This window comes from Acinonyx jubatus, chromosome A2 (assembly GCF_027475565.1).
Source record: "Acinonyx jubatus isolate Ajub_Pintada_27869175 chromosome A2, VMU_Ajub_asm_v1.0, whole genome shotgun sequence".
Taxonomy (NCBI): domain Eukaryota; kingdom Metazoa; phylum Chordata; class Mammalia; order Carnivora; family Felidae; genus Acinonyx; species Acinonyx jubatus.
This window is the reverse complement of record NC_069383.1, coordinates 155,020,148-155,144,321: the sequence shown is the minus strand read 5'-3', so window position 1 is coordinate 155,144,321 and position 124,174 is coordinate 155,020,148. Positions and strand designations below refer to the sequence as shown.

Sequence of the window (124,174 nt, the reverse complement as noted above, 5' to 3'; positions counted from 1 at the left end):
TCAGAGAGAGAGGGAGACACAGAATCGGAAACAAGCTCCAGGCTCTGAGCTGTCAGCACAGAGCCCGACGTGGGGCTCGAACCCACGAACCGTGAGATCGTGACCTGAGCCGAAGTCGGAAGCTCAACCGACTGAGCCACCCAGGCGCCCCTGATTTGCCATTTTAACCACTTAGTTATTCACTCTCTATATTTTTCTTATTTCATTTTGAATTCCAGTATAGTTAATGTACAGTGTTATAATAGATTCAGGTGTACAATACAGTGATTCAACAATTCCATACATCACCCAGTGCTCATCATGACAAGTACCCTCCTCAATCCCTGTCACCTATTTCACCCCCATCTTAACCATTTCTAAGTGCACAGCTCAGCAGCATTAAATACACTCATTGTTGGGCAGCCATCACCACAGTCCATCTCCAGAATTCCTTTCCTCTTATGAAACTGAAGCTCTATACTTTACTTTTAGTTACCAAAATATATTATAAATTAAATTGACTCAATGACAGTTCTTATTTGATGTCAAAGCATTGAACACTTAACTGTTTTGGCAAAAGTGTTGCGAGAGCCAAGGACTGTAGTACTCGTGGTTTTATGTCAAAGGAACACAGTTCTTCACATTGTTGAAGGCGGGAATAGTAATCCTCTGGGGGTATCAGTGCTGTGTCCCATCACGAATCAATATTTGGGAGACCCAAGGAACCTAGTAGGAAAACTCTTCATTCTTGGATTTGCAGAAAACTTGAACTCAGGGTTGGGCTAAGGTGCCAGGAGGTGCTAGGGAGACAGGTGAGTTCAGGGAAGAGTAATAACCAGATTCACCTGACTTGTAACCTGGTCTCTTGGGAACAGGGAAGCTACAGGAAAACATTTTATCTGTGCAGAGCAATGTCCCATAGGGGATGGTGTGCTCAGGGGTGGGAGCGACAAGGGGGAAATATGCCTAAGGAACAGATAAGGAGCTGTAAATATCTCTTCCATTGTTGTCCCTCAGCGTGTGCAACCTTGGGCTGAATGGGACACGTTTATTTCTTTTGGAGTCCTAGGTCTGGCTAGCAGACTCCCACTGTATTGTTTGAGAACAGAGCTTCAGTCTCCATCATTAATTATAGAGGGAGGGATTCGGACTTCCACACAGAGATGTTGATCCCAGAGACCCCCTGCAGGTGAGTCCGAAAACACAGTAGGTTCTGCAGGGCAGGGCCAGAGAGAATAGAACGGTGAGAACATTTACATGAAGCCACATAAAAGTCAAGACAACCTAGCTCAGCACTGGAACAGCACTGTGGTTGTTGGCTTGCTTGATTAACTAATTAATATATTTATTTAAAATCTTAGGAAAGTAAACATTGAAATCAGCAATGCAGGGGAGACTGTTGAGAATTAATTGGTGGTAATGAGAGAATGTAATGGGTGGCACAACATGGTCCCAGTAAAAGTAGAAAACAAGTCCAAGAATATTAGCAATTAAGAGGAATAGAGAAGTAGGGTATTAGCTCTGAGGGATATGCAGTCAAGTGAGGGTGTTCCTTTTAATATTTTTAAGCAAGGGAAAATCTGAGTATGTTTCCATATAGTGAGAAAGATTTGGACCTATGGATCATGAGACAAACATTTCAGTGTCCTTTTTCTTGCTGGGTATTCCAACCAATTAAAAACAATTAATAGGTGAAAAGGGATATACCAAAAAGCTTTGCATTGCAGTTATGTCTTTACTGGTCGGATGAGTATATTTCTGTGTTTCTTAGACATTGACTTTCTCTGTTGCAAATTGTCTGTGCCAGTTCTGTGTTTTGTTCAGTAGGTTTGGAATGTTTCTATTCCTGTTTCTGATTGCATTTTTTCAAACATAAGGACTAGAGTTTTCCACCAACTTTGCTGTTTGCTATTCAGTTCTTTTATTTACGTACAGATGTATTAGAGGGTAGTAGGAAAGTTAATACATTTTGTGTGCTCAAACCTATCATTTGGTCATATTTTCTCCCCCTTCTTGTTTTTTTAAGTGTAAAAGTTTTTCTACATTGTTTGAATTAATAAGTCACCTTTTATACATATTTTTAAACTGTCTTCATTTTCTGTTATTCCTTGTTGTACCTTTTGGCCTTTTGTGATTAGATCTATTTCTCAAAGTCACATCACCTTCAGCCATGGGTTGGAAGGGAATTCTTCTTCGTCATTTGACTAATGTTCACCTTTTCTTCCTAAAAAATATGGATTAGTGTATATATATATATATATATGCACATATATATGTATATATATACATACACACACTCACACACACACACACACACCATGTTCTTTATCTACTCATTGGTTGAAGGATATTTGGGCTCTTTCCATAATTTGGCTATTATTGGTAATTCTGCTATAAATATTGGGATGCATGTGCCCCTTCGAATCTGTAATTTTTTTTGGTATCCTTTGGGTAAATACCTAGTAGTACAATTGCTGGATCATAAGGTCGTTTTATCTTTAACACTGTTTCCCTGAGTGGCTGCACCAGTTTGCATTCCCACCATCAGTGTGAGAAGGTTCCCCTTTCTCTGCATCCTCACCATCATTGTTGTTATCTGAGTTGTTAATTTTAGCCATTCTGATAGTTGTGAGCTCATTATTCATTATGGCTTTGATTTCATTATGGCTTTTCATTTCCCTGATGATGAGTGATACTGAATGTTTTTCCATGTGTCTGTTAGCCATCTGGATGTGTTCTTTGGAGAAGTGTCTGTTCATGTCTTCTGCTCATTTCTTAACTGGATTATTTATTTTTTGGTTGTTGAGTTTGATAAATTCTTTTTTTTTTGTTTTGTTTTTGTTTTTTTTTTATTTTTGTTTTTCTCAATATATGAAATTTATTGTCAAATTGGTTTCCATACAACACCCAGTGCTCATCCCAACAGGTGCCCTCCTCAACACCCATCACCCACCCTCCCCTCCCTCCCACCCCCCATGAACCCTCAGTTTTTTCTTGGTTTTTAAGATTCTCTTATGCTTTGGCTCTCTCCCACTCTAACCTCTTTTTTTTTTTCCTTCCCCTCCCCTATAGTCTTCTGTTAAGTTTCTCAGGATCCACATAAGAGTGAAAACGTATGGTATCTGTCTTTCTCTGTATGGCTTATTTCACTTAGCATCACACTCTCCGGTTCCTTCCACGTTGCTACAAAGGGCCAGATTTCATTCTTTCTCATTGCCACGTAGTACTCCATTGTGTATATAAACCACAATTTCTTTATCCATTCATCAGTTGATGGACATTTAGGCTCTTTCCATCATTTGGCTATTGCTGAGAGTGTTGCTATAAACATTGGGGTACAAGTGCCCCTATGCATCAGCACTCCTGTATCCCTTGGGTAAATTCCTAGCAGTGCTATTGCTGGGTCATAGGGCAGATCTATTTTTAATTTTTCAAGGAACCTCCACACTGTTTTCCAGAGTGGCTGCACCAGTTTGCATTCCCACCAACAGTGCAAGAGGGTTCCCGTTTCTCCACATCCTCTCCAGCATCTATGGTCTCCTGATTTGTTCATTTTGGCCACTCTGACTGGCGTGAGGTGATATCTGAGTGTGGTTTTGATTTGTATTTCCCTGATGAGGAGTGACGTTGAGCATCTTTTCATGTGCCTGTTGGCCATCTGGATGTCTTCTTTAGAGAAGTGTCTATTCATGTTTTCTGCCCATTTCTTCACTGGGTTATTTGTTTTTCGGGTGTGGAATTTGGTGAGCTCTTTATAGATTTTGGATACTAGCCCTTTGTCCGATATGTCATTTGCAAATATCTTTTCCCATTCCGTTGGTTGCCTTTTAGTTTTGTTGGTTGTTTCCTTTGCTGTGCAGAAGCTTTTAATCTTCACAAGGTCCCAGTAGTTCATTTTTGCTTTTAATTCCCTTGCCTTTGGAGATGTGTCAAGTAAGAAATTGCTACGGCTGAGGTCAGAGAGGTCTTTTCCTGCTTTCTCCTCTAGGGTTTTGATGGTTCCTGTCTCACATTCAGGTCCTTCATCCGTTTTGAGTTTATTTTTGTGAATGGTGTGAGAAAGTGGTCTACTTTCATTCTTCTGCATGTTGCTGTCCAGTCCTCCCAGCACCATTTGTTAAAGAGACTGCCTTTTGTCCATTGGATATTCTTTCCTGCTTTGTCAAAGATTAGTTGGCCATACGTTTGTGGGTCCACTTCTGGAGTCTCTATTCTATTCCATTGGTCTATGTGTCTGTTTTTGTGCCAATACCATGCTGTCTTGATGATTACAGCTTTGTAGTAGAGGCTAAAGTCTGAGATTGTGATGCCTCCCGCTTTGGTCTTCTTCTTCAAAATTACTTTGGCTAATTTGGCTAATGAATCCCACTTGATCATGGTGAATAATTCTTTTCATATGCTGTTGAATTCGGTTTGCTAGTATCTTATTGAGAATTTTTGCATCCATATTCATCAGGGATATTGGCCTGTAGTTCTCTTTTTTTACTGGGTCTCTGTCTGGTTTAGGAATCAAAGTAATACTGGCTTCATAGAATGAGTCTGGAAGTTTTCCTTCCCTTTCTATTTTTTGTAATAGCTTGAGAAGGATAGGTATTATCTCTGCTTTAAACGTCTGGTAGAACTCCCCTGGGAAGCCATCTGGTCCTGGACCCAACTTTGTTGGGATATTTTTGATGACTGATTCAATTTCTTCGCTGGTTATGGGTCTGTTGATAAATTCTTTATATATTTTGGATACTAGTCCTTTATCCAATATGTCATTTGCAAATATCTTCTCCCATTCTGTCAGTTGCCTTTTAGTGTTGTTGGTTGTTTCCTTCACTATGCAGAAGATTTTATCTTGATTAAGTCCCAATAGTTCATTTTTGCTTTTGTTTCCCTCAGAAACCCCTAGTTCCAGTCTTTAGCACTTTATTCTTGAATTAGTGATCCACAAATACAGGCCAATATCCATGATGAATATAGATGCAAAAATTCTCAATAAGATACTAGCAAATCGAATTCAACAGCGTATGAAAAGAATTATTCACCATGATCAAGTGGGATTCATTCCTGGGATGCAGGGCTGGTTCAACATTCGCAAATCAATCAGTGTGATACATCACATTAATAAAAGAAAAGATAAGAACCATATGATCCTATCAATTGATGCAGAAAAAGCATTTGACAAAATTCAGCACTCTTTCTTAATAACAACCCTCAAGAAAGTCGGGATAGAAGGAACATACTTAAACATCATAAAAGCCATTTATGAAAAGCCCACAGCTAATATCATCCTCAATGGGGAAAAACTGACAGCCTTCCCCCTGAGATCAGGAACACGACAGGGATGTCCACTCTCACTGCTGTTGTTTAACATAGTGTTGGAAGTTCTAGCATCAGCAATCAGACAACAAAAGGAAATCAAAGGCATCAAAATTGGCAAAGATGAAGTCAAGCTTTCATTTTTATAGATGACATGCTATTATACATGGAAAACCCGATAGACTGCACCAAAAGTCTGCTAGAACTGATACATGAATTCAGCAAAGTTGCAGGATACAAAATCAATGTACAGAAATCAGTTGCATTTTTATAAACTAATAATGAAGCAACAGAAAGACAAATAAAGAAACTGATCCCATTCACAATTGCACCAAGAAGCATAAAATACCTAAGGATAAATCTAACCAAAGATGTAAAAGATCTGTACGCTGAAAACTACAGAAAGCTTATGAAGGAAATTGAAGAAGATATAAAGAAATGGAAAAACATTCCATGCTCATGGATTGGAAGAATAAATATTGTCAAAATGTCAATACTACCCAAAGCTATCTACACATTCAATGCAATCCCAATCAAAATTGCAGCAGCATTCTTCTTGAAGCTAGAACAAGCAATCCTAAAATTCATATGGAACCACAAAAGGCCCCAAATAGCCAAAGTAATTTTGAAGAAGAAGACCAAAGCGGGAGGCATCACAATCTCAGACTTTAGCCTCTACTACAAAGCTGTAATCATCAAGACAGCATGGTATTGGCACAAAAACAGACACATAGACCAATGGAATAGAATAGAGACTCCAGAAGTGGACCCACAAACGTATGGCCAACTAATCTTTGACAAAGCAGGAAAGAATATCCAATGGACAAAAGGCAGTCTCTTTAACAAATGGTGCTGGGAGGACTGGACAGCAACATGCAGAAGAATGAAAGTAGACCACTTTCTCACACCATTCACAAAAATAAACTCAAAACGGATGAAGGACCTGAATGTGAGACAGGAACCATCAAAACCCTAGAGGAGAAAGCAGGAAAAGACCTCTCTGACCTCAGCCGTAGCAATTTCTTACTTGACACATCTCCAAAGGCAAGGGAATTAAAAGCAAAAATGAACTACTGGGACCTTGTGAAGATTAAAAGCTTCTGCACAGCAAAGGAAACAACCAACAAAACTAAAAGGCAACCAACGGAATGGGAAAAGATATTTGCAAATGACATATCGGACAAAGGGCTAGTATCCAAAATCTATAAAGAGCTCACCAAATTCCACACCCGAAAAACAAATAACCCAGTGAAGAAATGGGCAGAAAACATGAATAGACACTTCTCTAAAGAAGACATCCAGATGGCCAACAGGCACATGAAAAGATGCTCAACGTCACTCCTCATCAGGGAAATACAAATCAAAACCACATTCAGATATCACCTCACGCCAGTCAGAGTGGCCAAAATGAACAAATCAGGAGACCATAGATGCTGGAGAGGATGTGGAGAAACGGGAACCCTCTTGCACTGTTGGTGGGAATGCAAACTGGTGCAGCCACTCTGGAAAACAGTGTGGAGGTTCCTTGAAAAATTAAAAATAGATCTGCCCTATGACCCAGCAATAGCACTGCTAGGAATTTACCCAAGGGATACAGGAGTGCTGATGCATAGGGGCACTTGTACCCCAATGTTTATAGCAACACTCTCAGCAATAGCCAAATGATGGAAAGAGCCTAAATGTCCATCAACTGATGAATGGATAAAGAAATTGTGGTTTATATACACAATGGAGTACTACGTGGCAATGAGAAAGAATGAAATCTGACCCTTTGTAGCAACGTGGAAGGAACCGGAGAGTGTGATGCTAAGTGAAATAAGTCATACAGAGAAAGACAGATACCATACGTTTTCACTCTTATGTGGATGCTGAGAAACTTAACAGAAGACTATGGGGGAGGGGAAGGGAAAAAAAAGTTACAGAGAGGGAGGGAGACAAACCATCAGAGACTCTTAAAAACTGAGAATAAACTGAGTGTTGATGGGGGATGGGAGGGAGGGGAGGGTGGGTGATGGGTGTTGAGGAGGGCACCTGTTGGGATGAGCACGGGGTGTTGTTGTCACATAAATGGAATTATTTTATTTTGTTTTCAGATTGTTTACTCTTCGTATATAAAAATGCAGTTGAGTTCCTGAGTGTTGGCTTTGTATCCAGTTACTTGGCTGAATTGATTTATTAGTGGTATTAGTCCTTTTGTGGCATCTTTAGGATTTTCTACATATAAGATCACATCATCCACATACATAAATTTCTTTCTTTCTTTCCAGTTTGGATACCTTTTCTTTCTTTTTCTTTCTTTAACTGCTCTGGCCAGAACTTGCAATGTTATGTTGAGTAGAAGATGTGAAAGTGGGCACCCTTTCCTTATTCCTGATCATACAGAAAAATGCACACTGTATCACCCTTGAGTATCATGCTTGGTGTGGGTTTTTCACTAATGGCTTGATGTTGAGATAAGTTCCTTCTATTCCCACATTTTAGTGTTTTTATCATGTTCCATACAGAAATATAAAAAATTAATTTCTTGAGTGCAGAATATAAACAATAATGTACCAGCCAGGTTAGTAATGCATGATTGTGTCATGTTCTTCTTATTTTGATAGTCACATCAACCATACGGAACTAGGCAACGATACACGAAGTTCAGAATTTCTTCTTCTGGGACTTTCAGAGGAACCAGAATTGCAACCCTTCCTCTTCGGGCTGTTCCTGTCCATGTACTTGGTCACCATACTTGGGAATCTGCTCATCATCCTGGCTGTAAACTCTGACTCCCACCTCCACACGCCCATGTACTTCTTCCTCGCCAACCTGTCCTTTGTAGACATCTGTGTCACTTCCACCACAGTCCCCAAGATGCTGGCGAATATACAAACACAGAGAAAGGTCATAACTTATGAAAGCTGTATCACGCAGATATACTTTTTCATACTCTTTGTAGTTTTGGACAATTTCCTCCTGACTGTGATGGCATATGACCGCTTTGTAGCCATCTGTCACCCACTGTGCTACACAGTTATCATGAACCCTAAGTTCTGTGGGCTGCTGGTTCTGGTGTCCTGGATCGTGAGTGTCCTGAATTCCTTGTTACAAACCTTAATGGTGTTGCAGCTGTCCTTCTGTACAGGCATGGAAATCCCCCACTTTTTCTGTGAACTCAGTCAGATGATCCAACTTGCTTGTTCTGACACCTTTCTTAATTACATGGTAACGTGTTTTACAACTGTGCTGTTGGGCGGTGCTCCCCTGGCTGGGGTCCTTTACTCTTATTCTAAGATAGTTTCCTCCATATGTGGGATCTCATCAGCTCAGGGCAAGTATAAAGCATTTTCCACCTGTGCATCTCACCTCTCGGTTGTCTCCTTATTTTATTGTACCAGCCTAGGTGTGTACTTTAGCTCTGCTGCTACCCAGAGCTCCCACTCAAGTGCCACAGCCTCGGTGATGTACACGGTGGTCACGCCCATGCTGAACCCCTTCATCTACAGCCTGAGGAACAGAGACATAAAGGAGGCTCTAAATGTATTTTTCAGAGGGAAGCCATAAAAAGGCCATTTCTTAAGAAGTACCAGTCATTGCAGGCTTAATGCTTAATAGCCTGAATTTGTGATTTTTTAACCAGATCATGAAAGAAGAACTTAATGCCTCTATTTATAGCCTAGAGTTTCAGTTTTTCTAAAGTTCAACTGCTTTATTGAATTTAAATAAGTCCCTGTGGTTAACTCACTGCTCCTGATACCCAATAGTTTTTCCTTTTTTTCTCCCTAGTTTCCATAGTTAGTCCCAACCTTGAATCAGAACAATTGGGAAATTCCCATTTGCCTCATATAGTGATGAACGGTCCTAGTTTTATGGAATAAACTACATTTGGCAACTGAGGCCATGTATATAATTTTATTGTAGAGGAAATTGTGAGATCACAGGGTTTTTTTTTTCACTCTGTGTCTGCCATTCCTTTATAGATTCTACCTTAAATGCTCTTCCTGATAATGTGGACATTAACATACTAGTTTGTTTTGTCACTAGTCGTGGGGTTTTAGGATCCTCGTTAGGATCCTGTTCTCTTATCAGCTCAGCATCCACAGTATCCCTGGCACAGAATAGTAAGGCAAAAATTCCTTATGAAAAACATGCTCTGCTCCAAGTGTAAAGTACAGAAAGACAAATTTGCATAAACCAAGTGACTAATACGGGGTTACTATCCGAGAAGACCTGGAAAAATGATGACATAAAATTTTCAATCACGCCATATATTATTGCAGAAAATATGTTTTTGATGATGTATATCTACTTATTGAGGTGTGAGATATTTGGTGTCCATGTTTAAAGGGTTTTATTAATTGGAGTGAAGAATTTAGTGGCAGATTTTATACTATTTCATTGGATGATACTGCTGTTTCTATTTGAAAATTTCTAGTGCTGCCTACAAATACTATGATTTCCATTGCCCTAAACTTAATATCTCCCCCTTTAAAAATGATGTCCTAAAAATGATAGAGTGAGTGAACAATATGTGTATGCACTCTCTCATTACGTTCTTTCACTTTTTTATGCTCTGAAATCTCTTCAATCCTCATGATCAAAGGATGACTCAAACAAGAGCTTGAATTCATGCCCAGTGATGTTCTGGGAATGGAGACTTGTGCCTGAGAGTCCTACAAGTTATCCGTGCAAAAACATACAGGTCTTTCCAATCTCTACCTGGAAGAGAAACTCAGTGATAGTACCTTTTTAATACAGTTACCTAAAATTAATGTGACTAACCAGGTCATTATGAATGCTCCCTTCAAATATCAGAACAAATGCCAAAAAAGAAGCAGCAGTAGGTTATTCTTAATATTCTCAGTACTATTTACATTGATTATTGTGTCAGTAAGCTATATGCTTACTGCATGACAAGCCATGCCAAAAGTAAATGTTTTAAGCTAATGCTTTAAACATTTTTTTAAATATGAAATTTATTGTCAAATTGGTTTCCATACAACACCCAGGGCTCATCCCAACAGGTGCCCTCCTCAATGCCCATCACCCACACTCCCCTCCCTCCCACCCCCCATCAACCCTCAGTTTGTTCTCAGTTTTCAAGAGTCTCTCATGTTTTGGCTCCCTCCCTCTCTAACCTTTTGTTTGTTTTTCCTTCCCCCTCCCCCACGGTCTTCTGTTAAGTTTCTCAGGATCCACATAAGAGTGAAAACATATGGTACCTGTCTTTCTCTGAATGACTTATTTCACTTAGCATCACACTCTCTAGTTCCATCCACGTTGCTGCAAAAGGCCATATTTCATTCTTTCTCACTGCCAAGTAGGATTCCATTGTGTATATAAACCACAATTTCTTTATCCATTCATCAGTTGATGGACATTTAGGCTCTTTCCATCATTTGGCTATTGTTGAAAATGCTGCTGTAAACATTGGAGTACAAGTGCCCCTATGCATCAGCACTCCTGTATCCCTTGGGTAAATTCCTAGCAGTGCTACTGCTGGGTCATAGGGTAGGTCTATTTTTAATTTTTTGAGGAACCTCCACACTGTTTTCCAGAGCAGCTGCACCAATTTGCATTCCCACCGGCAGTGCAAGAGGGTTCCCGTTTCTCCACATCCTCACCAGCATCTATAGTCTCCTGGTTTGTTCATTTTAGGCACTCTGACTGGCATGAGATGGTATCTCAGTGTGGTTTTAGTTTGTATTTCCCTGAGGAGGAGTGGCGTTGAGCATCTTTTCATGTGCCTGTTGGCCATCCGGATGTCTTCTTTAGAGAAGTGTCTATTCATGTTTTGTGACCATTTATCCACTGGGTTATTTGTTTTTTGGGTGTCGAGTTTGGTGAGCTCTTTTGGATACTAGCCCTTTGTCCGATATGTCATTTGCAAATATCTTTTCCCATTCCGTTGGTTACCTTTTAGTTTTGTTGACTGTTTCCTTTGCAGTGCGGAAGGTTTTTATCTTTTTATCTTTTATCTTTTTTAGCTTTTTAAATATATGTTTTAGTTAGTTAATATGTAGTGAAGTAGAATTCAGTGATTCATCACTTACATACAACACCCAGTGCTCACCACAACAAGTTCCCTCTTTAGTACCCATTACCCATCTAGCCCATCTCTCACCCACCTCCCTCTGTCAACCCATAGTTTGTTCTCTATCATTAAGAGCCTCTTCTGGTTTGTTTGCCTCTCTTCCCTCTCCCTTATGTTCATGTGTTTTGTTTCTTAAATTCCACACAGGAGTGAAATCATATGATCTTACTCTTGTCCTTACTGACTTATTTCAGTCAGCATAATACATTCTAGCTCCATCCATCACATGGGGATGTGTATTGGGGAAGTCTTTTGGTCTCTGTTGGTCTCCTCATGAGGTGGTGGTCAGCTGTGGGTCAGCTGGAGGAGCTCTGTTAATCTTGGCTGTGTTCTCACATATGGGGGCTTGCTGGTGATAGGCTGGTCTAGGCTGGCTTTCATTAGAGCAACAGGGCTCTGCTCCACGTGATTTCTCTTCTTACAGCAGGCTAGCTTGGACTTGTTTCCATGGCAGAGACAGGGTTCCAAGAGCACAGCAGAAACACACCAAGGACCCTTCAGACACACTGTCATTTTCACCATACACTCTTAGCCAAGGCAAATAAAATACTAAATTCAGTCCAGATTCGAAAGTGGAGAAATCGACCCCACCTCTCAATGGGAGGAGCTTCGCAGTCACATTGCAAAGTACACGGATACAGAGATAAGTGGTGAATTGGGTCCACCTCTGCAAAAGGTCTACCATAAGTGTACTTTTCAATTCAATAAAGTTTATTGGTGTGGGGCAGAAAATCAACACACAAAACAATATAGTGCAGTACAATATAGTGATTCAACCATTCAACACATTACTCATTGCTCATCACTGTGAGTGTGCTCTTAAGGATTGAGTCTATAGGATTTTCTTTACTTTTTTTCAATGTTTATTGATTTTTGAGAGACAGAGAGAGACAGATCATGAATGGGGGCGGGGCAGAGAAAGAGGAAGACACAGAGTCCAAAGCAGTCTCCAGGGTCTGAGCTGTCAGCATAGAGCCCGATGCAGTACTCAAACTCATGAACCCTGAGATCATGACTTGAGCCAAAGTCGGACTCTTAACCAACTGAACCACCCAGGTGCCCTGACTTTACAGGGTTTTCTATATTCAGTTCGTATCATCTGTGAATAAAGACAATTTTACTTCTTTCTTTCTGATTTGTAATCCAGTGAAGAAATGGGTGGAAGACATGAATAGACACTTTTCCAAAGAAGACATCTGGGTGCTTTTTACTTTCTCAATCTTTCCTGATTGTTCTAGCTAGGACATGAAGGATTATGTTGAATAGGAGCAGTGAGAGTGGAACCCCTTGTGTTGCTGCTGATCTCAGAAGAGACATTTTCTAATCTTTCACCACTGAGTACAAAGTTATTGTGGGTTTGTCATATACAGCCTTTTGCTTTTCTTGTTGAGGTATGTTCTCTTATACCCAGTTTGTCAAAGATTTTTAAAAAAATCATTAAAGGATGCTATATTTTGTCAGATGCCTTTTCTGCATGTATTGAGATGATCATATGATTGTTATATTTCACCCTATGAATGGGGTGTATCATATTTAGTGATTTGTTTGTGCTCAACAATCCCTGTATCCCAGGGATAAATCCCACTTGATCATGGTGTAAAATCCTTTCAATGTGTTGTTTGATTCATTTTGCTAGTATTTTTCAAAAATTTTGTGTCTGTGTTCATCAGGGACATTGGTCTATAGTTTTATTTTTTTGTACTGGCCTTTTCTGACTTTGGTATTAAGGCAAATCTGGCCTTGGAAAATGAGGTTGAAACGTGTCTTCCTCTCTAGTTTCTGGAAGGGTTTGAGAAGAATTTGTCATTAATTCTTCTTTACATGAGTGGTAGAATTCACCTATGAAGGTCTCTGCTCATGGGCTTTTGTTGCTGGGAGATTTTTGATTACTAATTTAATACCCTTACTCATTATTGGTCTGTTCATATTTCCTATATCTTCCTGATTTTGTCTTGGTAAATTGTATGTTTCTAGGGATTTATCCATTTTTTTTCTAGGTTGTCCAAATTGTTGGAATGAGATCATTCATAGTAGTCTCCTATTATTCTTTGCATTTCTATGATATTGGTTGTAAGGTATAATATTTTGCTGCTGATTATATTTATTTAAGCCTTCTCCTCCTTTTTTTTTGTCTACCTAAGGGCTTGTCAATTTTGCTTCACTTTAAAAAATTGGCTCTTCACTTTGTTAATCTTTTCTATTGGTTTTCTGGTCTATATATCATTTATGTATTCTCTGATATTTATTTCTTTTCCTCTGTTGATTTGGACTTAGTTGGTGCTTCTTTTTCCAGGCCTTTGAATCAAAGTTTAGGTTATTTACTTAAGGTCTTTTTATTTGTCTTAATGTAGGCATTTATTGCTATAAACTTCTCTATTGGAGCTGCTTTTGTAACATACCATAAATTGTGATATGCGGTGATTCCATTTTCATTTGATTCATGATTTTTAAATTTCAGTTTTCATTTCTTCTTTCACCCATCAGCCACTCACAAGTGCATGGTTTAAATCCCACAAACTTGTGACCATCTCAGGTATCTGTACTTTTACATTAACTACAGCATTATTCAGGATAGCCACGATTTGGAAACAGCCCAGCATCCATCAACAGATGAATTAATAATGATGGCATATCTATCAGTGGAGTTCAGCAATAATAAATGAAGACATTTTTTCCTTGCTCAACCATGAATGGACCCCAAGGGCATTATGCTAAGTGACATAGTCAGACAGAGAAAGACAAATACTGTATGATCTCACTTACATGTGATATATAAAAATCTGAACCATAGAAACAGAGAGTAGGTTGATGTTTGATAGTGGCTTGGGTTTGGGGAAATGAGAAGATGTTAGTGAAAGTCTATAAACCTTCAGTTATAAGATGAATAAGTTCTGGGGACTTAATGTACAACATGGCTATTATGATTAACTCTATTGTGTTGTATACTTGAATGTTGCTAATAGAGTATATAGTAAATGTTCTTACAACAAAAAGAAGTGGTAACTATGTGAAGTGATGGATGTATTCACTGACCTATTATGGTGATCATTTCACAACATATATGTACATGACATCACCAAGTTGTATGCTTAAATTTCCGCAATTTTATATGTCAATTAAATTTCAATAAGGCTGGAAAAATGAAGAAAAACATTCCTATGTCTCTGTCTTCCACTGCATTTCAAATGTCACCTCATCCTAGCGGAATTATACCCATAAAAAAGATACCAGAGTGGAAACTATTATGAGTATTTCAATGGTGAGGTCTATCAATAGGAAAACAGTATCTACAGAAGGATTCTGTGAAGATAGTATCAGTGATAGAACACTTGTTAGCTCCATTACTCAATGAAATAGATACAAGGTCCCTGGTATCTCTGAGCCATCTGGAAAGTAAACCTTTTATTTATTTGATCTTTCCTTATATTGGGAAAGGTGATGTATAGGCAAGAGGCATGCAGGAAATATTTACAACCTGACCCTCTGAAGTAGAATTTCCATAACTGCTCATTAGACGCCTAATTCATTCTCACTGTCTTCTCTTAGATCATTCCACTGCTGAATGTGGATTGGAAATAAACCTTTTGAATTGAAATTAACAGCAGTGGTAGACTGTTTGCAGAGATGGCCCCAAGTCCTGGTCTTTCTCTGTAATCATATCTTTGGCAATGTGCGCAGTACCTTCCATCAGGAGGTGGAGACTATTCTTCCATCTTTGATTCTGGATGGAGTAGAACTTTTTATTTACTGTGGCCAACAGAATATGATAGAAGTGGCAGTGGACCTTAGAGGCCCTGTGAATTTCTGCTGCTCTCTCTTGAAATACTGCTCTGAAAAGAGAATAAAACCAGATGGGCTGCCAGAAGAAGTGAAGACATGTGGAGCACAGCCCAGTTGTCCAAGCCAAGGCCACTCTGATCAGCCACAGCCAGCTAGCCAAGACCCAAACCCTGGCAAGATCAGCAGAACCTTCCCAGGTGACACAGAATCTGATTCAAGATTCTTGAGGACATCAACAGAGATTAGAACAACTCATCACCATACAATTCTACTTGATACTAAAGATATTCTACCAAGCCATTTGTTTTCAGGATGGTTTGCCATTCAGCAACATTCATGATCATTTTGTTATTCAAATTTATTTTGGATGACTATTAAAAAAATCCTCTCCATTGAAGATTCTATTCAGGTAAACAGTAGAGGTTGGAAGGACATGCATTTTTGTGGAGAAAAAATGGTGACCTGGAATCACATAAGTGGGCAGGAATTCAAGCTCTCTTCTGTCTTGCAGAGACATCTTAATTTTAGCCCAAATGCGATTCATTTTTGGCATTGACCTCCAGACCTGGAAGAGTAGAAATTTTTTTCTTTTAAACCCTTAGTGTGGTAACTGGATATAGCAGCAATAGTAAATAACAAAGACACTTATCCAATAAATGTTTTAAATGATTTTTGGGAGAGTAAGAGAGAGAGAGAGAGAGAGAGAGAGAGAGAGAATATGCAAGTGGGGGAGGGGCATAGAGAGAGGGAGAAACAGAATCCAAAGCAGGCTCCAGACTCTGAACTATCAACAGAGAGCCCAACGCAGGGCTCAAGCTCACATACTACAAGATCATTACCTAAGTTGAAGTTGGACACTTGGACTGACTGAGCCACCCAGGTGCCCCAATTTTTTTAATAAAAGGAATTTAAGCCTCTCAACTCATTCACTTAGCTTTCTTGGATAAAGGCGTTTTGTGTTGAAACCCTACTTAAGTAGAAGAAACAAAATAAGGTCAGTTTGGGGGATATTCACCCTACTTCCTGGTTCAGAGAATGTCTCCTTGCATAAATGTAAATATGGTTCTGTCTTTGAGGCCTCTGGGCATTAAGATAGGAAAAGCCATATATCATTAACTTATGGCTACCTGTTCTATTATAATTTATTTTGCCTAAATTTCTACATTCCTTGAATTCCATGTTAATGAAAACCTCCATTCTCTTCCTTTCTTTACCCTCCAAGTTTCTTTCAAGCTTGCTTTCAACACAGCAGATAGGTTACAATGATTTCTAATGACTCTCTTATACTCTTATATCAATAAGAGTCATGGCCAAGAGTAGACTTTCATAGGAGTAGTATAACTCATGACTGGGTTTTTTTTTTTTTTGGTCAAACCAAAGAAAAAATACTCACTATGATACAGTTGATTTGAGAAGAAATTATTCATAACAGATCCATGTAGTCCTTTGAAATGAGTGAGAATTCCAAATATTTCACATCAAAGGTGAGGAATCATATTGGGAGAGTAGGAAAATGACAAAGGGAAAATCTTTTAGATATAAGAGATATCAAAAAACTTAACATAGGGAGTTACATAAATTGTACACAGATGTTGAAATAAAAAAAAAAAAAGAAATTCCAGGGAAAAAAATAGAAGAGGCATGTTCCACTCCCACAATCTGATCAAAGAATCTCAACATTTGGGTCAGACTTTGGACCCTGCAATCATGGGTACTTTTCAGCACAAGACAATTGGCCCTTTTATAGCTGCCATACCAGAGAATCTCATCAGAGGAACTAATGTCTTTGTTCCTCAGGCTATAGATGAAGGGGTTCAGCATGGGTGTGACCACCGTGTACATCACTGAGGCTGTTGCACTTGAGTGGGAGCTCCGGATAGCAGCAGAGCTAAGGTACACTCCTAGGCTTGTACAGTAAAATAAAGAGACCACTGAAAGGTGAGACACACAGGTGGAAAATGCTTTATACTTGCCCTGAGCTGATGAAATCCCACGTATGAAGGAAATTATCTTATAGTAAGAGTAAAGGATCCCAAAAAAGGGACCACCAGCCAGTAGCATATCTCCAAAATACACCACCATGTTATTGAGAAAGGTGTCAGGACAGGCAAATTGGATCATCGGATTGAGCTCACAGAAAAAGTGGGGGATTTCCCAGACTGTACAGAAGGACAGCTGCAACACCATTAAGCTTTCTAACAAGGAATGCAGAGCACTCAGGATCCAGGACACCAGGACCAGGAGTCCACAGAGCCAGGAGTTCGTAATGACCATGTACTGTAGCGGGTGGCAGATGGCCACAAACCTGTCGTAGGCCATCACATTCAGGAGAAGGTCATCCATCCCTGCAAAGGTTATGAAAAAGTTCATTTGTGTGATACAGTCCTCATAGGTTATGACTTTGGTCTGGGTCTGGATGTTCCAGAGCATCTTCGGGACGGTGGTGGAGGTGAAGCAAATGTCTACAAAGGACAGGTTGGCCAGGAAGAAGTACATGGGGGTGTGGAGGTGGGCGTCAGAGCTAATGGCCAGGAGGATGAGCAGGTTGCCAAACACAGTGATCAGATACATGGAGAGGAAAAGCTCAAATACGAGGGGCTGCAGTTCTGTTTCTTCTGAAAATCCCATAAGAAGAAATTCTGAAATTCCTATATCATTTCCTGGGTCCATGTGGTGGAGGTGACTACCAATAAAGGGGAAAATAACATGACTAATTTTCACATCAACATACATGGCTCACATTGTTGAAATGCTACAATTTACATTTTCCAGTCAAGAAAGTTATTTCAATATTTTGTGAATGGATGGGTGCTCTAGATGGGATCCCCATTTCCTCTCTTATCAGGAATTTTCATCCTAACATCAGATGTTCCCCAAAAGGCTGGGTATTGTGCAGTTTTAATAAGAAATTGTCTCATGCATTTGAGGAATATATAGACCATCAACCATGTTTTCAGCATTTCCAAGTCATAAAGTAGACGGTGCTGAAAAGCAAAGGTACCTACTAATCATTGCTGGTGATAGGATATACACGTATATAAAAATTAAATAATCCTGAGATGTGGACTGAGGCTATGAAGAAAATGAAGGCAAGTCAAAAGAAAGAGTGGATGGGCTGTTATGTTGGGTGTTCAGTCAAGATTGACTAATAAGGTGACATTTGAACAGAGACCTCAAGGAAGAGAGAGTGCAAGACAGAAGGTCTTCCTGGCAGGAGGAAGGATAGTGCAAAGGTCCTGCGGAAACACTTTTTTTCAGAAAATCAAGGCTCAGAAGGAAGCCAGTGTAACGGGGGTGGGGGGGGAGTTGAAAAGAGGGAGAGTGATGAGAGGTACTGGCAGTGAATTTTGTGGATCCATGTGGCCTCGCAGCTGCTTAAAATTCAAGACACAGGGAGCTCCTTGTCCACACTATGTACCTCTTGCACGTTGTTAATCTGGTTGTAATAGCATCCTGTCAACTGAACATCCCTTGTCAGTATCATCTGTTGATTGAGTCTGACCTGTGTATTATAGGGTCAACCTGGAATAGAGGTGCCTATAAACCCCTGCTCTGAGACCTGCTGTCACTGCATGCGCGCGCGCGCACACACACACACACACACACACACACACACACACACACTGCACCGTATCCTCCTGGTATGTATTACTTGTATGTCTTCACCCCCCCCCCCCACCTGCCCCAACACACTTTTTAGGATATGAATGCATACACATCATATTACCTTTCCCAGAAGGAAAGTAGAAATAGTACCAGAAAGTCCTATTCATTGCTTCCTAAGGACAAATAATCCTGGGGCTCCATTTTGGAATGGTCTTCTGGCCTGTATGCAAAGAAAAATTTAAAAATTGTGTTCAACGAACAGAGACAGAGACAGAGACAGAAAGAGAGGGAGAGAATGATGTTGGTGGCCTCCAATCCTAATTATATTGTATTTACACCCAGCAAAAATAATTAAAGGGCAAAAATAAATTTCTCTAAAGGAAAAAAGTAGCGACATCTTTATGACGTGAACATCACAGATCGAACATCGCAAGAGAATAAACCAACACGTCTCATAATCTGGGCATTTTTATTGGCAGAGAGCAGACTTGATTTTCCTGTGTTTATTCCATATTCATTTGATTAATCAGTTTTTATATGGCCAAATAGAGGATGAGGTAAGCCTCTTTGCCACTTGTCTTATGTGGCATTTTTTTGGTGTGTATTTGATGTTCTTATGCTTTGAATTTTAGTCACTTTCTTGACAAGTCTGACGAGCACAACTAGTCATGGTTCTGTTCCTTGTCCAACAGGTAACGTGCTCTCCAGACCCTATGAAATCCTAAACACCCCCTGACAATCTATCCCCTAACTCTGAATAAGCTTCATGTAACTTATCCAAGTACATTATTTTGTACTCACATTTATTTTTACTGCACTCCTGTGTGTCATTGTGACATGATTACCAAAGGAGCAGGAACGTCTGCTCATCTTCCCTTTACAAAAGTATGTGGATGTATATGCACTTATATAGAAAAGGATTCATGAAAAGGAGACATTATGAAATACAAACAACGACAGACAGAATAAAACCAGGTTAAAGAGCAGTTTCAGTACAACCATGTTACACAAAACTGAATGAAGTTTTGAGCAGTAACTGAAACATGATCTACAGAACCAGTAAGTCAACAAATCAACAGAGAAAAATAATAAAATTCCCCAAGACCTGGATAAAAAAAGAGGATAGCATATAAAGCTCTTAAAAATTTCTGGCACCATAACAGATGCTCTTTCAGTATTAATTGAATGAGTCAGGAATTAGGTCTCATTATATATGGACATTTAATACTTGACAAAGCTGCATTTAAGTGTCGTCAGAAAAGACTGGATTGTTGAGTGAAAGCTGGCACAAAGGCTTTCTACGTGTGTAGAAAGTGTAAGAGTAACCATTCCATTTTAGATGCACATCTAGAAAATTACATATAAAATCTACTGGTGGGAAAATCATCATTTGTAAGGCAAGAAAAAAAAACTCAGAAGGTAGAAGATACATACATTTCACTAAATGAATTTTAAAACTATTTTATGGGCCAAAAGACCTAACTAAAAGTCAATAGAGAAGCTGTGATTTACAACAATTATTTCAAATGCTCATAATTATAGATAAATAGGCATATAATATGTGGACATATAATAATAATAGGCAAATTAAATCAAATATGTGAATCTTTAATTGAGCTCACTAATAGTTTTAAGAATCAACAAGTAATCTCTTTCACACTGATCATCTTGTGAAAATACTCAAAGGGCTGTCCCACTGATTGTGATCAGAATTTTTAAACAAGTAACAAAAAGGCACTTTTTTTTAAATTTTATTTTTTAAATTTACACCCAAGTTAGTTAGCATGTAGTGCAACAATGATTTCAGGAGTAGATTCCTTGATGCCCTTTACCCACTGAGCCCATCCGCCCTCCCACAACCCCTCCAGTAACCCTCTGTTTGTTGTCCATATTTAATAGTCTCTTATGTTTTGTTCCCCCTCCTTGTTTTTATATTATTTTTGCTTCCTTTCCCTCGTGTTCATCGGTTCTGTGTCTTAAAGCCCTCATATCAGTGAAGTCATATGATATTTGTCTTTGTCTGACTAATTTCGCTTAGCATAATACCCTCTAGTTCCATCCACCTAGTTGCAAATGGCAAGATTGCGTTCTTTTTGATTGCCAAGAAATACTCCATTGTATATATACACCACATTTTCTTTATCCATTCATCCATCAATGGACATTTGGGCTCTTTCCATACTTTGGCTATTGTTGATAGTGCTGCTATAAACATAAACATGGGGGTGCATGTATACCTTCAAAAGAGCACACCTGTATCCCGTGGATAAATGCCTAGTTGTGAAATTTCTGGGTCTAGTGTAGTTCTATTTTTAGTTTTTTGAGGAACCTCCATACTGTTTTCCAGAGTGGCTGCACCAGCTTGCATTCCCACCAACAATGCAAAAGAGATCCTCTTTCTCTGCATCCTCGCCAACATCTGGTGTTGCCTGAGTTGTTAATGTTAGCCATTCTGAAAGGTGTGAGGTGGTATCTCATTGTGGTTTTGATTTGTATTTCCTTTATGATGAGTGATGTCGAGCATCTTTTCATATGCTGGTAGCCATCTGGATGTCTTCCTTGGAGAAGTGTCTATTCATGTCTTTTGCCCATTTCTTCACTGGATTATTTGTTTTTTGGGTGTTGAGTTTGATAAATTCTTTATAGATTTTTGGATACTAACCGTTTATCTGATATGTCATTTGCAAATATCTTCTCCCATTCTGTTGGTTGTCTTTTAGTTTTGCTGATTTTTTCCTTTGCTGTGCAGAAACTTTTTATTTTATTTTATTTTTTATTTTTTAAAATGTACATCCAAATTAGTTAGCATATATTGAAACAATGATTTCAGGAGTAGATTCCTTAATGCCCCTTACCCATTTAGCCCATCCCCCCTCCCAAAACCCCTCCAGTGACCCTCAGTTTGTTCTCCATATTTATGAGTCTCTTCTGTTTTGTCCCCTCCCTGTTTTTATATTATTTTTGTTCCCAGAAGATTTTTATATTGATGAGGTCCCAATAGTTCATTTTTGCTTTTGTTTCCCTTGCCTCCAGAGACGTGTTGAGTAAGAAGTTCCTGCGGCCAAGGTCAAGGAGGTTTTTGCCTGCTTTCTCCTTGAGGATTTTGATGGCTTCCTGTCTTACATTGAGGTCTTTCATCCATTTTGAGTTTATTTTTGTGTCTGGTGTAAGAAAGTGGTCCATTTTTCTGCAAGTTGCTGTCCAGTTTTCCCAGCACCACTTGCTGAAGAGACTGTCTTTATTCCATTGGATATTCTTTCCTGCTTTGTCAAGGCCATAGGTTGCTGGGTCCACTTCTGGGTTCTCTACTCTGTTCCATTGACTTGAGTGTCTGTTCTTGTGCCAGTACCATACTGTCTTGATGATTACAGCTTTGTAGTATAGCTTGAAGTCTGGGATTGTGATGCCTCCTGCTCTGGTTTTCTTTTTCAAGATTGCTTTGGCTACTTGGGGTCTTTTCTGGTTCCATACAAATTTTAGGATTGTTTGTTGTATCTCTGTGAAGAATGCTGGTGTTACTTTGATAGGGAATGCATTGGATGTGTAGAAGCCTTTGTGTAATATTGACATTTTAACAATATTTGTTCTTCCTATCCAGGAGCGTGGAATCTTTTTCCATTTTTTTGTGTCATCTTCAATTTCTTTCATGCGCTTTCTATAGTTTTCAGTGTATAGATTTTTCACCTCTTTGGTTAGAATTATTCTTAGGTATTTTATAGGTTTTGGTGCAATTGTAAATGGGATCGATTCCTTGATTTCCCTTTCTATTGCTTCATTGTTAGTGTATAGGAATGCAATTGATTTCTGTGCATTGGTTTTATATCCTGCAGCTTTGCCAAATTCATGAATCAGTTCTCACAGTTTTTGGTGGAATCTTTTGTGTTTTCCATATAAAGTATCATGTCATCTGTGAAGAGTGAAAGTTTGATCCCCTCTTGGCTGATTTGGATGCCTTTTATTTCTTTGTGTTGTCTGATGGCTGAGGCTAGGACTTCCAACACTATTTTGAATAACAATGATGAGAGTGGACATCCCTGTCTTGTCCCTGACCTTAGGGGGAAAGCTCTCAGTTTTTCCCCATTGATGATGATATTAGCATTGGGTCTTTCATATATGGCTTTTATGATCTTGAGATATGATCCTTCTGTTCCTACTTTCCTGAGGGTTTTTATCAAGAAATGATGCTGTATTTTATCAAATGCTTTCTCTGCATCTATTGAGATGATCATATGGTTCTTGTCCTGCCTTTTTTTTGATGTGATGAATCACATTGGTTGTTTTGTGGCTATTGAATCAGCCCTGCATCCCAGGTATAAATCCCACTTGTTCATGGTGAATAATTTTTTTATGTATTGTTGGATCCAGTTGGCCAATAACTTGTTGAGGATTTTTGCATTGATATTCATCAAAAAAGGAGCCAGCATTACATTAGTGGATTAGAGACAAGTCCATGAGGAATTGTTAGGAAAGAAGGAAAAGGGACACAAGGTAGAAGAAAAGCCTGCACTGAAATATAAAGAGCATTCATGATGTGCATAGGATCTTACTGAAACATTTGTATGAAAGTGTATGAATAGGAATTCATGAATAAAATGGAAGAGAAATTTTATAAGACTTCTGGAACAAAGAAAATCAGTGAGAATAACATTTGGTTAAGTCTACTGTTTCTAAACAACTATATTGAATGAAAACAACAAAATTGAATGAATATGTGCTACTAACTTACATAAAGACCTACAAGAACAATAACCTAAAGAAACCAACATTGGTCACTAATTCAAGGGCAGATTGCCAAAGACTTGGAAATGAAAAGGTATATCAGAAGGGCATTTACAACGTGGGGAAGAAGCAGTAAGTAAGTTGTGATTTCATCTTACACACAGATACACAGATTCATATAGACTTCTAGAATGGAAAGGTGATCTTTAGTCAAATGATGAAGAAAAATATCTTCCAGATGATGGCCAAAGGTGATGCAACTTTCAGAAATAGATCTACTCCCCAAATGCCAAGAAGACCAATAAGGAATAACAAAGATATGAAAACAAGTCAGAAACATGCCTAAAGGGTAATTTATTATGGCTAAGAATGAAGCACTTTATTTCTTGTGTATAGCAAGGACTGACACAAGAAGAATATTGAAGTGCCTGCTCAACCCTGTCAGTAAGAAAATGAAAAATAGGAGTGCCTAGGTGGCTTGGTAGCTAAGCATTTGACTCTTGATTTCGGCTCGGGTCATGATCTCACGGTTCATGAGTTTAAGACCTGCATCAGGCTCCATGCTGAATGTTGAGCCTGTTTGAGATTCTCTCTCTCTCTCTCTCTCTCTCTCTTTCTTTCTCTTTCTCTCTCTCTTCCTTTGCAGCTCTTCCCCACTCATGTGCTATCTCTAAAATAAAATAAAATAAAATAAAGTAAGATAAGATAAAATAAAAGTTTCTTTAAAAAAAAAAAGAAACACAATGTAGAGACTGATAAGTAGCACAGAATTGAATAGATCAGAACAACTCCCACCAGACAATCCCATTCGATTACAAAGACATTATATTAAAACAGGTGTTTTCAGAAGGGTTTGTTACACAGTCCTAGGGAACAGATATAATTATAACAGCAACCAGAACCCAGAGGAATTATAATAATATGCTTCTTCCCATTTTAGGTATTTGTGCTGATATTTGGGGACAGAAGTCACGGTTACTCTGTTATTAAAATTTATTTTAGATAGGCTGTGTTATAAAGAGACTTTGTTAGGGTTCCAACCAGGTAATCAAGAGAAGTTGGAAGGACAAGGCTCTTGGCACCAAAGTTGTGACCTGAATCATATGACTGGACAGGAATTCAATGTCTAAAGAGTCATCCTTTGATCATGAGGATATATATGTATGATATATAAAAGATGATATTGATATTGTTCAATCATTGCCCATAGCATGGTTATGATCTTTCATTTAGAGCAGTGGAATGAGTCCTATCTGTATGCAGCAGAAAGAGTTAAGATGATTCAGTAAAATCACCATAAACATGTTTTTGGAAAACATGGAAAAAATACAACTCTAGTACATGGACACCAAACTAACTCCATACTTCAGTGAGTAGATGGACAGCACAAAATGAAATATTTTGCTCAGTAATACCCAGTATAATTTCAATTTTTCTTCATCATAGTTAAGATCTTCCTCGACTCAAAGGCCATATGAAGTTAATCTATTTATTCAAATATGTGTTTCTGTTGTAAACGCCATTTGGAGACATGTATTTGGTGATCATTTTGCCAATCACTGTTGTAAGCACTGTGGATACAGCTGCATAGGAGAACATGATCATCATAAGGAGAATGGAATGCAATGGCTTACCTATAAGATGAACTATATTAGTCTACATTGTCAGAACGAGAAGTCAAGGCAGTGAAGTACAAAGTATTGATATACACAAGTGAAAAACTGTGGTTTCATACTTTCCTGTATTATGAAATTATATGAATGGTCTTGCTTATCAAAAGTAGTTTTTTTCTTTTTTTTAAATGTAATTTATTGACAGATCGGTTTCCAAACAACACCCAGTGCTCATTGCAACAAGTGCCTTCCTCAATGCCCATCACGCACTTTCCCCTCTCCCCCACCCCACTTCAACCCTCACTTTGTTCTCATTATCCAAGAGTCTCTTATGGTTTGCCTCCCTCCCTCTCTGTAATTTTTTTTTCCCTCCACCTCCTCCATGGTCTTCTGTTAAGTTTATCAAGATCCACCTATGAGTGAAACATATGGTATCTGTCTTTGTCTACCCGATTTATTTCACTTAGCATAATACCTTCCAGTTCCATCCATGTTGCTGCAAATGGCCAGATTTCATTCTTTCTCATTGCCAAGTAGTATTCCATTGTATATATAAGTCACATCTTCTTTATCCATTTGTCAGTTGATGGACATTTAGGCTCTTTCCATCATTTGGCTATTGTTGAAAGTGCTGCTATAAACATTGGGGTACAAGTGCCCCTATGCATCAGCACTCCTATATCCTTGGGTAAATTCCTAGCAGTGCTATTGCTAGGTCATAGGGTAGTTCTATTTTTAATTTTTTGAGGAACCTCCACACTGTTTTCCTTTTTCTATATGAATAATATAACTCATGGCTATCCTTTTAGTAAAACAGGAGAAAAATTACTTGGAATGATATATGTTGTTTAAGTAGAAATTATTTTTAAGAAATTCATGTTACCCCAGGGGACAAGTGGGAATTTCCAAATATTTTTTTATCAAAACTGAAACAAATCTTTGAAAAAGTAGGAAATGGACAAAGGGGAAACTGTCTATATATCAGACAGAGCAGAGGCTTAATAAGTGAGTTACTTAAAAAAATATGGAGAAGTTGAAGTCAAGCAGATGAAATTCTGGGAAATAAATAGAAAAAGCAGATTCTTTTTCCAGAGTCTGATCAAAGAACGGCAGATTCTAGCTCTGAGGCTTTGAGCCCTGCAATCATGGGCATGTCTTCAGTCCCCAGACAATTGGTCCTTATGTCACTGGAACCCCAACGATTCTTTTCAGAGCCCTCTTTATGTCTCTGTTCCTCAGGCTGTAGATGAAGGGGTTCAGCATGGGCGAGACCACTGTGTACATCACCGAGGCTGTGGCACTTGAGTGGGAGCTCTGGGTAGCAGCAGAGCTGAGGTACACTCCTAGGCCTGTACAGTAAAATAAGGAGACAACTGACAGGTGAGATGCACAGGTGGAAAATGCTCTGTACTTGCCTTGAGCTGATGAGATCCCACATATGGAGGAGACTATCTTAGAATAAGAGTAAAGGACCCCAGCCAGGGGAGCACCACCCAGCAGCACAGTTGCAAAATACATCATCATGTCATTAAGAAAGGTGTCAGAACAGGCAAGTTGGATCATCTGATTGAGTTCACAGAAAAAGTGGGGGATTTCCATGTCTGTACAGAAGGACAGCTGCAACACCATTAAGGTTTGTAACAAGGAATTTGTAACACTGATGATCCAGGACACCAGAACAAGCAATCCACAGAGCTGGGGGTTCATGATGACAGTGTAGTGCAGGGGGTGACAGATGGCCACAAACCGGTCATAGGCCATTGCAGATAGGAGAAAGTCATCCAGCTCTGCACAGAGTAAGAAAAAATACATCTGGCTAATGCAGCCTGCATAGTTAATGACCTTGCTCTGAGTCTGGGCGTTCAGAAGCATCTTCGGGACAGTGGTGGAGGTGAAGCAGATGTCTACAAAGGACAGGTTGGCCAGGAAGAAGTACATGGGGGTGTGGAGGTGGGAGTCAGAGCTGATGGCCAGGAGGATGAGCAGGTTCCCAAACACAGTAATCAGGTACATGGAGAGGAAAAGCCCAAATATGAGGGGCCGTAATGCTGGTTCCTCTGAAAATCCCAGAAGAAGAAACTTTGAAATGTGTGTATCATTGCCTAGTTCCATCTGGTGGAGTTGACTACTTAGGAAAGAAAAAAAATAACATGATTAATTTTCAAGCAAATGGCTTTATTTATACATTTTCTTTTTTTCTTTTATTTATGTTCCAGGTAGTTGATATACAGTGTAAAACTAGTTTCAGGTGTAGAATACAGTGATTCAACAGTTGCACACTTGACCAGTGCTCTTTAGGACCAGTGCACTACTAAATCCCCATCAGCTATTTCCCCCAAATCCCATCTCCCTCCCCATTGGCAAGTTTGTTCTCTACAGTTAAGAGTATATTTTTTGGTTTACCTCTCTCTTTTTTCCCTTTGTCCATTTGTTTTCTTTTTTAAATCCACAGGTGAGTGAAATAATATGGTATTTGTCTTACTCTGACTTATTTTGCTTAGCATAATAAACTCTAGCTCCATCCACATTGTTGTAAATGGCAAGATTTCATTCTTTTTGATGGCTGAGTAAGATTCCATTGTATATATTAATATATGTGTGTATATATATATGCACACAGCACACATGTGGACACATACATGTCCATGTATGTATAGATAGTTGGGCCATTTCCATAGTTTGGCTGGTGTAGATATTGCTGCTATAAACATCTGGGTGCATGTATCCCTTTAGGTTAGTATTTTTGTGTTCTTTAGGTAAATACCTAGTAGTGCAACTGCTGGATCATAGGATAGTTTTGTTTTTAATGTTTTGAGCAATCTTCATACTGTTTTCTAGAGCGGATGCACGATTTGCCTTCCCACCAACAGAGAGAGAGGGTTCCCCTTTCTCCACGTCCTCTCCAACATCTTTTGTTTCCTGTGTTCTTGATTGTAGCCATTCTGACAGGGCTAAGGTAATATCTCATTGTAATTTTGATTTGTATTTCCCAGACAATGGGTGATGTTGAACATCTTTTCATGTGTCTGTTAGCCATTTGGATGTCTTCTTTGGAAAAAAATATTTATTCATATTTAATGCCCATTTTTTAACTAGATTATTTGTGTTTTGGGTGTTGAATTTGATAAGTTCTTTATAGATTTTGGATGTTAACCCTTTATTAGATAAGCCTTTTGCAAATATCTCCTCCCATTCCATAATTGCAGTACATAGTATTTTCCCAAAGCATATAAAAATACTAATTCAAAGAGATACCCACACCCTGATGCTTATAGCAGCATTATCAACAATAGCCAAGTTATGGAAAGAGCCCAAATGTCCGTAGACTGATGAATGGACAAGGAAGGTGTGGTATATGTTATGTGTGTATACACACACACACACACACACACACACTGAAATATTACACAGACACAAAAAGAATGAAATCTTGCCATTTGCAACAATGTAGATGGATCTAGAGAGTATTATGGTAAGCAAAATAAGTCAGTCAGAGAAAGACAAATGCTGTATGATTTTACTCATATGTGGAATTTAAGAAACAAACCAAATGAACATGGGGGGGGGGAGAGGCAAACCAAGAAACAGACTTGTAAATCTAGAGAACAAAATGAGGGTTGCTACAGGGGGATGGTGGAGGGGGTGGGTTAAATATGGGTTGAGGATTAAGGAGGACACTTTGGATGAGCACTGAGTATTGTATATAAGTGTTGAATCACTAAATTCTATTCTTGAAACTAATATTACACCATATGTTAACTAGCTGGAATTTAAATAAAAACTTGCAGGAAAAAAGTCCCTACAATGCAATTATGGAGAAAGAATATATATATAAAAAATAAAAAATCATATACCATGTCAGATGGTGACAGGTGCTATGCAAAAAAAAAAAGTAGGTATAGAAAGGAATGGATGGGGAGGGCTCTATTTTTTAATAGGTGTTCAGGAAGGCCTGCAAAGAAGGTGACACTTTAACAGAGGCTTCCAGAAAGATTTAGCAGGAGGCAGGAGGAATTGGGGGAAGCACATGCCCTGCAGGAAAAACAGAGCCAAGGCCCTGGAGAAGGCGTTTAGTCCAGATATTCAAATCTCACAATGAAGTCAGCATGGGGAGGGAATGCATAGGAATGAGAGGTGTTGGCAGAGAATACTGAGGGGCAAGGTGGCTCTCCTGCCACTGTTGAAACTTGAAAAGACAGGCAGTCCTTCCTTCCCAAGATGTTCTTGGCATTTTTAAAATTTTGTTCCAAAGTATTCTGTGAATTGAGATAGATCCCTTCCTTATTTCCATCCGTTGGTTAACATCCTAGCATTTAAAGGTCACATATTGGAGTATATGAACTCAGGTACCATTGCCCTGAGGACTGCTTGTGCCCCACAACACACACGTGCACACACACGCACATGCACACTCACACGTGCACACATACACGCACACACAGAGTGCACTGTGGCCTCCTGGCGCTGCGTTACTATCATGCTTTTCTCACATGCAACCACCATAATTTTGAAAGAAACGATACAAGGCAAGCTGCCAACATCAGATTACCTTTACCCTAAAGAATGTGTAAATAGTACTTAAATTCTAGTTAGAAAGCCATGGACATGTAAATATGGGGCTCCATTTTAATTAGATCATCTTGTGTCCTGTATTTAAATAAACAAAAGAAATCAGTTCCAAGAACACAGAGAGGAAAGAAATGGACACAGGGGAAAGAAGATCTAAGAAACTCAGGTTGTCCCTGAGAGACTCTGATGAGAAAGCTTCCCTGGTTCTGGCAGCATTCCAGCCCCAGTTACATACCTTCATGCCCAGAATAATTAACAAAACCAGAACAAAACAGTATATCTAACCCAGAGAGGAGTGGCGTTATTTATGATGTTAAGACATTTTAATGATTGAATATCCCTCTAGAAAAATGTGCAAAGGGAAGAAACCTACGTAAGACAACAGAAATTACACAGTGTACAACAACAGAAGGGATTTTTCAAGATGCAGAACAAGAGTTTTCTGAACGATTTTAAATGCAAAACTTTTGGAATCAGAAAACCAGCTTTTGAATGTCAGATCTACCCCATATAAGCTGTTTGAACTTGAGAAAGACAATGAATCTATTCCAAATGTGAATATCCTTACTCAGATAGAGGGGATAAGCAGTGTCCATCCTCCTAGGGTGGTAGACGGCGTTAGTGTATGTAAAAGGCTTACAATGGTTCCTTCTCGTTAGCAAGTGGATGGTTATCACTGGTGAAGAGATTGGCTGAGTTTTTTCTTCTATGTTGAACAAATATCTTCCTAGTTTCTATACAACTTGGTAATGAAGTATTACGCAGTAAAGCTAGTTGGCATACCCTCTTTTGCATATGGAATACAAATTTTATGTGAATACTCCATGTGAAAGGTGATGCTGAGAAATGTGTCTCAAGAAGTGCTGTTGCAAGGAAACAGCTACCTCCATGGCTCTGGGTCTTTCTACAAATACAGAACATGCTCAAAAACACCACATCTTGAAAAGCTCACGGCACATGCCTCCAAGCTTGATTCTCTGTTTTCCTACTCCCCTTAGCTGCAAAACTCCTAGGTAAGTTCTAATTTCACTGTGACCAATTTGTGTCCTCCCCCCCCACCATTCCTTCGTCATTCTCATCCAACTGGACTTCCATTCCCACTGCTCATTGTCAACAATGATCCCTGTATTGCTGAGTCCAGTGGAGCTTCTCTTTTGAACATATTACGTAAATTAATTATAAATGAGTCTACCTCGTCTCAGGTGACCTCAGGTAAAATCTCTCAGATTCCATTCTCTCAGAATCTTTCCCAAAATAACCACTGAGCTCTGAGACTCACATGGATGGGGTCTATAAGAAGAACGTCTCTGTGTGGAGGTCCGACTTCGTCCCTGGATGGTTGATCATGGAGACCAAAGCTCTGTTCCCAGACAGGACAGCAGGATGGAGTGAAGCATTGGTCTCCCTGCACAGACCTGGATCCCAAGAGCAACAACCATGCCTTGCCATATACAAGGTTTCGGATGATGACATTCTGCAGTGGAGGAGATATTTATAGCTCCCTATGTCTGCTCATTAGACACTGTTTCCATTGTTACTCCCACATTGGAGCACATCATTTCCCCGTGAGCCACTGGAGCAGTGGGAAAGGAAAAGTTTCCTGCTGATACTCTGTCGCTGGGATATCAGATTGGAAGTCAGGTGAATCCAGTTTTGTATTACTCACGCTCATGAACTTGCCTGCTTATCAGAGGTCTAACCAGCTTGCACTTTACCTTCACCTTGAGCTGATTTTGAATTCATTGAGTTGAGGGTTTACCATTTATAACTCTGGGTGATTTTCATAAATGAGCCATGAGATCCTCTTTATGTGTGGTTTTGAAATAAAAGTCTAAGGACTTACCCTAGAGTCTGAAAACAAGTCTGTATTTGATTCTTTAATCTGAGGACCCCTGAGTTGGCCTCAAATACACCCATGAAAAAGACTTTTAGTAGGCAGAATAATGCCCCCCAAATATTTCCACATCTTAATCTCCAGACTTTTCAAATATATCTCGTGTCATGGCAAGTGAGAATTAGGGTGACAAATGGTGTTAACATTGCTGGTCAGCTGACCTGAAGATAAATTTGTTCTGATGATCCAGGTGGGCTCAATAGATCACAAGGTGCCTCCAGATATGGAAGACAGAGGCAGAAGAGTAGGAATCACAGAGAAATTTGAGATGCTATGTTGCTGGCTTTGAAGATAAAGGGAGGGACCATGAGTCAGGGAATACAGCCGGCTTTAGCTCCCCAGGACCTCCCCCAGACAGAGAGATTTTAGCCCAGGGAGACCCACTTCAGACTTCTGACTTCCAGAACTATCAGAACATAAATGTATTTGTTCTAAGCCAGCGGCATGGAATTTGTCACAACCACAATAAATATCTATTCCGGATAGTTATCCAGTAACACTCTGTTTAGAGAAATGAAATTCAGCCTTGGATCATGTTTATATTCTTTCAAATAAGTCTATTTGGTGTTGAAATACCACTTTATGTAAAACACAAAATCTGAAGTCACTTTGGAGTCTCTCAACCCCAACAGCTGGTACAAAAAAACCCCCTAAGCCATGAGCTGTACTGTCTTGCAGGCACTGAAGTAGACAAACTAAAACATTAAGGCCACTTGTTCTACCTTAAATCTTTATGTTCAAATTTTTACCTACTTTTATTTTCATGTTAATCCAAATGTTCTTTTCATTTTTGTCCTCTCCCACTTTCTCTCAAGTTTATTTTGACATGAAAGCTTTCCTAATAATGAATCTGTGTATGCACACATGAATGTCCATGTTTACTTGAAAGAAAAATGTATAAATGCACACACACACACACACACACACACACACCATATCTACCCCTCACCATTGAACATTTTCTTTGGAATCCACATAATGTTACCACACAGTTGTTTCTTTCCCACAATATCCCTCTGAAATTAGTTTTATTATCCCACATTATCTGCAGAAATAAGAAAACTGAACCTCAAGGGGATTAAATTTTAATAAGTTACAGAACGAAGCAATTAAAGCTTATTGTGCACTTTCTGGAATTACATACAAATGAATGTTCAGAAGGTGCTCCTAAATATTTATGATTCCCTTAATAGAACAAACCGTTTAATTTACTAAAATATTTTATTGAAGTATCATTGACACACAAAATCATCAATTTCAGGTATACAACATACTGATTCGACAGACTCTTTATGTTATGCTGTGCTCACAAGTGTCAAACTATAAACTTTAAATGTACACAGATGATTATATATAATTAAGCTACAATGATAGAGTTAAAAGGAAAAAAGTCTAGTGGAGCGTGGCTGAGGGGAAGACCGAGAACATTGGTAGCTGATTCACATCGAAGAAGGATGAAGGATCTCTCTTCTAAATAGAAAGAGGCTAACTGTCTATATGGATATAGGACCAATGAAATGAAGTTAAGGGCGCTCACGTTTGATATGCCTCTAAGTCACTATCCCATACTGATTTTATATTCAAAGTACTCTTTCCTGAAGAATAAACAAAGCCAATGAGAGTAGAAGAAAGGAAATAACACAGAGCTGAAATAAATGACACAGAGATTTAAAAAATGAATGGAACGAAATCAATGAAAGCAACAGCTGGTTCTTTGAAAAGATAAACAAAATTAACAAACCCTTAGCCACATTCATCAAGAAAAAAAAGGGCAAGGACCCAAAGAAGTAAAATCATAAATGAGAGAGAAATAACAACTGACACCATATAAATACAAAGAATTGTAAGAGAATGTTATTAAAATATATATGCCAACAAAGAGGATGACCCAGATGAAAGGATAAAGTCCTAGAAAAATACAAACTTCCAAAACAGAACTGGGAAGAAATACAGGATCTGAACAGATTAATTGTCAGTAACAAAGTTGAATTGGTAAACAAAAAGTTACTTAAAACTAAAAGTTCAGGACCAGATGGAATCACAGGTGAATTCTACAAGACATTTATTTTTTTTATGTTTATTTATTTTTGAGAGAGAGAGAGGGAGAGAGAGAGAGAGAGAGAGAATGGGGGAGGACAGAGAGCAAGAGAGAGACACAGAATCTTTTTTTAATATGAAATTTATTGTCAAATTGGTTTCCGTACAATACCCAGTGCTCATCCCAACAGGTGCCCTCTTCAATGCCCACCCCACCCCCCATCAACCCTCAGTTTATTCTCAGTTTTTAAGAGTCTCTTATGGTTTACCTCCCTCTTTCTCTTTTTTCCCCCTTCCCCTCCCCCATGGTCTTCTGTTAAGTTTCTTAGTGTCCACATAAGAGTGAAAACGTATGGTATCTGTGTTTCTCTGTAGGACTTATTTCACTTAGCATAACACTCTCTGGTTCCATCCACGTTGCTACAAAAGGCCATATTTCATTCTTTCTCATTGCCAAGTAGGATTCCATTGTGTGTATAAACCACAATTTCTTTATCCATTCATCAGTTGATGGACATTTAGGTTCTTCCATAATTTGGCTGTTGCTGAAAGTGCTGCTATAAACATTGGGGTACAAGTGCCCCTATGCATCAGCACTCCTGGATCCCTTGGGTAAATTCCTAGCAGTGCTATTGCGGGGTCATAGGGTAGGTCTATTTTTAATTTTTTGAGGAACCTCCACACTGTTTTCCAGAGTGGCTGCACCAGTTTGCATTCCCACCAACAGTGCAAGAGGGTTCCCATTTCTCCACATCCTCGCCAGCATCTATAGTCTCCTGGTTTGTTCATTTTAGCCACTCTGGCGTGAGGTGATATCTGAGTGTGGTTTTGATTTGTATTTCCCTGATGAGGAGTGACATTGAGCATCTTTTCATGTGCCTGTTGGCCATCTGGATGCCTTCTTTAGAGAAGTGTCTATTCATGTTTTCTTTCCATTTCTTCACTGGCTTATTTGTTTTTTGGCTGTGAAGTTTGGTGAGTTCTTTATAGATTTTGGATACTAGCCCTTTGTCTGATATGTTATTTGCAAATATCTTTTCCCATTCTTTTGGTTGCCTTTTAGTTTTGTTATTTGTTTCCTTTGTAGTGCAGAAGCTTTTTATCTTCATGAGGTCCCAATAGTTCATTTTTGCTTTTAATTCCCTTGCCTTTGGAGATGGAGACACAGAATATGAAGCAGGCTCAATGCTCCAAGATGTCAACACAGAGCCCAATGCACACATCCCAATGTGGGGCTCAAACTCATGAACCATGAGATCATGACCTGAGCTGAATTTGGATACTCAACCAACTGAGCCACCCAAGCACCCCATCTACAAGACATTTAATGAAGAATTAGTGTATATTCTCCTCAAACTACTCCAAAATATTGAATAAGAGGGAAAGCTTCCAAATACATTCAATCAGGCCAGCATTACCCTGATGCTGGAACCAGACAATGACACCCCCAAAAAAGAAAACTATAGACCAGTATCCTTGATGAAGATAGATGCAAAAATCCTCAAGAAAATACTAGCAAACCACACACAACAGTATATTAAAAAGATCATTCACCATGGTCAGGTAAGATTTATTTCCGGGATACAAAGGTGTTTCAATATTTTGAAAATCAATGTTATACACATCAACAGAATGAAGGGTAAAAATCATATGATCATCTCAATAGATGAAGAAAAATCATTTGACAAAATTCAACATTCATTCATGATAAAAATTCAATAAAGTGGGGTTAGAGGCAACATACCTCAACATATAAAGGCCACCTATGAAAATCGCATAGGTAGCATCATACTCAATGGTGAAAAATGGAGAGCTTTCCCCCCAATGCCAGGAAGAAGAAAATATGTCCACTCACACTTATTCAACATAGTACTGGAGGTCCTAGCCACAGCAATCAGACAAGAAAAAGAAATAAGGGATATCCATATTGGTAAAGAAGTTAAACTGTCACTATTTGCAGATGACATGATACTATAAATGGTAAGTCCAAAATAATCTACCAAAACATTCCTAGAAGTATGGATAAAGAAGATGTGGTATATATACATACAATGGAATAATATTCAGTGATCAAAAAGAGTGAAATCTTGCCATTTGAAAGAATGTGGATGGAACTAGAGTGTATTATGCTAAGCGAAATAAGTCAGTCAGAGAAAGACAAACATCATATCATTGCACCCATATGTGGAATTTAAGAAACAAAACAGATGAACATAGGGGAAGTGAGGGAAAATAAGTTAATAACAGAGGGAGTAAAACCATAAGAGACTCTTGAATGCAGAGAATAGGCTGGGGGTTCCTGGAGGGGAGGTGGATTGGGGGTTAGCTAAATGGGTGATGGGCATTTATTTAAGGAGGGCACTTATTGGAATGAGCACTGAGTGTTCTATAGAAGTGGTGAATCACTGGGTTCTACTCATGAAACTAATACTACAGTGCATGTTAACTAACTTGATTTTACATACATACATACATATAAAATTACTAGATGCATTACATTAATTCAGTAAAGTACAAGATACAAAATAAATACCCAGTAATCAGCAATGTTTCTGTACCTTAACAATGAAGCAGCTGAAAGAAAAACATTTAAAAACACCATTTACAATTGCACCAAAAAAGAATAAAATATTTAGGAATCAACTTAGCCAAAAAGTGAAAGACCTATGCTCCAAAAACTCTAATACACTGGTGAAAGAAATTGAAGGTAACATAAATAAATGGAAAGATATTCCATGCTCATGGATTGGAAGAATTATTCTTGTGAAAATGTCCATATTACCCAAAGCAAAGCAATTGACAGATTCAATGCAATCTCTATCAAAATACCAACAGCAGTTTTCACAAAACTAGAACAAATAATACTAACATTTGTATGGAACTATAGAGGACCCTGCATAGCCAAAGCAATCCTGAGAAAAAAGAACAGACCTACCAGATTTCAAGATATACTCCAAAGCTGTAGTAATCAAGACAGTATGCTTTTGGCACAGAAATAGACACATAGGTCAGTGGGACAGAATAAAGACCCCAGAAATAAAACATGACTAAATGGGTTTAATCTGTTACTTGGATGTAAATTAAAAAAAAATTTTTTTTAAGGTGAGACTATGGGGAAAAGACAGTCTTTACTTTTTTTTTTTCAATATATGAAGTTTATTGTCAAATTGGTTTCCATTCAACAACCAGTGCTCATCCTAAAAAGGTGCCCTCCTCAATACCCATCACCCACCCTCCCCTTGCTCCCACCCCCCATCAACCCTCAGTTTGTTCTCAGTTTTTAAGAGTCTCTTATGCTTTGGCTGTCTTCCACTCTAAGCTCTTTTTTTTTTCCTTCCCCTCCCCCGTGGGTTTCTGTTAAGTTTCTCAGGATCTACATAAGAGTGAAACCATATGGTATCTGTGAAAAGACAGTCTTTTCAATAAATGGTGCTGGGAAAACTGGGCAGATACATGTAAAACAATGAAACAGGACCACTTTCTTACACTATACACAAAAACAAACTAAAAATGGATTAAAAACCTTAATGTGAGATTTGAAACCACATGAAAAGAACACAGGCAGTAATTTCTCTGACATCAGCTATAGCAACATTTTTCTAGACAAGTCTCCTAAGGCTAGGGAAACAAAAGTAAAAATAAACTATTGGGATTCCATCAAAAGTAAAAGATTTTACACAGCAAAGGAGACAAGAAAACAAAACAAAACAAAACAAACCTGATCTCTTGAATGGGAGAAGGTATTTGCAAATGATATATCTGATAAAAGGTTAATATCTAAAATACACAAAGAATTCATACAACTAAACAACAACAAAAAAACCCAAACAATCCACTTAAAAATTGGGCAGAGGTTCTGAATTGACATGTCTCTAAACAAGACATCCAGATGGCCAACAGACAAATGAAAAGATGTTCACCTCACTCATCATCAGGGAAATGTAAATCAAAACCACAAGGAGATACCACCTCACACAGGTCAGAAGGGCTAAAATCAGAAACACAACAAACAAGTGCTGGTGATGAAGTGGAAAAAAAGGCACCCTCACACACTGCTGGTGGGAATGCAGCCACTGTGGAAAACAGTATGGAGGGTCCTCAAAACTTGGAAATAGAACGACAACATGATCCATTAAGTCCATTACTGTTTCCAAAGAAAAACGCCAATTTGAAAACATATATGCACCCCTACGTTTATTGCAGTATTCTTTACAACAGACAAGATATGGAAGCAACCTAAGTGTCTATCCATAGAGGAATGGATAAGGAAAATGTGGCGCACACACACACACACACACACGAATATTGATCTGATGTGTCATTTACAAACATCTTCTCCCATTCTGTAGGAAGCCTTTTAATTCTTTTGTTTTCTTCACTGTGCAGAAGCTTTTTACATTGGTGAGGTCCCAATAGTTCATGTTCGCTTTTGTTTCTCTTGCCTACGGCAACATGGGTAACAAGAAGTTGCTATATTTGAGGTCAAAGAGATAGCTGCCTGTGTTCTCCTCTAGGATTTGGGTGATTTCCTATCTCACATTTAGGTCTTTCATCCATTTTGAATTCATTTCTGTGAATGGTGTATGGTGTAAGAGAGTGGTCCAGTTCCACTGGCAAGTTGCTCTCCATTTTGCCAATACCATTGTTTAAGAAACTGCCTTTTTTCCTTTGGACACTTTTTCCTTCTTTGTGGAAGATTGACCATATTGTTTTGGGTCCATTTCTGGGTTTTCTATTCTATTCCATTCTTCTATGGGTCCGTTTTTGTGTCAGTACCATACTGTCTTGATGACTACAGCTTCGTAATACACCTAGAATTACCAAATGTTTTATAAACGTCAACTTTTAACCTGTCTTAAACATACAAAACTCCTAGATGATTTGTCAAAAGAATATCAAATCCAAGGATTATTAAACCCATGGTTGTATAGCAAAGGAACACACTTTTTCTTGTTGAAGAAAGAATAGGTATTTTCTTTTTTTTTTTAAATTTTTTTTCAACGTTTATTTATTTTTGGGACAGAGAGAGACAGAGCATGAACGGGGGAGGGGCAGAGAGAGAGGGAGACACAGAATCGGAAACAGGCTCCAGGCTCTGAGCCATCAGCCCAGAGCCCGACGCGGGGCTCGAACTCACGGACCGCGAGATCGTGATGTGGCTGAAGTCGGACGCTTAACCGACTGCGCCACCCAGGCGCCCCAAGAATAGGTATTTTCTAGACTATCAGGAGTTGTGTTCCCACCACAACTCAATGTTTTGGAGAGCCAAGCAGCATAGTCAAGACAGGTTCCTGAGTCCTAGATTTGGAAAAAAAAACTTTCACTCAGGTCTGTGAAAAGTTTCAATGTTAGACAAGCCAGGGAAGTTCAAGGAGTAATAAAAATTGGATATGCCTGAATTCTAATCTGATCTCTTGGGAACAGGGAATCTACAGGAAAAAATTCCATTCTGTCCAGATAAGTTCCCATGGGGAGATGGGCTCAGGGGTTGGAGTAACAATGGGAAATGTGTCTAACGTTTCAGACACATTTTGCTGTGTGAGATGCAGCAAACATAAGGAGCTGTAAATACCTCCTCTGCTGCAGATCCAGAACATGTTTAATCTGAAGCCGGAGGAGACATGGTCTTTGCACTTGGATTCTTAAGTCTGGTTTGGGGACCAATGCTACACTCCTTCCTGTTCTGGGAATAGAGCTTGCTTTCCATCATCAACAAACAGGGAGGAAGTCTGACTTCCACCTGGAGACCTTCCTCTCAGAGACCCCATCTAGGTGAGTCTCAGAACTCAGCAGGTATTCCAGGGAAGTTTCCAAGGGAATGGAATCTGAAAGCTTTCCTCTGAGGTCACCTGACAGCCTAATCATCCTGGTCTCAGAGCCGAAAGATCATTGTGTTTGTTGGCACGGTGAACTCTTTCAATTTTTTAAGGTTTACTTATATTTGAGAGAGAGAGACGGAGACAGGGTAAGAGTGTGGGAGGGGCACAGAGAGAGGGGGACACAGAATCTGGAGCAGATTCCAGGCTCTGAGCTGTCAGCACAGAGCCTGACGTGGGGCTTGAACTCACGAACTGCGACATCATGACCTGAGCCAACGTACTGAGCCACCCAGTCTCCCCCATTTACTTTTTTTATGTTTATTTACTTTTGAGAGAAAGAGAGAGAGAGGCAGAGTGTGAGTGGGGGAGGACCAGAGAGAGAGGGAGACATAGATCTGAGGCAGGTTCCAGGCTCTGAGCCATCAGCACAGAGCCTTCTGTGGGGTTGGAACTAACCAACTGCGAGATCATGACCTGAGCTGAAGTCGGACGCTTAACCGACTGAGCCACCCAGGTGCCCAACCCACTCATTTATAATCAATTTATTTAAGATGTGAAAAAAAGGAAATGTCTGTTGAAATTAGCAATATAAGGATTATTGTTGACAATTAAGTGGTGGGAATAAAAGATCAGTTGGATGCGACTAACGAGGGAACGCCGGGTACTGTCTTCCAGGATAATCTGAACATTTCCAAAGAGTTTTGCAGTTAAAGGAAATATGAAAATACACTATTAGGTATGGAAGGAGGTGCAGTGAGGGAATTTAAACAATATTTTTAAGATGGGGTATTTTGGAGCATATTCTGTATCTTTTAGAAAGGTCCAGACCAATGGAGGGAGCCACGACCTGGCAACTGCAGTTCTGGAGACATACATTTCACAGAATCTTCTCTCCATTAGGTCACTTAAAAAGTTTATTTAAAACGCAAACAGGCAGGGGCGCCTGGGTGGCTCAGTTGGTTGAGCATCCGACTTCAGCTGAGGTCACGATCTCACGGTTTGTGAGTTCGAGCCCCGCGTCGGGCTCTGGGCTGATGGCTCAGAGCCTGGAGCCTGCTTCAGATTCTGTGTCTCCCTCTCTCTCTGCCCCTCCCCCGTTCATGCTCTGCCTCCCTCTGTCTCAAAATAAATAAACATTAAAAAAAAATTTAAAACGCAAACAGGCATATGCTAGAGGGTTTTATTTTGCACTTATTTCATTACCTGGAGGACGAATTTATGTTGGGGTTTATTGGCCATTTACTTTCCCTGTCTTAAATTATCAGTGTAATTTCTTTGCCTTTTACATTGAGTCTGAGTGTTCCTATTATTTTCTTTATTTGTTGCTCCTGCTGAATCATTTTCTTCCTTCCTCTTAATTGCATTTTTGTCACACAAATAATTCTACTCCTGAAACCAATATTACACTATATTTTAACCAACTAGAATTAAATAAAAACTTAAAAAAACAAAAAAAAATTTGCAAATTTTAAGCCACGTTTACTATTTGCTGTTTGATTCTTGTATGTATGTACAGATATATTTTCTGGGTGTTGTGAGAGTTTATAAACTTTGAGTGGTCAAATCTACCAGTCGGCCATACTTTCTCCCCTACCCATTGCTTTCTATGTGCCTTGTAGTCATAAACTGCCTTTTGTATGTATTGCCACCTACCTCACATCTGTGCTTCCTCACTGCCACCTTTTGTTTTGTGATTGGATCTAGTTTCTAAACTAGCTATCGTCCTTCTGCCGTCCTGTGGAAACGTGAATTTCTCTTGCATTCAACTTATATCTTTCTCACAAGTGTGTGTGACCCCACTTACGTTTGTATAGAATGAAATTATAATTTTATAGTCTGCTCCCTGCATTATTTTTTTTAAATTTTTTTAACGTTTATTTATTTTTGAGACAGAGAGAGACAGAGCATGAACAGGGGAGGGGCAGAGAGAGAGGGAGACACAGAATCGGAAACAGGCTCCAGGCTCTGAGCTGTCAGCACAGAGCCTGACGCGGGGCTCGAACTCACGGACCATGAGATCATGACCTGAGCTGAAGTCAGATGCTTAACCGACCAAGCCACCCAGGCGCCCCCCTGCATTATTTTTAAAGTCAGTTATAATCATAATTCTTGTTTTCCTCTTCTTTTTTGGGGTTTTTGCCTATTCCATTTTGATTTTGAGACGTGTGTTAATGTGATGAAATTATATTTTATATCTTCTCTTACAGAAGAGTCTTTTTAACTCAATTTTAATTAATAAGTTTATTTTGAATTCACTATTTATCCCGGTTTTCTACTCCCTGCTATTACTTTTATTTTATAAATTCCATTTTGTAAAAATGTGTTACTATATAAATGCACACATTTATTAAACAGCAAAAAAAAAAAAAAAATGAATGAAAGAAGTGAGGTCCTGCTCATTTGGATCTTACATTCAATGAAGAAAGCAGAGTGGGGGAAATAAATGTGTATCTGACTCACGTGCACACACATGTAACTCAACAAGGAGAACCACAAGTGATTGGTCTGCACCCTGACCACGTACGACGTGCTCTGATATTTTCTATTGTGCCTTAGTTTTTCTATTCTAGTTTATTCTTGCAAAACACACCCTGACCCCACAAATGGTCCCAGTCTCAGAATATGGAAAACATTCCTCTCCCTGGTTCTCTGTTCCTGTGCTGGTAGCTCCCTGTTTGTGTTCTCTCTCCTTTCATTGACAACTCCTGTGAGCACAATCTCTCATTCGTTCATGCAATACGTATGTATTACTACTGTCCCCAACCAAACTATGTCTGGGGTAAAGGGTGGGAGTAAGTATAACATTCCCAGGGCACCCACAGTCTAGCAGGGAAACATATATGGAATTAAATAAAAATTACAGTGATAACACCACATCTAAATTATCACAAAAGAAACTCTTTTTTTTTTCTTGTGGGAATGTCAAAACATACACACACACACACACACACACACACACATTCATGAAGGAGACGACTCCTTGCTGTCTGAAAGAGGAGATGGGAGTTTCAAGACAGAAGAGGTGAGCACTTCCAAATAGACCAGTGGATGATTCCAACCAGAGGGGAAGCAGGTGTGTAGGGGCTCGGAGTCTTGAGACTGGGACTTGAGATGAAGCTACAACTCAAGTTCAGTGTTGGTAGAGTTGATGTGGGTGAGGCAGCATAAGTGCAAAGCTGTTGGGTCAGTCAGGGGAGGCAAGCCAAGTGTTGGAAATATGGAATTGGGATTCATTCTCCAGGGGGGAGTCAGATGAAAGCATTAAATCAGGAAGGTGGACAGTAACGTAATTGTAATATAGAGAGATCTCTCTTGGGGGTAAATGTGAATATTGGCTAGAGGGGTGCTAGCCTGTGATGGGTGGAGAGAGGAAGAAAACTGAAATAAGGCTGTGGAATTGGGGCCCCAGAAGTGGGGAGTGATGGGGACTTTGAGAGAAGAAAAAGTCGGTCAAATCTCCTCACCAGTAAGAAGCACTCATTAGCCATTGAGGGCACTATGCTAAGTTCTTTATGGCGTGTTCACTAAATCTGCCAACCACCTGAGCAGGATAGATACCTCTAGCCCTACTATTTGGGGAGGGATATTAGCATTTACAATAGTTTGGTTGGGAAGGTGGGGGAAGAGAAGAGAGGGAAATAAACCACAGGAGATTCATAGGGGTAGAGAGCAAACTCAAGGTTGATGGAGGCAGGTGGGTGGGGATGGGCTAGATGGGTCATGGGGATTAAGGAGGGTAATTGCTGGGATGAGCACTGGGTGTTGTCAGTGATGAATCACTGAATTCTACTCCTGAAAACAATATGTTGCACTGTATGCAACTTTTGTTGTACTCTGTGTATTATCCTTAGAGAATTGTGGGGGTTTTCCCTTGCTTGTCATTTAGCGGGATGTCTTGATAACTTAGACATCCTAACTTTTCCTTTTAGATACATTGCTTTTTGCTGCTTCATTATTCTGGGCTTGAGGAGACGTACCTGGGGTTGGGGTGTTGCCAGAAGAAAAGACACATTCTCATCCGTTGCTAGGGGCCGCCTCAACTCATAGATCTTTCTCCCCACTTTTCTTGCTCTCAGTTTTTGAAAATGATATTTTAATTTCTTTAAACACTGGCTATGAAAAGTTCATATTAATGCGGAGACCCATGTTTACCTGCTCATAGAAGACTTAACTACTGGAACTTGGATGTATTTTCACATCTTTAGAGGAAAGAAAATCTCTTGTCAACAGCTTGCCTTGTATCAGTGTTTAGCTAATTAATGTGCCTTGAGGTGAGAATAGTCTAGTTGTGACATGGTCCTAGGAGACTAGTGGGCACACACGTGTGTGTGTGTGTGTGTGCATGTGTGTGTGTGTGTGGGCCATGAGCGGTTCTCAAAGCAGAGGTTCTGGAACCCATAGCTCCATAATGTGACTCTTAATATACAGATGCCAGATTATTACCCAACACATGAAGATAAGAAGGGGGCCCATTTCTATCCAAAGATTCTTTGGAAACAAAATCAATAAAGTGCAAGGGATGCTATGTGAAGGAGGGATTCCTTGTGCCGTGAAGTTTCATCAGTACCGGGGAGGCCACCTTGTTCCTCAACATTCCCTGCCACCATCTGTCACCACTCTTCCTCTTGCTCATTCCCCTCAACGCAATGGCTTTGGTTGACCATTGAATGACCAATGAATATTGGTTTTTAAAACAACAAGCAAACCAACAAAAGGAAAGATGGTGACAGGGAGTGGGAGATACTGGCTTCCAGTTAAGGAATGAAGGACACACAGGACTAAAAGGCACAGCAAAGGGAATATAGTCAGTGATACTATGGCGGCTCCACGTGTGGTGAGCATGGTGTGATGTGTAAAACTGTTGGATTGTACACCCCACACTGCTGTAACATGGTGCATCAACCACCCTCAGGTTTTAAAAATTGATTTAAAAAAAATGACTTTTCTCAGAGCCTCTGCACTGGTCGTTCCCTCTGATTGGTGTACTTTTCCCCAGAGGACTTTGTGTCTCCTTCTGTCTCCTTGAGGCCTCTGTTTAGATGTGTTTTGGTATGCCCGAATAACCAGTAAAAAGTAACATCTCCACCCGTTCTTTACTTTACACAGGCTTTGTTTTTCTTCATAGCACCTGTCACCTTCTCATATTTTATCCACTCTTTCATTTGCTTATCCTCTGTCTCTATCACTGAACCTTATAGACTTTTATTTTTTTGACACCTGTACTCTTTGTCTGGAGATTAGTCAGTGCTCAAGGTTATTCCTCAAATGGGTGACAGAATTTCTCATTAAAACTATAGAATCCATGAGTATTGGGGGAAAAAGCTAAGTGTGGGATGTGAATTCCTATTCAGAGCTGGCATGAAGGAGTCCCCAGAGGGGGAGTTCTATCCAAAAAACTATGGATATTGAATTTTTGAAAGAAAAATAAAAATTATAGAATTCCAATGATATTTGCCTTGTTCATTGTTGAGAAACTCGGTCATGCTATTTTTTGTTCCCTGATAGTCCCCTCTAGCCCATGGAGCCAGGAAATGATTCACAAGTTTCAGAATTTTTTCTTCTGGGACTATCAAAGGAACCAGAGCTGCAGCTCCTCACTTTTGTGCTTTTCCTCTCCATGTACCTGATCACTGTGTTTGGGAACCTACTCATCCTCCTGGCCGTCAGCTCTGACTCCCACCTCCACACCCCCATGTACTTCTTCCTGGCCAACCTGTCCTTTGTAGACATCTGCTTCACCTCCACCACCGTCCCGAAGATGCTCTGGAACATCCAGACACAGAGCAAAGTCATAACTTATGCAGGCTGCATCACACAGATGTATTTTTTCCTACTCTTTGCTGGATTGGATAACTTTCTACTGTCTGTGATGGCTTATGACCGGTTCATGGCCATCTGTCAACCCTTGCACTACATGCTGATCATGAAACCCACCTACTGTGGGCTGCTTGTTCTGGTGTCCTGGATGATGAGCACCCTGAACTCCTTATTACAAACCTTAATGATGTTGTGGCTGTCCTTCTGTACAGAGGTGGAAATCTCCCACTTTTTCTGTGAAATCAATCAGGTGGTCCTGCTTGCCTGTTCTGATACCTTTCTTAATGACATGCTGATGTATTTTGCAGCTGGATTGTTGGGTGGTGCTTCCCTAGCTGGGATCCTTTGCTCTTATTCTAAGATAGTTTCCTCCATACGTGGGATCTCATCAGCTCAGGGCAAATATAAGGCATTTTCCACCTGTGCGTCTCACCTCTCGGTTGTCTCCCTATTTTACTGTACCAGCCTAGGAGTGTACCTCAGCTCTGCTGCTACCCAGAGCTTCCACTCAAGTGCCACAGCCTCGGTGATGTACACCGTGGTCACACCCATGCTGAACCCCTTCATCTACAGCCTGAGGAACAAAGACATAAAGAGGGCTCTGAAAAGAATCGTTGGGGTTCCAGTGATGTAAAGGCCAATTGTCCTGGGGCTGAAGACATGCCATGATTGCAGGGCTCAAAGCATCAGAGCCAGGAACTGCTATTCTTTGATCAGACTGTGGAAGTAGAATCTGCCCCCTCTATTTATTTCTTGGAATTCCCATTTGTTTGATTTCAACTTCTCCATACATTTCAATAACTCACTTTATTAAGCTTCTGATCTGTCTGATATACGGTTTCTCCCTCGTCCACTCTCATACATTCCCAATGTTTTCCCAAATGTTGGATCACAGATGCCTGTACATTTCTGTATCTTACAATGGGCAAGTTGGATTTTATTTTATTTCTTTCCAAGATTTTATTTAAGTTTACATAGTTAGCATATAGTGAATTGGTTTCAGTAGTATAGTTTAGTGATTCTTCACTTACCCAGTTCCCATCACAAGCACCCTTCTTAATGCCTCTCACCCATTTAGTCCATCCCCTCACCCACCTCCCTTCCAGCAACCCTCAGTTTGTTCTCTATTGTTAAGAGTCTCTTTATGATAAAAATACTCAAGGATGTAGGGATAGAAGGAACATGCCTTAGCATCATAAAAGCCGTATATGAAAGTCCCAGAGATAATATCATCCTCAATGAGGAAAAATGGAGTGCTTTCTTTTTTTTTTTTTAATTTTTTTTTTCAACGTTTATTTATTTTTGGGACAGAGAGAGACAGAGCATGAACGGGGGAGGGGCAGAGAGAGAGGGAGACACAGAATCAGAAACAGGCTCCAGGCTCTGAGCCATCAGCCCAGAGCCTGATGCGGGGCTCGAACTCACGGACCGCGAGATCGTGACCTGGCTGAAGTCGGACGCTTAACCGACTGCGCCACCCAGGCGCCCCTGGAGTGCTTTCTTAAGATCATGAACATGACAGGCATGCCACTCTCACCACTATGGTTCAATAGTACTTGAAGTCCTAGCCTCAGGATTCAGACAACAAAAAGAAATAAAAGGCATCCAATTTGGCAAGGAAGAAGTCAAACTTTCACTCTTTGCAGATCACATGATACTCTACATGGAAAACCTGACTCCACCAAAAAAATGGCTAGAGCTGATACATGAATTCGGTCAAGTCACAGGTTATAAAATCCATGTACAGAAATAGGTTGCATTTCTATACACCAATAATGAAGCAGCAGAAAGAGATATCAAAGAATTGATCCCATTTACAGTTGCACCAAAACACCCCAAGATACCTAGGAATAAACCTAACCAAAGAGGTGAAAAATCTATACACTGAAAACTATAGAAAGCTTATGAAAGAAATTGAAGAAGAACAAAAGAAATGGAAAAACATTCCACGTTCATGGATTGGAAGAACAAATATTGTTAAAATATTGATACTACCCAAAGCAATCTACATATTTAATGCAATCTCCATCAAAATACCCCAGGATTCTTCACAGATCTAGAACAGACAATCCTAGAATCTGTATGGACCCAGAAAAGCCAAAACAATTCTGAAAAGAAAACCAAAGCTGGATGCATCACAATTCTGGACTTCAAGATGTATTTCAAAGCTGTAATCATCAAGACGGTATGGTATTGGCACAAGAACAGACAAATCGACCAATGGAACAGAATAAAATACACAGAAATGGACCCACAAACGTATGGCCAACTAATCTTTGACAAAACAGGGAATAATACCCAATGGAAAAAAGACAGTCTCTTCAGCAAATGGTGTTGGGAAAAGTGGACCTCAACATACAGAAGAATGAACCTGGACCACTTTTTTACACCATACACAAGAATAAACTCAAATGGATGAAAGACCTAAATTCCATCAAAATCCTAGAGGAGAAAACAAGCAACAAGCTCTTTGACCTCAGCCACAGCAACCTCTTACTTGACATGTCTCCAGAGGCAAGGGAAATAAAAGCAAAAATGAACTTTTGGGATCTCATCAAGGTAAAAAGCTTCTGCACAGCGAAGGAAATAATCAGTAAAACTACAAGGCAATTGAAGGAATGGGAGAAGATATTTGCAAATAACATATCAGATAAAAGGTTAATATCAAAAATCTACAAATAATTTATCAAATTCAACACTCAAAAAAACAAACCATCCAGTGAAGCATTGGCAAAAGAAATGAGTAGACACTTTTCCAAGAAAAACATTCAGATGGCTAATAGACACATGAAAAGATGCTCAACATCTCTCATAAGGAAAATATAAATCAAAACCACAATGAGTTACCACCTCACACCTGTGACAATGGCTAAAATTTAACAACTCAGGAAACAACAGATGTTGGCAAGGATGCAGAAAAGTGGAACCCTTTTGCACTCCATTTGGGAATGCAAACCGGTGTAGCCATTCTGAAAACAGTATGGAGGTTCCACCAAAAAATAAAAATAGAACTACCCTACGGGGCAGCAATTGCACTACTAGCTATTTATCCAAGGGACACAGGAGTGGTGATTCGAAGGGTCACGTGTACTCCAATATTTATAGCAGCACTATCATCAATCCACAAAGAATGGAAAGAGCCCAAATGTCCATTGACTGATGAACTGATAAGGAAGAAGTGGTACACACACACACACACACACACACACACACTGGAATATTACTCAGTGATCCATAAGAATCAAATCTTGCCATTTGCAACATGGATGGAACTAGAGTGTATTATGCTAAGCAAATCTGGTCAATCAGAAAAAGGCAAATATCATATAATTTCACTCCTACGTGGCGTTTAAGAAACAAAACAGATGATCATAGGAAAATGTAAGCAAAAATAAGATACAGAGATGGAGACAAACCATAGAAGACTCTTAAAGACAGAAAACAACCGATGGTTACTGGAGGGGAGGTGGATGCAGGAATAGGCTAGATGGGTGATGGGTATTAAGGAGGCCACTGGTGATAAGCACTGGGTGTTATATGTAAGTGATGAATCATTAAATTCTATTCCTGAAATCATTATCACCCTATATGTTAACTAACTTGGTTGAATAAAAAATAAAAAAATAAAAGTAAAAAAATATGTAAATAACTCCTACAACTAAACAGCAACAAAAAACAATGGGCAGAGAATCTGAATAGACATTTCTCTAAAGGAGACATCCAGATGGCCAACAGACAAATGAAAATATGCTCAGCATTTCTCATCATCGAGGAAATGTAAATCAAAACCACAATTGAGATACCAACTCACACATGTCAGAATGGCTAAAATCAAAAGCACAACAAACAACAAATGCCGGTGACAATGTGGAGAAAAAGGTACCTTGCACACTTTGGGTCGGAACGCAAACTGGTGCAGCCGCTGTGGAAAACAGTGTGGAGGGGCCTCAAAATTTAAAAATAGGACTACCTTACGATCCAAGAATTCCACTACTGTTTCCAAAGAAAACAAAAATGCTAAATTGAAAAGATATACGCACCCCTAGGTTTATTGCAACATTCTTTACAACAGACAAGATATAGAAGCAACCTAAGTGTCTATCAATAAATGAATGGATAAGGAAAATGTGGAACACAAACACACACACACACACACACACACACACACACGAATATTTATCTGATGTGTCATTGACAAACATCTTCTCCCATTCTTTGGGCAGCCTTTTAATTCTCTTGCTTGTTTTCTTCACTCTGCAGAAGATTTTTACTTTGGTGAAGGTCCAATAGTTCATGTTTGCTTTTGCTTCCCTTGCCTCCTGCAACATGTCTAATAAGAAGTTGCTAAATCCGAGGCCAAAGAAATAGCTACCTGTGTTCTCCTCCAGGATTTTGATGGTTTCCTGCCTCACGTTTAGGTCTTTTGTCCATTTTGAATTTATTTTTGTGTATGGTGTAAGCAAGTGATCCAGCTGACTTTGCCTGTTGCTACCCAATTTTCCAGCATCATTTTTGAAGAGACCGCTTTTTGTCCATTGGATATTCTTTCCTGCTTTGGTGAGATTGCCCGTATCATTGTGAGTCCATTTCTGGGTTCTCTATTGTGTTTCATTGATCTGTGTGTCTGTTTTTGTGTCAGTACCATACTGTCTTGATGACTACAGCTTTGTAATACACCTAGAATTACCAAATGTTTTTATAAATGTCAACTTTTAACCTGTATTAAAAATACAAAACTCCTAGTTGATTTGTCAAAAGAATTATGAATCCAAGGATTATTGTACCCATGGTTTTACAGCAAATGAGCACATCTTTGCTTGGTGGAGAGGGAATAGGTATTTTCTAGACTATCAGGATTTGTGTTCCCACCACAACCCATGTTTTAAAGAACCAAGGGTCATAGTCAACACAGGTTCCTGAGCCATAGGTTTGGAAAAAAACTTTCATTCAGGTCTGTGAAAAGTTTCAATGTTAGAGCTCTGGAAGCCAGGAAAGTTCAAGGAGGAGTAATAAAAATCGGATATGCCTGAATTCTAACCTGTATCTTGGGAACAGAGAATCTACAGGAAAAAATTCCATGCTGTCCAGACATGTTCCCATGGGGAGATGGGCTCAGGGGTTGGGGTAATAATGGGAAACGTGTCTAAGGAGTTGGTGCACAGAACAGATACAGCAAACATAAGGAGCTATAAATATTTCCTCTGCTGCAGATCCAGACATGGTTAACCCGCAGCTGGAGGAGACGTGGGTTTTGCATTTGGATTCTCAAGCCTGGCTTGAATGCTTCACTCCTTCCTGCTCTGGGAATACAGCTTCACTCTCGATCATCAACCAACAGGAAGGAATTCAGACTTCCACCTGGAGACGTTCCTCTCACAGACCCCATCCAGGTGAGGCTCAGAGCTCAGCAGGTATTTCAGGAAAGGTTCAGAGAGATTGGTAGCTGGAAGCTATTTAATAGACTATTTAATAGTCTGTGAGAATATTAAAGGGAACTACACCCACGAAGACTCATGAGGGAGAGGACTCCTTGCTTCAGAAAGAGGAGATGGGATTTTCAGGATAGAGAAGAGGTGAAAAACTCCAAACGGACCAGGGGGTGACTCCAGGCAGAGGGAAGCAGGGGTGTAGAGGCTCCGAGACCTGAGCCGGGCCTTCCGGAGAAGCTACAACTCAGGCTCGGTGTGTGTGAGATCGAAGGGGTGAGGCGGTGTGAGTGTAAAGCTGGTGGGTTGGTCAAGGGAGGGAAGCCAAGTGTTGGAAGGTATGGAATTGGGGGTTCATTCTCCAGGGGGGAGTCACTGGGAAGGGGTTAAGGTGGACAGTCGTGTAATTGCAATATTAGAAAGACCTCTTGGGTAATTGTGACTATTGGCTAGAGAGGTGTCAGTCCATGATAGGTGGAGACAGGACAAGGAACTGAAATAAGGCGGTGGATATGGGACCCCAGAGGTGGGGAAGTGATGGGGACTTTGAGAGAAGAAAAAAAATCAGCCAAATCTCCTCACCGGTGAGAAGCACTCATTGTCAACACAGGGAGCTGTGCTAAGCTCTATATGGCGTATTCACTAAATCTGCCAACTACCTGAGCAGGATAGATACCTCTAGCCCTACCATTTGGGGAAGGATATTAGCATTCACAATAGTTTGGTTGGGAAGGTGGGGGAAAAGAAGGGAGGGAAACAAACCAGAAGAGACTCATAACGATAGAGAACAAATTGAGGGTTGATGGAGGCAGGTGGGTGGGGATGGGCTAGATGGGTGGTGGGGATTAAGGAGGGCAATTGCTGCCATGAGCACTGGGTGTGGTAAGTGATGAATCACTGAATTCTGCTCCTGAGACCAATATTACACTGTATGTTACCTGACGAGGGTTTACAGGAGGAAGAAAAAGAATAGTTTGGCTGGTTCTCCAAGTCCAAAGCGAACGTGTGGAGATCCCCAATTCAAAACTGGTTTCTGATTGTAAAAGCTTAGCATTTTATATCATTTAGAAAAGTTGTTCTTTAGCAAATAATTTTGTAAAACCCCCCACTTTTCTTGTACCCTGTGTATTTCCTTTTGTGAATTGTGGGTGTCTTCCCTTGTTATTCTGGTGGGATGTCTTGATAACATGAAGACATTCCTACTTTTTCTTTTGGATAAATTGCTTTTTGCCGCTTTATTATTCTGGGCCTCAAGGAGATGTACCTGGGGTTGGGGTGTCCCCAGAACCAAGGACACTTTCTCGTCATCACCACCAGGGGCCACCTGAGCTCATTAGATCTTTCTCCCCACTTTTCTTGCTCTCAGTTTTTGAATTTGATTTTTGTTTCTCTAAATACTGGACACAAAATGATCACCTTAAAATTGAGACCATATCTACATGCTCACGGGAGACTTATCTACTAGAATTTGGATGTTTTTGCAACTTATAGGAAAGACAATCTGATATTGAACAGCTTGCCTTATATCATTGTTTGCCTAATTATTGGGACTGGAGGTGAGAATAGTCTGGTTGTGACATGGTCCAAGGAGGCTATAGAGCGTGTGTGTGTGTGTGTGTGTGTGTGTGTGTGTGATAAGCAGGTCTCAAGACAGAGGTCCTGGAACCCATACCTCCAATACATGACCCTTAAAATAGAGGTGCCAGATTACTACCAACATATGAAGCTAAGAAGGCCCATTTCTATTCAAAAATTCCTTGGAGAGGAAATTAATAAAGTGCAAGGAACACCATGTGAAGGAGGGGTTCCTTGTGCCGGGAAGTTTCATCCGTGTCCGGGAGGCCACCGCATTCCTCCACATTCCCTGCCACCACCTCTCATCAGTCTTCCTCTCGCTCCTTCCCCTGGACACACTGGCTTTCTTTTGAGCCTGGGTCTTTAACACAATATGCAAACAACAAAAGGCAGGATGGTGAAGGGGAGTGGGAGACACTGGCTTCCGGTTAAGGAATTCCTTCCATGTTCAGGAAAGGGAGACTCAGAGGAGGTAAAGGCCCAGTGGAGGGAATACTGTCAGTGATGCTGTCACAGGCTGTGTGGTGACAGATGGCAACTCCATGCCTGGTGAGCAGGGCATGATGTTGACACTTGTTGAATCACTGTGTGGCGCCCCCCAAACTAACGTGACCTGGTGTGTCGGCCACCCTCATGCTTTAAAAAATTTAGAAAAACCCACGTCTTTCCTCAGAGCCGTCGCACTCATAGTTCCCTCCGATGGGCACGCTCTTCCCCAGAGGACCTTGTGTCTCCTGTCTCCTCGAGGGCTCTGTTTACATGTGTGCCGGTGTGCCCGAACAACCGGGAAGAGCCATCCCTCCATCCACGCTTCCCTTTACACAGGCTTTGTTTTTCTTCACGGCACCTGTCACCTCCTGATATTTTATCTGGTCTCACTTGCTTATCCCCTTTCTCCATCACTGAACCCTCCAGGCTTTTGTTTCTAGACACTTAGACACTTTGCGTGAAGGTTAGTCAGTGCTCAAGGTTATTCCTCAAATGCGTGACAGAATTTCTCATTAAAAGTAAAGAAAACACGAGCACTTGGGGAAAATGTTAAGTGTGGGAAGTGAATACCTATTCAGAGGTGGCATGGAGATGCTGAGAGGGGACAAGTTCCATACAAAAACGATGGATATTCACTTTTGGATGCAAAATAAGAATTGTAGCATTTCAATGATATTTGCAAAGTTCATTATTGAGAAAATCAGTCATGTTATTTTATTTATTTTTTTTTTTTTGTTCCCTGGTAGTCACCTCCAGCACATGAATCCAGGAAATGATACACAAATTTCAGAATTTTTTCTTCTGGGATTTTCAGAGAGATCAGAACTGCAGCCCCTTATATTTGGGCTTTTCCTCTCCATGTACCTGATCACTGTGTTTGGGAACCTGCTCATCCTCTGGGCCGTCAGCTCTGACTCCCACCTCCACACGCCCATGTACTTCTTCCTGGCCAACCTGTCCTTTGGTGACATCTGTGTCACCTCCACCACCGTCCCAAAGATGCTCTGGAACATCCAGACACAGAGCAAAGGCATAACCTATGAGAACTGCATCACACAGATGTATTTTTTCCTGCTCTTTGCAGGATTAGACATCTTTCTTCTGACAGTGATGGCCCATGACCGCTTTGTGGCCATCTGTCATCCCCTACACTACATGGTCATCATGAATCCCCGGCTCTGTGGACTGCTGGTTCTGGTGTCCTGGATCATGTGTGTCCTGAATTCCTTGTTACAAACCTTAATGGTGTTGGGGCTGTCCTTCTGTACAACCTTGGAAATCTCCCACTTTTTCTGTGAACTCAATCAGATGATCCAACTTGCCTGTTCTGACACCTCTATTAATAACTTGGTGATGTATCTTGCAGCTATGCTGCTGGGTGGTGCTTCCCTCCGGGATCCTTTACTCTTATTCTAAGATAGTTTCCTCCATATGTGGGATCTCATCAGCTCAGAGCAAGTATAAAGCATTTTCCACGTGTGCATCTCAGCTGTCAGTTGTCTCCTTATTTTACTGTACAGTCCTAGGAGTGTACCTCAGCTCTGCTGCTACCCAGAGCTCACTCTCAAGTGCCACAGCCTCGGTGATGTATATGGTGGTCACGCCCATGCTGAACCCCTTCATCTACAGCCTGAGGAACAGAGACATAAAGAGGGCTCTGAAAAGAATCGTTGGGGTTCCAGGGACGTAAGGGCCAATTGTCCTGGGGCTGAAGATGTGCCCATGATTGCGGGGCTCAGAGCCTCAGAGACAGGAACTGATACCCCTTTATCAGACTGTGGAAGTAGAATCTGATCTTTCTTTTTCTTTCCTGGAATTTCCATTTGTTTGATTTCAACTTCTCTATACATTTAAGTAAATCATTTTATTACGCTTCTGCTCTGTCTGATGTACAGTTTATCCTTTGTCCATTTTCATATGTTCCCAATGTTTTCCCCATCCTTGGGTCACAAAGGCCTAGAAATTTCTGTATCTTACAATGGGAAAGTTGGATTTCTTTTTCTTTTTCTTTCCAAGATTTTATTTAAATTCATGTTAGTTAACATATCGTGTAGTATTGGTTTCAGGGGTAGAACTTAGTGATTCATCATTTACATGCAACACCTACCACTCATTACAAGTGCCCTCGTTCATGCCCATCACACAATTAACCCATCCCCCCACTCACCTCCCTCCAGCAACCCTCACTTTCTTCCCTATCATTAAGAGTCTCTTATGGTTTGCCTTCCTCTCATTTCTATTTTATTTTTCAGAAGTTGGATTTCTTAAAAATCTTTTCATTTCAAATGACTTCTATCATGCCAAGTAGATTTCCCCACGATTTCCCAAAAGAATAATCATTCCTCATATGGGAGAAAACTACACTTGGCCACTAAGCTCTTTACATAATTCTATTGTCCAGGAGAATACAACACCACAGTGTTCACCTTGAGTCTGTCAATCTTTTTATATCATTACCTTAACTACTCTTCCTGAGAATGTGGACTCTAACAGTGTTCCTTAAAATGAACAGGCTAAATGTCAGGCTATTGACATCGATGTCTAACGTAGGAAAGCCCAGGCACTCACCTAAGCCCATGAACATTCCCACAGACATTTCCCTGACCAGAGCCTATGCTGTGACTGCACTGGCCCTTGAGGTACCTACTGTGATTGCAAGGCACACCTCCACAACACCCATCTGGGAACTCTAAAAACACAAGGTTCATTACTCACAAACGCTGAGGGCACATGGGATTCCCAAAGGCCATACAAGGAGGTCTCAGAGAGGCAGAGACTTTAACAGGGAAGGAAAGAGAGCACTATGAAGGATCTGACTTTTGGGGGGTCCATGGGGGGAGTGACTATGTTTTTCTGGGCTCATTTTTTATATATATATTTTTTCAACGTTTATTTATTTTTGGGACAGAGAGAGACACAGCATGAACGGGGGAGGGGCAGAGAGAGAGGGAGACACAGAATCGGAAACAGGCTCCAGGCTCTGAGCCATCAGCCCAGAGCCTGACGCGGGGCTCGAACTCACGGACAGTGAGATCGTGACCTGGCTGAAGTCGGACGCTTAACCGACTGCGCCACCCAGGCGCCCCTGGGCTCATTTTTTATGGATGAATTTAAAACACGAGTGGAGTTGGAGGATGGGCCGAATGGGCCAAGGAGAGGGGGAATGGAGTGATGGAAAGATCAATAATGAGAATGGAAGACACAGTGTGTGGAATATAGTCATCGATGATGTACTAGCGGTATAATGGGACAGGTGTCAGTACACCTGTGTGAGCCCCGCATAATGTACAGAGAAGTTGAATCACTGTATTGCAGACCTGAAACTAAGGTAACATCGTGTGTCAACTACGCTCATGTAAACAGTTAAAGAAAAAGAATAGTAAAATATTATCCCCCAGTACTCAAAAATAACAACAGCAAAAACCAGACAAAAAGCCCAGTAACAGAACATGGGCACCGAACGGGAAAAGCAGGGTCACTCACAGTTGTTATCTAGATTACCAGGGCTTTCTAATGGGGGGATTTGTGGGAGGGGGGGCCTGCATCTTTGTATAGTAACTGAATCATATGCCTGCCAATGTGTTAATATGAATGGTGGTCTTTGAAATGGATGCTTCAGAAATCAAAAGCTTAATGTCAGGCATTTACTGTAAAAACAGGCTTCTGTGTCTCATAACTGGACTCTGTTGTTGTTGTTGTTGTTGTTGTTGTTGTTTTTCTGTTATTCAGCCCGGCGTCCAGAGGCCTATCATAGCCACTGGCAAAAACTGATGAGCAAATATGTACCTCCCCTGGAGTCAACATGGAAAGACAAATTGGAATAAACAGATTGATCTAATATGTTCTTGGTGTCAGAGGAGACCATAAACCCGAGGAAGCAAAACACCCATTGTGTTCCTATGCAAAATATTTCTTTTTCATGCGCTGCCTCTGTTTATTGAAGCATGGAGGCTTTTGTCCGCAGCTGAGGTGGTTTGTTCACTGAGGTAAAGGGTTGCTTAGTGTCTTCTGTTTTATCTCCGAATTCACTTTCTGTTTCTTCTGAAAGCTTTGCAACGCTACCTACTATCATGAGTCTTCCTACCGTCGCATGAAATAGGTTCCTTTTCCCAGTATTTGTCACAAATGATGGCAAATGAACAGTATCAGCCCCACCCATTTCGTGCCTCCGTCCCCCTCTGAAATCTCTGCCACCTGCACGACCAGAGGATGATTCACACGAGACTGGATGTCCTGCTGGCATGTGGCTCAGGGTCCCCAGTTGTTCTGCACAAACGTGCATGTCCTTCAAACTCTCCCAGTTACCCAGAAGGGAGCCCACTTGTTCGTAACGTTGTGGGAAATAAACTTGAATCACAGAACGATCATGAGTGCTCTCCTCAACGTCAGATCATTTGCCACAAATAAAAAGCAGCATATTTTCTAAGTGTCTAAGGTCTGTTCGCTTGGGTTATTGTGTCAGTCAGCTATTGCAGTATAACAGGCGGTCCTTGTCAAATAACATATCATAATACCTTTACAATCAAATGGAATCATGTGTGGGGGAACGTTTCTGATCTCTGCTGGGCTCCTCGTGGGTCTGGGGTCAGGTGTGAATCTCTACATTGTGTTTCTCAGGCTCATGCGTGGTGTTGGGCTTGGCTGTAGTGCTCTTCTGTCTTCAACCAATTTATGGTCAGATATGGTTCCCATATGGAGGTTAATCTTTTCTTTATGGAAACAAACTGCTTTATCATGTGAATTACTTAAATGTAATTCCATCGTTCATACATCCATATTAACATTTGGCTTCCTTCCCCATTAGAAGTGCTATCTCCCAGCTCTCTTAAGTGAGAATCAGCTACCCGTTCTCTAGATCCTAACCTTAGCCATGCCCCATTCGATTTTTTCCACTGAATTAAATCATCAGAGTGTAATTACACACTATAATCTGCATATGTAAAGTGTGCTCTTTGGTGAATTAAAGGAGCCACACGCAAATGAACAGTAGATATTTCGAGTTTCTATTTCTGTATATTTTAATACTGTCACATAAGCTTTAACTGCTTTGTTGGAGAGTTTCTTTTCTAAGTTTATTTATTTATTTTGAGAGAGAGAGAGGAGAGAGAGAGAGAGAGATGGGGGAGGGGCAGAGACAGAATCCCAAGCAGGCTCCACAGTGTCAGCCCTGATGCATGGCTCAGTGCCGTGATGTTAGGTAACTTCTAAACACTCAAGCATCCTGAGACGTTGCTGACTTCATGTATCAGCTCTAGCAGTTTTTTGGTGGAGTCTTACGAGTTTTCCATGTTCAGTGTCATGTCATCTGCAAAAAGTGAAAGTTTGACTTCTTTGCCAATTTGGATGCCTTTATTTCATTTTGTTGTCTGATTGCTGAGGCTAGGACCCCCAACACTGTGTTAAACAACAGCGGTGAGAGTGGACATCCCTGTCATGCTCCTGATCTTTGGGAGAAATCTCTCAGTCTTTTCCCATGGAGGGTGATCGTAGCTGTGGGCCTTTTTTGTATGGCTTTTATGGTGTTAAGTTATCTTCCTTTTATCCCGACTTTCTTGAGCATTTTTATCAAGAAAGATTCTGTATTCTGTTGAATGCTTTTTCTGCATCCACTGATAGGATCATATGGTTCTTGTCCTTTCTTCTATTAATGTGATGTATCACATTGATTTGCAAATATTGAACCAGACTTGCAGCTCAGGAATGAATCCCATGTGATCATGGTGAATAATTCTTTGGATACACTGTTGAATTCAATTTGCTAGTATCTTGTTAAGAATTTTTGCAGGATATACAATCAATGTACAGAAATCGGTTGCATTTCTATACAGCAATAATGAAGCAACAGAAAGAGAAATCAAGGAATTGATCCCATATACATAGACCTGGAGGAAACTGTAACTCACAGTGGTGCTGTGAGCTTACTCATCAGGAAGGGGTCACATTCATGGAAAAGGAATAACAAAAAACCTAACTGGAGTTACTGCTTCCAAACTGGTCTCTTGGGATCAGAGATTCATTAGAGAAATGTCCTTTGTGTGCCAAAGGGTTGTCCACTTGGGAGCCATGCTGGAGTAAGAAGAGAGACATGTACCTAACGAGCAGATACAGGGTGCCGAAAATACCTCCTAGTCTCCTGTCTGTCAGTGTGTGCAATTTTAGACAGGAATGGGTGTGGTTTTCATCTGGTGTTCTGAGTACTCATATTGGCTGGGGGCTGATGCTTCTCTGACCTTCCTGCTTTCTCCATTGAGGAGAAAATGATCTATAATCTAGCATCCAGGGAGGAATTCAGCATCCAGGGAGGGATTCAGACTTCCACAAGGAGACCTTCCTGTCAGACAGCTCAGCCTCATCATCCGTGGATGAGAGGGTCAGAGAGAGTGGAAGTCGAGAACATTAATCTGTCATCTCCTGAGGGCCAATCCAATTTAGCCCAGAGCATATCGCTGTGTCTGTGTGTTTGCTCGTTTAATTAAGTTATAATGTATTTATTCAGTGCTAATGACAGTTTCGCTGAATGACTGCCGTTCACACTTTTGAAGATCTTTCTTATTCTCTATCATTCAGTTGCTATTATGGCCATGCTAGAAAAAATATGTTGAAATTGTTAAAGTCACTGTGTGTTTCTAATCGAGTATAATTTTGTCCCCCAGGGGCATTGATCAATGTCTGGAGACACTTTGTCACGCTGGAGAGGGGTGCACAGAGGTCAGGGATGCTCTGAACATCTTACAGGGCACAGGACGCTCCCCACCACAGGGCAGGCTCTGGGCAGGATGGGTGCAGAGACTGGGAAACTCCTGGTGACAGAATGTCAGTATCTGTAATACAGCTGCTTTCAGCTTCTGCGTTCAACCTTGTAACACTTACTCTTACTCCAACAAATTGAGAATAACCCTTTGGCTCCTATTTGAAAGTTTGAACCACAAACAATGTAACAGCCCTGTAAGGTTTTTTCCAGGCTGCTGGGTGAAAGAGGCAGTTCTTGTTATTTTCCTAAACCATCCCTCAGTTTCGGCCAAGGTCATGTTTGATGACCATTCTGATTGGTTTTATTATTATTATATGCCCATAGGTTATTCTCTCTCTCTCTTTTATTTTTAAAACATTATCAACATTTCAAATGATTTCCTGAGATCATTGTTTCTCAATTGATTTTTGCAATATATTTTGATCATAAAATTTTTAAATTTTATTTAAATAAATCTATCTTCTTACTTCTGAGATTATGGCTTTATTTAGTGGTTTTGCTCACCTGTGAATGTTATATGTAGTTTCCTTGATGTTCTGCTATATTGTATGGTTCCACTTACACTGAGGTCATAATCCCTCTGATGTTGGTAACGTGTCTGCGGGATAGGACCAGTTTCATATTCTTCCAGATAGATATCCATTGATGCCAGTATTAGTTTAGACATCCCTTCATTCTAGGTGTTATTTAGCAATTCAACCTTTTCCAATGAAATGAAATACAACCTTGCCAAATGGTCATGTCCTTATACTTTGAGACCTAATTTCTGAGTCATCCCACAAATACAAACTGAGCATTGTAGGAACATTATACATTACATTTTTTCGCGTGTAGGCCATTGACAACTTAATTATGAATCCATGTTGATATCATTAACAATTTCTTTTTTATAGCCAATTTCAGTTAGTTTTTAGTTTTCACATAATTTTGCTGTGGACAGTTGTTTGGAAACTAGTCATTTTAACCTGGTTTCATTATCCCTTATTTTTTAAATTCTATAATTTTTCATATCCTTGGTTTTTTCATACTAACCATATATTCACATACATTTGTGACCAAAACAAAAGTGAACAAAGAAGGTGAAATCCCTTCACTAGCGTATGTTTCTGTGTAGCACCAAGGACAGAGAACAATAATATAAATATACGGATGGCATCATGCGGTCAAGCATAATCATACGAAACAAGTTATTTGGTACAAAACTGGACTGTCGTGATGTCGGGAGCATTTACAGAGCATGGTCTGGGGAAGCCTCTGTCCACTGGCTGACATACAGAATGAGGATTCGAGGTGCCCCTTGGGTTTGTGAAAAAGAGACCAATACCCAGAGTCCAAGAGTATCAATGAGAGGACGTCACATAGGGAAGGGAGACGAGTGCCTGGGTGGCACAGTGGGTTAAGAGACCTCTTCTTGGTTTCGGCTCAGCTCAGATCTCACCGTTCGTGAGATCCAGCCCCTTGTTGGGCTCTGTGCTGACAGCATGGAACCTGCTTGGGACTCTCTCTGTCCCTCCCCTGCTTTGTGCTCTCTCTCTCTCACCCTCCCTCCCCTGCTTGTGCTCTCTCTCTCTCAAAGAAATAAATACTAAAAACCAAAAGGGATAACAGGGCTGCCCTCACCTGCTGTCAGCCCCCATGAAGACGAATTGCCCAAGTAATGATGCGAGAGGCACGTGAAAGCGAAGTCTTCTGTGGTTGACCTTGTAACTGTGCACCTTGCAGCCAATCACGTGCACTTCCTTTTGTGGAGTGTTGGCTTATCCCCTTGCTCATTTTTTCCCTTGGGCCCGCCATATGTAAGGTGTTTGACATTAGGAAGATTTCAGCACTTTCGTCTTTGGGGGGAGGTAAATGTGTTCTCACATGGTTTTTGCTGGGCATCAGGGGAGGTGGTCGGGTGCAAAGCTTCCAGATGTGAGGGAGGTTGCTGTTCATCACAGTCCCTCGGGGACCCTCTGAGCTTCTTGGATCCTTGAATTTCAATAAATACATTTTAAAAAGTTGGGGTACTAACCTCTTCGGTTGTGTAATAGTTTAGCAAAAACAAGTAGGAATTTCATTATTAGATCACAAGTTACAAACTGTCATTTTTCCCTCCTGATGAAGTGTTTATTAATTATAAGAGATACATTTCGATTTTCTGCAGCATAGACTAGCTTAGCACACTAAAGGGATTCTATGGTTTAATTTTGACAAAAGTACAATCTATGATGTAGTACTTTCATGAGCTGTGTTATCTATTGTAGAAATGGGTCAGAGGAATTCAATGTGCTGCTCAAAGGCACAAACCAATCAGCAAGTAGTCTTAATTTGAATGATGTCGGGATGTTTCCGGTTCTGAAACTCTGGGAAGTGGTTCCCAGCCAGAGCTGCTCTTGGGATTTTTGTCCATGTCTGAAGAGGTGCTTCTGAATATCATCAGCCGCAGGACAGCACCGGACAGAAATAGTTATCCTGCTCCAAGGGTCAATGGCAAGAAGGTGAGGAAACCTGTTCCACACTAAGGTTTCTCCACTTCACTGTGCACACAATTCACCAGGGACTGTAGGTGAAATGCAAATTCTGATTCCTCAGGTCTCCAGAGGCCCCCAGGACCCTGCTTCTCTAACAAGCTCCTTGGTGGTGGTGATGCTGCGGGTCCTGGATGTGGAGCCCAGACTGAGAGCAAAGCTGTGGTCCCTCGTTAGGAGAAATTTAAGTTAAAATTAAAGTTGTGAAGATGGCAATACTAACCCGAAGATCTACAGATTCAATGATAATTTGAAAATAACAAAAATGGGGTATTCTTGGAAAACATTTTTAAAACCATCCTAAAATTAAATAAAAAATCTTCCAAGCACGAGCACAGGATGTCATCCCATTTATTTACGTATTCTTTAATTTCTTTCAGGACCATTTTATTGTTTTTATTTATAAGTGTTTTGATGGCAATAAGTAACCAATCATTCACCCCAGCGAATAAATCCCCTTAAACACTGCCACTGCTATTCCATACTTGATTGAGAGATGTACAGCTTGAGAAGAAATGTAGAGCATAGTAATACAAAGGAGAATTTAAAATTTGCTTTATCATAGTCGAGGTCATCTTTGACTCCAAGGCCACATTAAGTCATTCTACTTATTTGAATTTCTGTTTCCGTGTAGACTCCACTGGCAGACAAGTTTTTGATAATCAGTGTTGCCAGTGACTAATGTAAGCACTGGGGACATAGAGCCTAAGAAGAGAACGGGATCCTAATTCAGAGAAAAAAGGTAATGGTCTCTTATAAAACACACTTATCTGTTCATCAGGAAGAGCAGTTATTGTAGTGATATACAAAAGAATGATAGACACAAAGTGAAAAACGGTGGTCCCAGAGTTAGAATAGAATAGAATGGAATAAATAGAATAGAATAGAATAGAGAATAGAATAGAATCGAATAGAGAATAGGATAGAATAGAATAGAGAATAGAATAGAATAGAATAGAAATGGCCTATTTGCCTAATTGAATTTATTCTAACAGATAGGTAACAAATGAGTATTCTTTTAGCAAAACTAAAAACATTATTATGTGGAGTGAATTTGTCATTGGTGAAGAAATTATTCTTTATTCCTCAAAAAATTTTTAATGTTTTTTTTTTTATTTTTGAGGGAGAGAGACAGAGACGAATTATGGGGGGGGGGGGTAGAGACAGAGGGAGAGACACAAATCTGAAACAGGCTCCAGGCTCTGAGCTATCAGCACAGAGCCCAATGCGAGGCTCGAACTTGGGAACCAGGAACATGACCCGAAGTCAGATGCTTAACCAACTGAGCCACCCAGGTGCCCCTGTGAAGAAATTATTCTTAAGAAATCCAGGCAGTTCCATGAGACAAATGAGAACTCCTAATTTTCTCATATCACAGCTTGTGAATCAATTTAGAAATAAAAGAAAAAGATGAAGGAAAAAAGATGTGGATCACACAGAAGGGAAATCTTAATAAAATGAGGAACTAAGTTGTTCTGAGTGGTTAAAAAAATAAAAATTCCGGGAAATAAATGGTAGACACAAACTCTATGTCTACAATCTCCTTAAAAAAAAAAACAAATTTCTGACGCTAAGACTTTGAGGCTTGCAATCCTGGGAAATTCTTCAACTGCAGGACAATTGGACCTTTTCTAACTGCCATCGCAGAGAATCTCTTCAGAGCCCCCTTTATATCTTTGTTCCTCAGGCTGTAGATGAAGGGGTTCAGCATGGGCGTGACCACCGTGTACATCACCGAGGCTGTGGCACTTGAGTGGGAGCTCTGGGTAGCAGCAGAGCTGAGGTACACTCCTAGACTCGTACAAAAAACTAAGGAGACAACCGAGAGGTGAGATGCACAGGTGGAAAATGCCTTATACTTGCGCTGAGCTGATGAGATCCCACGTATGGAGGAAACTATCTTGGAGTAAGAGTAAAGGATCCCAACGAAAGGACCACCACCCACTAGGATAGCTGCAAAATACATCACCACGTTATTAAGAAAGGTGTCAGAACAGGCAAGTTGGATCATCTGATTGAGTTCACAGAAAAAATGGGGGATTTCCACGACTGTACAGAAGGACAACCACAATACCGTTGAAGTTTGCAACAAGGAATGCAGGACACTTGTGATCCAGGACACCAGGACCTGTCTACAGAGCCGGGGGTTCATGATGACCGTGTACTGTAAGGGGTGACAGATGGCCACAAACCTGTCATAAGCCATAATGGCCAGGAGGCAGATGTCCAATCCTGAAAAGATTATGAAAAAGTTCACCTGTGTGATGCAGTCCTCATAGGTTATGACTTTGCTCTGGGTCTGGATGTTCCAGAGCATCTTCGGGACAGTGGTGGAGGTGAAGCAGATGTCTACAAAGGACAGGTTGGCCAGGAAGAAGTACATGGGCGTGTGGAGGCGGGAGTCAGAGCTGCCGGCCAGGAGGACGATCAGGTTTCCAAACACAGTGATCAGGTACATGGAGAGGAAAAGCCCAAATACGAGGGGCTGCAGTTCTGGACCGTCTGAAAAACCCAGAAGCAGAAATTCTGATATCCGTGTATCATTTCCTGGTTCCATGAGGTTGCACTGACCACGAGGAAAGACGAGGGGAGACATCATTAATTTTCAACTGAACAGTATCACTCACATTGTTGCAATGCTACGATTTGTATTTTGCTGTCAAGAAGTTGTAGTGAGGGTCAAACATATTCCAGGCATTGTCTAGGCAATGAGTCCGGGAAAATCAAAAGCCAGTATAATCCAGTGATGGAGAATGAATAGAAGGAAATAAAAATATCAATAGGACATCAGAGGGTGTCAAGTGCTGTGAAGAGAACAAGAGTAGGTGTAAAGGAGAGTGTGGATACAAGTGTTATTTTGTAATTTGTGTTCAGTCAAGAACAGTGAACAAGGCGACATCTGAACGGAGACCTCAGGGAAAGGAAGGCAGGAGCCACGAGCATCTCTGGGGAAGTGTGTGCTGGCTGAGGGAATGGCCTCTGCTAAGGCCCCGAGGATGATCCTACTTTGAGCTATGTGGGTCCCAAACAGGAAGCATGTGTGGGAAGGGGAGTGAACAGGAGGGAAATCAGAGACGGTGTCAGGCAGTTTGAAGGAAATGGGCTCTGCTGGTTAACCCTCAAGAAAACAGAGTCACTCACCCACACTACGTACTGCTTGTATTTTAGACTCTACTTGCAAAGTCTCCTGTAAATTGACATCGATCCCTCCTGAGTACTGTGTGTTGATTGAGTTCTGGCTTCTGTATTCACCTTAGAACATATTAGACCGTGTACCCCTGTTCTGAGGATGAATCCCACTCCAAAAAGCACGCATGCGCGCACACACACACACACCCCAAATGACTCTTTCTCTGGCTGTGTTCTTACCATGACTTCTCACCCCCAGCCCCTGTGATTAAGTTTGGAGGGAGTATAACTCAAGCTGGCCAGATCCATAATCATTCCCCTAAACAATGTAAAATGTTACCTGAATTCCAATGAACAAGCTTCCCGTGAAGAAATAACATTGACAAGTCAGACTGGCATGTTCATTTTCTTTCCTGTATTTAAAGTTTTTAACGTTTATTGATTATTGAGACAGAGAGAGACAGAGCCTGAGTGGGGGGGGGGAGGAGAGAGAGGGAGACACAGAATCCTCATCAGGCTCCAGGCTCCGAGATGTCAGCACAGAGCCCGACGCGGGGCTCGAACTCACAGACCGCAAGATCATGACCTGAGCCGAAGTGAGATGCACACCATTCAGCCTTTTATAATACAGAAAATCCCATGCAGTCTCCACGCTCGGCATGGAGACTGATGCATGGTTTGATCTCACGAACCATGAGATCATGACCTGAGTCGAAAGCAAGAGTCAGATGCTCAACGGACTGAGCCCCCCAGGCACCTCTGTATTCCAATTTAGTTGGTGAAGGTTGTTTCCTAAAGGCTGGCACAGGTGGCTATCCATCTGAAAGAAAAGAAAGTTTCCCTAGTACGCACATTTTAACAATTCAGAGGGATTAGAGATCTTGAAGTAAATGGAAACAGTACATTTTTAGTGAACGTGCATAAAAACGCAGATACAAGCCACAGGTGAGCAAAATCATTGTAATTAAGGCAGGAAAGTCAGAAGTAAGAAGATAGATACATTTAGCTATAAAATTTAAATCTTTTTGTGGTCATAATATCCAACCCAAGGCAATAAACGGTAATCTGTGAACTTCATGTGAAATGCTGCTAGCTGCGGAATAGGCATAGACTTTATGGACATATAATAACAACAGACATGTAACAATGAACCTGGTGATCAAATATGTACATATTGGCTCAAATTCAGTAACGGTTGATGAAAAGAAGATCTCTCAAGCTGACTGGGTTGAAATTTTTAAACAGGTAGAAAAAAGAGATTCTCTAATTTTTCTGGGAGGAGTGTGAACCACTGCACTGTTGAGAAAACAACCTGAAGACAGCGACAAATGTGAAAACACAGATATGCTTTAACTCAGAGATTCTCAGTCTCGGCACCCTTGACGTTCCGATCCAGACTGGTCTCTGTGCTGTGTGTCCTGGGCTTTGAACGTGTTTAGAGCATCCCTGGCCCTTCCTGAGCCCTCCCCCCCCCCACCATGTGACACCCAAATAAGTTGTGTCCCCCTGAGGGACAGTATTTCCTCCAGTGGAGAACCAGATTTTTCACATGACAATCTCAAAATATTTTTGTAGAATTGTCATAAGAGCAATGCACTGAGAAAAGCTAGGAAAAGCTTTGGAAGTGTGAGTAGCACAGCCGTATCATGAAATATTATGCAGACATTGAAACAAAGAATCAGCATTTCCCTAGTAGGTTGGAGACAAGTCCATGAGGTAGTTTTGAGGAAGAAGGAAGAGTGGATGCACGTAGAAGAAAAGACTATCCTAAAACCTAAAGAGCATTTATGTTGTCCACAGGCCGCTATTCTTTCATCCGTCTGGTTATGAATGTGTATGTGTGCCTAAGATAGGAAGAGAAGCTTTATGAGAACTGAAAGAATAAAGACTTCCAGGAGGAGTGAAATTAGGGCAAGTTTCAAAACGACTGTGGGAAACAAAATTATGTGAGACGCTAAAAGCGACTTACAAAAGGCATAAAATGATTTAGTGGTATCGAGGTGGGCCACTGATTTCAGATCACACTTCCAAACACGTGGAAAGAAAAGAATGCGATAGAATCACCTTTACACTGGGGAAGGAGCCGTATCTAAATGATAAATATTTTCTTATAACGATACATGGATTCAAATATGCTCATGGAGGGTAAAGGTGATCTTCAGTCAAATGTAAAGAAGCCATGGTAGTCAGAGATAACGCAACTTCCAGAAATAGACCTTTTCACAAAGGGCCAAAAGGAACTGTAGGGAATAACAGAGATGGGAAGGCACGTGGAAATGTGTACAGACAGTGATTTGTGAGCAATGTACAAAATACCACGTATGCTCCTTTTTGTTTATAGCAAGAATTTGCAAGTGAAGAGTGTTAGTGACAGCTCAGTATAGGATAATGAAGTAAGGCAAATAAATAAATAAATAAGTCAATATAAAAAACAAGAGAGACACAGTATAACCGAGTGACAGATTTGACCCCATATTACTAATGAACACAGTCCTATATGTCTATGTCACAGTGCGTATATGTCTATATGTACACAATAGAACTCAATGATAAAGGGCAAAGTGGAGAAAATAACACCGAACACCCCATCCACTTCCTTTTTAGAAAGAATGCAATCAGAAATGGAAGTAGCACCTCCCCGACTCCACTGTACAAATGCAAAGACCTGTTAGAGACAATGCGTAAATGAGGCAACCAAGGAATAACTAACCCACAAATATAGTCAACTTCGTAGATAATGAAATCACCGCAAAGCAAAGCTAGGTAACCATAGTTTTTACTTATCACATCATGGCGGTCATACAAATACCCAGAGCAAGAGCACGCTGTGAAAATATGTCTCATGAATTAATGTTGCAAGGTCGTATATGCAAGCAGTAAATTGGTCTAGATATGTCTCATCAATATGGAAACGTAGCCCAGTATGTCCCATTTGTTTAATGTTTTGTTATTTATTTTGAGACAGGGTGTGTGACCAGGGGAGAGGCAGAGAGGGAGAGAGACACAGGATCCAAAGCAGGTTCCAGTCTCTGAGCTGTCAGCCAGAGCCCGATGCAGGGTGGACCTCACAAACCATAAGATCATGACCTGACCCAAAATCAAGAGTTTGCAGCTTAACCCACTGAGCCCCCCAGGCACACCCCAGGATGCCTCATTTACACACAAAAAAGGAATGTCCTGACTTCACTGCGCATCCCTCCATCCCTAATTTTCCTACTCCGTTCAACTGCAACACTCATTGGACGTGTTCTACTTTTACTGGAAGTATTTCCTGCCTCCCCTCCCATCACTTCACTGGCAACAATCACCCATGTGTGGCTGAGTTCAATGTGCAATCCTTTCTGTAACATCATCCGTGAGGTCATTAAGTAATCAGGCAAGCAAATGACCATAGAGATCTCCAGGTTCTGGGCGAGGCTGGTGGCTGTGTGGTGACCTTAGGTAAATGCACCTGGCTTTGATTCTCCCTACTCTTTTCCTGAAGATCCTGCCGGGTCTCAGACTCACCTGGGTGGGAGCTCTGAGGGAGAGGTCTCCTTGTGGCTGTCTGAATTCCCTCCAGATGGTTATTGGTGGCGACTAAACTCTGTCCCCACACAAGATGACAGGAAGGAGGCTAGCATGAGTCTCCCAGCCAAGCTTCAGACTCCAGAAGCAACAACCGGGTCCCATCAGCCCAAGGTTGCACAGGCAGAGGGATGGCACACAGGAGATATTAATAGTTGCCTCTGTCTGTTCATGAGGCACGTTCCCCTCCTGCCTCTCCAACCTATAGCACGTGATTCCCTGGAGGACACTGGTCTGGAGACAAAGGAAAGATTTTTGGAGATTCCATATTCCCAATAGACTGTGACCCCAGTGTTAATCACTCCTTGCTCTTGAACTCTGCTCCTCCCAGAGGGCAGACATCCCCGCATCTCATCCCAACCCTGATTGCAGCTTTTCCCCCAAGTCTAGAACTGAACACTCTTTGTGGATTAGATGCCTTGGATGTCCAAACACTTGGCTTGTGGTGGAGACACAGCTTCATTATCTATGGAACATTCCTATTTCCTTTTCAATGAGTTCCTTTGATATAAACCCCAAGCACTACATAGCTCAGCTTCATGACACATTTTCCAAACATTTAGGAATTCCATAATATGTCACAAGTTAACAGCTGCCATGTAGCCCCTCTGTGTGAAGCATTTGTCAGTTATATAAAATATATTTAGATCATATTTTGCACTAGGATATGAGCTTGGGATAGAAAAGTAAACAGATTCTTCCCTGTAGCTTCCAGAAGGAACCAAGCCTTGCAAACATCTTCATTTCAGACCCATGAGACGACTTCAGGCTTTTGAGCCCCAGAATTGTAAGAGCATACATGTGTTTTAAAACACTAATGTAGTCATTGTACATTAGCGTTAGGACTTGAACACAAACATTTGTCCAATAAAATTTTGTTAAGAACCTGAGACTAAGCTTCTCCTTTCGTTCACTATAGCTCCCCCCGGGTAAAGGCATTTTGTGTTGTAATCCCATCTTTAAGTAGAAGAATTTTGAAATCAATTTGGAGATATTCGTCCTCTTTAGCTGGTAGAGAATTTCTCAGGGCATAAATACAAACGTGCTCCAGATTTTATTGTCTTTGACGCATTAGCAGAAGAAAAGTAATTCATCATTTGAATGTATGTCTATTGTTTATACTAAATTGTTGTGTCTACATGTCTACATTCTATCAATTGCATATTAACTCAAACATTTATTCTTTTTATATCAACACTCTTCAAATTTCACTCATTTCCTTTCAACATAAAATAAGAGGTCATAAATGAGTCTGTGTTCATTTTTTAAATTTTTGTTTGACAGTAAGAGCATGTGTGAGTGGAGGAGGGGCAGAGGGAGAGATTGAGAGAGAGAGAGAGAGAGATAGAGAGAATCCTAAGCAAGTTCCATGCTTAGTGTGGCGGGGAACCCAATTCCACGACTCCAGGGGAATCAAGAGTCAGACATTCAGCCAACTGAGCCACTCGGGTGCCCCATTGAGTCTGCTTAAAATGAATAAACAAGCACACAAAACAGAATCCGATCCATAAATATAGAGAATAAACTCGTGGTTGTCAGAGGGGGGTGGGGAGGATGGGTGAAGGGCAGTGGAAGGTACAGGCTTCCAGTTGTGGAATAAATGAGTCACGGAAATCAAAGGCACAGCGGACAGAATATAGTCAATGATATTGCAATGGCCTGGTAGGCTAACAGCCAGCAGCTGCCTTTGTGCTGAGCACCGCATAATGTACAGGGAAGTTGAATCTCTACGTCGTACACATGAAGCTCGTGTCAGATTGTGTGCCAAGTACTCTCAGATAATAATATTTTTAAAAATGATTCTGTGCTGGGGTACCATGTGTAGGTGTGTTTATTTGAAATAAAAATGTATACAGAGAAAGACACATATATGCATACATACAACTTTACAGCTGAGCATTTTCTTCAGACTCAACGAAATATGTCCGCACACGTCATTTATTTCTTGCAATATCCATTTGAAATTATGTTTACGGTCCCAAGTTACTTTTGGAAATAAAGAACCTGAGGCCAAGGGAGATTACATTTTAACAATTGGATTAAGAAGTCATCAAGGTTGTGCATTTTCTTGAAGAACATCAAATAGGAATGTGCAGTAGGTACTTTAGTTTTTGTATGGCTCCCTTAATTCATCAAATCATACGTTCCGAATAGATGCAGGTTATAGCACATGATTATACCCCCACTAAATTAGTTAGAAGGGAAAAAAATCTAGCAGCGTATGGATCAGTGTGAAATATAGAGCAGAGGTAGCTGATTCATACTGAGTTGTGACAGGAACTTTTTCTTCTCAGTAGGAAGAAAGCAAAGTGTCATGTATGAATACAGGAACAGTAGATGTAAATTAAAATCATTCACTTTTGATATTCTTTCTTTCCCTGTAAAACAGAAGATAAAAATGCACTCGGAAATCGAGTTAACTGATCATATACTTGTTCAGAAGAGAAGTGCCCCATGGTCACACATGACAGCATGGATGAGCCTTAGGAACAATGTAGAGTCGGGGCGCCTGAGTGGCTCAGTCGATTGAGTGTCCAACTTCGGCTCAGGTCATGATCTCACAGCTGGTGGGTTCAAGCCTGCGTCAGGCTCGGTGCTGCCAGCTCGAGCCTGGAGCCTGCTTCGGATTCTGTGTCTCCCTCTCTCTCTCTGCCCCTAACCCACTCGCATCCTGTCTCTGCCTCTCTCAAAAACAAATAAACTTTAAAAAAAATTTAAAAAAAAGAAACAGTGTAGAGTCTCACAGCTCACTATAGACTCACGAGGAGACAGGCAGAGCTCAGAACAATCCCCAACATACAATATCATTTGGTAATAAAAGCATTATATTAAATCATTTTCTTTAAATGGCTTGTTATGCAGCAATGGCTAACTGATTCAATGATCACGGTGAACAGAAGTAAGGACAATTATCATAATCTGCTGCTGACTGTTCTTGGTATTTATTCTTGTATTTGAAGCCTGCATTCATGGTACCTCTGTTATTTCAGTTTAGTTCAGACACCTGCATATAAAACCTGTCACTGAGAAGCACCTTAGTGGCTCAGTCGGTCGAGTCTCCAACTCTTGATTTTGGCTCAGGTTGTGATCTCACAGTCATGAGATCAAGCCCCGTTCAACTTGGAGCCTGCTTAAGATTCTATCTCTGTCTCCCTCTCTGCCTCTTCCACTCTCTCCTGCTCACTCCCCCTCTCCCTCTCTCTCTCTCTCTAAAAAACAAACAAACAAACAAACAACAAAAACAACAACAAAACAACTACCTCTCATTGAGGTTCATTTCCCCATAGCCAGGAAAGATTGCAAATGTATGCATTATTGTGTTGGAAAACTGGTGTCCCTGATTCACATGACCAGACAGGAATGCAAGCTCCCTCTTATGTCATCCCTTGAACATAGAAGATGAATAGAATCCTGAGCCTGAGAAACATGTATAATGGAGGATAATGACCATTCGACACCCCTTTCATGGTTATGACAAAATTTAGAAGGAAGGGGGATATATTTCTTTTATAACAATGAAAGGAGTCATACCAAAGGCAACGTAAAGATTTCAGGAAGAAACAAGGAGATAATTCAATAAAAGTAGAAAAATGTCAATCAGTCCTTCCCCCATTTGGATAAGCCCCCTTACACATGGCCACCAATCCTCCATACTCCAATGAATAGCCGTACAGCATGAAGAATAAATATTTTAAAGAGCACAATGTGCGATTTAAAACTTCGCTTCCTTGGGATGGGCGCTAGATGTTGTACGTAAGTGATGAATCACGGAATTCACTCCTGAAACCAATATTGCATGGTATATTAACTAACTAAAATTTAAATTGAACAAAACATAAAATAAAATTTTGCTTCATCATATTAAAGGGCATCTAGAGTCGAAGATCATATTCTAAAGTCAATCTATCTAAGTTTGTTGTTCCATGAAGACTTCTTTTGGAGACGCGTATTTGGTGAACGCTTGAGTAAGGTAGTGACTATCGTACACATTGTGGACAACAAGGTACTAAGAGACCAGGATCCTAATGAGGAAAATAAAACCGATCTAGAAGACACATTAATATATTAAGTGTCCACTATTAAGAAGAGCAGTTAAGATACTGATATACAAAGGACCTTCAGACATATAAGTGAAAAAACATAGTCTCAGATATTGTTCTACTTTAAAATCATACATATTTGTCATAAAGTGTGGTTGTTTCCATAGGTGGCGTATCAATCATGATAGTTCTTTTTGTTTGTTTGTTTCAAGTTTTTATCTAAATTCTAGTTAGTGAACATGTAGTGTAGTTTTGGTGTCAGGAGTAGAATTTAGTGATTCATCACTTACATACAACACCCAGTGCTCACCCCAACAAGTGCCCTCCCTAATGCCCATTGCCCATTTAGCCCATCACCCACCCAATTCTGCCCACTAATCCTAAGACATACAGAGAGCTAACCAGTGGTAAACGTGGCATTAAAAAAACACGTATGAAAGAAAAATGACTTGGTGTGACACAATTGTTTGAGAAAGATTATTTTTTAAAAACATCTATGTTGCCTCAAGGTAAATGAACATTTCCAAATATTTCAGATCCACGGTTGGAAATAAAATTCAGAAAGTGGGAAATACAAGGGAAAAATCTGTAGGATATCAGAGAGAGAAGAGCTTCATAGAGTGACTTACATACATGGCATATGGAAGTTGAGGACAAGGAAATAAACGGAAAGAGGAATACTACATCTACAGTCTGAATAAAGATCACAATCTCTGACCCAGAGGCTTTGACCCCTGCAATCAGAGGCACTTCTTCAATCTTATGACGATTGGCCATGTAAGGGTCTCCTTCCCAAAGAATGCTTTCAGAGCCCTTTTCATGTCTTTGTTCCTCAAGCTATAGATGAAGGGGTTCAGCATGGGCGTGACCACCGTGTACATCACGGAGGCTGTGGCACTTGACCGTGAGCTCTGGGTAGCAGCAGAGCTAAGGTACACGCCGAGCATCGTACAATAAAATAAGGAGACAACCGATAGATGAGATGCACAGGTGGAAAATGCTTTACACTTTCCCTGAGCTGATGAGATCCCACATATGGAGGAAACTATCTTAGAGTAAGAGTAAAGGATCCCAATGAAGGGACCACCAGCCAACAAGACAGCTGCAAGATACATCACCACGTTATTAAGAAAGGTATCAGAACAGGCCAGTTGGAGCATCTGATTAAGTTCACAAAAAAAGTGGGGGATATGCAAGTGTGTACAGAAGGACAGCCTCAACATCATTAAACTTTGTAACAGGGAATGCAGGACACACATGATCCAGGACACGAGAACCAGCAGCCCACAGAGCCGGGGGTTCACGATGATCGTGTAGTGCAGGGGGTGACAGATGGCCACAAACCGGTCATAGGCCATCACACTCAGGAGGAAGACGTCCATCACAGCAAAGAGTATGAGAAAATAAATCTGTGTGATACAGCCTGCATAGGTTATGACTTTGCTCTGAGTCCGGATGTTCACCAACATCTTTGGGACGGTGGTGGAGGTGAAGCAGATGTCTACAAAGGACAGGTTGGCCAGGAAGAAGTACATGGGCGTGTGGAGGTTGGGGTCTGTGCTGATGGCCAAGATGATGAGTAGGTTCCCAAACACAGTGATCAGGTACATGGAGAGGAAAAGCCCAAATATGAGGGGCTGCATTCCTGGTTCCTCTGAAAATCCCAGAAGAAGAAACTTTGAAAATTTTGTTTCATTGCTTGGTTCCATTTGGTGGAGGTGACCTCTGAGAAAGAGGGAAATAAAAAAACACAAATTTGTATTACTCACAGAATTGAAATGTGACTGTTTTTTTTTTTATTTTGCAGTCCAGAAATTCCTTTTAATATGTTGTGCACGGATATGGTCCCCTTTAGGGAATCATCGCTGCCACATCTGATATATTTTTATTGTCAATCAGCTTCTTTCCTAAGAAATCATGTATTTTATACTTTTCCTGAGAAATGCTTCAAGTATTCAGGAATCTAAATTGAGTGCTGACCAGCTTTCAGGCACTATCTAGGCAATGAGTATAGAGTGCTGAAGAACAAAAATCCCTACAGCGATGGAGAAAAAATATGTAAGCAAAGAAGATAATTATACAACTATCTTTGTGATACAATTATCTTTTGATTATCTCACCTTTTTGATGGTGAGGTGTGCTGTGAAGAAATGGAAAACAGGGATAAAGCAGAGAGCAAATAGGGCATTCTATTTTAATGGCATTTAGGCAAATTCTGTACACAGGTGGCATTGGAACCCAGACGTCATGTAAGACAGAGACATAGACACAGGATTCTGGGGGAAGTGTGTGCCTGGCAGGGGGAATGGCCAGTGCAAAGGCCCTGAGGAAGGTACTTGTTTCAAATGTTCAAGCGAAAAAGCAAAGCCAGCGCTGCAAGGGGAATGATCTTGAGGGACACAGATGACAGACTCTGTCACACATGTGAGGAGGGATGTGGCCTCTCTGCGACAACTGTGACCTCCAGGCACAGGGCCATCCTTGTCCACACTGCCCTCCTGGTATTCATCGTGCTGCAAAGCCATCCCATGAATTGACACAGATCCCCGTCTTGGTGCCTGCTCTTGACTGAGCTCTGGCCCGTGTATGGTGTCACCTTGGGATTGAGGAGTCCTGGCCCCTGTTGTGAGGACTGCTCACCCTCACAAGTCACACATGCATAGGACACTGTGGTCTTCTGGGTTGTGAATTTCCCTGTCCTTACTGCCCCCACATTCTTGGTTATGCTGGGAATGGATAAAACCCAAGGAGACCCAATCAGCCATCTTTCCCCTGCAAAGTGTAGAAATGGTTCCCAGAAATGCTAATTCTTAAGCCTTCCATGGACCAATCACCATGGAGCTCCATACTGGAATGTTAATTTTCCGCTGTGATTTTTACCAATGTAACAAAGTCTGCTCAGTAAATGAAAGAGACAGAGAGTGAGATACAGAGGGAATGAAATCGATGAGGGAGAGCAATGATCTCATAAGCTGGGGTGGTCCCTGAGAGACTGTGAGGAAGAACTATCTCCCTTGCTTCTCCCCTGGTTACATCCCCTGATGCCCAGCAAAAATAATAAGAGAATGAAACAAACTTGTTTAAAAGACAGATAGTGATATATTCATGGTGTACTTGTACAAAACTATATAAATAAAAATATAAATACATATAAATATTAACATATCCATTTATATTATACATCAAGAAAAACGAGCAAAGGACAAACCAATACAATCAAAGTCGGGCATTTTTATATCAAGCCTAGAAGACATCTTCCTGTACCTCCTGCATCATTATATGACTGATTCATTTCTACGTGATTGATAGGGGATGAGGCTAGCTCCTTTCTCCCTCTTCTTATGTGGCACCTTTTCATTGATATTCCTGGGCTTTGAGTAAAGATCTCTCTTTCTCAAACCCAATGGACACCCTCTAATCCTCATTCTGTATCTCATCCAACAGGCAAAGGACTCCCCAGACCGTGCTCTGTAAATCCTGCCGACATCATGACAGTCTCATGCTGCACTGTAACATCCAGAAGAGCAGGGACTTTCCTCTCTGTTCATCTCTGTTTTTCACCAACTTAGTTGAATCTATGTTTAGTATAAAAAGATATAAGACTATGAAAAGTTATAGAATGGAAAGAATGAAAGGATCTGGCAACCAGGTTAAAATAGTAGCTTGAAAACAACTGTCATAAGCAAAGTTGTATGAAAAATAAACGCAAACTGGAACAGGTAAAAATAGCAGTCATTAGTAATACCGACATGGATTAATAACTAAATTGTGAAAGACCATGAAAGAATATGACATATAGTGTCCCTAGAATGTTCTGGCCCATGGCAGATGCTCAGTTATTATTTGTTGAATGAATCAGCAATTTGGTCTCAGTGTATAAGGACATTTCCTATATGGCAAGGTCGTATTTCAGTTTCGTTGGAAAAAGATGAATTGCTTAAGTAACAGCTAGAATAAATGGATGTCTATCTGGAAAAACATTAAACTGGTCCCCTCCCTCAGACACATTATCGACACCAGAGGGATAATGACTTCAGTGTAAATGTAACCATACGATATATCGAACATCAAGAAAACTGCATATAACATTTGCAGGTGGGAAAAACCACTAAAATAAAGCAAGAAACTCAGCACTAACAAGATAGGAATATTTAAATCAAGTTAAACATTTTTATGGTCAAAGAGTTTTTCCAAAGTCGACTGACAAGCAATGATCTGAGGAAATCTTTTCAAATGCTAAAAAAAAAGCAGGGGAGGGGGAATAGCATATGGCCATATAATAATCCGAAAGGTCATCAAATATTTGCTGAAACTGAGGGATAGATTAAGAAACAACAGGAAATGTCTTCTTCACCGAGGAACCTGGGGAAAAAACTTAGCAGTGTTACATTGTGTGTGGTTGGAACTTGTCTTTTAATGTTTATTTATTTTTGAGAGAGAGAGAGAGAGAGAGAGACAGAGTGCAAGTGGGGAGGGGCAGAGAGAGAGGGAGACACAGAATCCGAAGCAGGTTCCAGGCTCTGAGCTGTCAGCATAGAGCCTGGCGCGGGGCTCGAACTCATGGACTGTGAAATCATGACCTGAGCCCAAGTCAGACGCTTAACTGACTGAGCCACCCAGGCACCACTGTGGTTGGACTCTAAAGCGGGTAGTCTTGGGGTGACACTCAATTTGCTGGTGGAAAAGTGGGTGTTACAGGTTGAAGGCAGGACCTGAAAGCAGCTATATTACAAATATTCATATTTTTAATGCAGGGTTTCTACGTCTCTGCCTGTGGACATCCTGACCAGAGCCTGCCCAGTGCTGAGGTCTGTGTATCTTAGGATGTTTAGAGCATCCCTTTCATGATAAAGAATATGAAGGACTCTCAAAAGTGTTCGTAGCAGCCATTCCGCGAAACTGGCACAGTCACTGAATAAATACATTCATTACTTACGCAAGCAAATAAACACAGTGATCACTTGCTATGGACCTTGTTGAATTGGCCCCCAGGTGATGACGGATTAATGTTCTCGGACAACCCTGTCATCCACGGTGCCCGGGGCTGTTGGACTCACCTGGCTGGGTGTCTGACAGGAAGGTCTCCGCGTGAAACGGAATTCCTCCCAGCACAGCAGGTAACAGGGACGAAGGCTCTGTCCTCAGCGGAGACAGCAGGGGGGACTGAAGCATCAGTCCCCAGCCAGAATTAGGACTCAGAACAGACAAAAACCACTCGCCTTCGTGTCCAAGGTCGCACAGGCTGACAGGAGACCAGAGGGTATTTATACCTCCCTGTCTCTGCTCATTAGGCACATTTCCCTCTTGTTACTCCAACCTCTAAGCGTATGATTCCCAATGGAAAGCTGCTCTGGACATAAAGGATTTCTTCCTGATGAATCTCAGTTCCCAAAAGACTAGGTTAGAGATCAAGTGAATCCAGTTCTTTTCTTTTTTCTCCTTTTCCCTGAACTTGCCCTCTTCCTGTTACGTAAATCTCCTAGCACGTTATCTCAGCTCGGAGTTACACTTTTCTCCAGCTCTAAGAAGGAAGAACACACCGGGATTAGGTCTCTCTAACTTCAAAACCTTCACTTGTCTCGGAGACCCAGCCCCGCCATCTCCAGTGTCTCCTCTTCTCCTTCCCCTCCCCCTCTTCCTTCTCCTCCTCCTTCTTCCTCTCCTTCTCTCTCCTCCTCTTCTTCTTCTTCTTCTTCTTCTTCTTCTTCTTCTTCTTCTTCTTCTTCTTCTTCTTCTTCTTTGTCTTCTTCTATGGGAGAAAAAGAACCAGGGAGGGGCAGAGAGAGACAGGGAGAGAGATAATCATAAGCAGGCTCCTCACTCTCAATGCATAACCTGATGGGGGCTCAATCTCCAGGTTCCTGAGATTGGGACCTGAGCCAAAATCAAGAGCCAGATGCTCAGCCAACTGAGTCACCCAGCATCCCTAGTGTCTATTCTTTAAAAAAATATGTTTTAATGTTTATTTATTTTTGAGAGACAGAGAGAGACAGAGCAGGATCAGGGGAGGGACAGAGAGAGAGGGATACAGAATCCGAAGCAGGCTCTGGGCTCTGAGCTATCAGCACAGAGAAGCACAGAGAACTGGGTTCTTCTGATAATAAACCTTGGGTTCTACACACACTGGCCTCAAGACACTTTTGCCATCACAATTAGGAATTTCTTACATTATCACAAGGTAAAAGCTATCGGTTGGTCCCTTGTTATTAAATGTTTAATTATAATAGATGTATTTAAATATTTTACATACTACAATGTGAGCTTGACATCTCATAGGGATAGTTGGATTCAATTTTTATAAACATCTTAGCCCTGAGGAAGTACGTTTATGAGCTCCATTCTACATTGTAGAAATGGCGCTTGGTCATGTCTAGTCCTCTGTCTAAATTATATACCTGAGTATGTGGTGACCCTTGAGTTTGATTCTGTCAGGATGCTTCTAGTTCTCAAACTCTGGGGCAGTGGTTCACAGCCAGAAATGATTTTCCCCTGAGGATGTCTGTCAAAGTCTGAAGGGAAGCTGCCAAACACCTACAATTCAAAGGAAAGCACCCCCAAAAATATTATCCTGCCACAAATGTCGATCATAAAATGTGAGAAACCCAGCTACACCAGCCATTCTCCAACTTCAATGTGCGTGTGCATTCACACAGATCCCACTACAAATGCAGAATCTGATCTCCCATCCTGGGTGGCCCAGAGATTCTGCGTTTCTACCAGCTCCTGGGTGATGCTAAACTGTGGGTCTGGGTCTGTGGGCCACTCTTTGATTAGCAAGGCTGGGATCTTGTGTTAAAGACAGATGTAGGTATTTTTAAGTGTTCTGCACCAAATGGTGTCCTTGCATGCATGTAATTTTGAAGGAATAATGTATTCACTCTTTCTTCAGTCTGTGTCAATTCCTTGCTTATTGCTTTTCTAAGTGACAAAAATAATACATTTATGAAAAAGACTTTGTAGTGGGCAGAATAAGGCCCTTCCAAATATGTCCACATCCTAATTCCCAGGACCTTTCACATGTTATTTTTGATAGCAACGTAGGATTAAGGTAGCAGACTAAACAGGGCTGTAAATTAGCTGCCATGGAGATAAAAGGATCAGCTGGGATTCTCTAGGTGGGACTAGGGTAGTCAGGATGGTCCTCCAAATGTTGAGGATGGAGACAAAAGAGTTGATGTGAGAGATTTTGAGAATGCTCTCCTGCTGGCTATGAAGGTGGCGGAAGAGCCATGAGCCAAGAAATGCAGGTGGCCAGCAACAGAGACTGCAACTGGAAAGGAAACACATTCTCCCCTGAGCCTCCAGAAGGACCACAACCCTGCAGACACCTTGCTATTAGCCCGACGAGACTCCTTCGAAGCTTCTGACCCCAGAACTGTAAGAACCTGTATGTGTTTGTCTTCAGCAGCTAGTGTGGGAATGATTTATAACAGCAGTAGGAATCTCACAGGGACATAGTCAATAAAATTATTTGAGGGAACCGAGTTTAAGCTTCTCCATTCATCAGCTTCCCTTGGTTAAGGTCAATTGACATTTAAAGAACCACATTATGGAGAAGAAATTATATCAATTTGGAGATATTCTGCCTAGCACCTGGTAGAGTGAATTCCTGGGGCATAAATGTGAGTGTGGTCTGACTATGATGCTCTTGAGGTAGCGAGATAGGCAAGCAACTCATGATCAAAATTTAGGTCACTCACATCTTCTTTATCCATTTATCAATCCACGGACATTTGGGCTCTTTCCATAACTGGCTATGTTAATAACACTGCTATAAACATTGGGGTACATATGCCCCTTTAAGGGATCAAGAGGATGTGGCATATATATATATGTATATAATGGAATATTACTCAGTGATCAAAAAGAATGAAATCTTCCATTTGCAACAACGTGATTGGAACTAGAGTGTATTATGTGAAGCAAAATATGTCCATCAGAGAAAGATAAATATAATATGATTTCACTCATATGTGAAACTTAAGAGACAAAACCGATGAACATAAGGGAAGGGAAGGAAAACTAAGATGAAAACAGAGAGGGAAGCAATTTATAAGAGACTCAAAAATACAGAGAAGAAATTCAGGGTTGCTGGAGAGGAAGTGGGTGGGGGGAGGGGCTAAACGGGTGATGGGCATTAGGGAGGGCACTTGTTAAGACGAGCACTGGGAGCTATATGTGAGTGATGTATCACTGGGTTCTACTCGTGAAACCAACACTGCACTGTATGTTAACTAACTTGAATTGAAATAATAAATGTAAGGTGTGCTTGGGTGGCTCAGTCAGTTAAGCATCCGACTTCGGCTCACGTCATGATCTCACAGCTCTTGAGCTCAAGCCCCATGTCGGGCTCTGTGCTGACAGCTTAAATTCTATGTCTCTGCCCCTCTCTGCCCCTCCCCAGCTCAGACCATCTCTCTCTCTCTCTTAAAAATAAAAAAAATATTTAAAAATACAAATTATTTGGTTTTTTATCTGTAATATTTTATTATGTGCTTCTAAAAGAACTCTATTTTTGGCATGCCTGGGTGGCTCAGTGGGTTGAGCGTCCAACTTTGGCTCAGGTCATGATCTTGCGGTTGACAATTTCAAGCACCGCATCAGGCTCTGTGAGATTATGTTTTTTTCACTTATATGTCCAAGTTCCTTTGTGTATCAGTATCTTAACTGCTCTTCTTAATAGTGGACACTTAATATATTAATGTGTCTTATAGATGGGTTTTATTCTCCTCATTAGGATCCTGCTCTCTTAGTACCTTGTTGTCCACAATGTGTACAACAGTCACTTCCTTACTCAAGTGTTCACCAAATATGCATCTCCAAGAAAAGTTTTCATGGAACAACAAACTTTAATAAATAGATTGACTTTAGAATATGATCTCAGACTCTAGATGTCCTTTAATATCCTGAAGCAAAATTTTATTTTATTTTATTACTTTTTTAAATTTAAATTATAGTTAGCTTTGTTGAGTCCAAACAAAATGTTCAGAGGCAAAGTTGTACGTATATATTACATGTGTTTTTTCAGATAAACACATATACACATATGTACATAAACACAAACTCACTTAAAAGAAATCTTATCTGAGTACAGTTGGCAAGAATGTTGCATTAGTTTCAGGTGTACAACGTAGTGATTCAACTTCTCTGCCCATTACGTGGTGCTAGCCACAGAGGTAGCTGCTGTCTGTTATCATACAAACCCATCCAGTATCATTGACTGTATTCCATACCCCGTGCCTTTTTTACCCCAAGACTCATTAATTCCATAACTGGAAGCCTGTATCTCCCACTATCCTTCACCCATTCTGCCCATCCCCCCACGTCCCCTCAGGCAAACCATGAGGTTTTTTTCTCTGTATTTGTAGGTCTCATTCTGCTTTTTTGTGTGTTTGTTTATTCACTTAAAATTTTTTTAATGTTTATGCATTTAATTTTGAGAGAGAGGTGTGGGGAGAGGCTGAGAGAGGGAAAGACAGAGAATACCAAGCAGCCTCATGTCAACAGACCCTGACATGGGGGTTGAACTCACAAAATGTGAGATTGTGACCTGAGCCAAAATCAAGAGGCAGGTGCTTAACCAACTGAGCCATCCAAGAGCCCCATCTTTATTCATTTTAATAGCAAACTCATACATAATCTCTTATTTTATGTTGAAAGGAAACAAGAGAAAGTTGAAGGTGTAGGTATTAAAAGAGTAAATGTTTGAATTAATATGCATTTAAAAGAATGAAGATGTACAGACACAAAGATTTCAAGATAGACATAAATAGTAGACATACATTTAAAGGATGAATTACTTTTGCTGTCATAATGCCTCCAAGATGTCAAATCTGAAGCATGCATGCAGTTACGTACTGAGAAATTCTCTACCAGCTAAAGAGGATGAATATCCGTAAATTGATTTAAATCTCCTTTTCTACTTAGAGATGAGATTACGATGCAAAATGCCTTTACCCAGGGGAAACTCCGTGAATGAAGGGAGAACCCTAATCTCAGATTCTTAACAAAATTTCATTGGAACAACATTTGTCGTTAAGTCCTAACGCTGATGTAAAATAACTACATTGGTGTTTTAAAACGCATTTATGTTCTTACATTCGATGGATCAGAACCCAGAAGTGGTTCACCTTGGTCTAAAATGAAAATGATTGCAAGGCCTGATTTCTTCTCAAAGCTACTGGGAAGAACCTGTTTACTTTTCTATTCCAAGCTCATATTATACTGCAAGAAAAAAAATCTCACCATATTTCATATAATTAAAAAATTCTTTACAAAGAGGGGCTGAACAGCAGCTCCTAATTGTGATGTGGAATGAAAGTCCTAAAAGTGTGCAAATGTGTCATGAAGCTGCGGTATGTAGGGCTCAGGGTCCGTATCAAGGAGCTTTTTTCTCCTCCTTGTTGAAAAGGAAAACCGGAATGTTGTGTAGATGGCAGGACTGTATCTCCAACAAAGCCAACAGCTTGGAGATCCAAGGGAACTAATCTACACAGATTGCTCAGTCCTAGACTTGGGCGAAACATTGACCTAAGCGTTGGGAGTCGCTGCTGGGAGGTCTGAACTCTGAGAGCAGCGGAGTTCATGAGGAAGGAATACTCAACACCGGGGTCACGCAGTTATAACCTGGTCTATTGGGAACACAGAACCTCCAGAACAATTTCCTTTGTGTCCAGACCAGTGTCCCCCAGGGAAATCATGTGCTGCTCCAAAGAGGAGGAGGAGGGGAACGTGCCTCATGAACAGACAGAAGAAACTATAAATCCCTCCTGTGCGCACCCACTGCCTGTGCCACTGTGGGCTGACGGGATCAGGTTGTTGCTGTGGAGTCGAAAGCTTGACTGGGAGACTCATGCTAGCCTCCGTTCTGCCGTCTTGTGTGGGGACAGAGTTTAGTCACCACCAATAGCCATCCAGGAGGAATCCAGACGGCCCCATGGACACCTCTCCCTCACAGCTCCCAGCCAGGTGAGTCTGAGAGCTTGGCAAGACCCAGAGGAAAGGGCCAGAGAGAATCAAAGCCAGGCGCATCTACCTGAGGTCACCTGACAGCCACCAGCCTAGCCCAGAACGTGGAGATCTCTATGGCCATGTACTTGCCTGATCATGCCCTTCTGAAAAAGTACAGTGAACAAGGTCAGAGAGGGCCCCGTTCCTTTGGTACTTGCCTTATAATGGTGGAGTCACAGGACTATGAAAAAAGTTTGTGTGGTGTAAGAGCCTCAGGCAGAAATCTTACGGAGATGGTGACTTAGAGCCAGAATGGTTGGCATGGTATGTGCAGAGTTTTGTAGCGCAAGGTCTGAGCAGAACTTTGCATGTTGCGCAAACCAGAAACAGGACCAGAGTGTGCCCAACACTCAGCCAAAAGATCACAGCACAAAGCCCAGGAAAAACAGAGGAAAGATGCCACGTCTAAAGAGTGAAAGGGACTTGTCCCACCTTCGCTAAGATCACAGGACATCCAGTTGGTCAAAGAAATAGCAAAGTCTCAAGGTACTTTTTCAAAGAAAAAGCAAGTCTCTTACTTTCCATTATAACCTGCCCAACTTTTGCTGTGCTTTGCATATTTCCTGTGCCGAAGGGTTGATTTATTCCCTTAGCACATTTTCTCTTGGAGCATTCACTCTGTAAGACGATGCACACCCTGAAGATCCCACTAATGTCGTCTCCTACTGAATTTACTTTTGCTCCTTACTATTTTTGCTGGGCATCAGGGTGGTAACAAGGGTTGGAATGTTGTCAGAACCAGGGATGCTCTTTCTTCTTCATGGCCCCTCAGATGTCAGCGACCACCTGAGCCATTAGATCTTTTCTGCCACTTCCATTTTATTTCACTTTCTTGTTTCTCTCTCTCTCTGATTTTGAGCAGATTGTTTGTGTTTCTTTAAATACAGGAAAGAAAATGAGCATGCCAGTCTGACTTGTCAATTTTATTTGTTCATGGAAAACTTACGTCATTTGCAGGAATGATAATGGATCTGTGCATCTTGAGTTATACCCACTCCGAACTTAATTGTTGGGGTTCGAGTGAGAAGTCATGGTAAAAACACAGCCCAGGGAGCACTAACTTGGTGTATGTGTGTGTGTGCCTTGCGAAATGACATCCGTCATCAGAGCAGGGGACATGGTCCTATGTATTCCAAGGTGATTCTTATAATATAGAAGCCAGAACTCAATCAACACACCATGTTCTAGAGAGCTCTATGTCAACTTACAGCAGACTTTGCAGGTAGATGCTAAAATACAAGCAGTACATAGTGTGGGTGAGTGACTCCTTTCTCTTGAAGGGGAACCAGCAACGAGGCCACCTATTTCTTTGAAATTGCCGGACGCGATCTCTGATCATTTTCCTGCTCATTCCCCTTCCCATACATGCTTCCTGTTTTGGACTCAAACAGCTCCAAGTAGTTTCATCCTCAGGGCCTTAGCTGAGGCCATTCCCTCTACCATCACACACTTCCCCACACAGGCTCTGGGCTCCTGCCTTCCTTCCCTGCAGGTCTCTGATCAAATGTCACCTGGTTTACTGGTCTTGACCAAACACTGATTACAAAATAGCACTCATATCCACGCTCTCCTTTATATCTGCTTTTGTCTCTTCATAGCTCTTGACAACCTGTGATGTCTTATTAATAATTGTATTTGATTCTATTCATTCTCCATCACTAGATTATAGTGGCTTTTGGTTTTCAGTATCCCGTGCTCATGGCCTAGACAATACCTGGGACATGTTTGACCCTCAGTACATATTCCTCCAATGCAGGGAAGATATTCTTAGTAAAACAGTAAAATACATGACCTCTTCTGGGGAGTGTGGAGAATGAGACCAAAACACCTAATCTGAGATGAAACAGGAGGGAATCTCTTCAAAAGGACAATCCTTTGGCGACAAAAGGGACAAGATACCGAAATGAACTTCTTGACTGCACAATATAAATGGTAGCATTTCAACTATGTGGGTAAACTGTTCATGTGAAAATTAATGATGTCCTTTGCCTCTTTCTGGCAGTCAGTGCAACCTCATGGAACCAGGAAATATTACACGGATATCAAAATTTCTTCTCCTGGGATTTTCAGAGAGACCAGAAGTGCAGCCCCTCATATTTGGGCTTTTCCTCTCCATGTACCTGATCACTGTGTTTGGCAACCTGCTCATCCTCCTGGCCGTCAGCTCTGACTCATGCCTCCACACCCCCATGTACTTCTTCCTGGCCAACGTGTCCTTTGTAGACATCTGCTTCATCTCCACTACCGTCCCGAAGATGCTCTGGAACATCCAGACCCAGAGCAAAGTCATAACCTATGAGGACTGTATCACACAAATGAACTTTTTCATAACCTTTGCAGGGATGGACGACTTTCTCCTGGCTGTGATGGCCTATGACAGGTTTGTGTCCATCTGTCACCCCCTGCACTACATGGTCATTATGAACCCCCGGCTCTGTGGGCAGCTGTTTCTGGTGTCCTGGATCACGAGTGTCCTGTATTCCTTGGTACACACCTTAATGGTGTTGCGGCTGTCCTTCTGTACAGAAGTAGTGATCCCCCACTTTTTCTGTGAACTCAATCAGATGATCCAACTTGCCTGTTCTGACACCTTTCTTAATAACGTGGTGATGTACCTTGCAGCTATGCTGGTGGCTGGAGGTCCCCTTGCTGGGATCCTTTACTCTTATTCTAAGATAGTTTCTTCCATATGTGGATCTCATCAGCTCCGGGCAGGTATAAAGCATTTTCCACCTGTGCGTCTCACCTATCGGTTGTCTCCTTATTTTATTGTACGAGCCTAGGAGTGTACCTCAGCTCTGCTGCTACCCAGAGCTCACTCTCAAGTGCCACAGCCTCGGTGATGTACACGGTGGCCACGCCCATGCTGAACCCCTTCATCTACAGCCTGAGGAACAGAGACATAAAGAGGGCTCTGAAAAGAATCCTTGGGATCCAGTGATATAAGAACCAATCATCCAAAGGCTGGAGACATGACCATGATTGAAGGGCTCAAATCGTCAGAGCCAGGAACTGCCAATCTTTGATCAGACTGTGGAAGTAGAATCTACTCCTTCTATTTCTTTCTTGGCATTTCCATTTGTTTGATCAACTTCTCTCTACATTTAAGGAACTCACTTCATTAAGCTTCTGCTGTGACTGAAATACACACGGTTTCTCCTTTGTCTATTTTCAGGTGTCCCCAAAGTTTACCCCAACCTTGGGTCACGAATGCCTGAAATTTCTGTATCTCACATGGGACTAGTTGGATTTCTTAAAATTAATTACATCTCAAATGACTTATACCATGCCAGGTAAATTTCCCCTAGATTTCCTGAGATCATTATCATGAATTATACGCTTCATACGGAATAAAGCTACACTTGATCAGTAAGCCATTTCCATCATTTTACTGTCAAGGCGAATACAAAAGCACAGTTTCCACCTTGAGTCTGTCAGTCTTTTCCTTCACTTCCTTTAGGACTCCACCTGATGATGTGGACTCTAACATTGTTCCATTCAAGCCTCAGGCTATTGACACCCCGCTCTGGCTAGGAATGCCCAAGCACTCACCTGCACCCATGTGCTTTCCACACTCCCACAGACCTTTCCCTGACCACAGCCTATGCTGTGGCTGTACCAGCCCTTGGGTTCTTATTGTGACTGCAGGACACAGGTCAGCAACATCTATCAGAGAACTCTAATAACCCCAGGTTTATTACTCATGTATGCCAGAAGGCACATGGGATGGTCAAAAGCCATTCTGGGAGGTGTCAGAAGGGGAGAGAGAGTCAAGAGGAAGAGAGAGAGAGAGGAAGCTGTTGAGGGATCTGGGTTTCTCAAAGACCACGGCCAGAGTGGGTAGCTGGCGTTGGGTTCACACGTTCTTGGAGAATTGTATTGAGTAGAATGTGTGGGCTGAAGGGGAAAAGCTGATTCACTCATGTGTCAGTCTCTAGTTTATAAAGGGCTTTCTGAAGAGGTACTTCGTGACTGGGGGTAGCCGAGGGCTTATCTGGTGATTGTGGAACACATCTGATGATATGTTTATTCAACATGGTTGTGTTCGAAACGGACCCGGAGAAAATACGTCATTTCAGTCACTTGCGTTAAACCTGCCCTTATGCTTTGTAAGCGGTCTCTTGGTTTTATTCTGTTACTCAGCTCTGGGTCCCGAATTCCTACCATAGTCACTGGGAAAACCTGATTAGCTAATCTAGATCTCCCAGTGGAGTGTACTTAGGCAAATTTGAATAAATAGATCGACCTGATATGTTCTTCGTGTCGGCCTGACCATAAATAGGAGGAGGCAAACTTTCGAAACACTCATTTTGTGACACACAAAATATTTCTCTCATTCTTTAAAAAAATCACAGTTCGTGCTATGCACCAATTCATTAAAGCATGGAAGATGGTGTTCACCACTGAGGGAGTTTGTTCATCGAGGCGCAGGATTGCTTAGTGTCTTCTACGTTTTATCACTGAATTATCTTCCTGTTTCTGCTTGAAAACTTCTAATGCGACCCGCTCATATGATTCTTTTCGTTGTTACACGAAATAGCTTCCTTTTCCTGATATATGTCACAAGTCCCATGGGATGGCGAATGCACAGTATCAGTACCATCTATATACTACATCCTTTCTGCTCTGAAATCTCTTCCACCTGCTTCACCAGAGGACGCTTCACCCAAGAACTGCATGTCTTGCCAGTCATGTGGTTCAGTGTCCCCAGTTCTTCCGCACAAATGGGCACGTTCTTCAGAGTCGCCCAAGCTGACGAGCAGCCCTGATCAATCTGCTGCATAAATCCTTCTTTGCTCTAAAAAATAATAATAACATGTGAAGGGGACTGGAGATTAGGATGTGGGCATATCTGATGGTGCCTTATTCTCCTTACTGTAAAAGCTTGTTCATCAGGGTATTATTTTGGTCACTTATAAAAGCAATAAACACAGATTTCACACAGCCTGAAGAATGAGCGAATACACGATCCTTTCACAATTACAGGCACGCAAGGACAGTACTTGGTGCAGAAGGCTTCACGCTACCTACTCTTATCTCTAACACAGGATCATCTTCTTGCTAATCAAACAGTGGTTTGCAGACTCAGACCTGCGCTTCGGCATCACCCAGGAGCTTGGAGAAATGCAGAATCTCTAAGATTTTGCACTTGTAGTGGGATCCGTGTGGATTCACGGGCATGGTGAAGTTGGAGATATGATCGTCCAGCTGGGTTTGTCACTGTTATTGGTGGACATTGGTGGCAGGATAACAGTATTTTGGGGTGCTTTCCTGTGGACTGTAGGTGTTTGGCAGGTTCCCTTCAGACTTTGACAGACGTCCCAGGGGAAAATTCATTTCTGGCTGAGAACCACGACCCCAAGATTGAGAACCAGAAGCATCCTGACAGAATCAAATTCAAGGGACACCACATACTCAGATATTAAATTTGGACAGATGTCTAGACATCACCAAGCACCATTCATACATCGTAAAATGTAGTTCATACTCTCAGGGATAAGAATTTATAAAGATTAAATCCAAACTCCCTGTGAGATGTTAAGCTCACATTGTAGTACATAACTATATCTCAATACATCTGTTATATTTAAGGACCATTTTATAACAAGGGACCAAATGACAGCTTTTAATCTGTTATAAAACAAGTGACAGAAAAGGTGTCTTGAAGCCAATCTCTGTAGCACCCAATGTTTATTATCAGAAGAAGTCATTTCTCTGCTTTATTATTTCTTTCTTTTTTTAATATATGAAATTTATTGTCAAATTGGTTTCCATACAACACCCAGTGCTCATCCCAACAAGTGCCTTCTTCAATGTCCATCACCCACTTTCCCCTCTCCCCCACCCCCCATCTACCCTCGGTTTGTTCTCAGCCCTCAAGGGTCTCTTATGGTTTGCCTCCCTCCCTCTAACTTTCTTTTCCCCTCCCCCTCCCCCCATGCTCTTCTCTTAAGTTTCTCAAGATCCACCTATGAGTGAAACATACGGTATGTGTATTTCTCTGCCTGTCTTCTTTCACTTAGCCTAACACTCTCTAGTTCCATCCATGTTGCTGCAAATGGCAGGATTTCATTCTTACTCATTGCCATGTAGTATTCCATCGTATATATAAACCACAACTTTACTATCCATTTGTCAGTTGGTGGACATTTGGGCTCTTTACATAATTTGGCTGTTGCTGAAAGCGCTGCTCGAAACATTGGGATGCACGTGCCCCTGTGCATCAGCACTCCTGTGTCCTTGGGTAGATTCCTAGCGGCGCTGTTGATAAGAACAGTAGACACTGGGTCGCCTCGTTGGCTCAGTGGGTTCATCTTCTGTGTCTTGATTCCGGCTTAGGACACGACCCCCTGGTCATGGAACTGGGCCCCCAGATTGCTTCTGCACTGAGCATGGAGACTGCTTGGACTTCTCTCTCTCCCTCTTTCTCTGACTCTCTCTCTCTTAATATAAATAAATAAACATTAAAAAAGCTTCTCTCTGTCCCTCTCTCCCTCCCTTCCTCTCCCCCACTCATGCTCTCTCTCTCCCTCTCTCTCAAAAACAAACAAAGAGACAGACAGACAGCACCAGAAATGCTACAGCTGGATCCCTAGGACAGGCAATGCTTGGAAGACAAAGAGGACTAATCCCGGAGGGTTCCTTGGTCTTAGACTTGGAGGAAAGTGTGTCTCGGCCGAGATAAGGTGCCAGACGATTTACACATCAGGAAGGGGACAAGTTCAGGGAAAAGGGGAGGCAAAAAAGAACTGCATTCACTTGGTCTCTGAGCTAGTATTTTGGGAACTGAGAGTCATTAGGAAAAAATACTTGTGTCCAGAGCAGTTTTCCACTTGGGAATATGAGATCAGAGGCTGGGGTACCAAGAGGGAAATGAGCCTAATGAGCCGATACGGGGAGCTGTAAATACTCTCTGGTCGCCTGTCAGCCTGTGCGACCTTGGATGGGAAGGGACAAGGTCTCCCTCTGTTCTTCCAGGCCCTAATTACGGCTGGGGCCCATGCTTTACTCCGTCCTGCTGTCTCAGCTGAGAACAGAGCGTTAGTCCCTACCATCTGGAGTCCAGGGAGGCATTCAGACTTGTCACAAGGAGACCTTGTCAGACACCCCAGCCAGGTGAGCCCAACGGCCCGATGCGCCGTGGATGACAGGGTCAGAAGAACGGAAGCCACGTTCATTAACCTGTCTTCGCCTGAGAGCCAATTCAACTTAGTGCAGGCCAGGTGATCGCTGTGTTCATTTGTTTGTTTGATTAAGTGATGTATTTATTCAGTGGCTGTGTCAGTTTCACAGAGTGGATGCTCACACCTTCGTTGATCTTCTATATTCTATTCCTTCAACTTACTATTAAGGCAATGGCAGTTTATTTTACCTCCCAGTGTCTCAGGAACCACACAAGTTTTTCAGACAATTGCTCTGCCTCATCTGTTTCATGCACCGCTCCACGCGACTCTCTGCCTCGCTGTCTGTTGAACAGACATTTTTAAGTTTGTGTGAATCACAGCAGAAACTTGCCATTCTTATGTGGAGCCTCAAATTCATTTGTCCATGGGAGGCTTAAGTACTGGCATTTCTGGGAACCATTTCTATACTTTGCAGGGAAAAGATGGCTGATCTGGCCTCCTTGGGTTGTGTCCATTCCGTGCATAACCGGGATGGTGAGGTCTGTGAAGACAGGGAAATACACAATCCAGGAAGCCATGGTGTCTTGTGACTGGTGAAGGGTGAGCAGTCCTCAAAAAAGTTAGAGAGGGAGGGAGCCAAACCAGAAGAGACTCTTAAAAACTGAGAACAATCTGAGGGTTGAGGGGGGCGGGAGGAGGGGGAGGCTGGGTGATGGGTATTGAGGAGAACACCTGAGGGGATGAGCACTGGGTGTTGTATGGAAACCAATCTGACAATGAATTTCATATTTTAAAAAAAAGGGGGTCAGGACTCTGAAATCCCAAGATGACACAATACAGGGGCCAGAACTCAGTCAAGAGAAGGCACCAAGAAGGGGATCTGTGGCAACTCATAGGATGCCTTGAGACCATGATGTATACAGAGGGAGACATAGCGTGGGCAAGGACGGTCCTGTGCCTTGAGATCACAGTTGTAGCAGGGAGGCCGCTTTTCTCCCCACATGTGTGACAGCGTCTGTCATCAATCTCCATCAGGCTCATTCCCCTTCATCGCTGGCTTTGCTTTTCGCCTTGAACTTTTGAAACAAGTACTTTCCTTGGGGCCTTTGTACTGGCCATTCCCTCTGCCAGGTAAAGGCTTCCCACATAATCCTTTCTGTCTTATATGAGTTCTGTGTTACTATTTCACCTTGTTTGCAGAATTTGCCTATATAATCACTGAAACAGAATGCCTTATTGGCTCCCTCCTTTATTCCTGCTTTTCTTTTCTTCACAGCAGCCCTCACCATCTGAAAAGTTATAGAATTCTCTTGTTTGCTTATATGTTTTTTTCTCCATGATTCTAGGGATTTACGTTCTTCACCACACCCTATACTCATTGCCTGAAACATGGTCAACACTCAATTTATATTCCTGTATACTTGAAGAATTTCTCAGGGAAATTATAAAATGTATCATTTCTTACAGAAGAAACTTTTTAACAAAAAAACCCTACATCAATGTGGCAGAAGGAATCCCTTAATGGGGGCCATATCTATGCACAACATATTTAGATGAATATCTGGGGGCGCCTGGGTGGTTCAGTCATATAAGCGAACAAATCTTGATTTCGGCTCAGGTCTCCACCATAAGCCAACATTTTGGAGATCCAAGGGATCTAATCCAGACTCATTGCTTACTCCTAGACTTTGGGGAAATGTTAAAATCAGCGTTGGGATTAGGTGCTGGGATATTTGAACTCTGGAAGCGACAGAACTCACAAGGTAGGAGTAATCAATCAACACTGGGGTCACACAGTTATAACCTGGTCTATTGGGAACACAGAATCTCCAGGAAATCTTTCTTTGTGTCCAGACCAGTGTCCCCTAGGGAAATCATGTGCTGCAGGTTGGACAAGCAGGAGAGAAACATGTCTCATGAACAGACAAAGGAAACTATAAATGTCTCCTCTGTGCAGTCCCTCTGCCTGTGCCACCGGGGGCGATGGGACCTGATTGTTGCTTCTAGAGTCCGAAGCTTGGCTAGATGACTCATGCTAGCCTCCTTCCCACCATCTTCTGCAGGGAGAGGGTTTAGTTGCCACCGATAACCATCCAGGAGGAATTCAGATAGCCACATGGACACGTCACCCTCAGAGCTCCCAGCCACGTGATTCCGGGTGCCCAGCAGGTCCAGCAGGAAAGGGTCAGAGAGAATCAATACCAGGTGCATTTTTTAGGTCACCACACAGCCACCAGCCTAGCCCAGAACCTGGAGATCTCTATGGTCATGTGCTTGGCTGACCATGCCTTCCTGAAAAACCACAGTGGACAAGGTCAGAGAAGGCCCTGTTCCTTTGGTACTTGCCTTATATGGCAGAGTCATAGTAGAATGAAATAAGTGTGTGGTGTAAGAGCCTCAGGCAGAAATCTTATGAAGACGGTGATTCAGAGCCTAGACTGACTGTCACGGTGTGTGCAGAATTCTGTAGAGCAAGGTCTGAACAAACCTTTGGGTGTTGTGCAAACCGGAAACAGGACCAGAGTGTGCCCACTACCCTTGTCAAGAAAGAGGTCACAATGCAAAGGCCAGGAAAAACAAAAGATGCCACATCTGAAAAGTGAAAGGGACTTATCCACCTTCTCTAAGATCACAGGACATCCAATGGGTCAAAGAAATATGAACCAGGCACAGAAAAAAACCCCAAGTCTCCTACTGCTTCATTATTACCTGCCCAACTTTTGCTGTGCTTTGCATATTTCCCATGCCGAAGGGTTGATTTATTCCCTTAGCACATTTTCTCTTGGAGCATTCACTCTGTAAGGCAATCCACATGCTGAACAACCCACTAATTTCGTCTTCTGAACACATTTAATTTTGCTCCTTATTATTTTTGCTGGGCATCAAGGAGGTAACAAAACTTGGAATGTTGTCAGACCTAGGGATGCTCTTTCTTCTTCACGGCCCCTCAGGTTTCAGTGACCATATGAACCATGAAATCTTTTGTGCCACTTCAATTTCATTTCACTCTTGCCTCTCTCTCTCTCTGTCTCTCTCTCTCCCTCTCTCTCTCTCTCTGTGTGTGTGTGTGTGTGTGTTTCTCTGATTTTGAGCAGACAGTTTGTTTTTCTTTAAATGCAGGACAGAAAATAAGCATGCCAGTCTGACCTGTCAAATGTATTTGTCCATAAGAAACTCAATCATTGGAATTCAGGTACCATTTTTACATCATTTGGAGGGAATGATAATCGATCTGGCCATATTGGTTTATAGCCACTCTGAGCTTAATTATTGGCGCTGGAGGTGAGAACTCATGGAAGAACACAGCTCTGGGAGTGATGATTTGGTGTGTGTGTGTGTGTGTGTGTGTGTGTGTGTGTGTATCTTGTCTTGTGGAGGGGTATGCATTTCCAGAGCAGGGGTGCCTTAGCTAATATATTCTAAGTTGACTCTAGTAATACAGGAGCCAGCACTCAATCAGCACAAGGTATTCAGGAGGGCTCCTTGTCAAACTGCAGGAGGCTTTGCAGGTAGATTCTAAAACATAAGCAGTACATAGTGTGGGTGAGTGACTCCTTTTCCTCTAAGGGGAACCAGCAATGAGGCCACCCATTTCTTTGAAATTGCCTGACACCATCTCTGATTTCTCTCCTGTTTACTCCTTTTCACACAATGCTTCCTATTTTGGACTCCAATAGCTCCAAGTAGTATGATCCTCAGGGTCTTAGCAGAGGCCATTCCCTCAGCTAGCACACACTTCCCCAGAAATGCTTGCAGATCCTGCCCTCCTTTCCCTGAAGTCTCTGTTCAAATGTCACCTGTCACGGGTCTTGACCAAATACCAATTACACAATGACACTCGTATCCACGCTCTCCTTTATATCTACTTTTGTTCTCTTCATAGCACTTTGACACCCTCTAATGTCTTATTAGTATTTTTGTTTCTTTCTAGTCATTCTCCAACATTGGATGATACTTGCGTTTGGTTTTTCAGTATCCCGTGCTCATTGCCTACGCAATGCCTGGAATATGTTTGACAATCAGCACATATTCCTCCAATGCAGGAAAGATATTCTTAGTAAAACAGTAAAATGCATGACCTCTGCTGGGGAGTGTGGAGAATGAGACCAAAACACCTAATCTGAGATGAAACAGGAGGGAATCTCTTTAAAAGGACAATCCTTTGGGGACAAAAGGGACAAGATACCGAAATGAACTTCTTGACTACACAATATAAATGGTAGCATTTCAACTATGTGAGTAAACTGTTCATGTGAAAATTAATGATGTCCTTTGCCTCTTTCCGGGGGTCAGTGCAACCTCATGGAACCAGGAAATATTACATGGATATCAAAATTTCTTCTCCTGGGATTTTCAGAGACACCAGAACTGCAGCCCCTCATATTTGGGCTTTTCCTCTCCATGTACCTGATCACTGTGTTTGGCAACCTGCTCATCATCCTGGCCGTCAGCTCTGACTCCCGCCTCCACACACCCATGTACTTCTTCCTGGCCAACCTGTCCTTTGTAGACATCTGCTTCACCTCCACCGCCGTCCCGAAGATGCTCTGGAACATCCAGACCCAGAGCAAAGTCATAACCTATGAGGACTGCATCGCACAGATGAACTTTTTCATAACCTTTGCAGGGATGGACGACTTTCTCCTGAGTGTGATGGCCTATGACAGGTTTGTGGCCATCTGTCACCCTCTGCAATACCTGGTCATCATGAACCCCCGGCTCTGTGGGCTGCTGGTTCTGGTGTCCTGGATCACAAGTGTCCTGCATTCCTTGGTACACACCTCAATGGTGTTGCAGCTGTCCTTCTGTACACAGGCGGAAATCCCCCACTTTTTCTGTGAACTCAATCAGATGATCCAACTTGCCTGTTCTGACACCTTTTTTAATAACTTGGTGATGTATTTTGCAGCTATGTTGCTGGCTGGAGGTCCCCTTGTTGGGATCCTTTACTCTTATTCTAAGATAGTTTCCACCATAATTGGAATCTCATCAGCTCAGGGCAAGTATAAAGCGTTTTCCACCTGTGTATCTCACCTTTTAGTTGTATCTTTATTTTTTTGTACGAGCCTAGGTGTGTACCTCAGCTCTGCTGCTACCCAGAGCTCCCAGTCAAATGCAACAGCCTCCGTGATGTACACGGTGGTCACGCCCATGCTGAACCCCTTCATCTACAGCCTGAGGAACAGAGACCTAAAGGTGGTTCTTAAAAGAATCACTGGGATTTCATTGATGTGAGGGCCAATCATATTAGGGCTGAAGACGTGCCCATGATTGCAAGTCTCAAAGCTTCAAAGTCAGGAATTAGTTATTCTTTGATTAGACTGTGGAAGTGAAATCCGCTCCATTTATTTGCTGGAATTTCCATCTTTATTTATGCCAACTTCTCTATACATTTAAGTAACTTTATTAAGCTTATGCTCTTTCTGATATATAGACATTTTCCCCTTTGTCTATTTTCATATGTCACCAATGTTTTCCTCAACCTTGGATCATGAATGCCTGGAAATTTCTGTATTTCACATGGGAGTAGTTGGATTTCTTAAAATTAATTTCATTTCAAATGACTTATACCATGTCAGGTAAATTTCCCCTAGATTTCCTGAGATCATTATCATGAATTATACTCTTCTTATGGAATAAAGCTACACTTGATCAGGAAGCCATTTCCATAATTTTATTGCCAAGGAGAATACAAAACCACAGTTTCCACCTTGAGTCTATCAGTCTTTTTCCTTCACTTCATTTAATACTCCTCCTGATGATGTGGATTCTAACATTGTTCCATTTAAACCTCAGGCTATTGACACCAATGCTTAGTCAGGAAAGCCCAGGCACTCACCTGCACCCGTGTATTTTTGGACATTCCCACAGACCTTTCCCTGACCAGGCCTATGCTGTGACTGCACAGGTCCCTGGGTTCTTATTGTGATCACAAGACACACATCAGCAACACCTATCAGAGAACTCTAAAAACAGAAATGTATTACTCACATAAGCTGGAGGGCACAGGGATGCCCAAGGGCCATTTCTGGATGTCTCAGAAGGGGAGAGAGAGATGGAGAGGGAGACAGAGAGAGTGCTGCTGAAGGACCTGGGTTTATTAAGGCCCATGGCCAGAGTGGCTAGGCGTTTGAGGATTCACTGGAGAATTTTATTGAGTAGAACTTATGTGCTGAAGGGGAAAAGCTGATTCACTTATGTGTCAGTATCTAGGTTATCCAGGACTTTCTGAAGAGATACTTTATGGCTGAGGGTAGCTGAGCCATATGTTTATTTAAATAATAAACAATATGTTTATTTCACATGGTTGTCTTTGAATTCGATGCCCCAGAAATCTAAAGCTTAATTTCACTTATGATAAACATGCTATTGTGCTTTATAACCGGTCTCCTGGTTTTATTCTTTTATTTAGTTCAGGGTCCAGAAAGCCTCCCATAGCCACTGGCAAACCTGATTAGCAAATATTCATCTCCCAGTGGAGTGTACTTAGAAAGACAAATTTGAATAAATAGATCAACCTGATGTTCTTAGTATCGGCATGACCATAAATATGAGGAGGCAAAATTTCGAAACACTCATTTTGCTACACAAAAAATAGTTCTCTCTTTTTTTTTAATGTCCCAGTTCATGCTACGTACCTCTTTATTAAAGCACGGAAGATGGTGTTCACAACTGAGGGGGTTTATTCATTGAGGTGCAGGATTGCTTAGTGCCTTCTATCTTTTATCAGTGAATTATCTTCCCATTTCTGCTAGAAAATTTCTCGTGCTAGCTGCTAATATGATTCTTTCCGTTGTTACACAAAATAACTTCCTTTTCTTAATATTTGTCACAAATGCCGAGAGATGGTGAATGAACACTACCAGCATCATCCATTTCATACCTCTTTCCTGCCCTGAAATCTCTTCCACCTGCATGACCAGAGGATGCTTCACCCGAGAGCTGGATGTCCTGCTGGGGTGTGGCTCAGGGTCCCCAGTTCTTCTGCACAAACGTGCATGTCCTTCAAACTCTCCCTGTTACCCAGAAGGGAGCCCTCACATGGTCACTTGTTCATCAAGTCATGGGAAATACACTTGAATCACTGAATAGTCATGAGTGCCCTCCTCAATTGTCAAATCATATGACACTAGTAAAAGGTAGAATGTGTTCAAATTAGTTCAGGTCGGTTGCTCGGATGATTGTGTCAGTCAGCTCTTGCTGTATAACATTCTTTCCTTGTCACGTGGGATGTTAAAATGATGTGGGATCGCCGAGGACAACGGTCACAAAAGAACCCTTGAGTTGTTTTACCGTGCAAAAAAATGTGCTCTCATAGCAAGGCGGCAGGACTCTTGGCCAGAGAGCGCTGCACTGGGATTGTGGAAAGTGAGTGATTATATACTTTTAAGTTCGTGGAGGGAGGGAAGGGTAGAGGTAACATAAACGTCGAAGGAATTTCCGTACGCTGAAAGTGACCTTGGAGGTCTGGCTCCTGTCGAGAATAATGGTGCTTTTAGTCTCCAACAAAACATCAGCATCAGAGTAGCCGTGAGTTCCTGGAGAATGTCATTCCCTGCATTTCTTGGGGATTTATCAGTGAGCTACAGTTGTTGGGAATCTGACTTCGAGCAACATTTCTCATGCTTTTTGTTCTCTTCATCAATAATACCTTTACAATCAAACGGCATTGTATCAGGAAACTTTTCTGACCTCTGCTGGGCTCCTCACGGGTCTGTGGTCAGGACTGAATCCCTACCTGGTATTTCTAGGGCCCATCCATGACGTTGTGTCTGTGGCTGTCATGCTCTTCTGTTTCAGCCAGATTCTTGGTCTTATTTCTACATTTCGATTTGTGGGATAGTCTTCTATTTACAAATTACGTACGCTTATGTGTATTCTTTGAGTTGCATCTCACTGTGCCTACATCCGTACATAAACTTGCTTCCCTTCCGTTACAAAAGCTATCTCCACACCTGTAATGGAGAGTCAGCTAACTGTGCTCCAAACCCTCCTCTGAGCCCTGCTCCATAGATATGTCCCCGATTAAATCATTGAAGTATAATTATACACAATACACCGCGTATTGAAAGGGTACAATTTGGTACATTAAAGGAGCTACACAAGAATGTAGAGCACATGGGGTGCCTGTGTGGCTCAGTCTCTTAAGTGTCTGACTCCAGCTCAGGTGCGTGGGTTCGAGCCCCCCACCGGGCTCTGTGCTGACAGCTAGAGCCTGGAGCCTACTTCGGATCGTGTGTTTCCCTCTCTGTCAACCCTCCCCTGCTCATGCTCCGTCTCTCTCTCTCTCTCCTCAAAAATAATTAAATGTTTAAAAATTTTACAAAAAAGATAATGAAAAGCACATAGTGCAAGTTTCCATCTGTGTATAATTTAAGGGTCTACATAAGCTTTAATTGCTTTCTCAGGTAATTGTTAAAAATTCAAGCTCCCCGAGCCTCTCTTTCCTTATTTCTGTAGGCAGTGCGGACCCTAAACATTAATTCCTATGAATCTTGTAAGGAAAAAAATTAAATGCATTTTTACTCAAAGAAAACATTCAAGTGTAGTGGTTGTGTCTTGTGTGTGTGTGTGTGTGTGTGTGTGTACATTTTTCTTTCAAATAATCACACTCCCCATACATGTACACACACAGATGATTTATGATTTCATCTTTTATGTTGCAAGGAGACTTGACAGACAGTTGGACAGGAGAGCACTGAAAAGAATGAATGGTTGTAGCAACAAAAAATAAAGGGAAACTAAATAAAGAACATATGTAAAAGGAAGTGGTAATAGACACAAAATTTTAATTTATCACACGTTACCGTAATTCTGATGATGAGTTCCTTTCTTGGGTCACTGCCTCAAAGGATTCATGGTCAGACCACACTCACATTGATGCCCCACACTGTATCAGGTAAAGGGGCAAAATGTTTCAAAATCTATTTCATTTTATTTCTATTAATGTGGTTTCTTTACGTGCCAATTGCCCTTATCCAAGGGAAGCTGATAAATGAATTGGGAGTCTTAAACTCAGTTCCCTCAAATCATTTTATTGACTCTGTCCCTATGAGATTCTTACTGCTGCTGTAAAATGTCCCCATTTTAGCTGCTTAAAATGAACAAATACACACTCTTACAATTCTGGAGTCAGAAGCTTGGAAGGAGTCTCATCAGATTAGCAGCAAGATGTCTTCAGGGTTGAGTTCCTACTGGAGGCTCAGGGGAGAATCTGTTTCCTTTCCATTTCCAGTCTGTCGCTGGTCACCTGCAGTTCTTGGTTCATGGCTCTTCCTCCACCTTCAGAGCCAGCAGGGTAGGTTTTCAAAGTCTCTCTAGCACCAACTCTTTTGTCTCCCTCCTCAACATTTGAAGGACTGTCGTGATTGCTTTTGTCCCACCTGGACAATCACAGCTCTTTTCCTCTCAATGGCAGCTGATCAGCCGCTCCGATCAATCTGTTACCTTAATCCTTCTTTGCTATAAAAAATGACATGTTGTAGATACTAGGGATTAGGATGTGAACATACTTGGGAGGGCCTTATGTTGCCCACTACAAAGTCTTTTTCATAAGTGTATTATTTTGGTCACATAAAATCAATAAGCACAGAATTGACACAGCCTGAAGAAGGAGCGAATACACGATCCTTTCACAATTACAGGCACGCAAGGACAATATTTGGTGCAGAAGCCTTCACGCTACCTACACTTATCTCTAACACAGGATCATCTTCTTGCTAATCAAACAGTGGTCCACAGACCCGGACCTGCACTTCAACATCACTCAGGAGCTTGGAGAAATGCAGAATCTCTGGGCCACCCAGGACGTGAGATAAGATTTTGCACTTGTAGTGGGATCCGTGTGGATTCACGGGCACAGTGACGTTGGAGACGTGCTGGTCTAGCTGGGTTTCTCACCTTTTATGGCGGACATTTGTGGCAGGATAACAGTATTTTGGGGGTGTTTTCCTGGGGATTGTAGGTGCTGGGCAGCTTCCCTTCAGACTTTGACTGACGTCCCAGGGGAAAATTCATTTCTGGCTGAGAACCACGACCCCAAGTTTGAGAACCGGAAGCATCCTGACAGAGTCAAACTCAAGGGACACCACATACTCAGATATTAAATTTGGACAGATGACTAGACATCACCAAGCACCATTTATACAATGTAGAATGGAGTTCATAAATGTACTTCCTTGGGGATAAGATGTTTATAAAGATCAAATCAAAACTCCCTATGAGATGTTAAGCTCACATTGTAGTACACAAAAGGATCTAAATACATCTTGTTCTATTTAACAAGCATTTTGTAACAAAGAACCAAATGGCAGCTTTTACCTTGTGATAAAGTAGGTGATGGCAAAAGTGTCTTGACGCCAATGTGGTTAGTGCCCAAGGTTTATTATCAGAAGAAGTCAATTTTCTGCCTTATTAAAAAGAATAGACACTGGGTTGCCTGGGTGGCTCCAATGGTTGAGATTATGATGTGAGCCAAAATCAAGTCAGGTGTTTAACAGACTGAGCCACCCAGGAGACGCACATTTATTCATTTTAAACACAAACTCATTTCTAATCTCTTATTTTATGTTGAAAGGAAACTTGAGGGAAAGTTGCAGAATAAATGTTTGAATTAACATGCATTTAAAAGAATGCGTACATGTAGACAAAAAGATATGAAGTAAATGAGAGACACACATTCAAATGATGACTTGCTTTTCCTGTTGTAATTTCTCAAAGACATCAAAATCTGAAGTACGTTTGAATTTATGCATTGGGAAATTCTTTACCAGTTAAAGAGGATTAATAACTCCAAATTGATTCTACATTTCTTCTTTTACTTGAAGATGGGATTACAACACAAAATGCCTTTACCCAGGGGAAGTTAAATGGATGAATGAAGAAGCTTAATCTCAGGGTCTTAACAAAACTTAATTGGGAAAATTGTATTAAAGTCCTAATGCTAATGTAAAATGACTACATTAGTGTTCTAAAACATTTATGCTGGATGCATGGATGGTTCAGTCAATTAAGCATCTGATTTTGGCTCAGCCGTGATCTCAGGGCTCATGATCTTGAGCCCCACGTCAGGTGAGCCCCACTTCTCTCTCCCACCTCTCTCTCTCTCTCTCTCTCTGCCCCTCATGGGATTCTCTCTTTGCCCTTTGCTCACTTGTGCCTTTTCTCTCTATTTCAAAAATAAATTAATTAAATTAAATTAATATAAAAATAAACACATTATGTTCTTATAATTCTGTGAATCAGAAGCTGAAGTAGCTCTCATTGGGCTAATATGAAGATGTTTGCAAGGCTTGGTTCCTTCCAGAAACTACAGGGAAGAATCTGTTTACTTTTCTATTCCAAGATTTTCCAAGCAAAAAGTATCTATAAAAATAGATCTACCCTATGACCCAGAAATAACACTGCTAGGAATTTACCCAAGGGATCCAGGAGTGCTGATGCATAGGGGCACTTGTACCCCAATGTTTATAGCAGCACTCTCAACAATAGCCAAATGTTGGAAAGAGCCTAAATGTCCATCAACTGACGAATGGATAAAGAAATTGTGGTTTATACACACGATGGAATACTACGTGGCAATGAGAAAGAATGAAATCTGGCCTTTTGTAGCAACGTGGATGGAAGTGGAGAGTGTGATGCTAAGTGAAACAAGTCATACAGAGAAAGACAGATACCTTATGTTTTCACTCTTATGTGGATCCCGAGAAACTTAACAGAAACCCATGGGGGAGGGGAAGGAAAAAAAAAAGAGGTTAGAGTGAGAGAGAACCAAAGCATAAGAGACTCTTAAAAACTGAGAACAAACTGAAGGTTGATGGGGGGTGGGAGGGAGGGGAGGGTGGGTGATGGGTATTGAGGAGGGCACCTGTTGGGATGAGTCCTGGGTGTTGTATGGAAACCAATTTGACAATAAATTTCATATTTAAAAAAAAGTATCTAAACATATGCCATACAACTAACAAAAGCCTCACAAAGAGGGGCTAAAGAGCAGCTCTTAACTTGTGACATAGTATGCAATTCCTAAATGTTTGGCAAATGTGTCATGAAGCTGAGGTATGTAGTGCTTGGGGTTTATATCAAGGAACTTAGTTGCCCTCCTTGTTTAAAAGGAAAACAAGAATGTTCTATAGATGGCAGGGCTGTGTCTCCACCACAAGAGGTACATGGTCTAATATATATTCCAAGGTGACTTTTGTAACACAGAGGTCACAACTCAATCAGCACGTGGTATTTTGGAGGTCCAAGGAGTGTAATCCAGACAGATTGCTAGTCCTAGATTTTGGGGAAATGCTGAAACCAGGCTTGGGGTAAGGTGCTGGGAGGTCTGTACTCTGGGAGCAGCGGTGTGCACAAGGAAGGATTAATCAACCCCGGATATGCGTGGTTATAACCTGGTCTATTGGGAACACAATCTCCAGGAAAACTCTCCCTTGTGTCCACACCAGTGTCCCCTAGGAAATCATGTGCTGTAGGTCAGAGGAGTGGGAGGGAAACATGCCCTCTCAACAGAAGAGGAAACTGTAAGTATCTCCTGTGTGAAGTCCCTCTGCTTGTACCACCTGATGGGACCTGGTTGCTGCTTCTGGAGTCTGAAGCTTGGCTGGGAGACTCACGCTAGCCTCCTTCCTGCTGTCTTGTGTGGGGACAGAGTTTAGCCGCCACCAATAACCAACCATCCAGGGGAAATTCAGACTGCCGCATGGGCACCTCTTCCTCAGAGCTCCCATCCAGGTGAGACTGGTGATTGTATTTATTCTTGGGAAGCTTATTCATTGAAATTCAGGTACCATTTTAGATTGTTTAGGGGAATGATAATGGATCTGGGTATCTTGAGTTAGAGCCACTCCGAGCTTAATTGTTGGGGTGAGGGTTGAGAACTCATGGAAAGAACACAGCCCAGAGAGCAATGATTTGGGGTGTGTGTGTGTGTGCACCTTGTGGAATGGGATACGTACACAGAGCAGAGGTATATGGTCTAATATACTCCAAGATGACTCTTGTAACACAGAGGCCAGAAATCAACACATGGTGTTCAGTAGGGGCTCTATGTCAATTTAACGTTTATTTATTTTTGAGACAGAGAGAGACAGAGCATGAACGGGGGAGGGGCAGAGAGAGAGGGAGACACAGAATCGGAAGCAGGCTCCAGGCTCTGAGCCATCAGCCCAGAGCCCGACGTGGGGCTCGAACTCACGGACCGCGAGATCGTGACCTGAGCTGAAGTCGGACGCTCAACCGACTGCGCCACCCAGGCGCCCCGTCTATGTCAATTTAAAGGATGCCTTTGCAAGTAGATTCTAAAATACAAGAAATATATAGCGTGGGTGAGGGACTCCTTTCTCTTGAAGGGGAACCAGCAACGAGGCCACCTATTTCTTTGAAATTGCCGGACGCGATCTCTGATCATTTTCCTGCTCATTCCCCTTCCCATACATGCTTCCTGTTTTGGACCCAAATAGCTCGAAGTAGGATCATCCTTGGGGCCTTAGCAGAGGCCATTCCCTCGGCCAGCACACACTTCCCCAGACAGGCTCTGGGCTCCTGCCTTCCTTTCCTTGAGGTCTCTGTTCTAAGGTCACCTGTTCACCACACTCTGCTTTACACTGACCCTGGTTTCCTCAAAGTTCTTAACACCCTCTGATGTCTTATTAATATTTTTATTTGTTTCTAATCACTCTCCATCATTAGATTATAGTGGCTTTTGGTTTTCAGTATCCCGTACTCATGGCCTAGACAATGCCTGGAACATATTTGACACTCAGTACATACTCCTCCAATGCAGGAAAGATATTCTTAGTAAAAGAGTAAAATGCACGACCTCTGTTGGGGAATGCGGAGAATGAGACCAAAATGCCTAATCAGAGATGTAATGAGAGGGAATCCTTTCAAGGGGACAATCCATACACAAGACAATGAAATTAACTTCTTGACTGCACAATATAAATTGGACCCTTTCAACTATGTGAGTCATGCCTTCAGGTGAAAATTGATGATATCTTTTTCCGGGGGCCAGTTCAACCTCATGGAACCAGGAAATGATACACGACTATTAGAATTTCTGCTTCTGGGATTTTCAGAGGGACCAGAACTTCAGCCCCTCATATTTGGGCTTTTCCTCTCCATGTACCTGATCACTGTGTTTGGGAACCTGCTCATCATCCTGGCCGTCAGCTCTGACTCCCACCTCCACACCCCCATGTACTTCTTCCTCGCCAACCTGTCCTTTGTAGACATCTGCATCACCTCCACAATCATCCCGAAGATGCTGGTGAACATCCAGACTCAGAGTAAAGTTATAACCTATGACGGCTGCATCACACAGATGGACTTTTTCTTAATCTTTTCAGTGTTGGACATGTATCTCCTGACCATGATGGCCTATGACAGGTTTGTGGCCATCTGTCACCCCCTACACTACACAGTCATGATGAAACCCCAGCTCTGTGGACTGCTGGTTCTGGTGTCCTGGATCATGAGTGTCCTGCATTCCTTGTTACAAACCTTAATGGTGTTGCAGCTGTCCTTCTGTACGGAGGTAGAAATCCCCCACTTTTTTTGTGAACTCAATCAGATGACCCAACTGGCTTGTTCTGACACCTTTTTTAATAACTTGGTGATGTATCTTGCAGCTATGCTGCTGGGTGGTGGTCCCTTCATTGGGATCCTTTACTCTTACTCCAAGATAGCTTTCTGCATACAGAGAATCTCATCAGCTCACGGGAAGTATAAAGCATTTTCCACCTGTGCATCTCACCTCTCCGTTGTCTCTCTATTTTATTGTACTGGCCTGGGAGTGTACCTCAGCTCTGCTGCTACCCAGAGCTCCCACTCGAGTGCCACAGCCTCAGTGATGTACACGGTGGTCACGCCCATGCTGAACCCCTTCATCTACAGCCTGAGGAACAGAGACATAAAGGAGGCTCTGAGGAGATTCTCTGGGATGGTAGCTATAAAAGTTCCAATTGTCCTGGGGTTGAAGAATTTCCCATGATTGCAGGCCTCATGGTCTTAAGTGAATAAGGTGTGTGTGTGTGTGTGTGTGTGTGTGTGTGTGTGTGTGTTTAAAGCAAATTATGGTTATAGAGAGTGCTTCTTTCATTTATTTCCTGGAATTTTTATTTTTTAAAATACTCAGTACAATTTACTTACTTATTTAAAAAAACTTTTTTTTAACCTTTCTCTGATATGCAATCATTATTCCTTCATTTTTTTCCTTTATTTCTACCAATCACTGAGCATGGAATGTTTTTCCATTTCTTTTTGTCTTCTTCAATTTCTTTCATAAACCTTCTATTCAGTGTACAGATCTTTTACCTTTATTTGTAAATTGATTCCCAACCTGTGATATGGAAAACTTAGGAATTCCCATTTATCTAATGGAACTGCTTGGATTTCTTAAGAATAATTTATTCCCAAATGACAAAAATTACCCCATTTAATATGTCCGTAGTTTTCCTAAAAGAATATTCATTTGTTACCACTCTGATGGAAAAAATTCAGTTTGATCAGTAGTTCATTTCTATTCTATTCTGTTTTATTCTATTCTATTCTATTCTAAATCTGACACCACAGTTTTTCACTTTGTGTCTGTCATTCTTTTGTATATCACTACAATAACTGCTCTTCCTGATGAACAGAAAAGTGTGTTTTATAAGAGACCATCAGCTTTTTTCTCCGAATTAGGATCCCATCTTCTTCTCAGGCTCTATATCCCCAGTGCTTACATTAGTCACTGCCAAAACTGATTATCAAAAACTTGTCTGCCAGTGGAGTCTACACGGAAACAGAAATTCAAATAAGTAGAATGACTTAATACGGCTCTGGAGTCAAAGATGACCTCCACTATGATAAAGCAAATTTTAAATTCTCCTTTGTATTACTATGCTCTACATTTCTTCTCAAGCTGTACATCTCTCAATCAAGTATGGAATAGCAGTGGCAGTGTTTAAAGGGATTTATTCGCTGGGGTGAATGATTGGTTCCTTATTGCCATCAAAACACTTATAAATAAAAACAATAAAATGGTCCTGAACGAAATTAAAGAATACATAAATAAATGGGATGACATCCTGTGCTCGTGCTTGGAAGATTTTTTATTTAATTTTAGGATGGTTTTAAAAATGTTTTCCAAGGATACCCCATTTTTGTTATTTTCCAATTATCATTGAATCTGCGGATCTTTGGATAGTGTTGCCATCTTAACAACTTTAATTCTAATTTAAATTTCTCCTAACGAAGGACCACAGCTTTGCTCTCAGTCTGGGCTCCACATCCAGGACCCGCAGCATCAAATCCACCAGGGAGCTTGTTAGAGAAGCAGGGTCCTCGGGGCCCCTGAAGACCCGAGGAATCAGAATTTGCATTTCAACTACAGTCCCTGGTGAATTGTGTGCACAGTGGAGAAACCTTAGTGTGGAACAGGTTTCCTCACCTTCTCCCCATTGACCCTTGGAGCTGGGTAAATATTTTTGTCGAGTGCTGTCCTGCGGCTGATGATATTCAGAAGCACCTCTTCAGACATGGACAAAAATCCCAAGAGCAACTCTGGTGGGAACCACTTCCCAGAGTTTCAGAACCAGAAAATCCTGACATCATTCCAATGAAGACTACATGCTGATTGGTTTGTGCCTTTGAGCAGCACATTGAATTCCTCTGAGCCCATTTCTACAATAGATAACACAGCTCATGAAAGTACTACATCATAGATTGTACTTTTGTCAAAATTAAATCATAGAATCCCTTTAGTGTGCTAAGCTAGTCTATGCTGCAGAAAATCGAAATGTATCTCTTATAATTAATAAACACTTCATTATGAGGGAAAAATGACAGTTTGTAACTTGTGATCTAATAATGAAATTCCTACTTGTTTTTGCTAAACTATTACACAACCAAAGAGGTTAGTACCCCAACTTTTTAAAATATATTTATTGAAATTCAAGGATCCAAGAAGCTCAGAGGGTCCTCGAGGGACTGACGAACAGTAACCTCCTCACATCTGGCAGCTTTGTCCCCGACCACCTCCCCCGATGCCCAGCAAAAACCATGTGAGAACACATTTACCTCCCCCCAAAGACGAAAGTGCCCATATCCTCCTAATGCCAAACACCTTACATATGGCGGGCCCAAGGGAGAAAATGAGCAAGGGGATAAGCCAACACTTCACAAAAGGAAGCGCATGTGATTGGCTACAAGGCGCATAGTTACAAGGTCAACCACGGAAGACTTCGCTTTCATGTGCCTCTGGCATCATTACTTGGGCAATTCGTCTTCATGGGGGCTGACAGCAGGTGAGGGCAGCCCTGTTATCCCTTTCCCTTTTTAATGTTTATTTCTTTGAGAGAGAGAGAGCACAAAGCAGGGGAGGGACAGAGAGAGTCCCAAGCAGGCTCCATGCTGTCAGCACAGAGCCCAACAAGGGGCTGGATCTCACGAACGGTGAGATCTGAGCTAAGCCGAAACCAAGAAGAGGTCTCTTAACCCACTGAGCCACCCAGGGGCTCCTCTCCCTTCCCTATGTGACGTCCTCTCATTGATACTCTTGGACTCTGGGTATTGGTCTCTTTTTCACAAACCCAAGGGGCACCTCGAATCCTCATTCTGTATGTCAGCCAGTGGACAGAGGCTTCCCCAGACCATGCTCTGTAAATGCTCCCGACATCACGACAGTCCAGTTTTGTACCAAAAAACTTGTTTCACATGATTATGCTTGACCGCATGATGCCATCCGTATATTTATATTATTGTTCTCTGTCCTTGGTGCTACACAGACACATACACTAGTGAAGGGATTTCACCTTCTTTGTTCACTTTTGTTTTTGTCACAAATGTATGTGAATATATGGTTAGTATGAAAAAACCAAGGATATGAAAAATTATAGAATTTAAAAAATAAGGGATAATGAAACCAGGTTAAAATGACTAGTTTCCAAACAACTTTCCACAGCAAAATTATGTGAAAACTAAAAACTAACTGAAATTGGCTATAAAAAAGAAATTGTTAATTATATCATCATGGATTCATAATTAAATTGTCAATGGCCTACACGCAAAAAAATTAATGTATAATGTTCCTACAATGCTCAGTTTGTATTTGTGGGATGACTCAGAAATTAGGTCTCAAAGTATAAGGACATTGACCATATGGCAAGGTTGTATTTCATTTCATTGGAAAAGGTTGAATTGCTAAATAACATCTAGAATAAAGGGATGTCTAAACTAATACTGGCATCAATGGATATCTATCTGGAAGAATATGAAACTGGTCCTATCCCGTAGACACGTTACCAACATCAGAGGGATTATGACCTCAGTGTAAGTGGAACCATACAATATAGCAGAACATCAAGGAAACTACATATAACATTCACAGGTGAGCAAACCCACTAAATAAAGCCATAATCTCAGAAGTAAGAAGATAGATTTATTAAATAAAATTTAAAAATTTTATGATCAAAATATATTGCAAAAATCAAATGAGAAACAATGATCTGAGGAAATCATTTGAAATGTTGATAATGTTTTAAAAATAAAAGAGAAGAGAGAATAACCTATGGGCATATAATAATAGTAAAACCAATCAGAATGGTCATCAAACATATGACCTTGGCTGAAACTGAGGGATGGTTTAGGAAAATAACAAGAACTGCCTCTTTCACCCAGCAGCCTGGAAAAAACCTTACAGGACTGTTACATTGTTTGTGGTTGAAACTTTCAAATAGGAGCCAAAGGGTTATTCTCAATTTGTTGGCCTAAGAGGAAGTGTAACAAGGTTGAAGGCAGAAGCTGAAAGCAGCTGTATTACAGATACTGACATTCTTTAACCAGGAGTTTCCCAGTCTCTGCACCCATCCTGCCCAGAGCCTGCCCTGTGGTGGGGAGCGTCCTGTGCCCTGTAAGATGTTCAGAGCATCCCTGACCTCTGTGCACCCCTCTCCAGCGTGACAGACAAAGTGTCTCCAGACATTGATCAATGTCCCCTGGGGGTCAAAATTATACTCGATTAGAAACACACTGTGAATTTAACAATTTCAACATATTTTTTCTAGCACGGCCATAATAGCAATTGAATGATACAGAATAAGAAAGATCTTCAAAAGTGTGAACGGCAGTCATTCAGCGAAACTGTCATTAGCACTGAATAAATACATTATAACTTAATTAAACGAGCAAACACACAGACACAGTGATATGCTCTGGGCTAAATTGGATTGGCCCTCAGGAGATGACAGATTAATGTTCTCGACTTCCACTCTCTCTGACCCTCTCATCCACGGATGATGAGGCTGAGTTGTCTGACAGGAAGGTCTCCTTGTGGAAGTCTGAATCCCTCCCTGGATGCTGAATTCCTCCCTGGATGCTAGATTATAGATCATTTTCTCCTCAATGGAGAAAGCAGGAAGGTCAGAGAAGCATTAGCCCCCAGCCAATATGAGTACTCAGAACACCAGATGAAAACCACACCCATTCCTGTCTAAGGTTGCACACACTGACAGACAGGAGACTAGGAGGTATTTTCGGCACCCTGTATCTGCTCGTTAGGTACATGTCTCTCTTCTTACTCCAGCATGGCTCCCAAGTGGACAACCTTTTGGCACACAAAGGACATTTCTCTAATGAATCTCTGATCCCAAGAGACCAGTTTGGAAGCAGTAACTCCAGTTAGGTTTTTTGTTATTCCTTTTCCATGAATGTGACCCCTTCCTGATGAGTAAACTCACAGCACCACTGTGAGTTACAGTTTCCTCCAGGTCTATGTATATGGGATCAATTCCTTGATTTCTCTTTCTGTTGCTTCATTATTGCTGTATAGAAATGCAACCGATTTCTGTACATTGATTGTATATCCTGCAAAAATTCTTAACAAGATACTAGCAAATTGAATTCAACAGTGTATCCTAAGAATTATTCACCATGATCACATGGGATTCATTCCTGAGCTGCAAGTCTGGTTCAATATTTGCAAATCAATGTGATACATCACATTAATAGAAGAAAAGACAAGAACCATATGATCCTATCAGTGGATGCAGAAAAAGCATTCAACAGAATACAGAATCTTTCTTGATAACAATCCTCAAGAAAGTCGAGATAGAAGGAGCATACCTTAACACCATAAAAGATGTACAAAAAAAGGCCCACAGCTACTATCACCCTCCATGGGAAAAGACTGAGAGATTTCCCCCAAAGATCAGGAGCATGACAGGGATGTCCACTCTCACCGCTGTTGTTTAACATAGTGTTGGGAGTCCTAGCCTCAGCAATCAGACAAGAAAATGAAATAAAGGCATCCAAATTGGCAAAGAAGTCAAACTTTCACTTTTTGCAGATGACATGACACTGAACATGGAAAACTCGTAAGACTCCACCAAAAAACTGCTAGAGCTGACACATGAACTCAGCAATGTCTCAGGATGCTTGAATGTTTAGAAGTTACCTAACATCATGGCACTGAGCCCTGCATCAGGGCTGACACTGTGGAGCCTGCTTGGGATTCTCCCTATCTCTGCCCCTCCCCCATCTCTCTCTCTCTCCCTCCTCTCTCTCTCTCTCAAAATAAATAAACTTAGAAAAGAAACTCTCCAACAAAGCAGTTAAAGCTTATGTGACAGTATTAAAATATACAGAAGTAGAAACTCGAAATATGTACTGTGCATTTGCGTGTGGCTCCTTTAATTCACCAAAGCGCACACTTTACATATGCAGGTTATAGTGTGTAATTACACTCCGATGATTTAATTCAGTGGAAAAAATCGAATGGGGCATGGCTAAGGTTAGGATCTAGAGAACGGGTAGCTGATTCTCACTTAAGAGAGCTGGGAGATAGCACTTCTAATGGGGAAGGAAGCCAAATGTTAATATGGATGTATGAACGATGGAATTACATTTAAGTAATTCACATGATAAAGCAGTTTGTTTCCATAAAAAAAAGATTAACCTCCATACGGGAACAGTATCTGACCATAAATTGGTTGAAGACAGAAGAGCACTACAGCCAAGCCCAACACCACGCATGAGCCTTAGAAACACAATGTAGACATTCACACTTGACCCCAGACCCACGAGGAGCCCAGCAGAGATCAGAAACACTCCCCCACATATGATTCCATTTGATTGTAAAGGTATTATGATATCTCATTTGACAAGGACCGCCTGTTATACAGCAGTAGCTGACTGACACAATAACCCAAGCGAATGGACCTTAGACAATTAGAAGATATGCTGATTTTTATTTGTGGCAAATGATCTGATGTTGAGGAGAGCACTCATGATCGTTCTGTGATTCAAGTTTATTTCCCACGACGTTACGAACAAGTGGGCTCCCTTCTGGGTAACTGGGAGAGTTTGAAGGACATCCATGTTTGTGCAGAACAACTGGGGACCCTGAGCCACATGCCAGCAGGACATCCAGCTCTCGTGTGAAGCATCCTCTGGTCGTGCAGGTGGGAGAGATTTCAGAGGGGGACGGAGGCACGAAATGGATGGGGCTGATACTGTTCATTTGCCATCATTTGTGACAAATACTGGGAAAAGGAACCTATTTCATGCGACAGTAGGAAGACTCATGATAGTAGGCATCGTTTCAAAGCTTTCAGAAGAAACAGGAAGCGAATTCGGAGATAAAACAGAAGACACTAAGCAACCCCTTACCTCAGTGAACAAACCACCTCAGCTGCGGACAAAAGCCTCCATGCTTCAGTAAATAGAGGCAGCGCATGAAAAAGAAATATTTTGCATAGGAACACAATGGGTGTTTTGCTTCCTCAGGTTTATGGTCTCCTCTGACACCAAGAACATATTACATCAATCTGTTTATTCCAATTTGTCTTTCCATGTTGACTCCAGGGGAGGTACACATTTCATTTGCTCATCAGTTTTTGCCAGTGGCTATGATAGGGCTCTGGATGCCAGGCTGAATAACAGAAAACAACAACAGAGTCCAGTTATGAGACACAGAAGCGTGTTTGTACAGTAATTGCCTGACATTAGGCTTTTCACTTCTGAGGCACCCATTTCAAAGATCACCATTCATATTAACACATTGCCAGGCGTATGATTCAGTTACTATACAAACATGCAGGCCCCCCCCCACAAATCCCCCCATTAGAAAGCCCTGGTAATCTAGATAACAACTGTGAGTGACCCCGCTTTTCCCGTTTGGTGCCCACATTCCGTTACTGGGCTTTTTGTCTGGTTTTTGCTGTTTTTATTTTTGAGTACTGGGGGATAATATTTTATTATTCTTTTTCTTTAACTGTTTACATGAGCGTAGTAGACACACGATGTTACCTTAGTTTCAGGTCTGCAATACAGTGATTCAACTTCTCTGTACATTATGCAGGGCTTACACAGGTGTACTGACACCTGTCCCATTACCACTAGTACATCATTGATGACTATGTTCCATACACTGTGTCTTCCATTCTCATTATTGATCATTCCATAACTCCGTCCCGCCTCTCCTTGGCCCATTCGGCCCATCCTCCAACTCCACTCATGTTTTAAATTCATCCATAAAAACTGAGCCCAGAAAAACATAGTCACTCCCCCCATGGACCCCCCAAGAGCCAGATCCTTCATAGTGCTCTCTTTCTTCCCTGTTAAAGTCTCTCCCTCTCTGAGACCTCCTTCAATGGCTTTTGGGAATCCCATGTGCCCTCAACATTTGTGAGCAATGAACCTTGTGTTTTTAGAGTCCTCCAGTGGGTGTTGCTGAGGTGTGTCTTGTGACCAAAATAAGAACCCAAAGGCCAGGGCAGTCACAGCATAGGCTCTGGTCAGGGAAACACTTGGGGGAATGTCCACAAGCACAAGGGCATAAGCAAATGCCTGGGGTTTCCTACCTAAGCATTGGTGTCAATAGCCTGAGGCTTAAATGGACCCCTGCTAGAGTCCACATCATCAAAGAGTTCTTAAGGAAGGGACTTAAAAGAGATTGACAGATTCCAGGTGAAAGCAGTGGTTTTGTATTTTCATCTACAAGACAATTCTGTAGAGGGCCTAGGGGCCAAGTGTAGTGTTTTTCCACATGAATAACCCACCTTGGGATTATTCTTTGGGGAAAATTAGGGGAAATTTATGTGGCATGGTAGAAATCATGGTATAAATTCATTTCAATTTGAAATGAAATTATTTTTAAGGAGACCAACTTGCCAATTGTAAGGTAAAGAAATTTCCTGGCATTTGTGATCCAACAATTGGGAAAACACTGGGAACGTATGAAAGTGGAGAAAGATGAAATGCTATATCAGACAGAGCAGAAGCTTGATAAAGTGAGTTACCTCAATGTATAGAGAAGTTGAATTCAAACAAATGGAAATGCCAGGAAATAAATAGAAGGAGCAGATTCTACTTCCCCAGACTGATCAAAGATTAGAAGTTCCCGGCTTTGAGGCTCTGAGCCCTGCAATCATGGGCACGTCTTTGGCCTCAGGACGATTGTCCCATGCATTGCTGGAATGCCAATGATTCTTTTCAGAGCCCTCTTTATGTCTCTGTTCCTCAGGCTGTAGATGAAGGGGTTCAGCATGGGCGTGACCACCGTGTACATCACTGAGGCTGTGGCACTTGACCGTGAGCTCTGGGAAGCAGCAGAGCTAAGGTACACTCCTAGGCTGGTACAATAAAATAAGGAGACAACCGAGAGGTGAGATGCACAGGTGGAAAATGCCTTATACTTGCCCAGAGCTGATGAGATCCTACGTATGGAGGAAACTATCTTAGAATAAGAGTAAAGGACCCCAGCCAGGGGAGCACCACCCAGCAGCACAGCTGCAAGATCCATCACCAAGTTATTAATAAAGGTGTCAGAACAGGCAAGTTGGATCATCTGATTGAGTTCACAGAAAAAGTGGGGGATTTCTACCTCTGTACAGAAGGACAGCTGCAACACCATTGAAGTTTGTAACAAGGAATGCAGGATACTCATGATCCAGGACACCAGGACCAGCAGCCCACAGAGCCGGGGGTTCATGATGACCATATAGTTCAGGGGGTAACAGATGGCCACAAACCGGTCATAAGCCATCACAGACAGTAGAAAGTTGTCCAATCCAGCAAAGACAAGGAAAAAGTACATCTGAGTGATGCAGCCTTCATAGGTTATGACTTTGGTCTGGGTCTGGATGTTCCAGAGCATCTTCGGGATGGTGGTGGAGGTGAAGCAGATGTCTACAAAGGACAGGTTGGCCAGGAAGAAGTACATGGGGGTGTGCAGGCGGGAGTCAGAGCTGACGGCCAGGAGGATGAGCAGGTTGCCAAACACAGTGATCAGGTACATGGAGAGGAAAAGCCCAAATGTGAGGGGCTGCAGCTCTGGTCCCTTTGAAAATCCCAGAAGGTTAAACTCTGAAATTTGTGTATAATTTCCTGTTTCCATATGCTGGAGATGACTACCGGGGAACAAAGAAATAACATGACTAATTTTCTCAAAATGAACATTGCAAATATCGTTGAAATCCTACAATTCTTATTTTGCATTCAAAAGATCAATTTCTATAGTTTTTTACAGAAATTTCCCCTCTCAGGGAAAAATCTCAGGGGAAAAATCCCCTCCCCAAGCCAGCTCTAACTAGGGCTTCACATCCCCCAGTTAGCTTTTTCCCCAACTACTCATCTATTATATATTTTTAATGAGGAATTCTGAAAGCTGTCATGCATTTGAGGAATAACTTTGAACACTCACTAACCTCCAGGTAAAGAGTATAACTGTCAAGAAACAAAAGCCTGGAGGGTTCAGTGATGGAGAAAGGGGATAAGCAAATGAGACCAGATAAAATATCAGGAGGTGACAGGTGCCTTGAAGAAAAACAAACCCTGTGTAAAGGGAAGCGTGGATGGAGGGATGGCTCTTCCCGGTTGTTCGGGCACACCGGCACACATGTAAACAGAGCCCTCAAGGAGACAGGAGACACAAGGTCCTCTGGGGAAGAGCGTGACCATCGGAGGGAACTATGAGTGCGACGGCTCTGAGGAAAGACGTGGGTTTTTCTAAATTAAGTTTTTACAGCATGAGGGTGGTCGACACACCAGATCACGTTAGTGTGGGGGGCGCCACACAGTGATTCAACAAGTGTCAACATCACGCCCTGCTCACCAGGCATGGAGCTGCCATCTGTCACCACACAGCCTGTGACAGCATCACTGACAGTATTCCCTCCGCTGGGCCTTTACCTCCTCTGAGTCTCCCCTTCCTGAACATGGAAGGAATTCCTTAACTGGAAGCCAGTGTCTCCCACTCCCCTTCACCATCCTGCCTTTTGTTGTTTGCATATTGTGTTAAAGACCCAGGCTCAAAAGAAAGCCAGTGTGTCCAGGGGAAGGAGCGAGAGGAAGACTGATGAGAGGTGGTGGCAGGGAATGTGGAGGAATGCGGTGGCCTCCCGGACACGGATGAAACTTCCCGGCACAAGGAACCCCTCCTTCACATGGTGGTCCTTGCACTTTATTAATTTCATTTCCAAGGAATCGTTGAATAGAAATGGGCCTTCTTAGCTTCATATGTTGGTAGTAATCTGGCACCTGTATTTTAAGGGTCGCATACTGGAAGTATGGGTTCCAGGACCTCTGTCTTGAGAACTGCTCATCACATACACACACACACACACACACACACACACACACACACACACACGCATGCTCTATAGCCTCCTTGGACCATGTCACAACCAGACTATTCTCACCTCCAGTCCCAATAATCAGGCAAACAATGATACAAGGCAAGCTGTGCAATATCAGATTGTCTTTCCTATAAGTTGCAAAAACATCCAAATTCTAGTAGATAAGTCTCCAGTGAGCATGTAGATATGGGTCTCGATTTTAAGGTGATCATTTTGTGTCCAGTATTTACAGAAACAAAAATCAAATTCAAAAACTGAGAGCAAGAAAAGCGGGGAGAAATATCTAATGAGCTCAGATGGCCCCTGGTGGTGATGACGAGAAAGTGTCCCTGGTTCTGGCGACACCCCAACCCCAGGTACATCTCCTTGATGCCCAGAATAATAAAGCGGCAAAAAGCAATTTATCTAAAAGGAAAAGTTAGGATGTCTAAGTTATCAAGACATCCCGCTAAATAACAAGCAAGGGAAACCCCCCACAATTCTGTAAGGGTAATATACAGAGTACAACAAAAGTGGCGGATTTTAAAAGATTATTTGCTAGCAAAACCCCACCTCTTATAAATGATATAAAATGCAACACCTTCATCATCAGAAACTCGTGTTTTGAATTTTGGATCTACATATATTTGCTTTTTGAACTTGGAGAACCAACCAAACTACTCTTTTTTTCATTTAAATTCTACTCAGGTAACATACAGTGCAACATATTGTTTTCAGGAGTAGAATTCAGTGATTCATCACTGACAACACCCAGTGCTCATCCCAGCAATTACCCTCCTTAATCCCCATGACCCATCTAGCCCATCCCCACCCACCTGCTCTATCAACCCTGAGTTTGCTCTCTACCTCTATGAATCTCCTGTGGTTTGTTCCCCTCTCTTCTCTTCCCCCACCTTCCCAACCAAACTATTGTAAATGCTAATATCCCTCCCCAAATAGTAGGGCTAGAGGTATCTATCCTGCTCAGGTGGTTGGCAGATTTAGTGAACACGCCATAAAGAACTTAGCATAGTGCCCTCAATGGCTAATGAGTGCTTCTTACTCGTGAGGAGATTTGACCGACTTTTTCTTCTCTCAAAGTCCCCATCACTCCCCACTTCTGGGGCCCCAATTCCACAGCCTTATTTCAGTTTTCTTCCTCTCTCCACCCATCACAGGCTAGCACCCCTCTAGCCAATATTCACATTTACCCCCCAGAGAGATCTCTCTATATTACAATTACGTTACTGTCCACCTTCCTGATTTAATGCTTTCATCTGACTCCCCCCTGGAGAATGAATCCCAATTCCATATTTCCAACACTTGGCTTGCCTCCCCTGACTGACCCAACAGCTTTGCACTCATGCTGCCTCACCCACATCAACTCTACCAACACTGAACTTGAGTTGTAGCTTCATCTCAAGTCCCAGTCTCAAGACTCCGAGCCCCTACACACCTGCTTCCCCTTTGGTTGGAATCATCCACTGGTCTATTTGGAAGTTCTCGCCTCTTCTGTCTTGAAACTCCCATCTCCTCTTTCAGACAGCAAGGAGTCGTCTCCTTCATGAATGTGTGTGAGTGTGTGTGTGACTGTGTGTGTGTGTTTTGACATTCCCACAAGAAAAAAAAGAGTTTCTTTTGTGATAATTTAGATGTGGTGTTATCACTGTAATTTTTATTTAATTCCATATATGTTTCCCTGCTAGACTGTGGGTGCCCTGGGCATGTTATACTTACTCCCACCCTTTACCCCCAGACATAGTTTGGTTGGGGACAGTGGTAATAAATACATATTGCATGAACAAATGAGAGATTGTGCTCACAGGAGTTGTCAATGAAAGGAGAGAGAACACAAACAGGGAGCTGTTAGCACAGGAACAGAGAACCAGGGAGAGGAATGTTTTCCATATTCTGAGACTGGGACCATTTGTGAGGTCAGGGTGTGGTTTGCAAGAATAAACTAGAATAGAAAAACTAATGCACAATAGAAAATATCAGAGCATGTCGTACGTGGTCAGGGTGCAGACCAATCACTCGTGGTTCTCCTTGTTGAGTTATATGTGTGTGCATGTGAGTGTGCAAAAACGTGTTTCCTTTCTTCATATGTCTATCCCTGAGAACATTGTGTCTTATACACATTTATTTCCCCCACTCTGCTTTCTTCATTGAATGTAAGATCCAAATGAGCAGGACCTCACTTCTTTCATTCATTTTTTTGCTGTTTCATAAAGGTGTGCATTTATATAGTAACACATTTTTACAAAATGGAATTTAAAAAATAAAAGTAATAGCAGGGAGTAGAAAACCGGGATAAATAGCGAATTCAAAATAAACTTATTAATTAAAATTGAGTTAAAAAGACTCTTCTGTAGGAGAAGATATAAAATATAATTTCATCACATTAACACATGTCTCAAAATCAAAATGGAATAGGCAAAAACCTCAAAAAAGAATAGGAAAACAAGAATTATGATTATAACTGACTTTAAAAATAATGCAGGGAGCAGACTATAAAATTATAATTTCATCCTTTACAAACATAAGTGGGGTCACACACACTTGTGAGAAAGATATAAGTTGAATGCAAGAGAAATTCACGTTTCCACAGGACGGCAGAAGGACGATTGCTAGTTTAGAAAACAGATCCAATCACAAAACAAAAGGTGGCAGTGAGGAAGCACAGATGTGAGGTAGGTGGCAATACATACAAAAGGCAGTTTATGACTACAAGGCACATAGAAAGCATGGGTTGGGGACAAAGTATGGCCGACTAGTAGATTTGACCACAAAGTTTATAAACTCCCACACCACCCAGAAAATATATCTGTACATACATACAAGAATTAAACAGCAAATAGTACACTTGGCTTAAAATTTGCAATTTTTTTTTGTTTTTTTAAGTTTTTATTTAATTCTAGTTGGTTAAAATATAGTGTAATATTGGTTTCAGGAGTAGAATTATTTGTGTGAAAAAAATGCAATCAAGAGGACGGAAGAAAATGATTCAGCAGGAGCAACAAACAAAGAAAAGAATAAGAACACAGACTCAATGTAAAAGGCAAAGAAATTACACTGGTAATTTACAACAGGGAAAGTAAATGGCCAATAAACCCCAACATAAATTCGTCCTCCAAGTAATGAAATAAGTACAAAATAAAACCCTCTAGTATATGCCTGTTCGAGTTTTAAATAAACTTTTTAAGTGACGTAATGGAGAGAAGATTCTGTGAAATGTATATCTCCAGAACTGCAGTTGCCAGGTCGTGGCTGCCTCCGTTGGTCTGGACCTTTAAGATACAGAATATGCTCCAAAATACCCCATCTTAAAAATATTGTTTAAATTCCCTCACTGCACCTCCTTCCATACCTAATAGTGTATTTTCATATTTCCTTTAACTGCAAAACTCTTGGGAAATGTTCAGATTATCCTGGAAGACAGTACCCGGCGTTCCCTCGTTAGTCGCATCCAACTGATCTTTTATTCCCACCACTTAATTGTCAACAATAATCCTTATATTGCTAATTTCAACAGACATTTCCTTTTTTTCACATCTTAAATAAATTGATTATAAATGAGTGGGTTGGGCACCTGGGTGGCTCAGTCGGTTAAGCGTCTGACTTCAGCTCAGGTCATGATCTCGCAGTTGGTTAGTTCCAACCCCACATAAGGCTCTGTGCTGATGGCTCAGAGCCTGGAACCTGCCTCAGATCTATGTCTCCCTCTCTCTCTGGTCCTCCCCACTCACAGTCTGCCTCTCTACTCTTCTTCTCAAAAGTAAATAAACATAAAAAAATAAATGGGGGAGACTGGGTGGCTCAGTAAGTTAAGCGTCTGACTTTGGCTCAGGTCATGATCTCGCAGTTCGTGAGTTCGAGCCCCAGATCAGGCTCTGTGCTGACAGCTCAGAGCCTGGAGTCTGCTTCAGATTCTGTGTCCCCCTCTCTCTGTGCCCCTCACGCACTCTTACTCTGTCTCCGTCTCTCTCTCTCAAATATAAGTAAACATTAAAAAAATGAAAGAGTTCACCGTGCCATCAAACACAATGGTCTTTTGGCTGCGAGACCAGGATGGTTAGGCTGTCAGGTGACCTCAGAGGAAAGCTTTCAGATTGCATTCTCTGGGAACCTTCCCTGGAATACCTGCTGAGTTCTGAGACTCACCTAGATGAGGTCTCTGAGAGGAAGGTCTCCAGGTGGAAGTCAGAATTCCTCCCTGTTTGTTAATGATGGAAAGCAAGCTCTATTCCCAGAACAGGAAGGAGTGAAGCATTGGTCCCCAAACCAGACTTAAGAATCCAAATGCAAAGACCATGTCTCTTCCGGCTCGGATTAAACATGTCTGGATCTGCAGCCGAGGAGATATTTACAGCTCTTTATGTTTGCTGCATCTGACACAGCACAATGTGTCTGAAACGTTAGACACATTTCCCATTGTTACTCCAACCCCTGAGCCCATCTCCCCATGGGAACTTATCTGGCCAGAATGGAATTTTTTCCTGTAGATTCCCTGTTCCCAAGAGATCAGATTAGAATTCAGGCATATCCAATTTTTATTACTCCTCCTCTAACTTCCCTGGCTTGTCTAACATTGAAACTTTTCACAGACCTGAGTGAAAGTTTCTTTTTCCAAATCTAGGACTCAGGAACCTGTCTTGACTATGCCCCATGGCTCTCCGAAACATTGAGTTGTGGTGGGAACACAACTCCTGTTGGTCTAGAAAATACCTATTCTTTCTTCAACAAGAGAAAGTGTGTTCCTTTGCTATACAACCATGGGTTTAATAATCCTTGGATTTGATATTCTTTTGACAAATCATCTAGGAGTTTCATATGTTTAATACAGGTTAAAAGTTGACATTTATAAAACATTTGGTAATTCTAGGTGTATTACAAAGCTGTAGTCATCAAGACAGTATGGTACTGACACAAAAACGGACCCATAGAACAATGGAATAGAATAGAAAACCCAGAAATGGACCCAAAACAATATGGTCAATCTTCGACAAAGAAGGAAAAAGTGTCCAATGGGAAAAAGGCAGTTTCTTAAACAATGGTATTGGCAAAATGGAGAGCAACTTGCCAGTGGAACTGGACCACTCTCTTACACCATACACCATTCACAGAAATGAATTCAAAATGGATGAAAGACCTAAATGTGAGATAAGAAACCACCCAAATCCTAGAGGAGAACACAGGCAGCTATCTCTTTGACCTCAAATATAGCAACTTCTTGTTACCCATGTTGCCGTAGGCAAGAGAAACAAAAGCGAACATGAACTATTGGGACCTCACCAATGTAAAAAGCTTCTGCACAGTGAAGAAAACAAAAGAATTAAAAGGCTTCCTACAGAATGGGAGAAGATGTTTGTAAATGACACATCAGATAAACATGTGTGTGTGTGTGTGTGTGTGTGTGTGTGTGCGCGCACGTGCGCGTTTGTGTGCCACATTTTCCTTATGCATTCCTCTATTGACAGACACTTAGGTTGCTTCCATATCTTGTCTGTTGTAAAGAATACTGCAATAAACGTAGGGGTGCATATATGTCTTCAAATTGGCGTTTTTCTTTGGAAACAGTAATGGACTTATTGGATCATGTTGTCGTTCTATTTCCAAGTTTTGAGGACCCTCCATACTGTTTTCCACAATGGCTGCATTCCCACCAGCAGTGTATGAGGGTGCCTTTTTCTCCACTTCATCACCAGCACTTGTTTGTTGTGTTTCTGATTTTAGCCCTTCTGACCTGTGTGAGGTGGTATCTCATCGTGGTTTTGATTTATATTTCCCTGATGATGAGTGATGATGAACATGTTTGCATTTGTCTGTTGGCCATCCAGATGTCTTCTTTAGAGACATGTCTATTCAGAACCTCTGCCCAATTTTTAAGTGGATTGTTTGGGTTTTTTTTGTTGTTGTTTAGTTGTATGAATTCTTTGTGTATTTTAGATATTAACCTTTTATCAGATATATCATTTGCAAATACCTTCTCCCATTCAATAGATCAGGTTTGTTTTGTTTTGTTTTGTTTTCTTGTCTCCTTTGATGTGTAAAATCTTTTAATTTTGATGGAATCCCAATAGTTTATCTTTACTTTTGTTTCCCTAGTCTTAGGAGACTTGTCTAGAAAAATGTTGCTATAGCTGATGTCAGAGAAATTACTGCCTGTGTTCTTTTCGGGCAGTTTCATGTCTCACATTTAGGTTTTTCATCCATTTTTGTTTTTGTGTATGGTGTAAGAAAGTTGTCCTGTTTCATTGTTTTACATGTATCTGCCCAGTTTTCCCAGCACCATTTATTGAAAAGACTGTCTTTTCCCCATAGTCTCACCTTTTTAAATTTTTTTTTAAATTTACATCCAAGTAATAGATTAAACCCATTTAGTCATGTTTTATTTCTGGGGTCTTTATTCTGTCCCACTGACCTATGTGTCTATTTCTGTGCCTAAAGCATACTATCTTGATTACTACAGCTTTGGAGTATATCTTGAAACCTGGTAGGTCTGTTCTTTTTTCTCAGGATTGCTTTGGCTATGCAGGGTCCTCTATAGTTCCATACAAATGTTAGTATTATTTGTTCTAGTTTTGTGAAAACTCCTGTTGGTATTTTGATAGAGATTGCAATGAATCTGTCGATTGCTTTGCTTTGGGTAATATGGACATTTTCACAAGAATAATTCTTCCAATCCATGAGGATGGAATATCTTTCTATTTATTTATGTTACCTTCAATTTCTTTCACCAGTGTATTATAGGTTTTGGAACATAGGTCTTTCACTTTTTGGCTAAGTTGATTCCTAAATATTTTATTCTTTTTGGTGCAATTGTAAATGGTGTTTTTAAATGTTTTTCTTTCAGCTGCTTCGTTGTTAAGGTACAGAAACGTTGCTGATTACTGGGTATTTATTTTGCATTTTGTACTTTACTGAATTAATGTACTACATCTAGTAATTTTATATGTATGTATGTATGTATGTAAAATCAAGTTAGTTAACATGCACTGTAGTATTGGTTTCATGAGTAGAACCCAGTGATTCATCACTTCTGTAGAACACTCAGTGCTCATTCCAATAAGTGCCCTCCTTAAATAAATGCCCATCACCCATTTAGCTAACCCTGAATCCACCTCCCCTCCAGGAACCCCCAGCCTATTCTCTGTATTCAAGACTCTCTTATGGTTTTACTCCTTCTGTTATTAACTTATTTTCCCTCACTTCCCCTATGTTCGTCTGTTTTGTTTCTTAAATTCCACATATGAGTGAAATGATATATTTGTCTTTTTCTGACTGACTTATTTTGCTTAGCATGATACACTCTAGTTCCATCCACATTCTTTCAAATGGCAAGATTTCACTCTTTTTGATCACTGAATATTATTCCATTGTATGTATATATACCACATCTTCTTTATCCATACTTCTAGGAATGTTTTGGTAGATTATTTTGGATTTACCATTTATAGTATCATGTCATCTGCAAATAGTGACAGTTTAACTTCTTTACCAATATGGATATCCCTTATTTCTTTTTCTTGTCTGATTGCTGTGGCTAGGACCTCCAGTACTATGTTGAATAAGTGTGAGTGGACATATTTTCTTCTTTCTGACATTGGGGGAAAAGCTCTCCACTTTTCACCATTGAGTATGATGCTGCCTATGGGATTTTCATAGGTGGCCCTTATTATGTGGAGGTATGTTGCCTCTAACCCCACTTTACTGAGGTTTTATCATGAATGAATGTTGAATTTTGT

The 124,174-nt window shown here is 41.3% G+C and overlaps 10 protein-coding genes and 1 pseudogene across 10 annotated transcripts; 6 read left to right on the top strand and 5 right to left on the bottom strand.

The window, feature by feature from the left end:
* The first annotated feature begins 7,843 nt into the window (after positions 1-7,843).
* Positions 7,844-8,829, top strand: LOC106986377 (olfactory receptor-like protein OLF4). Its single transcript, XM_027050326.2, has one exon. It carries the CDS (start codon positions 7,855-7,857, stop codon positions 8,827-8,829), a length of 975 nt encoding a protein of 324 aa, XP_026906127.2. The 5' UTR covers positions 7,844-7,854.
* Positions 8,830-14,954: 6,125 nt separating this feature from the next.
* On the bottom strand, positions 14,955-17,859 carry LOC106986338 (olfactory receptor 7A17-like). Its single transcript, XM_027050204.2, has 3 exons — positions 17,356-17,859; positions 16,855-17,070; positions 14,955-15,106 (listed from the first exon to the last, which is right to left on the bottom strand). Exons 1-3 carry the CDS (start codon positions 17,807-17,809, stop codon positions 14,955-14,957), a joined length of 822 nt encoding a protein of 273 aa, XP_026906005.2. The 5' UTR covers positions 17,810-17,859.
* Positions 17,860-26,250: 8,391 nt separating this feature from the next.
* LOC106986347 (olfactory receptor-like protein OLF4) lies at positions 26,251-27,505 on the bottom strand. Its single transcript, XM_015084518.3, has one exon. The coding sequence runs from the start codon at positions 27,187-27,189 to the stop codon at positions 26,257-26,259; it is 933 nt and encodes a 310-aa protein (XP_014940004.3). The 5' UTR covers positions 27,190-27,505; the 3' UTR covers positions 26,251-26,256.
* A 17,394-nt stretch (positions 27,506-44,899) lies between these two features.
* LOC106986358 (olfactory receptor 7A17-like) lies at positions 44,900-45,847 on the top strand. Its single transcript, XM_015084527.2, has one exon. The coding sequence runs from the start codon at positions 44,915-44,917 to the stop codon at positions 45,845-45,847; it is 933 nt and encodes a 310-aa protein (XP_014940013.1). The 5' UTR covers positions 44,900-44,914.
* Positions 45,848-53,302: 7,455 nt separating this feature from the next.
* LOC106986368 (olfactory receptor-like protein OLF4) lies at positions 53,303-54,829 on the top strand. The gene is given in 2 exon segments (XM_053219729.1): positions 53,303-54,094; positions 54,096-54,829. Coding segments are annotated over 2 exon segments (1,065 nt in total). The 5' UTR covers positions 53,303-53,327; the 3' UTR covers positions 54,394-54,829.
* An 8,705-nt stretch (positions 54,830-63,534) lies between these two features.
* On the bottom strand, positions 63,535-64,563 carry LOC128314652 (olfactory receptor-like protein OLF4). The gene has a single exon (XM_053217771.1). The coding sequence runs from the start codon at positions 64,561-64,563 to the stop codon at positions 63,535-63,537; it is 1,029 nt and encodes a 342-aa protein (XP_053073746.1).
* An 8,771-nt stretch (positions 64,564-73,334) lies between these two features.
* On the bottom strand, positions 73,335-74,430 carry LOC128314934 (olfactory receptor-like protein OLF4). Its single transcript, XM_053219728.1, has one exon. It carries the CDS (start codon positions 74,407-74,409, stop codon positions 73,441-73,443), a length of 969 nt encoding a protein of 322 aa, XP_053075703.1. The 5' UTR covers positions 74,410-74,430; the 3' UTR covers positions 73,335-73,440.
* An 11,169-nt stretch (positions 74,431-85,599) lies between these two features.
* Positions 85,600-87,070, top strand: LOC128314933 (olfactory receptor-like protein OLF4). Its single transcript, XM_053219727.1, is given in 2 exon segments — positions 85,600-86,404; positions 86,407-87,070. Coding segments are annotated over 2 exon segments (924 nt in total). The 5' UTR covers positions 85,600-85,725; the 3' UTR covers positions 86,652-87,070.
* Positions 87,071-95,136: 8,066 nt separating this feature from the next.
* On the top strand, positions 95,137-96,126 carry LOC106989476 (olfactory receptor-like protein OLF4). Its single transcript, XM_027050305.2, has one exon. It carries the CDS (start codon positions 95,137-95,139, stop codon positions 96,067-96,069), a length of 933 nt encoding a protein of 310 aa, XP_026906106.1. The 3' UTR covers positions 96,070-96,126.
* An 8,731-nt stretch (positions 96,127-104,857) lies between these two features.
* Positions 104,858-105,826, top strand: LOC106989475 (olfactory receptor-like protein OLF4). Its single transcript, XM_027050304.1, has one exon. The coding sequence runs from the start codon at positions 104,858-104,860 to the stop codon at positions 105,824-105,826; it is 969 nt and encodes a 322-aa protein (XP_026906105.1).
* Positions 105,827-114,547: 8,721 nt separating this feature from the next.
* Positions 114,548-115,195, bottom strand: LOC106982922 (olfactory receptor-like protein OLF4; annotated as a pseudogene).
* Positions 115,196-124,174: the final 8,979 nt, after the last annotated feature.

What these genes read in the sequence shown, in the direction of transcription:
- LOC106986377 (XM_027050326.2), top strand. Translation starts at nt 7,855, where the DNA reads ATGATTGTGTCATGTTCTTCTTATTTTGATAGTCACATCAACCATACG.
- LOC106986338 (XM_027050204.2), bottom strand. Translation starts at nt 17,809, where the DNA reads ATGGACCCAGGAAATGATATAGGAATTTCAGAATTTCTTCTTATGGGA. An exon ending in CCTGGTGTCCTGGATCCTGA is followed by an intron (nt 17,071 to 17,355) that starts GTGCTCTGCATT and finishes CTCACCTTTCAG; the next exon opens with TGGTCTCTTTATTTTACTGT. An exon ending in CAATTGTCTTGTGCTGAAAA is followed by an intron (nt 15,107 to 16,854) that starts GTACCCATGATT and finishes TGTTGGCCACAG; the next exon opens with TAAATAAAAAGTTCTACTCC.
- LOC106986347 (XM_015084518.3), bottom strand. Translation starts at nt 27,189, where the DNA reads ATGGAACTAGGCAATGATACACACATTTCAAAGTTTCTTCTTCTGGGA.
- LOC106986358 (XM_015084527.2), top strand. Translation starts at nt 44,915, where the DNA reads ATGGAGCCAGGAAATGATTCACAAGTTTCAGAATTTTTTCTTCTGGGA.
- LOC128314652 (XM_053217771.1), bottom strand. Translation starts at nt 64,563, where the DNA reads ATGATGTCTCCCCTCGTCTTTCCTCGTGGTCAGTGCAACCTCATGGAA.
- LOC128314934 (XM_053219728.1), bottom strand. Translation starts at nt 74,409, where the DNA reads ATGGAACCAAGCAATGAAACAAAATTTTCAAAGTTTCTTCTTCTGGGA.
- LOC106989476 (XM_027050305.2), top strand. Translation starts at nt 95,137, where the DNA reads ATGGAACCAGGAAATATTACATGGATATCAAAATTTCTTCTCCTGGGA.
- LOC106989475 (XM_027050304.1), top strand. Translation starts at nt 104,858, where the DNA reads ATGGAACCAGGAAATGATACACGACTATTAGAATTTCTGCTTCTGGGA.